Source organism: Salmo trutta, chromosome 14 (genome assembly GCF_901001165.1).
Source record: "Salmo trutta chromosome 14, fSalTru1.1, whole genome shotgun sequence".
Lineage (NCBI taxonomy): Eukaryota > Metazoa > Chordata > Actinopteri > Salmoniformes > Salmonidae > Salmo > Salmo trutta.
The window spans coordinates 53,961,549-54,105,727 of record NC_042970.1 but is presented as its reverse complement, the minus strand read 5'-3'; the positions used below and the strand labels follow the sequence as shown (position 1 = coordinate 54,105,727).

Here is a 144,179-nt window from a genome sequence, read left to right as displayed (position 1 = left end):
AAAACGGTTAGCATGGCTTTAAAAGCTCGTTGTGCAAGCTTCTTAATGTTGTCGATTCTGATTTTCTTTACATGCCTTTATCAGACTCTTTTATACGGTAAATGGGGTTAAATTGCTAATCATTTTCAGTTCTGTAATGTGTGCTTCATAGAGTGTAAAGTATTTATATACACCAAAACAGTCAATAAAAAAAGCCAATCATCAATTTGGACTTAATAGAGAATGGGTTATGTGAGGGAAAATGCTCTAGGTCTATTTAAGGGTTATACAGTGTGTATTCAACGTGAAGAGTTATTAGCTGTGAGGCAAGAAACAGTGCTGACTTCAAAGGCACATTCAGTTTGACCTTACTATCTTTTCCAGTCATCTAGAGATTTTGCCTGCCACCTGATGCAAAAGTTATATACAAGGATGCAACAGGGACAGAAGTTGATGTAGAAATATTCAGCGACCTCGTTGGACAAGGCAATGTGGTGCTGACACTATTCTCAGATCAGGGTGAGATATCAAGGCAGGTATAATAAAGCACTTTACACCTTACATAATATAATTATTTGCATTTTTTCTATTCCTTTAGAATTCTCTGATTTCTCCTTGTCTTCTGCTTCTGAGATGTCTGACTCAAGCTTCAGCTCAAGTGCATCAACTATAATCCTAGATGATGTCCCTAGCAAGAGACAAAGAATTGAGGATACACATGATGCTGTGTCTGCTGAACAGGTTTCTTAATGCTTTCACATTTTTTCACTCTGAGTCTCTAGAAAAGCTATTTATCACCATGTTTTGTATTGTAATGTTTTTGTTTTTTATTAGTTGATTGAAGCTGTGCTAAGAGGCAAGTCTGGGGGTGAAGAAGTACTACAGGAGTACCAAACAACAGAAACCCTAACAGATGCTGCAAGAAGAAAAATGGTTAACATCCTGGTGGCTCACATGATTGACAATCATGGGTATGTTTGTTTCACATTGTTTTTATTTGTACCAGATAACTGCATGGCCATTGCATAAATGTACTAATTTAATATCTCCTCTCAGGCACCGCCCCACTAAAGCAATCAGAGAAGATTATGCGCATGGGATAGTGATGTTGTTCCCTTCCCTCAAGGATCCATACTCCAAGAAGGGCTATGTAATAGGCATTATTATTGTTAACTCTTTCATGTCATGTTGTGACACAAAACTGTGTGGATGACATTGATATTGGAATTCCGTGAGATCTCTCATGAGCCTGGTATGACAACGCATTTCTTTTCTTTTTTTCCATTTCAGGAACACTTCTATGATGCTGCAAGCAGCACAGGATACATTTCTTGGCGTCTGAAAACAGTCCAGAGGAAGATTCGTCGAGGATCTGCACTGCCACCAAATAGCCCAATTGACTTTTCTCCAGGGGGCCCAAATTTCCAAAGGACTGTTAATGTTGAAAGGCAGCTTGATGGTGATGCTTGCCAAGAGGCCATGTCTTTGCTCAACCATACCACAGACAACTCCCTGATTTTTCCAGAAGATGAGAGAGACCTTTCAGCACCGTCAGAAGCTCGTTAATGACCCAGGCAGAAGTGTTGATATCCTCTCCAGCTTCCCAAAATTCCTGGATACAAAAGGATTGGTAAGTTTGGGATGAGATGTTTAGAATGGCTTGAAATTTGAAAGTATTTCCTGAAGTAGTAGTAGTAGTAGTAGTAGTAGTTTAATATCTTCTTTCTTAAAGGTGGACCAAGACTTCACTCTCCTATTTGATGGCGACACATCCTCCAGGCTTCTTCAGAAATGGGATTTGTTCTTCAAGCCAAATGTCATAAAAGAGGCTAAGCGGCTCACCTCAACACCAGAGTTGCGTCGCTTGGTGCAGTCAGCAGAAAGTCCCCCAGGAAGTGATCTTGATGAGCCAACAAGTGAGTTTTTATTTTTTATTTTAATACATTTGCTATAATTGCAGTTAAACTATAACTGCAATAATATTTCATTTGTTTATTCTGTGTATCTCTGAACGTTGATCTGATTTTGGGGATAAATGTGACTAATAGATGGATGACTGTTTAAAACGTTCTCATAATGCCTCCCTGTTCTCATTCAAACTTTAAAAGTATTACATTTGAAGAGTTTTCCGTTAATTCTTGTGACTCTTTGTCCTCAGCCTACGACCAAGAAATGGCTTCACCGTTGTTGCTGTTACATCTCCTTCCACCACCTCCAGGGGGACTGAAGTCTCCAAAAATTAGTGCATGTGATGCAGTTGAGAGACTTGTTGTCTTTCATAACGTAAATATTATTAACGTGATTATAATAATTTGTCACGTCACCTTCTTAGCCACATATGTAAATGAGGGTTGTTAAAAAGTGGATGGAATTGTAATTAAGTCTTCATTCCCATCTTGCACTAGCCAATGAAAAGCTGTTTGAATAATCACTTCTATATTGTAGTTTTCTCTGGCTGCACATTATTCTTGTGTCTAATTTTCAGTTTTCTGATCTCAACCCTAGTCATGCTGCAGTTTGGAGGAGCATCTCCGCAACCAGCAGGGTCGGCAGCCGTACCTCCTCGCTGTTGGGCGTCAGAAGAGCAAGATTGAGAGCTTCTACATCACAATGGATAAGCGTCTCATCCCATGCAAGGCAAACCGTTTAATTCATTTAAGTATTTCCATGTTTGTAATAACTATTCATTTGATATCATGCATGATCTCCTTGAGGGTGTGGTTCAGTATGAGATCAAATTGGTTTTTGGATATCTCACGCAACACTTTGTCAGAACAGGACTTGCTTTCCAGGATTTATTGTTTTGATTATGGATTTTTAGAATGAAAAAATCGTCCTACAAAGATTATTTTGGAGAGTGTTGGCAATGGCATTGGCTTGAATTCTATTCAGACATGGTGTCTTGTGAAAAACATCCCACTGTTTGACATTATTCCTGCAGGAAACAAAAACTGGAATTTGTTACTGTTGTTACTTCAAATAATGAACATAGTTTTTTCACCTTCTCTCACTCTAGGTATGACAATATATTTAAAGCATTTGATTGTTGACCACCACAAACTATTTAAGCACTTGTATCCACATAGAAACTTGATACCTAAGCATCATTTTATGATCCATTAACCATCTTCTATAAGGAAAATTGGCCCCTTATTATATACGTGGTGTATGAGGTTTGAGGCCAAACACAAGCTGTTTAAAAATTGTTTTAAAAATTTCAAAAACATAACCAAATCGCTTGCTAAAAAGCATCAGATGGCCATTGCTTATCACTGGGAAACCTTCACCCTCAAACAAAATGAGTATGGGCCAATTAAATCTTTTCTCTTCAGAGATGAGAATGTCGTCAACAATGAAATGCTTGAAACGATCGTGTCAAAAGATGTTTTCTCAACTAGTTGGGTTAAAGTTGATGGTGTAGAATATAAAGCTGGACTAGTTATTTGCAGTGCAATGGAAGAAGACATGCCAGTCTTTTGTCAAATAAGTGATGTACTTTTGGTTGAAGATCAAGCTATTTACAGAGAATTTTGATGACCATCATCATGCATTCAGAGTATTACGAAGTGTGGAAAGATGTCTACTAAAAATGTCTGAGCTTAAATTTCATAAACCGTTTGATATTCAAAGCTCATACAATGTTTCAGATGAAAGTATGTACATTATACCTTCATTCACAATGTTTTAATTCAACTGACTGCAAGGGAGAAAAGGCACAAATAAATGTTTTTGACAATGATTGTTTGTGATTCATTCTTTATTATTATTATTATTATAAGTATATATTTAATTAAATAATATTGAATAAATTAACAATTCATTTTTTTTTTCAGTGTAGATAATTGACACTTTAGGGAGTGAAATTAACACTACCCAAATAGTTAAGAAAAATTAACTCGGAGCAGTGTTAGTTGTCTAATCTCTTAGTGTTACTTGAACTCTGTTTTGCGAGTTAAAGAAGGAACTCTGGCAGAGTGTTAAATGTTTAACTATTTTGAAAGTGTTAATTTAACTCTGGAGAGTGTGGACCTATATAAACCCTCAAAAAGTGTTGAAATCAACTCTGTGGGAGTTAATTCAACACTGGACTTTTTGCTGTGTAGCATAGGCTGAGATTAACCCTGCTTTCTTGACTGCAGACTGGCAGTTCCAAACAATACCAAAGACCAGGAAATCCACATGGGTTGTGAGCAGTGGCGTGTATTTATGGATGCCAAGGTAAGCCTGGCTTCACTTTGTGTGTGTGTGTGTGTGTGTGTGTGTGTGTGTGTGTGTGTGTGTGTGTGTGTGTGTGTGTGTGTGTGTATATACAATTGAAGTCGGAAGTTTACTTAGGTTGGAGTCATTAAATCTCGTTTTTCAACCACAAGTCTGGTTCATCCTTGGGAGCAATTTCCAAACGCCTGAAGGTACCACGTTCATCTGTTCAAACAATATGCAAGTATAAACACCATGGGACCATGCAGCCGTCATCATACTGCTCAGGAAGGAGCCGCATTCTGTCTCCTAGAGATGGACGTACTTTGGTGCGAAAAGTGCAAATCATTCCCAGAACAACAGTACCCTGTGAAGATGCTGGAGGAAACAGGTACAAAAGTATCTATATCCACAGTAAAACGAGTCCTACTGTGAAGCATGGGGGTGGCAGCATTATGTTGTGGGGGTGCTTTGCTGCAGGAGGGACTGGTGCACTTCACAAAAGAAATGGCATCATGAGGGAGGAAAATTACGTGGATATATTGAAGCAACATCTCAAGACATCAGTCAGGAAGTTAAAGCTTGGTCGCAAATGGTTCTTCCAAATGGACAATGACCCCAAGCAAACTTCCGAAATTGTGGCAAATTGGCTTAAGGACAACAAAGCAAAGCTATTGGAGTGGCCATCACAAAGCCCTGACCTCAATCCTATAGAACATTTGTGGGCAGAACTGAAAAAGCGTGTGCGAGCAAGGAGGCCTACAAACCTGACTCAGTTACACCAGCTCTGTCAGGAGGAATGGGCCAAAATTCCCCCAACTTATTGTGGGAAGCTTGTGGAAGGCTACCTGAAACGTTTGACCCAAGTTAAACAATTGAAAGGCAATGCTACCAAATACTAATTGATTGTATGTAAACTTCTGACCCACTGGGAATGTGATGAAATAAATAAAAGCTGAAATAAATCGTTCTCTCTACTATTATTCTGACATTTCACATTCTTATGATCCTAAGACAGGGAATTTTTCAAGGATTAAATGTCAGGAATTGTGAAAAACTGAGTTTAAATGCATTTGGCTAAGGTGTATGTAAACCTCCGACTTCAACTGTTTTAGAATCTTGTAAAGTCCTTCTACATCTTTCCCATATGGGTAGCTGCATCTCTTCTAGCCATAACCACACACACCAATTTTCAGTATTGTTTTTTGTCTTCAAATGGGTATCTCTTGAGCATCTCAATATTCTCGAGTGGTGTCCTTCTCTCCTAGTCTCTTTTCCTTTAGCTGGGATGTAATTCTGGGCAGGTGATAGCAGTTTCCAGTAGGCATCAGCCAAATTGCTTTGGACTTTCTTTTGTTTTCAGGTCATTGAAGGATAAAGAGAGAAGAATAGGGGATGAATAAAACATTTTGGATTATGAATATTCCCATGTTTTACAAAGCAACACAAAGGAACCAGGATTCAAAGCAAGAGCAAGTTTCACAGAGAGAGATAAGAAACCACAGCTATGCCAAGTTTGTCTGCAAGCCCCAGACCCTTGCTTACCCAGCATTCTTATGACCACTGAAGTGAACCACCTCAGGGCCAATACTAGAGAGTGTGTTTTGTGTCCATTCAAAGCGCCTCCAATATTGCAGACACCCATGTACAATTCTAATCATCATTGCCATCATTTTGCTCCGCTTGCAGCCCGTAATTTGGATTGAGATATTGCTGATGAATGAAGAGGAGAAAACGGGAGTACAGAGTGCGGGCGGGAAAGATAAATACGGATGGAGAGATAAGAGACAGAAGGATGAGGCAGGGGCAGGTGAGGCTGAAAGGCTTTGTGTTCAGGTAGGGCACAGCGGCAGTTGAAAGAGTACAATCTCTCTAATTTCATACCTGTGGACAGGTGCTTGGCAAGACATAGTGTGTGTGTGTGTGTGGGGGGGGGGGGATAGGTGGAGGAAGGGGGAAGGACCTTCAGAGAGGATTTAAAGAAGGTCACAATATACCTCCTCTTTCCCTCGCTCTTTTCCCCCTCCACTGATCTGGAAACGATAGATTTTCATTCTTTCTGCTTTCACTCCTAAAGGGGGGAAGTGGTGTCAAATTACCAGGGCTGGGTATGTGGGTTGTCTGTTGTAAAATGAGGATGCAGAATGTTTTTGTGATTTAAATGAAACAAAACCTCTTGTTGTTGCCAAGCAACCTGGATTATAAGCTTAAATGTGTTTCTTTTACTTATGAGTTGTGGTTTGCTCTTTCGTTTTACGACATTGTTTTCTTTTTATCAAGATCTGAAAGTCACCCCAATGTGATGAATGTCTGTGGCACTTTGATGTGGACAAATATACTTTTGGGGCTTAGGCAGTATCTGAACTGTTTGAAACATCTACCAATCATTTTAAAATGTTCTTCCACATTCAAGATGCAGATAAATTAATGGTGGTTGTTTTTAACTTCCTCCCTAAGTTGATGAATATCTCCAAATGATCTATGGTCTTGTCTGCTGTGATGGTGTTTTTGTTTAACAGGCCTCTTCCCAAGACTCTTAACACCCTCTGGTCGACTCAGCTCTAATCACTGCTCTAGTCAGTGCATCCGTTATATCTTCACCCTGTTCATGAAAACAATAGGCATCCTATTTCATGGCTTTATCACACTACATTTAGGTAACCATCGCCATACTTTTGACTTTTTTATCGCGCTCGACACTGTATATTTACGACTCGAGTCCCTTTATGATTTATCTACTGTACAGGAATAACAGCCGAGTGCTATGAGGTGGAGACCCCAGACGTTATTTACTACAACGTTTTACCTCAGAGACACCAAGCCATGATATGGGGCAGAAAGCATGCAGGAATGAAATTACATATAACATTTTGTGATCCTTCAATAGAATGGATTCCCCTGTTGGATAGGTATACCACTTTCGCCATGGAGTTTCCCTCTTTGGAAACGGCTCGAGGAATAATTGTAAAAACAGCACCGGAGGAGGAACAAGTGAAAAGGGGAGATGGCATGTTGGCCCCTGTGTTCATCTTGAAGTTGGGTTGCGCAAAAAAATTGCTTTAATTACCTACTGTGATGCGGTTTGTAGAAGAATTTGGTTCTTCTATGTATTCTTTTATTTTTTTATGTGGAAATTATTGACTATTCTATTTGAATAAAGAACCTGTTCATTTTCAGATGGTGTAAAAAAAAAATCCCCTCATCAGGATAGGGGTTGATTACATGTTAACCATGGATTTTCACACAAAGTCATGAAAGTTGAAGAAATGCTAGAGGTCATTAATTTTCAATGGAAGGAGAGCGACTTGAGGTGAAGTGATCAATGTGACCATAGGTTATACCATTCTGGCTGGTGGACCACGGCAAAAAAGTTTAGGAAAGTAATGTTATTGAATTTCAAATCCTGAACAGGAAATTCACACAATCGACAATTAATAACTTCTTAGATGTAAGGTTCCCTTTTTAGGGGACCTGCGTGGTCCTGGTACCGGTTCCGACGGACATCTTCACTTATAAATCGATCTGTGGATACCGTAGATCGAAATGGCTTGCATTGAGCGACAGCCCTAGTTCCTCCCATCTATCTCTGAACACCATCCAGTTTTGATATCTATTTGCCATATATTTTTCAACTGTGCTCTGATGTTTCACAAAAGTTCTGAACCTTTCTATTGTCATAGATTCTACATATTGTAAATTAAAGAAACATTTTTGTTTATGCACCTTTTTTATTATTGTGAGTGTTTACCCTTTGACAGAAAAATGCATTGAAAATATAGGGAGCGTTACTTAATTCATCTGAACGGCGATCAGTGTTTACCCACCTATTTGTTTTTACCACTACATCACTGGATCCAGCTATATGCCACAATACATAATGAATGGAAAAGGTAAGCACCATGTAATGTCCAGATTTTATTTGGTGCTTATCCTTTCTATTCATTTTTGGCAAGGAACCTTGATCTTGACATTAGACGACTTTTGAGATCTGTATACATCTGTCCAACTTTGATGTTGGAGTGAAGTGCCCTTTAATCCTGTGTGAAAAAGTGAATAACACACATGCATCTCAAGTTAGGATTTCACCCTGTACATCCATATGATCTCACTATCCAAACAGCCTGTCTTCTCAGCTGACCATGGCTGCTTATGGTGGTGGTGTGTAATAGCCTATGTAGGAGTGGCTTCACTGTGAGAAAACCCCCAGCTGAACCAGTCAAGTGAGATCAAAAGGAAGAACAGCGGGCCCGGCTGGGGATAGACTAGGGGGAGAGGGGGGTGGGGATATTAATTGTCTGCCTTGTATAACACACAGGTGGTTGATCCCCGGGCTTAAGGACCTTCGTTTCCAGGGAGTTCTAGGACAGTCGGGTTCAAGTTAAGGGCAGGGCAGGTAGATAACAATATCAAAACAATAAAATACAACAAGATTAATTAAAACAAACACAACTCTCACATATCACCTCCCTTAAACTCAACCTAAATTGTCCAATGGAGACCAGCGAGTCTATCTTCAAGGTGGCTTGAAGGCTAGTCCATGAGCTGGGGGCATACAAACTAAAAGCATTTTCCTCAGCTCAGTGGAGAACCGCAGGTCTGAAAATTGCTGGATCTCAAATTAATAGGTGAGGTAGCGGGGAAGTCTCTGAAGAATCGCTTTACAGTATATACAAAAAGTAGCTAATGCTGGGCCTTTCTGGTAGTCAGAGACTCCCAGCCAAACAGGGCTATACAAAATCCATTGATGTGTATGAACATTTTCCCCAGTGATAAAACGCAGTGCTGAGTGACAGACTGAATCTAAAGGTTTTAAAACAAGTACTGGGAGAAGCGTCGCTTGAACAATCTTCCTCCTACTTTCAAAAGGGAGGCAGGATTTCTTTCTATAAATCTAGTCAAAATGATCTTAATTCTCGTCTTTGTCAGCTTTTCAATGTGTATTTTAAAAGGTTTTAAATTGGTATTGGTGTGTTACTGTTGCCTTGTGGATTTATAATTGATATTTCCTACAACATAACTATACTGAACAAAAATATAAACGGAACATGCAACAATTTCAACAATTTTACTGAGTTACAGTTCAAATGAGGAAATCAGTGAATGAAAATAAATGCATTAGGCTCTAATTTATGGATTTTACATGACTGGGAATACAGAAATACATCTGTGGGTCACAGATACCTTAAAAAAATTTACTCACAATTGGCCTCAGAATCTCATCATGGTATTCTGTACATTAAAATTGCCATCGATAAAATGCAAATGTGTTCGTTGTCCGTAGCGTATGCCTGTCCATACGATAACCCCCCCACCACCTTGGGGCACTCTAATCACAACGTTGACATCGGTAAACCCTGACCCAAATGACATCATACCTGTGGTCTGCGGTTGTGAGGTCGGTTGGACATACTGACAAATTCTCTAAAATGACTTTGGAGGCGGCTTATGGTAGAGAAACTTCCCTTCAATTATCTGGCAACAGCTATGGTGGACATTCCTTCTGTCAGCATGCCAATTGAACACACACAAAAGTTAAGACATCTGTGACATTGTGTTGTATGACAAAATTGAACATTTTAGCGTGGCCTTTTATTGTCCCTAGCACAAGGTACACCGGTGTAATAATTATGCTGTTTAATCAGCTTCTTGTTATGCCACACCCTATCAGGTGGATGGATTAACTTGGTAATGGAGAAATGCTCACTAACGAAGATGTAAACAAATTTGTGCACAAAATGTTTTTTTCAATGTACAGTACCAGTTAAAAGTTTGGACACACATACTCATTACATTTTAAATTTCTTACTATTTTCTACATTGTAGATTAATAGTGAAGACATCAAAACTAAACAAAAAAGTGTAAAACAAATCAAAATGTAATTTATATTTGAGATTCTTTAAAGTAGTCACTTTTTGTCTTGATGACAGCTTTGCAAACTCTTGGCATTCTCTCAACCAGCTTCACCTGGAATGCTTTTCCAACAGTTTTGAAGGAGTTCCCACATACAGTTGAAGTCGGAAGTTTACATACACTTAGGTTGGAATCATTAAAACTCGTTTTTCAACCACTCCATGCATTTCTTGTTAGCAAACTATAGTTTTGGCAAGTCGGTTAGGACATCTACTTTGTGCATGACACAAGTAATTTTTCCAACAATTGTTTAGACAGATTATTTCACTTATAATTCACTGTATCACAATTCCAGTGGGTCAGAAATGTACATATACACTAAATTGACTGTCCCTTTAAACAGCTTGGAAAATTCCCGAAAATGATGTCATGGCTTTAGAAGTTTCTGTTAGGCAAATTGACATCATTTGAGTCAATTGGAGGTGTACCTGGGGATGTATTTCAAGGCCTACCTTCACACTCAGTGCCTCTTTGCTTGACATCATGAGAAAATCAAAAGAAATCAGCCAAGACTTGTGGACCTCCACAAGTCTGGTTCATCCTTGGGAGCAATTTCCAAACGCCTGAAGGTACCAAACGCAAGTATAAACACCATGGGACCACGCAGCCGTCATACCGCTCAGGAAGGAGACGCGTTCTGTCTCCTAGAGATGAACGTACTTTAGTGCGAAAAATGCAAATCAATCACAGAACAACAGCAAAGGACCTTGTGAAGATGCTGGAGGAAACAGGTACAAAAGTATCTATATCCACAGTAAAACAAGTCCTATATCGACATAACCTGAAAGGCCGCTCAGCAAGGAAGAAGCCATTGCTCCAAAACCGCCATAAAAAAGCCAGACTACGGTTTGCAACTGCACATGGGGACAAAGATCGTACTTTTTGGAGAAATGTCCTCTGGTCTGATGAAACAAATATAGGCCATAATGACCATCATTATGTTTGGAGGAAAAGGGGGAGGCTTGCAAGCCGAAGAACACCATCCCAACCGTGAAGCATGGGGGTGGCAGCATCATGTTGTGGGGGTGCTTTGCTGCAGGAGGGACTGGTGCACTTCACAAAATAGATGGTATCATGAGGGAGTAAAATTATGTGGATATATTGAAGCAACATCTCAAGACATCAGTCAGGAAGTTAAAGCTTGGTCGCAAATGGGTCTTCCAAATGGACAATGACCCCATGCAAACTTCCAAAATTGTGGCAAATTGGCTTAAAGACAACGAAGTCAAGGTATTGGAGTGGCCATCACAAAGCCTTGACCTCAATCCTATAGAGCATTTGTGGGCAGAACTGAAAACACGTGTGCGAGCAAGGAGGCATACAAACCTGACTCAGTTGCACCAGCTCTGTCAGGAGGAATGGGCCAAAATTCCCCCAACTTATTGTGGGAAGCTTGTGGAAGGCTACCCAAAACGTTTGATCCAAGTTAAACAATTGAAAGGCAATGCTACGAAATACTAATTGAGTGTATGTAAACTTCTGACCCACTGGGAATGTGATGAAAGAAATAAAAGCTGAAAATATTCTCTCTACTAGTATTCTTACATTTCACATTCTTAAAATAAAGTGGTGATCCTAACTGACCTAAAACAGGGATTTTTTACTAGGATTAAATGTCAGGAATTGTGAAAACCTGAGTTTAAATGTATTTGGCTAAGGTGTATGTAACCTTCCGACTTCAACTGTATGTGTTATTTCATAGTTTTGATGTCTTCACTACTGTTCTACAATGTAGAAAATTGTAAAACAAAGAAAAGCCCTTGAATGAGTAGGTGTGTCCAAACTTTTGACTGGCACTGTATATGAAGTGAAAAAAAGTAATTGTCACTATCAAATCAAATTGTATTCATTACATACTTCATAAACTGCAGGTGTACCCAACAATGCAGAGAGAAATAAATAGAGAAATAATAGAAAAACAAAACAAGTAATGATAACTTGGCTATATACACCAGTACCAGTACCTAGTCGATGTACAGAGGTACGAGGTGATAGTGTGGTCATGTGCCTTTCACTGAGGAGTGGCTTCCGTCTTACCACTCTACCATAAAGGCCTGATTGGTGGAGTGCTGCAGAGATGATTGTTCTTCTGGAAGGTTCTCCCGTCTCCACATAGGAACTCAAGAGCTCTGTCAGATTCACCATTGGGTTCTTAGTCAACTCCCTAACCAAGGCCTATCTCTCCCGATTGCTCAGTTTGTCAAGGCGGCGATTCCAAACTTCTTCCGTTTAAGAATGATGGAGTCCACTGTGTTCTTAGGGACCTTCAATGCTGCACCCTTCTCCAGATCTGTGCCTCGACACAATCCTGTCTCAGAGCTCTACGGAGATCCAATTCCTTCGACCTCATAGTGTGGTTTTTTCTCTGACATGCAGTGTCAACTGTGGGACCTTATATAGACAGGTGTGTGCCTTTCCAAATCATGTCCAATCAATTGAATTTACCACAGGTGGACTCCAATCAAGTTATAGAAACATCTCAAGGATGATCAATGGAAACAGGATGCATCTGAGCTCAATTTCGAGTCTCATAGCAAAAGGGTCAGAATACTTATGTAAATAAGGTGTAAATTTTTTATACATTTGCAAAAATTAGAAAAACTTGTTTTCGCTTTGTCATTTATGGAGTATTGTGTATAGATTGAGGAATTTTATTTATCCTCTTTGGGCTAGGGGGCAGTATTTTGACGTCCGGATGAAAAGCATGCCCAAAGTAAACTGCCTGTTACTCAGGCCCAGAAGCTTGGATATGCATATAATATGTAGATCTGGATAGAAAACACTCTAAAGGTTCCAAAACTGTTAAAATAATGTCTGTGAGTATAACAGAACTGATATGGCAGGCGAAACACTTCCCAAAAGAAAGAAAATTCAGCTTACCACTGTTTCCAATGGCTGTCATTTGAGGTGAAATCCTCACAGATTGCAGTTCCTAGGGCTTCCACTAGATGTCAACAGTGTTTAGAAAGAGTTGTTTGTTTTTGGAAAAATTTGCTAGAATTTGTAGTTTTTCTAGGTGGCTCCCATTTTGGCTGTAGTGTTTTCATGCGCGTGGATGAGAGCGCATCATTCTTTGTTGTTTTTCTCCGGTAAAGACAATAACGATTCTCCGTCTTACATTTGATCGTTTATTTACGTATTAGGGTACCTGAGGTTTGATTATAAACGTTGTTTGACTTGTTTGGAGAAGTTTATTAGTAACGTTTGGGATTCATTTTGTATGCATTTTGATGGAGGGAAACCGGTGGATTATTGACTGAAGTGCGCCAGCTAAACTGAGTTTTTGGGGATATAAAGAAGGACATTATCGAACAAAAGGACCATTTGTGATGTATCTGGGACCTTTTGGAGTGCCAACAGAAGAAGATCATCAAAGGTAAGGCATTAATTATATCGCTATTTCTGACTTTCGTGGCACACCTGCCTGGTTGAAATATGTTTTTCATGCTTTTGTATGCGGGGCGCTGTCCTCAGATAATTGCATGGTGTGCTTTCGCCATTAAGCCTTTTTGAAATCTGACACAGCGGCTGGATTAAAAAGAAGTTAAGCTTTATTTTGATGTATTTGTATTTTCATGAATGTTAAATATTTATATTTATGTAATTTGAATTTCGCGCTCTGCAATTTCACCGGATGTTGTCGAGGTGTGCCGCTAGCTCTTTCGTCCTCTACCCTGCCTCCTGAGGGTCAATCTTAGGGGGTTTCTACCACAGGGCAGTACACCCTGGGCTCCCTCTCACGTCAGGCCTCACGTCAGGCCTATTTCATGAACTTGAATACCCCCTCTGTTGCACGATAGCAACTAAAACCTATTTAAGTCCATTTATAATATTCCATCATTGGTTACTCTGAGAGTCCCTCATATTGACATTGGCTGCGGCCTCAGGCCTTATGGTGCTAACCTTGGAAAAGTAATTCCAATTTCAACTACCCTATTACTAATAGGAATAGACCAAATGGTGCAGTTCTATGCAATTGTATAACCATACCAACTATATCAACCATCAGACAGGGGCTGCAACCGCCTATTGAGTGTAGCTTGTTTGAGTTGGAGACTCCATGTGACTTTAAAAATTGTAAAGGACTTGGGTTATGCTTACTTCCTAAACTGGATTACATCAAAATCTAGGCTATGCAGACAAATCTGGACATTCTGGTACTGAATGAAAATTGGATCTGATATATCTGATATTTGGTTTCTCAAATGATTGCCTCGCCTGGTTCACCAACTACTTCTCTGATAGAGTTCAATGTGTCAAATCGGATGGCCTGTTGTCCGGGCTTCTGGTAGTCTCTATGGGGTTGCCACAGGGTTCAATTCTTGGGCCGACTCTCTTCTCTGTATACATCAATGATGTCGCTCTTGCTGCTGGTGAGTCTCTGATCCACCTCTACGCAGACGACACCATTCTGTATACTTCTGGCCCTTCTTTGGACACTGTGTTAACAACCCTGCAGACGAGCTTCAATGCCATACAACTCTCCTTCCATGGCCTCCAACTGCTCTTAAATACAAGTAAAACTAAATGCATGCTCTTCAACCGATCGCTGCCCGCACCTGCCCACCCGTCCAGCATACAACTACAAATACCTAGGTGTCTGGTTAGACTGTAAGCTCTCCTTCCAGACTCACATCAAACATCTCCAATCCAAAGTTAAATCTAGAATTGGCTTCCTATTTCGCAACAAAGCATCCTTCATTCATGCTGCCAAACATACCCTCGTAAAACGGACCATACTTCCGATCCTTGACTTCGGCAATGTCATTTACAAAATAGCCTCCAATACCTTACTCAATAAACTGGATGCAGTCTATCACAGTGCCATCCGTATTGTCACCAAAGGCCCATATACTACCCACTACTGCAACCTGTACGCTCTCGTTGGCTGGCCCTTGCTTCATACTCGTCGCCAAACCCACTGGCTCCAGGTCATCTACAAGACCCTGCTAGGTAAAGTCCCCCCCTTATCTCAGCTCACTGGTCACCGTAGCAGCACCCACCCACTGCTGGAGCATGCGCTCCAGCAAGTATATCTCTCTGGTCACCCCCAAAGCAAATTCTTCCTTTGGCCGTCTCTCCTTCCAGTTCTCTGCTGCCAATGACTGGAACGAACTACAAAAATCTCTGACTGGGAACACTTATCTCCCTCACTAGCTTTAAGCACCAACTGTCAGAGCAGCTCACAGATCACTGCACCTGTACATAGCCCATCTATAATTTAGCCCAAACAACTACCGCTTCCCCTACTGTATTTATTTATTTTGCTCCTTTGCACACCATTATTTCTATTTCTACTTTGCACTTTCTTCCGCTACAAATCTACCATTCCAGTGTTTTACTTGCTATATTGTATTTACTTTGCCACCATGGCCTTTTTTGCCTTTACCTCCCTTATCTCACCTCATTTGCTCACATTGTATATAGACTTATTTTTGACTGTATGTTTGTTTTACTACATGTGTAACTCTGTGTTGTTGTATGTGTCGAACTGCTTTGCTTTATCTTGGCCAGGTCGCAATAGTAAATGAGAACTTGTTCTCAACTTGCCTACCTGGTTAAATAAAGGTGAAATAAAATAAATAAATAAAAATTAACTTCTTGAGTACACAACGGTTAGCCAAGGGAGGACGGTAAGACCCATATAACAGTTATGGATGCATTTTTCCCCAGACAAAAGCTTAAAGATAGGGAAGTAGATTTCAGTAAATAGACAGAGAAATCATTTTTTATAAGAATGTTATCAGCTCTGAACACATTATAGTCCTCATTTGAAAAAAAGGTGTGGATCATTAAGAGATCCTTAACTAGTTTGTTGTCTTCTTTTATTAAATCAGAGGTTATTATCTTGGGTGACCTAAATTATGATTATGAAATGCAGGCTTCAGACAATCTAAAAGACATGTGTAATGATCTAAACCTCACCTAGTTGTTGGTTAAGCCTACACAGCCCATCCCTAAAGATCCTTCAAAGTCAAATCTGATTGACCTTATTTTAATGAATACACCAGATACATTTATGACCATTGCCCAGTTGTTTGTGTTAGAGATGTGAGAATAAAAAAATCTAAGCATGTGCTTAATTCGGCAAAACTAAAAACATTGTTGTTGTTGTTGTTGTTCTTTTCAAACTCTCATAAGAATGTTTCAGATGAAATACAAGTTCACTCATTAGATGGTTCTCCAATCGATTGTGTTCCCACATATAAAAACTTGGGCATTTTGGATTGATATTGATATTTCATTTAAAAAACATGTACAGTGCATTCAGAAAGTATTCAGACCCTTGGACTTTTTCTACATTTTGTTATGTTACAGCCTTATTTTAAAATGAAAAATGAAATGAAAATCCTCAATCTACACACAATACCCCATAATGACAAAGCAAAAACTGGTTTCTCAAAATGTATTGAAAATAAAAAACGTATTTAAATAAGTATTCAGACCCTTTGCTATTGAATCATCCTTGAGATGTTTCTAAAACTTGATTGGAGTCCACCTGTGGTAAATTCAATTGATTGAACATGATTTGGAAAGGCACACACCTGTCGACATAAGGTCCAACAGTTGACAGTGCATGTCAAAACCAAGCCATGGAGTCGAAGGAATTGTCATTAGAGCTCTGAGACATGTTGTGTCGAGGCACAGATCTGGATAAGGGTACCAAAACTGAGCAATCGGGGGAGAAGGGCCTTAGGGGCGGCAGGCAGCAAGGCAGTTAACCCACTGTTCCCCGGGCGCCAAAGACATGGATGTCGATTAAGGCAGCCCTCCGCACCGTTCTGATTCAGAGGGGTTGGGTTAAATGCGGAATACACATTTCAGTTGAATGCATTCAGTTGTACAACTGACTAGGTATCCCCTTTCCCCTTGATCAGGGAAGACCAAGAACCCAAAAATCATGCTGACAGAGCTCCACAGTTGCTCTGTGGTGATGAGAGAGCCTTCCAGAGGGACAACCATCTTTGCAGCACTCCACCAATCAGGCCTTTATGGTAGAGTGGCAAGACAGAAGTCACTGCTCAGTAAAAGGCACATGACAGCCCGCACTCAGACCATGAGAAACAAGATTCTCTGGTTTTTGCCGCTGAAAAACATCCACACATCATGATGCTGCCACCACCATGCTTCACCATAGTGATGCTGCCAGGTTTCCTCCAGACGTGACGCTTGGCATTCAGGTCAAAGAGTTCAATCTTGATTTCATCAGACCAAAGAATCTTGCATCAGATGCATAAGATGACCTGGCCTCCACAATTCCCCAACCTCAACCTAATTGAGATGGTTTGGGATGAGTTGGACAGCAGGGTGAAGGAAAAGCAGCCAACAAGTGCTCAGCATATGTGGGAACTCCTTCAAGACTGTTGGAAAAGCAGGTGTCACCAGGTATACCTCATGAAGCTGGTTGAGAGGCAATTATTATTTTATTTAACTATTATATTTAAGTCAGTGAAGAACAAATGTAATGTAAAAAGCTGGTTTTTGATATAAATATGAACTTGATTGAACAGACATGCATGTATTGTATAACACAAGGTCCTAGGTGTGTCATCTGATGAAGATCATAAAAGGTTAGTGCTGCATTTAGCTGTGGTTTGGGTTTATGTGACATGATATGCTAGCTTGAAAAATGGGTGTCTGATTTTTTCTGGCTGGGCACTCTGCTGACATAATCTAATGTTTTGCTTTCGTTGTAAAGCCTTTTTGAAATCGGACAGTGTGGTTAGATTAACGAGATTCTTGTCTTTAACCTGTTTGGTATAGGGGGCAGTATTGAGAATTTTGGAAAAAATATGTTCCCATTTTTAACTGCCTCCTACACCAACTCAGAAGCTAGAATATGCATATTATTGTTCAGGTTTGGATAGAAAACACTCTGAATTTTCTAAAACTGTTTGAATGGTGTCTGTGAGTATAACAGAACTCCTATGGCAGGCAAAAACCTGACAAGGTTTCAAGCAGGAAGTACCCTGTCTGACAAGGAGTCGTGCGTCTTACCTCTTTTTATTGAAAAGTAAGGATCTTAGCTGTAACGTGACAATTCCCAGGGCTCCAATAGGCTCTCAGAGCCCGCGAAATAACTGAAGGTTTACGAGGGAACCTCAGGTTGAAATATATTATCGCCTTTTGTAAGTGGATGCTCGGAGGACCTTTCAATGATGCGCGTGCATGAGTCGCTTCTGAGGAGAAATTTTATTCGGCTGTTTAGGCTCAATGCATACTCCCGGTCGGAATATTATCACTTCTCTACGACATAAATGGCATAAAAATTGGTTTTAAACAGCGGTTGACATGCTTCGAAGTACGGTAATGGAATATTTAGACATTTTTGACACGCCAATGCGCCATGCGCGACACCGCGAAGAAGCATTCTAGAACTCACGAACAAAACGTCGCTGTTTGGATATAACGATGGATTATTTGGGACCAAACCAACATTTGTTATTGAAGTAGAAGTCCTGGCAGTGTATTCTGATGAAGAACAAGCAAGGTAAGAACATCTTTCTTATAGGAAATGTGATTTTGGTGGATGCTGACCTGGGTGGGTATCTAAATAGCTAGCCCTGTAATGCCGGGCTATGTACTTAGATTATTGCAAAATGTGCTTCATCCGAAAAGCTATTTTAAAATCGGACATATCGAGTGCATAGAGGGGTAATGTATCTATAATTCTTAAAATAATTGTTATGCTTTTTGTGAACGTTTATCGTGAGTAATTTAGCAAACTGTTAGTAAATTCACCGGAAGTTTGCGGTGGTTATGCTTTTTCTGAACGTCACATGCTAATGTAAAAAGCTGGTTTTTGATATAAATATGAACTTGATTGAACAGACATGCATGTATTGTATAACACAATGTCCTAGGTGTGTCATCTGATGAAGATTATAAAAGGTTAGTGCTGCATTTAGCTGTGGTTTGGGTTTATGTGACATGATATGCTAGCTTGAAAAATGGGTGTCTGATTTTTTCTGGCTGGGTACTCTGCTGACATAATCTAATGTTTTGCTTTCGTTGTAAAGCCTTTTTGAAATCGGACAGTGGGGTTAGATTAACGAGATTCTTGTCTTTAAATAGCTGTGAAATAGTCATATGTTTGAGAAATTGAAGTTATAGCATTTCTAACGATTCAAAAATCGCGCCACTGGATTTCAGTGGCTGTTACGTAGGTGGGACGAGTTCGTCCCACATGTACTAGAGAGGTTAAATAGCTGTAAAATAGTCATATGTTTGAGAAATTGAAGTAATAGTATTTCTAACGATTCAAAAATCGCGCCACTGGATTTCAGTGGCTGTTACGTAGGTGGGACGAGTTCGTCCCACATGCGCCAGAGAGGTTAACACATGACGTGTTTTGATGTCTTCAGTATTATTCTACAGTGTAGAAAATAGTAAAATAAAGAAAAACCCTTGAATGAGTAGGTGTGTCCAAACTTTTGACTGGTACTGTATATACAGGGCGCATTTGTAAAAGAGACCTAGGTCTCAATATGTCTTCCCTGTTAAATAAAATACAAATACTACCATACCCTGTTCAAAGGCACTTAAATATTTTATATTGTCCATTCACCCTCTGAATGGCACACATACACAATCCATGTCTCAATTGTCTGAAGGCTTAAAAATCCTTCTTTAACCTCTCTGGCGCATGTGGGACGATTTCGTCCCACCTACGTAACAGCCACTTCAATCCAGTGGCGCGATTTTTGAATCGTTTGAAATACTATTACTTCAATTTCTCAAACATATGACTATTTTACAGCTATTTAAAGACAAGAATCTCGTTAATCTAACCACACTGTCCGATTTCAAAAAGGCTTTACAACGAAAGCAAAACATTAGATTATGTCAGGAGAGTGCCCAGCCAGAAATAATCAGACACCCATTTTTCAAGCTAGCATATCATGTCACATAAACCCAAACCACAGCTAAATGCAGCACTAACCTTTTATGATCTTCATCAGATGACACACCTAGGACATTATGTTATACAATACATGCATGTCTGTTCAATCAAGTTCATATTTATATCAAAAACCAGCTTTTTACATTAGCATGTGACGTTCAGAAAAAGCATACCCCCCGCAAACTTCCGGGGAATTTACTAACAGTTTGCTAAATTACTCACGATAAACGTTCACAAAAAGCATAACAATTATTTTAAGAATTATAGATACAGAACTCCTCTATGCACTCGATATGTCCGATTTTAAAATAGCTTTTCGGATGAAGCACATTTTGCAGTATTCTAAGTACATTGCCCGGCATCACGGGCTAGCTATTTAGACACCCACCCAGTTCAGCCTTCACCAAAATCACATTTCCTATAAGAAAAATGTTCTTACCTTTCTTGTTCTTCGTCAGAATGCAGTCCCAGGACTTCTTCTTCAATAACAAATGTAGGTTTGGTCCCAAATAATCCATCGTTATATCCAAACAGCGACGTTTTGTTCGTGAGTTCTAGACACTATCAGAATGCTACATCACGGTCACGAGCATGGCGCATGGCGTGACAAAAAATGTCTAAATATTCCATTACCGTACTTCGAAGCATGTCAACCGCTGTTTAAAACCAATTTTTATGCCATTTATCTCGTAGAAAAGCGATAATATTCCGACCGGGAATCTGCAATGAGCCTAAACAGCCGAATGAAATTTCTCCACGGGGGCGAATCGTGCACGCGCCTCATTCAATGGTCCTCTGATCGGCCACTTACCAAAGGCGATAATCTGTTTCAGCCAGAGGCCGCCTCGTCATCCTTCAGGTTTTTCCCGGGTTCTGAGAGCCTATTGGAGCCCTAGGAATTGTCACGTTACAGCTAAGATCCTTACTTTTCAATAAACAGATGCAAGACGCACGACTCCTTGTCAGACAGGCCACTTCCTGCATGAAACCTTGTCAGGTTTTTGCCTGCCATAGGAGTTCTGTTATACTCACAGACACCATTCAAACAGTTTTAGAAACTTTAGGGTGTTTTCTATCCAAACCTGAACAATAATATGCATATTCTAGCTTCTGAGTTGGTGTAGGAGGCAGTTAAAAATGGGCACATATTTCTTCCAAAATTCTCAATACTGCCCCCTAGCCCAAAAAGGTTTAACCTGTCTCCTCCACTTCCGCTGCTCTGATCGGAGTGGATTTAACAAGTGACATCAATAAAGTATCATAGCTGGTCAGTCTATATCATGGAAATGTTTTGTACACTCAGTGTATAACTAGGAATAAACTAACAGTTAATTAACAGTAGCAGCAGCGTATGTGATGAGTCAAAAAAGTTAGTGCAAAAAAAAAAAGGGTCAATGCAGATAGTCCAGGTAGCTATTTGGTTAACTATTTAGCAGTCTAATGGCTTGGGTGTAGAAGCTGTTCAGTGTCCTGTTGGTTCCAGACTTGGTGCATCGGTACTGATTGCCATACATTAGCAGAGAGAACAGTCTATTACTTTAATGGCTGGAGACTTTGGCAACTTTTAGGGCCTTCATCTGACACTGCCTTGTAAAGAGGTCCTAGATGGCAGGGAGCTCGGCCCCAGTGATATACTGGGCCGGACACACTATCTTCTGTAGCACCTTGCGGCCGGATGCCAAGCAGTTGCCATACAAAAGCAGTGATGCAGCCAGTCAACGTGCTCTCAATGGTGCAGCTGTAGAACTTTTTGAGGATCTGAGGGCCCGTGCAAAATCTGTTCATCCTCCTCAGGGTGAAGAGGCATTGTCGTACCCTCTTCACAACTGTGTTGGTGTGTGTGGACCATGATAGATCCTTAGTGATGTGGACACCGAGGAACATGAAGCTCTCAACCCGCTCAATTACAGCCAACCATATGTGACATTCCAAGTTAACAATATACACTGCTCAAAAAAATAAAGGGAACACTTAAACAACACAATGTAACTCCAAGTTAATCACACTTCTGTGAAATCAAACTGTCCACTTAGGAAGCAACACTGATTGACAATACATTTCACATGCTGTTGTGCAAATGGAATAGACAACAGGTGGAAATTATAGGCAATTAGCAAGACACCCCCAATAAAGGAGTGGTTCAGCAGGTGGTGACCACAGACCACTTCTCAGTTCCTATGCTTCCTGGCTGATGTTTTGGTCACTTTTGAATGCTGGCGGTGCTTTCACTATAGTGGTAGCATGAAACGGAGTCTACAACCCACACAAGTGGCTCAGGTAGTGCAGCTCATCCAGGATGGCACATCAATGCGAGCTGTGGCAAGAAGGTTTGCTGTGTCTGTCAGCGTAGTGTCCAGAGCATGGAGGCGCTACCAGGAGACAGGCCAGTACATCAGGAGACGTGGAGGAGGCCGTAGGAGGGCAACAACCCAGCAGCAGGACCGCTACCTCCGCCTTTGTGCAAGGAGGAGCAGGAGGAGCACTGCCAGAGCCCTGCAAAATGACCTCCAGCAGGCCACAAATGTGCATGTGTCTGCTCAAACGGTCAGAAACAGACTCCATGAGGGTGGTATGAGGGCCCGACGTCCACAGGTGGGGTTGTGCTTACAGCCCAACACCGTGCAGGACGTTTGGCATTTGCCAGAGAACACCAAGATTGGCAAATTCGCCACTGGCGCCCTGTGCTCTTCACAGATGAAAGCAGGTTCACACTGAGCACATGTGACAGACGTGACAGAGTCTGGAGACGCCGTGGAGAACGTTCTGCTGCCTGCAACATCCTCCAGCATGACCGGTTTGGCGGTAGGTCAGTCATGGTGTGGGGTGGCATTTCTTTGGGGGGCCGCACAGCCCTCCATGTGCTCGCCAGAGGTAGCCTGACTGCCATTAGGTACCGAGATGAGATCCTCAGACCCCTTGTGAGACCATATGCTGGTGCGGTTGGCCCTGGGTTCCTCCTAATGCAAGACAATGCTAGACCTCATGTGGCTGGAGTGTGTCAGCAGTTCCTGCAAGAGGAAGGCATTGATGCTACGGACTGGCCTGCCCGTTCCCCAGACCTGAATCCAATTGAGCACATCTGGGACATCATGTCTCACTCCATCCACCAACGCCACGTTGCACCACAGACTGTCCAGGAGTTGGCGGATGCTTTAGTCCAGGTCTGGGAGGAGATCCCTCAGGAGACCATCCGCCACCTCATCAGGAGCATGCCCAGGCATTGTAGGGAGGTCATACAGGCACGTGGAGGCCACACACACTACAGAGCCTCATTTTGACTTGTTTTAAGGACATTACATCAAAGTTGGATCAGCCTGTAGTGTGGTTTTCCACTTTAATTTTGAGTGTGACTCCAAATCCAGACCTCCATGGGTTGATAAATTGGATTTCCATTGATTATTTTTGTGTGATTTTGTTGTCAGCACATTCAACTACGTAAAGAAAAAAGTATTTAATAAGATTATTTCTTTCATTCGGATCTAGTATGTGTTGTTTAAGTGTTCCCTTTATTTTTTTGAGCAGTATATAAGGAGCGATACCTGTTTGCAACATTTTTTGTGGGTTTGATTCCTGCATGGGCCACTAAATGTAAATGTAAATGTACAATAAATCACTTAGGATAAAAGTGTCTCCTCTAAATGACCGCATTATTAAATGACAAACAAAACAATGAGTCTCATGAATTCACGAAGTACAGGACATTCTCAATACAGATTTCAGTTTTCCCATCCAACTCCCCCATAGAGGAATGTTAAAATAATGTAGTGATTTTTATCTCACCATGGCTAGGGAGAGAGAATTTGACATTTATGGATGGGCTTTCCACAATCTTTACTATCATGTTGAACTGGGGAGCTTCGGTGTGAAGGGAAGGGGGGGTGGCTGAACAGTATTCACAGTGGCATTGTAAACAGCGACTGTGATGTGTGCATCCATCATAGGGACCAGCGTAGCGGGGGTCAGGAGGAAGTTACATTCATTATGCTGACAAGGCGATTTCCCCCCCTCCTCACACACACAGGCGGTGGGGGGAGTTCCTATAAGTACAATACAGTACCATTCGGTTTGCCCTCTGCCCCTGGACCCCACCCCCCCACACGAGCACACACCCCCACCCACACACACACACACACACACACACACACACACACACACACACACACACACACACACACACACACACACACACACACACACACACACACACACACACACACACAAACACAAACACACCTCCTCAGCAGTCACCATATAATCTGGGTTAACCAGAGCACGCTCGCCAAGACAGAGAGGAGTGCCGCTGAAGAGGAGCATCAAAGAGAGGGGTGACAGGGTGAAGAGAGAGGGAAGTCAGAGATTAGGGTGACGGAGGAGACAAGAGGGGGAATAGGAGGGAAGTAGAAGAATAAAGAGGACACAATGTTAACAACAGCAGAGTAAAGTGACATACAGCTTCTAGTGGAAGTCTACACACCTCTTGCAGTTTTCACATTTTTTGCTACCTTAAAATGTAATCTCAAAAGGGATTCAATTAGATTTGTTTTTACCTATCTACACAACCTACTGAAAGTGAAAGAAAAATTATAGAACATTTTCCAAATGAATACATTTAAAATATATATATAAATTATTGATTGAAAATGTCTTCACACCTCTAAGTAAATACTTGGTGGAGCGCCTTTGGCAGCCATTACAGCTGTGAATAATTTTGACTAAGATTCTACCAACCTTGCACAACTCTTAGGGCAAAATACAGGTAACTGCTAAAATAAAGGAATCACTTGAGTAAATGAGGGATACAAAGTACTGTATATTGAAATGAGGTGCTTCCACACAGGTGTGGTTCCCGAGTTAATTAAGCAATTAACATCCCATCATGTTTAGGGTCATGTATAAAAATACCCAGTTGCCCATTATTTTGGCTAGCATGGTTAGAAGAAGAGATCTCAGTGACTTTGAAAGAATGGTCTCAAAGGAGCATAGGGGGTTCAAGTTTCAACTTTTATTAGTTGTATGTACGGGATACACATGGTATACACCGTTCAACGAAATGCTTACTTGCAGGTTCCTTCTCGACAATGCGAAAACAATATGAAATAATAAAAGCTAAGAATGCAAACAAAGTAAATGGCCGAGTAGATCAGAATAAAGATTTTAGTGTAAGTATAATACAAGAAGGCACAATTTATAGATCAATATTTACACGTATTTTGGGAAAAGGGGGATTGGGGGCAAGTGTTTAAACTGTGCAGTATTTAGCAATCATAATAAGAGTCTGGAAGCGGCAGTTGTTATGTGTGTGTGTAACATGAATGTACTGTAGATATCTGCATGGGTGTGTGCGTGAGTGTGCTAAGGTGCGGCGAGTCAGTGCAGGTGGTCAGTCCAGTTCAAGAATTCAGCAGTCTGATAGCTTGTATACTGAACAACAATATAAAAACAAAATGTAAAGTGTTCGTCCCATGTTTCATAAGCTGAAATAAAACATACCAGTAATTCTCCATGCGCACAAAAAAAAGGATTTCATTCTGGAGCAGCGCCTGAGACGGCGTTTTCCACCACCATCAACAAAACAACAAATGTTGTCGCATCCTTCCAATAGAGTGCCAGACACTTGTAGAATCTATGCCAAGGCTCATTGAAGCTGGTTTGGTGGCTGGTGGTGGTCCTATTAAGACACTTTATGTTGGTGTTTCCTTTATTTTGGCAGTTACCTGTATATCTATTGTTTTTGTCAAAATTTCTCAAGGTCACTAAATTTGGTTGGGAGTCATTAATGAAAGCAATAGTCAGAACCATGTCTCTGATTTTCAAGCAACAATACTTAAAAAGAGTTGTACAAAGTTTTAAAAATGATTCACAGCTATAATGGCTGTCAAAGGAGCCTCCACCAAGTATTAACTCTTGGGTGTGAAGACATACGCAATCAAGATGTTTTCTTTTATTAATTTGGAAAGTTTTCTATAATTTTTTTACTTTGAAAATGTGGAGTTGGTTGTGGAAATCTGTACGAAAAAAATCCAATGTAATCCTTTTTAGATTTAATTTTAAGGCAGCAAAATGCGAAGACTGCAAGAGGTGTGTAGACTTTCCCTAAGAACTGTATTTAGCCCATCATAAAAATGTCTGACAATGTAATATTAAAGAATTCTTCATATGCTTATGTTTTTGACGCCAAGTGATTCTGTCCAAGAGTCTCATCAAACTCAATCAATGGAGTTATGTCAGACATTTATCAGGCATGGTGCAGACAAGACGACTCGAGCCAAACTTCCCAATCACAGTTAATGATTTCCATTCGTTCGCTGCAGACAGAATCACTGTAGTGCTACAAATCCTGGAAGTACGGTGTCCATATTAGGAAAGCCTCAATTCCTGCCGAGACTGAGGCTGTCCTGATATGGACACAGTAGGAAAAAGTACTTGCTTGACAGTATTAGTATTTTTTGTATTTTATTAGGATCCCCATTAGCTACTGCTCTTCCTGGGGTACACCGTTGTGACATGATCCCTCATGACTTCAGTCTGCTTTCATCAACAAAGTGTACAATTCATAGGATTGCATACTTCTGGTAACTTTCCCTAAATACCTAGATTTTCTAGTTGGAGGATTCCAGATGTCCTGCTAATTTCGGTGCATTCAAGTCAACTCGGAACTCACAAAGTCAAACATTTTCGACTTGTTGTAGAAAGATGATGCCAAAGTTTTTCACACTCGGGAAAGTACCAGAATCAACAAATAGCAAACTCTACGCAAATAATTTAATTAAAACGTAATAATTATGAGGTTATGAGTTTCCGACTTGTCATGAATGCACCTTTAGTCCCTCCTGATTCTGGGAATCTTCCAACAGGAATATCTGGAAAATCTGGGAATTTGGGGAACGTGGACAGAATTTTGCAACCCTAACAATTCAACACATATAAAATAATCATAAGTAGGCCTGTCATTTGTCAATTTAGATTTTAATTTTGAACCATACTAAAACAGCCTGAAACAGCCTCTAGTAAAGATGAGGTCAAGCATATTGCCTGCCTTGTGAGTGGAGGGGACTGGGTCAAAAGAGGCAAGGAGGGGAAGAAAGAAATTAGCTTATCAAGGTGTCAAGCTCATTGAAGAGCTCTCTAAGTGCAGCTGGTGGGTGATAGATGACGACAATGTTAAGCTTGAGTGGATAAGTGACAGTGAGGAGAGTGAGGGAGAAAAGAGAAAATAGTAGCCCTGTTACACCACTGCGACAACCAAATGCTTTCGGACTATGAGAGAACACAGTCAGATGAAGAGTGAGCAGCTGGAGTAGCTGTGTGCTCTGGGGTTATCCGTCTCCTAAAGGTCTAGAGACTTAAGGGTAGCATAGGCTGAGATAAACTCTGCTTTCTTGACTGCAGACTGGCAGTTCCAAACAATACCGAAGACCAGGAAATCCACATGGGTTGTGAGCAGTGGCGTGTATTTATGGATGCCAAGGTAAGCCTGGCTTCACTTTTTTTTTAGTGTGTGTGTGTGTGTGTGTGTGTATATATGTGTGTGTACATATATATATATATATATATATATATATATATATATATATATATATATATATATATATATACTGCTCAAAAAAATTAATGGAACACTTAAACAACACATCCTAGATCTGAATGAAAGAAATAATCTTATTAAATGCTTTTTTCTTTACATAGTTGAATGTGCTGACAACAAAATCACACAAAAATAATCAATGGAAATCCAATTTATCAACCCATGGAGGTCTGGATTTGGAGTCACACTCAAAATTAAAGTGGAAAACCACACTACAGGCTGATCCAACTTTGATGTAATGTCCTTAAAACAAGTCAAAATGAGGCTCAGTAGTGTGTGTGGCCTCCACGTGCCTGTATGACCTCCCTACAACGCCTGGGCATGCTCCTGATGAGGTGGCGGATGGTCTCCTGAGGGATCTTGTCCCAGACCTGGACTAAAGCATCCGCCAACTCCTGGACAGTCTGTGGTGCAACGTGGCGTTGGTGGATGGAGCGAGACATGATGTCCCAGATGTGCTCAATTGGATTCAGGTCTGGGGAACGGGCGGGCCAGTCCATAGCATCAATGCCTTCCTCTTGCAGGAACTGCTGACACACTCCAGCCACATGAGGTCTAGCATTGTCTTGCATTAGGAGGAACCCAGGGCCAACCGCACCAGCATATGGTCTCACAAGGCGTCTGAGGATCTCATCTCGGTACCTAATGGCAGTCAGGCTACCTCTGGCGAGCACATGGAGGGCTGTGCGGCCCCCCAATGAAATGCCACCCCACACCATGACTGACCCACCGCCAAACCGGTCATGCTGGAGGATGTTGCAGGCAGCAGAACGTTCTCCACGGCGTCTCCAGACTCTGTCACGTCTGTCACATGTGCTCAGTGTGAACCTGCTTTCATCTGTGAAGAGCACAGGGCGCCAGTGGCGAATTTGCCAATCTTGGTGTTCTCTGGCAAATGCCAAACGTCCTGCACGGTGTTGGGCTGTAAGCACAACCCCCACCTGTGGACATCGGGCCCTTATACCACCCTCATGGAGTCTGTTTCTGACCGTTTGAGCAGACACATGCACATTTGTGGCCTGCTAGAGGTCATTTTGCAGGGCTCTGGCAGTGCTCCTCCTGCTCCTCCTTGCACAAAGGCGGAGGTAGCGGTCCTGCTGCTGGGTTGTTGCCCTCCTACGGCCTCCTCCACGTCTCCTGATGTACTGGCCTGTCTCCTGGTAGCGCCTCCATGCTCTGGACACTACGCTGACAGACACAGCAAACCTTCTTGCCACAGCTCGCATTGATGTGGAATCCTGGATGAGCTGCACTACCTGAGCCACTTGTGTGGGGTGTAGACTCCGTCTCATGCTACCACTAGAGTGAAAGCACCGCCAGCATTCAAAAGTGACCAAAACATCATCCAGGAAGCATAGGAACTGAGAAGTGGTCTGTGGTTACCACCTGCAGAACCACTCCTTTATTGGGGGTGTCTTGCTAATTGCCTATAATTTCCACCTGTTGTCTATTCCATTTGCACAACAGCATGTGAAATGTATTGTCAATCAGTGTTGCTTCCTAAGTGGAGAGTTTGATTTCACAGAAGTGTGATTGACTTGGAGTTACATTGTGTTGTTTAAGTGTTCCCTTTATTTTTTTGAGCAGTGTATATAGAGACTGCTCAAAAAAATAAAGGGAACACTTAAACAACACAATGTAACTCCAAGTCAATCACACTTCTGTGAAATCAAACTGTCCACTTAGGAAGCAACACTGATCTGTACTCATTTGTACAAACAGTAGTACACAAGTATAAACACCATGGGACCACGCAGCCGTCATACTGCTCAGGAAGAAAACGCGTTCTGTCTCCTAGAGATGAACGTACTTTGGTGCAAAAAGTGCAAATCAAACCCAGAACAACAGCAAAGGACCTTGTGAAGATGCTGGAGGAAACAGGTACAAAAGTATCTATATCTACAGTAAAACAAGTCCTATATCAACATACCCTGAAAGGCCGCTCAGCAAGGAAGAAGCCACTGCTCCAAAACCGTTATACAAAAGCCAGACTATGGGGACAAAGATCGTACTTTTTGGAGAAATGGCCTCTGGTCTGATGAAACAACAATAGAACAGTTTGGCCATAATGACCATTGTCATGTTTGGAGGAAAAAGGGGAGGCTTGTAAGCCGAAGAACACCATCTCACCATGAAACACGGGGGTGGCAGCATTATGTTGTAGGAGTGCTTTGCTGCAGGAGGGACTGGTGCACTTCACAAAATAGATGGCATTATGAGGGAGGAAAATTATGTGGATATATTGAAGCAACATCTCAACACGTCAGTAAGGAAGTTAAAGCTTGATCGCAAATGAGTCTTCCAAATGGACAATGACCCCAAGCATGCTTCCAAAGTTGTGGCAAAATGGCTTAAAGACAACGAAGTCAAGGTATTGGAGTGGCCATCACAAAGCCCTGACCTCAATCCTATAGAACATTTGTGGGCAGAACTGAAAAAGCGTGTGCGAGCAAGGAGGCCTACAAACCTGACTCAGTTACACCAGCTCTGTCATGGAGGAATGGGCCAGAGTTCACCCAACTTATTGTGGGAAGCTTGTGGAAGGCTACCCAAAATGTTTGCCCCAAGTTAAACAATTTAAAAGCAATGCTACCAAATACTAATTGAGTGTATGTAAACTTCTGACCCACTGGGAATGTGATGAAAGAAATAAAAGCGGAAATAAATAATTCTCTCTACTATTATTCTGACATTTCATATTCTTAAAATAAAGGGTGATCCTAACTGACCTAAGACAGGGCATTTTTACTAGGATTAAATGTCAGGAATTGTGAAAAACTGAGTTTAAATGTATTTGGCTAAGGTGTATTTAAACTTCCGACTTCAAGTGTAACACATCTGTCAGTTAGATGGATTATCTTGGCAAAGGACAAATGCTGACTAACAGGGATGAAATACAAATTTGTGCACAAAATAAGCTTTTTGTATGTTTGTAACATTTCTGGGATCTTTAATTTACATGTTGCATTTATATTTTTGCTCAGTGAACCTTTTCATGGGTCACAGTTTTTTTTGTGAGTAGACATATTTACAGAATAAAGAAAGAAATCTCACTCCATAGAAATTATTGAAATGATTACACAGCAATCTGGTGGTGTCTCGACAACCATTGTGTAAACAGTTTTATGCAGACAAATTCTATGTTGTATCAAAACAGTTTTGTCAAATGTGTTGTACATCAGTTGTACAACTTGAGTTTGTTCGGGGCCTATGGTCCTTTATTGGTCTGTCTGCATTGTAAGATAACCATTGATTAAAGAGCAGTGGAATGCCAGAGGAGAGAGGGGTAACAGGGACGGTGAAGGGATGGGAGCGTAGATAAAGCACACACACACATACACACACACACACTAAAATGTAAAATGTTAATAAATCAGTGAAATCCTGCCTTTCACTCCCCACTACAGATAAAGCCAAGCAGTCGCAACAAAACATCTGTTGTGCTTGGCCGAATGCATCCCCCTTTCTCCCCCTCAGTGAAACGACCTTCCTTACGAACAGCTTGACACCCTACTCCCACGTCAAGCTCCTACATCCATTACAATACTCAGACACTTCGTTCCAAATGGCATCCTATTCCTTATAAAGTGCACTTCTTTTGACCAGAGCCCTATGGGGTATGGTAAAAAGTAGTGCAATATAAAGGGAATAGGGTGCCATTTGAGACACAGACATAGAGAGGAGAGTATAGGAGTAGGCTTTGTGAAGAATCACTGACTTGAAAAGCTTATGACTGTTCGTTGACCAGAGACCCATCAATCTTCAGGAGATTTCATGTTTTTTGGCAAATAATCATCTGGCTCATTGTCAATTCTAACTCATGTAATTTAATAGTGCTTTCACATCCAACTATTGTTTAATTTAACATTTGTCAGTGTTGTTTTAAGGGATACACTTTAGGAACCGGTTTCCTAGACACAGATAGACAGGCAGACAGTACACACACACAGAGCAAACAACTACAGTTGAAGTCAGAAGTTTACATACACTTAGGTTGGAGTCATTAAAACTTGTTTTTCAACCACTCCACAAATGTCTTGTTAACAAACTATAGTTTTGGCAGTCAGTTACGACATCTACTTTGTGCATGACACAAGTAATTTTTCCAACACTTGTTTACAAACAGATTATTTCATTTATCATTCACTGTATCACAATTCCAGTGGGTCAAAAGTTTACATATACACTAAGTTGACTGTGCCTTTTAAACAGCTTGGAAAATTCCAGAAAATTATGTCATGGCTTTAGAAGCTTCTGACTAATTGACATAATTTGAGTCAATTGGAGGTGTACATGTGGATGTATTTCAAGGCCTACCTTCAAACTCAATGCCTCTTTGCTTGACATCATGAGAAAATCTAAAGAAATCAGCCAAGACCTCAGAAAAGAAATGTAGACCCTCACAAGTCTGGTTCATCCTTGGGAGCAATTTCCAAACGCCTGAAGGTACCACGTTCATCTGTACAAACAATAGTACACAAGTATAAACACCATGGGACCACGCAGCCATCATACTGCTCAAGCTTCTGATAGGCGAATTGACATCATTTTAGTCAATTGGAGGTGTAACTGGGGATGTATTTCAAGGCCTACCTTCAAACTCAGTGCCTCTTTACTTGACATCATGGGAAATCAAAATAAATCAGCCAAGACATCACAAAAAAACTTGTAGACCTCCACAAGTCTGGTTCATTCTCTGGGGGCAATTTCCAAATGCCTGAAGGTACCACGTTCATCTGTACAAACAATAGTACGCAAGTATAAATACCATGGGACCACGCAGCCGTCATACCGCTTAGGAAGGAGATGTGTTCTGTCTCCTAGAGATAAAGGTACTTTGGTGCAAAAAGTGCAAATCAATCCCAGAACAACAGCAAAGGACCTTGTGAAGATGCTGGAGGAAACAGGTACAAAAGTATCTATAGCCACAGTACAACAAGTCCTGTATCGACATAACCTGAAAGGCCACTCAGCAAGGAGGAAGCCACTGCTCCAAAACCGCCATAAAAAAGCCAGACTGCGGTGTGCAACTGCACATGGGGACAAAGATCGTACTTTTTGGAGAAATGTCCTCTGGTCTGATGAAACAAAAATAGAACTGTTTGGCCATAGTGACCATCGTTATGTTTCGAGGATAAAGGGGGAGGCTTGCAAGCCGAAGACCACCATCCCAACCATGAAGCACAGGGGTGGCAGCATCATGTTGTGGGGGTGCTTTGCTGCAGGAGGGACTGGTGCACTTCACCAAATAGATGGCATCATGAGACAGGAAAATTATGTGGATATATTGCAGCAACGTCTCAAGACATCAGTCAGGAAGTTAAAGCTTGGTCGCAATGGGTCTTCCAAATGGACAATGACCCCAAGCATACTTCCAAAGTTGTGGCAAAATGGCTTAAGGACAACGAAGTCAAGGTATTGGAGTGGCCATCACAAAGCCCTGACCTCAATCCTGTAGAAATTTTGTGGGCAGAACTGAAAAAGTGTGTGCGAGCAAGAAGGCCGAAAAATGTGACTCAGTTACACCAGCTTTGTCAGGAGGAATGGGCCAAAATTCACCCAACTTATTGTGGGAAGCTTGTGGAAGGCTACCCACAACGTTTGACCCAAGTTAAACAATTTAAAGGCAATGCTACCAAATACTAATTGAGTGTTTGTAAACTTCTGACCCACTTGGAATGTAAAGAAATAAATAAAAACTGAAATAAATCATTCTCTCTACTATTATTCTGACATTTCACATTTTTAAAATGAAGTGGTGATCCTAACTGACCTAAGACAGGGAATTTTTACTAGGATTAAATGTCAGGAATTGTAAAAAAAAAAAGTTTTTTAAACGGAGTTTAAATGTATTTGGCTAAGGTGTATGTACATTTCCAACTTCAGCTGTATCTACCTAGGTTTAACATAGTTTGAGTGCATCACAAACTACCAGCACATCAAGTGTCTACACTTTCATTTACTCGTTCTCTTTGGTGTTGTCTTTCACTGTGTATTAGCCGTGGAGATTCCGAGCCGTCACTAGCACCTTGCTAATCAGGCTTTTGCTTGCTCTTTGTCAGTGGCATGTGGGCCAATAATAGTGAGGCCAGGTAGCTCAGCGATGTGGAATTTCACATAGCTTCCTGGGCATGTCTTTTGGGATCCCAGGCCCCCCTATCATAAGTGTCACTAGACGGGATACAGTGCGTGTCAGGATCAGGCTTTCTGAGCTCACACTGCTCTGTGGGATTTCTTTTCCACGGCCATGAATATGTTTTATCAAGGATAATATCTCACCACTGTGGATAGCTTTATGGGTTGTTTGAAAGGTACCCAAGGATTGAGGGTAACAAAAAACTGGATGTATCCTCACTACAATTTTCACAGATGTTTTTGGTTTTTGGCACAAGATCGTTGACTTCAGATAAGCAACATTAAAATGATTTTAGAGCAATCCATTGAGGATGATATATAATGTTAATAGTAATAATTTCTTAATAATGATTTTAGTGGTTTATAAAATACTACAGGACATACTAGTTATGATTACCACAAACGTATAGTACCACACATGTGGGAAACCCGAAATTTTGCTGATATGGCAAAATCCAGTAAGTAGGCCAGGCACAAAAATAATGCCTTATATCCCACCAGATAAACTGTGCCCACATAAACTGATAAAGGGGAAAAACAGCACTGTAGACTGTTGACACCAGTCAATGTTAGACTAACCGTCCATCTGTGTGTATGTGTGTGTGTGTGTGTGTGTCTGTCCACCGCCCCCCCTCTACGTATCCCAGCTGGCCGGGACTGCGATGGAGGGTTGTATGATTTTTGAGTGGGGTGGAAGGAATTTGGGAGCACCACATGTCTGAGGGTTTTCATGCTTACACACACACACATACTCTCCCTACCAGCAACAGGTGCGGTGCAAGGGGCACTGCGGGTGGTTGGCAGCCCCTCGTTAGCACGGGCATCACCTTACAGCTGTGCCACTCTCTGCCCCCCTCGTACCACCAGTGAATGTGTGGTCGAGTGATGCATAGCTGGGCATATAGGAATGGACATGCCTTCGCATTCACTCAAACTAAGCCATTGAAGCAGAACAATGATACTCTTTATTCCCCAACTGACATCCTTTATTTATACATTATTACTTTCCCAATGTGTGTCTGTCCTGGAAAAGCCCAATCTCATGACCGGTTTTAATCTATGATCAAACGCCTGGTATCAACTCCCATCAGACCAAAACCTCCTACTGCAAATAATGTGGCAAAGAAATTCAATTTATGTCCTGAATACAAAGCATTGTGTTTGGGGCAAATCCAACACATGACATCACTGAGTACCACTCTTCATATTTTTAAGCATGATGGTGGCTGCATCAAGTTATGGGTATGCTGGTCATTGGCAAGGACAAGGGAGTTTTTTTAGGATAAAAATAAACAGAATATAGCAAAGCACAGGCAAAATCCTAGAGGATAAGCTTGTTCAGTCTGCTTTCCAACAGACATTGGGAGACAAATTCACCTTTCAGCAGGACAATAACCAAAAACATAAGGCCACATATACGCTGGAGTAGCTTACCAGGATGACATTGAATGTTCCTGAGTGGCCTAGTTACAGTTTTGACATAGCTCTTTCCTGCAGGCAAATGACTAAATCGCTCTCTAGTGGCGTCATGGGTGGAATGTTATTAATATTTTTCATAATTAATAAACATTATTTACAAAAACAAAAATGAAATCTGCTGTTTCAATGTCAAACAGTTTTCTGTGATGTGTATATAAAGAGTAATATTGGGATGCATACTCAAAATTGAATACATTTCAAGTCTACAGTATATCTGGTCTCTTCTTTGTTTTAAGAACATAACCATGTGTGTGAGGTGTATACTTTTGTTTCAAAGTAGAATTGTTTAAGACTAAGAAACACCATGTGTGACCCTGATTTAGCCCACTGCAGTAAAAGGTTAAATCGGCATGAAAATCTATGGCAAGACTGGAAAATGACTGTCTAGCATTATGGGTTATTGTGCGTAGGCCAGTGAAACAAAGGCTCTATTTAATCCCTTTTAAATTCAGGCTGTAACACAAAAAAAATTGGAAAAAGTCAAAAAGTGTGAATAATTTCTGAAGGCACTATAGGTATGTATCTGATGAGGGGGAAGTAAAAAACACGAGACCAACATCCATCATAAAGTCACTGAAAAGATACTGAAAAAACACTGTAAAGATACTGCATTAACCTGACTAGACCTGAAGTACTTTTGTTAAACAGTCAACGAGAGCCTGGAATGGTCGATGAACGTGAGTACTAAATTGACCATTTATAAGACCATATTACAATTATACAGTTAAACTACTATATTTTTTACATTAATTTCAAAACCTAAGTGTACTGCATTTGTACTGAGGTCAGGGATAGGGTGGGGCAGCTATGGTTTGCTTGGGATTTGGGGTGGGAGGGGTTGAGTAGATGTAAAAAATCTAAATCAAATTTTATTGGTCACATGCACATGGTTAGCAGATGTTAATGCGAGTGTAGCGAAATGCTTGTGCTTCTAGTTCCAACAGTGCAGTAACATCTAACAATTCTGAACAACTACCTAATACACACAAATCTAAAGGGGTGAATGAGAATATGTACATATAAATATATGGATGAGCGATGGTCGAGCGGCATAGGCAGGGTGCAGTAGATGGTATAAAATACAGTATATAAACTCAGCAAAAATAGAAACGTCCCTTTTTCAAGACCCTGTCTTTCAAAGATAATTCGTAAAAATCCAAATAACTTCACAGATCTTCACTGTAAATGGTGTAAACACTATTCCTCATGCTTGTTGTGGAATGGTTGTTAAGACACTAACAGTTTACAGACGGTAGGCAATTAAGGTCACAGTTATGAAAACGTAGGACACTAAAGAGGCTTTTCTACTGACTCTGAAAAACACCAAAAGAAAGATGCCCAGGGTCCCTGCTCATCTGCGTGAACGTGCCTTAGGCATGCTGCAAGGAGGCATGAGGACTGCAGATGTGGCCAGGGCAATAAATTGCAATGTCCGTACTGTGAGACGCCTAAGACAGCACTACAGGGAGACAGGAGGGACAGCCTTTCGTCCTCGCAGTGGCAGACCACGTGTAACAACACCTGCACAGGATCGGTACATCCGAACATCACACCTGCGGGACAGGTACAGGTACAGGATGGCAACAACAACTGCCCGAGTTACACCAGGAATGCACAATCCCTCCATCAGTGCTCAGACTGTCCGCAATAGGCTGAGAGGGGCTGGACTGAGGGCTTGTAGGCCTGTTGTAAGGCAGGTTCTCACCAAACATCACTGGCAACAACGTCGCCTATGGGCACAAACCCACCGTCGCTGGACCAGACAGGACTGGCAAAAAGTGCTCTTCACTGACGAGTCGCGGTTTTGTCTCACCAGGGGTGATGGTTGGATTCGCAATAATCGTCATAGAAATTAGCGTTACACCGAGGCCTGTACTCTGGACCGGGATCAATTTGGGGGTGGAGGGTCCATCATGGTCTGGGGCGGTGTGTCACAGCATCATCAGACAGAGCTTGTTGTCAATCTCAACGCTGTGCGTTACAGGGAAGACATCCTCCTCCCTCATGTGGTACACTTCCTGCAGTCTCATCCTGACATGACCCTCCAGCATGACAATGCCACCAGCCATACTGCTCGTTCTGTGTGTGATTTCCTGCAAGACAGGAATGTCAGTGTTCTGCCATGGCAGCAGCCTCTCTGAGCTTGTGATGGCCGTTTTGCAGTCTGATGGCCTTGAGATAGAAGCTGTTTTTCAGTCTCTCGGTCCCAGCTTTGATGCACTTGTACTGACCTCATCTTCTGGATGATAGTGGTGTGAACAGGCAGTGGCTCGGTTGGTTGTTGTCCTTGATCTTTTTGGCCTTCCTGTGACATTGGGTGCTGTAGGTGTCATGGAGGGCAGGTAGTTTGCCCCCGATGATGCGTTGTGCAGACCGCCCCACCCTCTAGAGAGCCTTGCGTTTGAGGGCGATGCAGTTGCCATACCAGGCTGTTATACAGCCAGACAGGATGCTCTCGATTGTGCATCTGTAAAAGTTTGTCAGGGTTTTGGGTGACAAGCCAAATTTCTTCAGCCTACTCAGGTTGAAGAGTTGCTATTGTGCCTTCTTCATCACACTGTCTGTGTGCGTGGACCATTTCAGTTTGTCTGTGATGTGTATGCCCAGGAATTTAAGACTTTCCACCTTCTCCACTGCTGACCCTTTTATGTGGATAGGGGGGTGCTCTCTCTGCTGTTTCCTGAAGTCCACGATCATCTCCTTTGTTTTGTTGACGTTGAGTGAGAGGTTGTTTTCCTGACACCACACTCCGAGTGCCCTCACCTCCTCCCTGTAGGCTGTCTCGTCATTGTTGGTAATCAAGCCCACTACTGTTGTGTCGTCTGCAAACTTGATGATTGAGTTGGAGGCATGCATGGCCACGCAGTCATGGGTGAATAGGGAGTACAGGAGAGGGCTGAGCACACACCCTTGTGGGGCCTCAGTGTTGAGGGTCAGTGAAGTGGAGATGTTGTTTCCTACCTTCACCACCTGGGGGCGGCCCGTCGGGAAGTCCAGGACCCAATTGCGCAGGGTGGGGTCAAGACCCAGGGACTTGACTAGTCTCTCAAAGCACACCATGATGACAAAATGAATGCTACTGGGCGATAGTCATTTAGTTCAGTTATCTTTGTCTTCTTGAGTACAGGAACAATGGTAGCCATCTTGAAGCATCTGGGGACAACAGACTGAGATAGGGAGCGATTAAATATGTCCGTAAACACACCAGCCAGCTGGTCTTCGCATGCTCTGAGGATGCGGCTAGGGATGCCGTCTGGGCCGGCAGCCTTGCAAAAGTTAACATGTTTAAATGTTTTACTCATGTCAGCCACTGAGAAGGAGAGGGGGGCCGCAGACTTTGTTAGCGAGCCGCGACGATGGCACTGTATTATATATTTTTAGGAACCATGCAGAGTTCACAAGCCACATCAACTCCTCGGTAATGGCCCCACTATTTCGGCTCCAGACAAATGGTCTTCTTCAGCTAAGTTACAGAGCAGATGTAGACAGCAGCAGCAAGGCAGGCCCAAGCCAACATGATTCAGCCCACATGAACACACTGTGTCACACTCAACACAGCACATCACTAACCTGTAGGAAGCGCACAATGTTTTATGAGGTCTACATAAAATTATTCCCTGTACAAGCAGCTACATTGATGGAAGAAACCAAGATCCAAAGTGCTTCACCGCTATGACATGATGCTAGAAAGCTGCATCTAACAGCCAGCACAGTGAAACGAGTCCCCAAATGAAACACCACAGATCCCCAAAAAATTGTAAATGAGCATTTGTACCCAACCTTCACTGGCAATGCAGCAACAAAGCATGGCAAAGAAAATGAGGTCAATGTCATCACACTCCTGGAGAGCAGAGGGCATGTTGTGGAGAACATAGGCCTGGTGGTGCACCCTGACCATCCTTGGTTGGGAGCCAGACCAGATGGGATCCTTGATGCAACACAGCTCCTTGAGATCAAGTGCCCCTTCAAGAGTTCCACGTCTCTGACAGAATTTTTGAGTCGGCCAAATGGTGACATCAAAAGCTTGGACGATGGACAGTACCTAATTCGCCCCAATGGCAAAGATGGATACTACCTTCAGGTGGGTAAAAATGTTTTCAAGAAAATAAATTATTAGCAGTATTATTACAATTATTGAACATTGTATTGTAAAATCATACTAATCAGAATTTTGTGGCAATGTGCTTTCTTATTCCTTCTTTCAGTCACAAGTGACCATGATGTGCCTGGGCCTACAGAGCTGCAAGCTGGTCGTCTGGACACCAAGCGAGCACATAGAAGTGGACATTCCATTTGATAAAGACTACACAGATGCATATGTGCAACAGCTGCAGAAGTTCTACTTTTTACACATGCTACCTAGGTTGGTTGATGATTTGGCTGAAAGAAGATACATCTCTGCCCAAAGTACCTGGAGCTCTTTAAGTAAATGGGGGTGAGCAGTAGATTGAATATGCTGGGCATATGCAATTCAATTAGTTTGAGCGTGCACTCACTTCATGAACTACTGTTTTAATAAATATATATATTAAATAATACATAATATACTAATATATTAGATAATCAATTTATTAAGAGATATACCTACACAAAAACAGCGCAATGATCTCTCACCAGCTTATTTTTCATAGTACAAAGTCAATTATTCATAGGACAGAACCAGTTAAAATTGGCAAGATGGTACAGGCAGTTGTGTGAGCTGACAAAACAATGATTTAAAACAAATACAGCTACAGTGCCTTGCAAAAGTATTTACTCCCTTGGCGTTTTTCATATTTTGTTGCATTAAAACCTGCAATTTAAATAGATTTTTATTTGGATTTCATGTAATGGACATACACAAAATAATCCAAATTGGTAAAGTGAAATTTAAAAAATGACTTGTTTCAAAAAAATGTAAAACATATTAAACAGAAAAGTGGTGCATGCATATGTATTCACCCCCTTTGCTATGAAGCCCCTAAATAAGATCTGGTGGAACCAATTACCTTCAGAAGTCACATAATTAGTTAAATAAAGTCCACCTGTGTGCAATCTGTCACATGATCTGTCACATGATCTCAGTATACATACACCTGTTTTGAAAGTTCCCAGAGTCTGCAACACCACTAAGCAAGGGGCACCACCAAGCAAGCTGCACTGTGAAGACCAAGGAGCTCTCCAAACAGGTCAGGGACAAAGTTGTGGAGAAGTACAGATCAATTTTTTTAAATAAATCTCAAATTTTGAAGATCACACGGAGCGCCATTAAATCCATTATTAAAAAATGGAAAGAATATGACACCACAACAATCCTTCCAAGAGAGGGCCGCCCGCCAAAACTCACAGACCAGGCAAGGAGGGCATTAATCAGAGAGGCCAAAGATAACCCTGAAGGACATGCAAAGCTCCACAGCGGAGATTGGAGTATCTGTCCATAGGACCACTTTAAGTCATACACTCCACAGAGCTGGGCTTTACAGAAGAGTGGCCAGAAAAAAATAAGCAAACATGTTTGGTGTTTGCCAAAAGGCATATGGGAGACTCCCCAAACATATGGAAGAAGGTACTCTGGTCAGATGAGACTAAAATTTTTGGCCATCAAGGAAAACGCTATGCCTGGTGCAAACCCAACACCTCTCATCACCCCGAGACTAACATCCCCACAGTGAGGTATGGTGGTGGCAGCATCATGCTGTGGGGATATTTTTCATCGGCAGGGACTGGGAAACTGGTCAGAATTGAAGGAATGATGCATGGCACTAAATGTAGGGAAAGGAAACCTGGAAGGTTAGCAGTATGCGTAGGTTCATTGTCCTGCTGGAAGGAAACATGTTTCAGTCTTCCAGAGATTTGAGACTGGGACGAACGTTCACCTTCCAGCAGGACAATGACCCTAAGCATACTGCTAAAGCAACACTTGAGTGGTTTAAGGGGAAACATTTAAATGTCTTGGAATGGCCTAGTCAAAGCCCAGACCTCAATCCAATTGAGAATCTGTGGTATGACTTAAAGATTGCTGTACACCAGCGGAACCCATCCAACTTGAAGGAGCTGGAGCAGTTTTGCCTTGAAGAATGGGCAAAAATCCCAGTGGCTAGATGTGCCAAGCGTATAGAGACATACCCCAAGAGACTTGCAGCTGTAATTGCTGCAAAAGGTGACTCTACAAAGTATTGACTCTGGGGGGGTGAATAGTTATGCACGCTCAAGTTTGTTTCACGAGATGTTTGTTTTACAAGAAAAAATATTTAGCATCTTCAAAGTGGTAGGCATGTTGTGTAAGTCAAATGATACAAGCCCCCACCAAAAAATCTATTTTAATTCCAGGTTGTAAGGCAGCAAAATAGGAAAAATAAAAATGCCAAGGGGGTGAATACTTTTGCAAGCCACTGTAACAGTTGGAATAAAAGAATGTTACAAATGCTGACATTGTTTTGCAGTTCATTAATAGGAATAAAGTGATGTACATTTTTGGAATACATAAACGATCAGTGCATGTTGTTAGTCATGTTGATTGTGTTAGACATTGTGTCTATTTGCTAGAAATAAACTCTCCTCTCAGATTTACAAGAGCTGCGCAAAGGTTAAGTATGTTGTACATTTTTGGGACCAAACTAATAGGCACAATTTGTGAGAGAATCTTGTACACCTTACGACGCCTTATTGGTTGATCTACATGAATACGGACATTAGCAATGCGTCATGTGTGAGTGGCCTGCTCATTTGTTAACTGGCTCTGCTTGCATGTAAATGCTGGTAAGACCAAGCGTACATTCCGTTCCTCTAGCAAGTCCCTAATTGTGAAGCCACGGTCCCCTATCACCTCATCTCCAGCACGCAAATGGTCAAGAAACCCTGAGTTCTGTGTTATGACCCGATCGCTACATTTCCCACCATAAGCCTCTGAAATTAACATAACTATTCCTAATGGAGCAGTTGCAACTAGATATTTTACACTATTACTGGCATAGTAGTGACTGTAAGATTCAGTTCTTGAGTCCAGATTTTTTGCCTTCTGCAAAACACTTTCTGTGAAGTCAATAACATAAATTGTGTTTGATAAATTATCCTGAAAAGCCTGTGGCATAGTAACATTCATTGTCTCATGGGGCAGCCATCCTTGGTGTGCTCAGCAATGACATCTATCCAGAATTGCAATGTTTTACTGACCTGACCGGGTGACCTTTTGAAGCATCTCGCTAAATCAGCTATAACAAAATTCTAAGTTTCATTAGTGTCAACAGAATTTGGTCTATAACCGGCATTGTTGACGATGTGGGTGCAAAACCTTGTAAGCAAGACACAAGAGTTTTGAATTCTAGTAGTGGAATCCCTGTGTACAGCAGACAGTCTGCATCATCTTTCAATGTAACATCTGCAAGAGACGTGACATGTGATGATAGGTCCTTTGGAGTAGGTGTGGTCCTCCATTGCTGGGTCTGATCACTGTGTTTGGGCATCATGGAAGGTCTTTGAAATATAACCTGGCTTCTCAGAAACGTCCACCACACCAGGCTCATCTACAGGTGATGAATAGTTGAATATGAATATAGATGATTAGTTCATGAGATTATTTGGTAAGGAACTGGAAAAGCAAATACACTAATTAAGGATACTTTTAAAAACATTTTAGACTCCATGCGCTTTACTTATAGCGTTTATCAGAATATTCCGTACTGCAAATAAGCACACTAAACCCAGTGGGATACATAGACTAGGTTTAATATTTTCTAAATAAATATTCTGATTCTATTAGCTAGAACAGGGACTGAAATTAACACCTGCCACCATGGCAGATTATTCTTCTATTAATATTATAATAAATTAAGAATAATCATGGATTAAGGTTACACAATATGTACCATATTTCTAATGTCAGGTAGCCTACCACTGACTCAGTGTTTACAATTATAAAGCGTTTAACATAGATTTTAACACAGATAAAATCACACAAAAATAATCAATGGAAATCCAATTTATCAACCCATGGAGGTCTGGATTTGGAGTCACACTCAAAATTAAAGTGGAAAACCACACTACAGGCTGATCCAACTTTGATGTAATGTCCTTAAAACAAGTCAAAATGAGGCTCAGTAGTATGTGTGGCCTCCACAAGTCTGTATGACCTCCCTACAACGCCTGGGCATGCTCCTGATGAGGTGGTGGATGGTCTCCTGAGGGATCTCCTCCCAGACCTGGACTAAAGCATCCGCCAACTCCTGGACAGTCTGTGGTGCAACGTGGCGTTGGTGGATGGAGCGAGACATGATGTCCCAGATGTGCTCAATTGGATTCAGGTCTGGGGAACGGGCGGGCCAGTCCATAGCATCAATGCCTTCCTCTTGCAGGAACTGCTGACACACTCCAGCCACATGAGGTCTAGCATTGTCTTGCATTAGGAGGAACCCAGGGCCAACCGCACCAGCATATGGTCTCACAAGGGGTCTGAGGATCTCATCTCGGTACCTAATGGCAGTCAGGCTACCTCTGGCGAGCACATGGAGGGCTGTGCGGCCCCCCAAAGAAATGCCACCCCACACCATGACTGACCCACCGCCAAACCGGTCATGCTGGAGGATGTTGCAGGCAGCAGAACGTTCTCCACGGCGTCTCCAGACTCTGTCACGTCTGTCACGTGCTCAGTGTGAACCTGCTTTCATCTGTGAAGAGCACAGGGCACCAGTGGCGAATTTTCCAATCTTGGTGTTCTCTGGCAAATGCCAAACGTCCTGCACGGTGTTGGGCTGTAAGCACAACCCCCACCTGTGGATGTCGGGCCCTCATACCACCCTCATGGAGTCTGTTTCTGACCATTTGAGCAGACACATGCACATTTGTGGCCTGCTAGAGGTCATTTTGCAGGGCTCTGGCAGTGCTCCTCCTGCTCCTCCTTGCACAAAGGCGGAGGTAGCGGTCTTGCTGCTGGGTTGTTTCCCTCCTACAGCCTCCCCCATTTCTCCTGATGTACTGGCCTGTCTCCTGGTAGCGCCTCCATGCTCTGGACACTACGCTGACAGACACAGCAAACCTTCTTGCCACAGCTCGCATTGATGTGCCATCCTGGATGAGCTGCACTACCTGAGCCACTTGTGTGGGTTGTAGACTCCGTCTCATGCTACCACTAGAGTGAAAGCACCGCCAGCATTCAAAAGTGACCAAAACATCATCCAGGAAGCATAGGAACTGAGAAGTGGTCTGTGTTCCCCACCTGCAGAACCACTCCTTTATTGGGGGTGTCTTGCTAATTGCCTATAATTTCCACCTGTTGTCTATTCCATTTGCACAACAGCATGTGAAATGTATTGTCAATCAGTGTTGCTTCCTAAGTGGACAGTTTGATTTCACAGAAGTGTGATTGACTTGGAGTTACATTGTGTTGTTTAAGTGTTCCCTTTATTTTTTTGAGCAGTGTATATATACATTTAAAATCAGAAGTTTACATACACTTAGGTTGGAGTCATTAAAACTCATTATTCAACCACTCCACAAACTCCTGTTGGGGCTAGGGGGCAGTATTGAGAATTTTGAAAAAAATATGTGCCCATTTTTAACTGCCACCTACACCAACTCAGAAGCTAGGATATGCATATTATTACCAGATTTGGATAGAAAACACTCAGAATTTTCTAAAACTGTTTGAATGGTGTCTGTAAGTATAACAAAACTCATATGGCAGGCAAAAACCTGAGAAAAAAAAGAATTTTGTGGCTGTACTATTTTTTTTGAGTCATTGTTTAATAGATAACACAGTGAGAAAGGATTCATTTCGCAACTCCTACGGCTTCCACTAGATGTCAGCGATCTTTATAAAGTTGTTTGAAGCGTCTATGATGAACAGAGACCGGATGACAAGGAAGAGAAGTTGACCTCCCTGGGATGTCGTCACTTCATTATTGGCCGCACCTGCGCAATCATATGACGCGAGGCATTTTTCAAAAACGTTTTTCTAGACACAGGAGAGGTCGGGTTGAAACATTACTGATGTTTCACGTTAAAAATGGCTCTAAAGATTGATGCTAAACAACGTTTGACATGTTTGAACGAACGTAAATAGATTATTTCTTTTTACTTTTTTAACTTTTCGCCGTGACTTCCCACCCCCCCTGTGCTACTTTTTAGTAGCCACTGAAGCCTAACAACTTGGAGATATTTGGACATCAATTATGAACTTTGTCAAAAGAAACCACATTTGTTGTGGACCTGGGATTCCTGGAAGTGCCAATGGATGAAGATAATCAAAGGTAATGGATTATTGACAATAGTATTATTGATATTACATGGTTACAAGATGATGCTAACCTATATAGCCTAGCCTATTGTTCTTAGCACAGCACCCGGTTTATTGCAACTTGTGATTTCCCAGTAAAGTTATTTTGATATCTGGCAAGACAGTAGCATTTACGAAATGTTAAACTATAATTATTTGAATGACAATATTATAATTTACCAATGTTTTCGAATAGTAATTTTGTAAATTGTAACGTTGTTCACCGGAAGCATTTCAGAGAAGAAAAAAATCTGAATTTCACCGCTACTGTAAAAGGCTGTTTTTGGATTTAAATATGAACTTGATGGAACAAAAAATCCATGTATTGTGTAACATAATGTCCTAGGAGTGTCATCTGAGGAAGATTGTCAAAGGTTAGTGCATAATTTTAGCTGGTTATCTGTTTTTGTTGACGCCTGTCTTTGAATTGACAAAACATTACACACAGCTATTTTCAATGTACTCTCCTAACATAACCTAACTTTATGCTTTCGCCGTAAAGCCTCTTTGAAATCGGACAATGTGGTTGGATTTAGGAGATGTTTATCTTTCAAATGGTGAGAAATAGTTGATTGTTTGAGAAATTGAAATTATTAGATTCTTGCAGTTTTGAATTTCCCGCCATGGTCACTTGACAATGAATCCCATTACCGGGATAAGATCCCCAAGATTAACAAACTATGGTTTTGGCAAGTTGGTTAGGACATCTACTTTGTGCATGACACAAGTAATTTTTCCAACATTTGTTTACAGACAGATTATTTCACTTATAATTCACTGTATCACAATTCCAGTGGGTCAGACGTTTACATACACTAAGTTGACTGTACCTTTAAACAGCTTGGAAAATTCCAGAAAATGATGTCATGGCTTTAGAAGCTTCTGATAGGCGAATTGACATAATTTTAGTCAATTGGAGGTGTAACTGGGGATGTATTTCAAGGCCTACCTTCAAACTCAGTGCCTCTTTACTTGACATCATGGGAAATCAAAATAAATCAGCCAAGACATCACAAAAAAACTTGTAGACCTCCACAAGTCTGGTTCATTCTCTGGGGGCAATTTCCAAATGCCTGAAGGTACCACATTCATCTGTACAAACAATAGTACGCAAGTATAAATACCATGGGACCACGCAGCCGTCATACCGCTTAGGAAGGAGACGTGTTCTGTCTCCTAGAGATGAACGTACTTTGGTGCGAAAAGTGAAAATCAATCCCAGAACAACAGCAAAGGACCTTGTGAAGATGCTGGAGAAAACAAGTACAAAAGTATCTATATCCACAGTAAAACGAGTCCTATATTGACATAACCTGAAAGGTCGCTCAGCAAGGAACAAGCCACTGCTCCAAAACCGCCATAAAATAGCCAGACTATGGTTTGCAACTGCACATGGGGACAAAGATCGTACTTTTTGAAGAAATGTCCTCTGGTCTGATGAAACAAAAATAGAACTGATTGGCAATAATGACCATTGTTATGTTTGGAGGAAAAAGAGGGAGGCTTGCAAGCCGAAGAACACGGTCCCAACCGTGAAGCACAGGGGTGGCAGCATCATGTTGTGGGGGTGCTTTGCTGCAGGAGGGACTGGTGCACTTCACAAAATGGATGGCATCATGAGACAGGAAAAGTATGTGGATATATTGAAGTAACATCTCAAGACATCAGTCAGGAAGTTAAAGCTTGGTCTCAAATGGGTCTTCCAAATGGACAATGACCCCAAGCATACTTCCAAAGTTGTGGCAAAATGGCTTAAGGCCAACAAAGTCAAGGTATTGGAGTGGCCATCACAAAGCCCTGACCTCAATCCTATAGAACAGTTGTGGGCAGAACTGAAAAAGTGTGTGCGAGCAAGGAGGCCTACAAACCTGACTCAGTTACACCAGCTCTGTCAGGAGGAATGGGCCAAAATTCACCCAACTTATTGCGGGAAGCTTGTGGAAGGCTAGCCTTAACATTTGACCCAAGTTAAACAATTTAAAGGCAATGCTACCAAATACTAATTGAGTGTATGTAAACTTCTGACCCACTGGGAATGTGATGAAATAAAGAAAAGCTGAAATAAATCATTCTCTCTACTATTATTCTGGATTTTCACATTCTTATATAAAAGTGGTGATCCTAACTGACCTAAGAGAGGGATTTTTTTACTAGGATTACTGAGTTTAAATGTATTTTGCTAAGGTGTATGCAAACTTCCTTAAAATTATATAGATTTTTCAGGCACAGTAAGCCCTTGCATTAAGTCGGCCCTGCCTAAATTCTGTTTTATTTAATTGCCACACCACTCTTTAAAATTCTTCTCAGGCCCCAGGACTATGAAGGTAGCAGGCAGGCAGACTGTGAAAGTTTGAGATGTTTGCGGATCTTTATGTTAATGTATATCTTTAAAGTAACTCTAATCCTGTCAACTCATACCTCTTTCATTTGTTGAAGACCAGTATTATGCAAATTACCATGTATCTTTTTTCAGAGTTCTTCAGTGGGGAGATCACACAGGCTTAGGAGTGCACACTTAGTAAAACGAGCTAGCTTCTAACTATAGCAAGCAAGCAATGTTCAGAATGCTGATAAGTGGAAGAATAGTGATGAGTGGAAGTCTAGTGGCAGATAGTTAGATTGAGCTAGATAACACTGGGCCGACATTCTGCTAATTGTCACATCAATTAAACATTTGATCTTAATACCCAAAACTGCAATCTGTTACGAACAGAGTGCACTAAGTTTTGTAGACTTTTCCCTTTGCCAAAGTTTAAAAAATTGCGTTGTTAAGGAGGGCAAGGGCAAATTGAGTTCTTGCACACACGCACTTCACAGAGTAGTTTCTAATGGAAATATGCAAATGCATACTAAAATGCAAACAATAAAAAAAATCTGACTTATTGACAAAGCAATTGACAGAAACACCACTTACTCATGTGCCTAGTTTGTCGGCATTTATTGTTGTTACAGTAATTATTCTGCATTTATTTTGTTACAGTTAAGTCCCCTGGTAGTTCCATCATGCATTTAGTTCCAAATCTATCCGTTCTCGTTTTGCAAGCTGCAGCCTTCTGTAAAAATACAGCACATGGGGCAGTCAGATGGATTTAACAGCGGCTGTAGTGGCGCGGGTCTAGTTCCTCGGTGTCCACATCACCAAGGAATTAACATGGTTCACACACAACAACACAGTTGTGAAGAAGACACAACAATGCCTCTTCTCCGTCAGGAGGCTGAAAAGATTTGGCATGGGCTCTCAGATCCTCAAAAAGTTATACAGCTGCACCATTGACAGCATCTTGACTGGCTGCATCACTGCCCAATACATCCCTGTGGCGAGCTCCCTGCTATCCAGGAACTCTATACCAGGCGGTTTCAGAGGAAGTCATTTTTTTTTACTGGAAGGCTTGCCAACTATCTAGTAAACACTTCAGATACGATGTTGGTGTCTTTTTTAAACAAAATTAAACAGATACAGTTGAAGTCGAAAGTTTACATACACCTTAGCCAAATACATTTAAACTCCGTTTTTCACAATTCCTGACATTTAATCCTAATACAAAATCCCTGTCTTAAGTCAGTTAGGATCACCACTTTATTTTAAGAATGTGAAATGTCAGAATAATAGTAAAGTGATTTATTTCAGCTTTTATTTCTTTCATCACATTCCCAGAGGGTCAGAAGTGTACATAGACTCAATTAGTATTTGGTAGCATTGCCTTTAAATTGTTTAACTTGGGTCAAACGTTTTGGGTAGGCTTCCACAAGCTTCCCACAATAAGTTGGGTGAATTTTGACCCATTCCTCCTGACAGAGCTGGTGTAACTGAGTCAGGTTTTTAGGCCTTCTTGCTCGCACACGCTTTTTCAGTTCTGCCCACAAATTCTCTATAGGATTGAGGTCAGGGCTTTGTGATGGCCACTCCAATACCTTGACTTTGTTGTCCTTAAGCCATTTTGCCACAACTTTGGAAGTATGCTTGGGGTCATTGTCCATTTGGAAGACCTATTGCGACCAAGCTTTAACCTGATTGATGTCTTGAGATGTTGTTTCAATATATCCACATAATTTTCCTGTCTCATGATGCCATCTATTTTGAAGTGCACCAGTCCCTCCTGCAGCACTGGATATCATAAGGTGAATTCACCAATTTGTAAGTCGCTCTGGATAAGAGCGTCTGCTAAATGACTTAAATGTAAATGTAAATGTAAGCAGAGCACCCCCACAACATGATGCTGCCACCCCTGTGCTTCACAGTTGGGATGGTGGTCTTCGGCTTGCAAGCCTCCCCTTATTTCCTACAAACATAACAATGGTCATTATAGCCAAACAGTTCTATTTTTGTTTCATCAGACCAGAGGACATTTCTCCAAAAAGTACGATCTTTGTCCCCATGTGCAGTTGCAAACCGTAGTCTGGCTTTTTATGGCGGTTTTGGAGCAGTGGCTTCTTCCTTTATGAGTGACCTTTCAGGTTATGTTGATATAGGACTCATTTTACTGTGGATATAGATAATTTTGTACCTATTTCCTCCAGCATCTTCACAAGGTCCTTTGCTGTTGTTCTGGGATTGATTTGCACTTTTCGCACCAAAGTACATTCATCTCTAGGAGACAGAATGTGTCTCCTTCCTGAGTGGTATGACGGCTGCGTGGTCCCATGGTATTTATACTTGCGTACTATTGTTTGTACAGATGAATGTGGTACCTTCAGGCATTTGGAAATTGCTCCCAAGAATGAACCAGATTTGTGGAGGTCTACAAATTATTTTCTGAGGTCTTGGCTGATTTCTTTTGATTTTCCCATGATGTCAAGCAAAGAGGCACTGAGTTTGAAGGTAGGCCTTGAAATACATCCACAGGTACACCTCCAATTGACTAAAATGATGTCAATTAGCCTATCAGAAGCTTCTAAAGCCATGACATCAATTTCGGGAATTTTCCAAGCTGTTTAAAGACACAGTCAACTTAGTGTATGTAAACTTCTGACCACTGGAATTGTGATACAGTGAATTGTAAGTGAAATAATTTGTCTGTAAACAAGTGTTGGAAAAATTACTTGTGTCATGCACAAAGTATATGTCCTAACCAACTTGCCAAAACTATAGTTTGTTAACAGGAAATTTGTGGATTGGTTGAAAAATGAGTTTTAATGACTCCAACCTAAGTGTATGTAAACCTCCTACTTCAACTGTATATCTTGTAATTTAACAAAATAGTAAGGTGGCCAATAACTGGGGACCGTACACTGTTAATACGGGACGTATTTGTTTTGCTAAACCGCTTATCAAAAATCTGATAGTAGTAGTATTTCCACTGAAATATCAAACATGCTAATTGTTAACCCGTTAGCTAACATTTTTATGACACCAATAATCACGAAACATTGATGGCTTGATCACAAGATAACACTGTTGAAGGTAATATATTTCTAAATGCTGTTGAATATGCCGATAATACGGGGTGCTAGCTAACCACAGATCTTTGTCCTAACCAAAATAGTTTATTAGCAGCTAGCAAACATGGCTTACCTTGTCCAAGAGAGATTTGTTCGGTTATCAAAACGTCACGCCAGGGTAAGTCTACACGAAACACAAATCTTATATGAAGTAGTCCTAAAATGAAGTAGTCCTATACTATTTCTAGGTTTTAACGCTAGGTTTTATGAGTATTATGGCTCATACTATGGTGCTAAATGGTCCTCTCTTTCTAACTATGTTTTTATTTTTACTGGTCAAACCACAACTGAGAGAGCCAAATAAAACCTTTTAGTTGTAATCAATCTCTGACACTAGGACCTCTATTTCAGCCTCTGAAAACATATTTTTTTTCTTTGTTTTGTTATGGTTGCGCAATTGTATTTCATATTATGGCGTTGTATATTCCCAACGGGCATTAAAGGGATGATTTTTACCTTATGGTTAATTAGGGGCATTTCAAAATATAAATAGCACAAGCACCGAGGCTGAGAACAATTGGTATTTATCAATGGTAATCTTCTACCGGTGTGCATATGACACTCATAAGATTGTTTGATAAATCACCCTTTCTCTATGCGTACGAACATTCTAAATTCCGTTTGTAAGTAGTTCTTTTAGAATAGTTTCTATGCAGTATTGATAAATGAGGCCCCTGGGCTTTTGTTGTACAGTCTGTTAGGCTTTCACCTCTGCACTGTTGGAGTCCATATTTTTTCCTTCTCTTGCTACACAACTACTGGGCTGTATGAGAGGAGATTGGTATCCACCTGTATGCAGAACAAGTTCTGACTAATCGTTCATTTCAAATACAATCACCAAAGACCCAGTTTCCCAAAAGCATCTTAAGGCTAAGTTCATTTTTAGAACCATTGTAAGAGCATCGTTATATCTCTGATCGTTAAAACACTTGTAAGCCTAAATTCCATCGTAATCCGGAAACCGGGCCCAGTTTGTATGTTTGTAATCATTAACCACTAGTAAATACTTGGGGTTGTGTCTGTTATAGTCAGTCGGCTCCTAAATCCGAGACCAGGTTCTCCTTTTCTCACCCTACTATGTCAGAGTGGACAGTTATTTTTAAACTTAACTTCTTGTTGACCCCAAATGAAATACAATTTTCTGTGCAAACACAAAATCCCCTTTTCTACCACAATAGAATTGTAACAAAATAGATTGTTTCAACATAGAAGGATATCAAAATGCCTGAAGCTGGTTAACATCATTTTAACCTATTCCAAATCAACTGAAACTGCATTTCTGTTGAATGTAAGACATACATTTTGAAAATGTCTCCCTCTCAGATTGGAGGAACTATCAGGAAGTCTTCATCACATTGTGCTCCATCATACTTTGGGGAGTCTTCTTCCCCCTTAGAAATGTACCGTAAACTGCTGCAAAGCATTAGAAATTTGACTGCAACACTACATTCCTGGGGATGTTTGCTAGCCCCCCTAGCCCTGTCTGCAGAGCCCTTTCATGCTCTGTGATGAATGGGCCAATAGTGGATGATGAATGCCACGGGTGGGATTTGTGGAAGTGGGGGTCGAGGAGAGGCCCGAAAAGTGAATGTAATGCAAAGTTGTGAAAATCAACAAGGAGAGCGAAGGAGAGAGGGAGATGGTGTATTGCTATGACTGAGGAAAAGAGGGAGAGGGAGAGAGAAGAGTGTGACAGACAGTGAGTGAAGGAAGGGAAGAGACGGTGAGTGTGACAGAGAGCAAGTGGAGAGAGGACAAAGAGAAGAAAGGAGGACAGGGTTGATGTGTTGAGCAGGGTTGTAATCAGAGTAGGGTGTGGAGAGGGACAATTCAGAATACGTGATGTGTTTGTTGTAAAAATGCATTGGGAGGAAATAGGGGCAGTGAGGTTTCCGTGAAGGTTGTATATCCAGTCCAGCTATAACACATACAGTATGCACACAGTGCCCGATTAAGAGTTGAGATAAGTGTGCACAGTTCAGACTTTAACGTTAATCATTCATTGGGGTCAATGGGAGAGTTAAGTGTGTGAATCTCAAGTCAGAGTACCACCCACACTGAATAAACTCTATTCAAATACAGCAGACAAAATCAAACATCCATTGTATGCACTAAGAAAGTTTGTCAGTAGGCCTTATCAACAATGTATTGCATTCAAACCCAGTTTATTGAATAAAATATAAAACTGACATTTCCTCATTGTAGATCACCAGAAGAAGAGACATTACATCAATAGGAATAGGATTGTTGACTGTATGAATTCTACATTATTCACATTTCACACATCTAAGCAACATGGCTTGCTATAGTGAGAGAGAGAGATCAATTCAAAACGCTCCATGAACCTCTGAACTGGACAGAGGTGAAACACTCAGTACCCATGCTGCAACAACATCAAAGTTCGGCTGAGAACATGGTACACATTTCCAGGCATCTTGCACACTTTTTCAGGTGTATCAAAGTAATCTTGATACAAGCACGCTGACAAGTCAGGACTTACTTCTTGTGGTGTAAAACTCTTGCCAGTGTGACGCTTGATGTACACAATAGCTAGCGTGCGTGGAGCGGAGCAACGTCGCAATGAGCTCACACACCACAAGCCAGGCAGAAAACCTGAGACATGCAGGTAAAAACAACAACGGGATCCAAACCGCTCTATCAACAATCACCGTGACTCACCACAAAGAGCATATGATTACACTTTTAGTTTGTAGCACACCTGCTCAGTCAAAAGGTTGAAATTCTACTCTTCTCTCATGATAACTTAAACACCAGATTAAAAGTCAATTCAATCAAAGAGACTGAATTGAGTTAAAGGGACAGTTCACCCAAATTACAAAATTACGTATTGATTTCCTTACCCTGTAGGCAGTCTATGGATAAGGTAAGACAGCAAGGTAAAGAAAACCAAAGCATGGATTCCTGTCTTACCATGTCCATAGACTGCTTACAGAGTAAGGAAACTTTGTCATTTTGTAATTTGGGTGAACTATCCCTTTAAGATTGAAGGTTTAACAGTCATTCATAAAGTAGAAGTTGAAAGGTCTTGATTGTCGAATGTGATTTTTTTGTCTTGGAAACTGTATGGTAAATTATTTATAGAGTGATTGAGTAGCTTTTTCAGGCCATTACGTATTACATAACTCAGTGGGCCTGATAATGAACAAGCATTGGAAACTGTGGTTGATGTTTCCAGAAAGCCAGAGAAGCTCATTGACATATCTATAATGGAATTGAAATTTTTGCCATAGCTTTCCAAGTGACGATGAGTACTGCAATAGGTACTACAGGCCTGGTAAAAGCAAGCTTTGAAAATAGACGCATCACCGGGGGTAAACTACCTGCCCTCCAGGACACCTACACCACTCGATGTCACAGGAAGGCCAAAAAGATCATCAAGGACAACAAACACCCGAGCCACTGCCTGTTCACCCCGCTATCATCCAGAAGGCGAGGTCAGCACAGGTGCATCAAAGCAGGGACCGAGAGACTGAAAAACAGCTTCTATCTCAAGGCCATCAGACTGTTAAACAGCCATCACTAACATTGAGTGGCTGCTGCCAACATACCGACTCAACTCCAGCCACTTTAATAATGACAAATTTGATCTAATAAATGTATCACTAGCCACTTTAAACAATGCCCCTTCATATAATGTTTACATATCCTACATTACTCATCTCATATGTATATACTGTACTCTATACCATCCACTGCATCTTGCCTATGCCGTTCTATACCATCACTCATTCATATATTTTCTTATGTACATATTCTTATTCATTCCTTTACACTTGTGTGTATAAGGTAATTGTTGTGAAATTGTTAGGTTAGATTACTCGTTGGATATTACTGCATTGTCGTAACAAGAAGCACAAGCATTTCGCTACACTCGCATTAACATCTGCTAACCATGTGTATGTGACAAATACAATTTGATTTGATAGATATTTAGAAAAAGACAGATAAATGCATGTTCATATTCACTCAATCATAATGGGCATGCTTTATACTTAGCATCATTTCGGAGGTCGAATGATGTCACAACCCCACCCCAGATGCCTGTTGTTTGGATGAGGAAGGGGGAAGCGGGGTAGGGAGTAAGAGTTAGGTTTTGGGTGAGGAGGAGGGTTAGGGTTACAGACTCGCAAAAACATAACCTGCTAGTTACTCTTGGTCCTATCTGCTCTCCCCTGTTACAGTCCAGACGGGAACAAGTGTGCCTGCTTCCCTCTGTACTTTTATTGCCCCACTCCATCTTTCTTCTTCCTCCTTGATTCCAAGTCATCCAGTCATTAATTTTGGCTCTGGCATCCCTCTCTCTCGCTCCCCCCCACCCCCATGTATTAGCCATAGATCACAATAGAGACATGACTACATGGTCTTCGTATGGTCTTTGTATCCTGGGGCTAATGTTATAAACTTCAGCAGGGGGTATTCTCGGATATGTAATAAAAATGTATAGGAGTTATAGGAAAGGCTGGCTGTATGTTAACTGCGATCTCTTCATTGTAAATTCACCTGTGCCTTCAGGCCATCTTTGGAAAGTTGCCCTCAGACCACGCAAACTCAGTGACAGTAGGTCAAGGCTTTTTAGAGCCAAAGGGCACTCCTTCTGGACTTGCCATGCCTCTGTCAAGATGGCGAGATGGCGCCGACAGAGAGGGCTCCTCGGTTCTAGTCCTTAGGAAACTTTGCAGTATTTTGTTTTTTATGTATTATTTCTTACATTGTTAGCCTAGAAAATCTTAAGTAGTATTACATACAGCCGGGAAGAACTATTGGATATAAGAGCGACGTCAACTTACCAGCACTACGACCAGGAATACGACTTTCCCGAAGCAGATCCTTTGTCTGCACCACCCAGAGCATTTGAACTGATTCCAGAGGCCGACCCAAAACAACGCCACCGGAGAAGAGGGAGATGGAGCGGTCTTCTGATGAGACTTCGGAGGTGCGCACACCACCCACCGCTTTTGAGCATATTACTCGCTAATGTCCAGTCCCTAGATCACAAGGTCGACAAAATCAGGGCAAGGGTTGCTTTCCAGAGAGACACCAGGGATTGAAACATGGTTCTCTTGGGATATGCTGTCGGAGTCGGTACAGCCACCTGTAATTCTGACTGCATCACGGTGACAGGAATAAACATCTCTCCGGGAAGAAGAAGGACGGGGGTGTATGTTTCATGATTAACGACTCATGGTGTAATTGTAACAACATACAGGAACTCAAGTCCTTTTGTTCACCTGACCTAGAATTCCTCACAATCAAATGCTGACCGTATTATCTCCCAAGAGAATTCTCTTCGGTTATTGTCACAGCCGTGTATATCCCCGACTCAATACCACGACGGCCCTCAAGGAACTTCACTGGACTTTATGCATACTGGAAACCATATATCATGAAGCAGCATTATTGTATCTGGGGATTTTAACAAAGAATATTTGAGAACAAGGCTACCTAAATTCTATCAGAATATCGACTGTAGCACTCACGCTGGCAAAACACTGGACCATTGTTACTCTAACTTCTGCGATGCATACAAGGCCCTTCCCCGCCCACCTTTCGGGCAAATCTGACCACGACTCCATTTTGCTCCTCCCTTCCTATAGGCAGAAACTCAAACAGGAAGTACCCGTGCTAAGGACTATTCAACGCTGGTCTGACCAATCGGAATCCATGCTACAAGATTGTTTTGACCACGCAGACTGGGATATGTACTGGTTAGCCTCAGAGAATAATATCGACGAATACGCTGATTCGGTGAGTGAATTTATAAGGAAGTGTATAGGAGATATTGTACCCACTGTGACTATTAAAACCTACCCTAACCAGAAACCGTGGATAGATGGCAGGCATTCGCACAAAACTGAAAGCGCGAACCACCGCATTTAACCATGGAAAGGTGACTGTAAATTTGGCCGAATACAAACAGTGTAGTTATTCCCTCCACAGGGCAATCAAACAAGCAAAATATCAGTATAGAGACAAAGTGGTGTCGCAATTCAACGGCTCAGACACGAGACGAATGTGGCAGGGTCGACAGACAATCACGGACTACAAAAGGAAAACCAGCCATTTCACAGATATTGACGTCTTGCTTCCAGATAAACTAAGCACCTTCTTTTCCCGCTTTGAGGGTAATACAGTGCCACCGACGCAGCCCGCTACCAAAGACTGTGGGCTCTCCTTCTCCGTGGCCGACATGAGTAAGACATTTAAACGTGTCAACCCTCGCAAGGCTGCCTGCCCAGACGGCATCCCTAGCCGCGTCCTCAGAGCATGTGCAGACCAGCTGGCAGGTGTGTTTACAGACATATTCAAACTCTTCCTATCCCAGTCTGCTGTCCCCACATGCTTCAAGATGGCCACCATTGTTCCTGTACCCAAGAATGCAAAGGTAGCTGAACTAAATGACTATTGCCCCATTGCACTCACTTCTGTCATCCTGAAGTGCTTTGAGAGACTAGTCAAGGATCATATCATCTCCACCTTACCTGTCACCCAAGACCCACTTCAATTTGCTTACCGCCCCAATAGGTCCACAGACAATGCAATCGCCATAACACTGCACACTGCCCTATCCCATCGGGACAAGAGGAATACCTATGTAAGAATGCTGTTCATTGACTATAGCTCAGCATTCAACACCATAGTACCCTCCAAGCTCATCATTAAGCTTGCGGCCCTGGGTCTTAACCCCACCATATGCAATTTGGTCCTGGACCTCCTGACGGGCCGCCCCCAGGTTGTGAAGGTAGGGAACAACATCTCCACTCCGCTGATCCTCAACACTGGTGCCCCACAAGGATGCGTGCTCAGCCCCCTCCTGTACTCCCTGTTCACCCATGCACGCCTCCAACTCAATCATCAAGTTTGCAGACGACACACAACAACAACGAGACAGCCTACAGGGAGGAGTGAGGGCTCTCGGAGTGTGGTGTCAGGAATATAACCTCTCACTCAACGTCAACAAAACAAAGGAGATGATCGTGGACTTCAGGAAACAGCAGAGGGAGCACCCCCCTATCCACATTGACGGGACAGCAACAAAGGTAGAAAGTTTTAAGTTCCTCGGCATACACTTCTATGACAATCTGAAATGGTTTACCCACACAGACAGTGTGGTAAAAAGGTGAAACAGCACCTCTTCAACCTCAGGAGATGAAGAAATGTGGCTTGTCACCTAAAACCCTCTCAAACTTTTACAGGTGCACAATTGAGAGCATCCTGTCGGGCTATATCACTGCCTGGTACGGCAACTGCACCGCCCACAACCGCAGGGCTCTCCAGAGGGTGGTGCGGACTGCACAACACAACCCCCGGGGGCAAACTATCTGCCTTTCAGGGCACCTACAGCACCCAATGTCACAGGAAGGCCAAAAAGATAATCAAGGACAACAACCACCCAGGCCACTGCCTTTTCACCCCGCTACCATCCAGAAGGCGAGGTCTGTACAGGTGCATCAAAGCTGGGACCGAGAGGCTGAAAAACAGCTTCTATCTCAAGGCCATCAGACTGCAAAACGGCCATCACTAGCTCAGAGAGGCTGCTGCCTACATACAGACTTGAAATCCTTGGCCACTTTAATAAATGGAACACTAGTCACTTTAATAATGCCACTTTAATAATGTTTACATATCTTGCGTTACCCATCTCATATGTATATATTGTATTCTATACTATCTCTTGCATCTTAGCCTATGCCGCTCTGTCATTGCTCATCCATATATTTCTATATTCTTCTTCCATTCCTTTACTTAGATTGTGTGTATTAGGTATTTATTGGGGAATTGATAGATATTACTTGTTAGATATTGCTGCACTGTCGGAACTAGAAGCACAAGCATTTCGCTACACTCGCAGTAACATCTGTTAATCATGTGTATGTGACCAATAAAATTTGATTTGATAACAAATGGTAACTATAGTAGCCGTGTGTGTGTGTTTATCACGTGTGTGTAGACATTTGTGCTGCTCTCGTGTGTGTGTGTGTGTGTGTGTGTGTGTGTGTGTGTGTGTGTGTGTGTGTGTGTGTGTGTGTGTGTGTGTGTGTGTGTGTGTGTGTGTGTGTGTGTGTGTGTGTGTGCGCGCTCGCGCGAGCCATGCACTAATCTCCCATGCCTGGTATCGATGGCAGTTACTAAGAGAGTGGTGTAGGAGTGAGTCAGTGTGTTTACTGTTTTCACAGATGGAGCTCTGACACTGTCAGGATAACTGAGATAAATGACTAGCGCCCGAGCACAGCAGATGGGAAAAACAACAGCTCCACAGCCAGACTTGAACACACAAGCACACACATATATACACACACACAGGGCTGGCCCTGGGCATAAGCAACATAAGTGGTCAGTGGGGTCATAACTTACTGTTGCGAGTTAGTATAGTAAAAACCACAAGGTGCAATTAAAAATGTGGGTTGTTCATCAGCAGTCACTGACAGTCACTCAATTAGCCCAGCTAAAATGTATTAATATTGGTAAGTTACTTTAGCCAACTATCTAAACCGTGTAGTAATCATGACCAAATTACAGACTGGGCACGCAGGGCACATGCCAAGGGCCCTGACCTCCAGGGGACCCCAATTGATTTTGTTAGTCACTCTCACTCAGATATCATATTAGCATGGCATGAGTCATGGCAAAATGTGTAGAATTGAGGAAATGTACTTTTAAACTGCAAACATTTCTCTCCACCTCATGGCAAAATGTGTAAAATTGCAGGGAATTAGCTGATTAGTAGAATTGCATGAAGATAGTTATAAATTGCTACATTTTCTCTCCGCCCCTCAATGAAATGTGTACAATTGCAGGAAACTTGCTTCAAAACTTCAATTTTCTCTCTCCGCCTTCAGGGGGGGGGGGGGGGGGGGCTACTAAAATGTTCACCTGCAAGGTGGGGGGCCCACCCAACCAAATATTGCTAAGGGCCCCCAAAAGGCTAGGGCCAGCCCTGCACACACAGGCATAGTGCATACCACACAAATTTTGCACAAATGTTGATTTGCCACACAAATGCATACTTAAACATGAGTGCATGAGCACTCACACACACACGAGGGGGGAAACTACAATGAAGAAAGGTTACAGTTGAAGTACACTCATAACTCACGCACAAAAAGAATCAGAGAGAAACAGACACTAGTATTCTGCAACGGATGGCATGAAATAAAAAAAAAGTTATCTATATTTCCTCAGATATTTTTTTCATTCCTATTTACAGTACAACAGTAGACCGCAGAACAATTTAGCTACTCATTAGTGGTGTAACTTCAGCTGCTGATTTATTCAATATGTACATTGATTAATGCGGAGAGGCCATCTGTTGTCAATTAACAGTTCCATGAATACATGTGTTAGTTAAAGGTATGGACTTTGCAGTGAAAGACAGGAAGTCCACAGCCAGTATCTATAGATCTACTATTGTTCATGGATAGGGTCGATAAAAGGTTAATGAAAACTTGTAGGCCTACAATATGTCATACTGTATGTCCATGCCTTTGAGCTCTGCATTCTTGTTTGTAAATGAGTAAATATGACAAAAACATGAGGAAAATAGATCAGATCTAGGTCAATATACAAGGCTGTAATCTTTGATTAGCATTTATGTATGCTAACAAGGGTGTCGCTTTACAGTTAGTTGCCTTGCTACAACAGTAAAATACTGCCTCCCTGTGGTTGACTAAATGGAACATCTTGAGAATACTGTGTCTCAAATGGCACCCTGTTCCCTATATAGTGCACTAATTAATTACTTACAAATCATACAATGTGATTTTCTGGATTTTTGTTTTAGATTCCGTCTCTCACTGTTGAAGTGTACCTATGACAAAAATTACAGATCTCTACATGCTTTGTAAGTAGGAAAACCTGCAAAATCAGCAGTGTATCAAATACTTGTTCTCCCCACTGTATTTGCATAAGGTATCTGTTTTTTAAATAAACACATTAGCTACAATTTCTAAAAACCTGTTTTCACTTTGTCGTTATGGGGTATTGTGTGTAGATTGATGAGGGAAATGTTTTAAATATTTTTTTAAAATAAGGCTGTAGCTGAATACTTTCAAATGCACTGTAGCGAGCTATATGGTGATATTCAGGCTGAGGTTAAACAATAAATGCAAATAGATATTTTGATTTTATATTTTGACTTGCAAAAGTATTCATCCCCTTGGCATTTTTCCTATTTTGTTGCATTACAACCTGTAATTTAAATTGATTTTTATTTGAATTTTATGTTATGGACATTTCCAAAATAGTCTAAATTGGTGAAGTGAAAAAAAAATGTTCTTCCAAAAATTAAAAAAAAAAAAAAAAAACGAAAGGTGTTGCGTGCATATGTATTCACCCCCTTTGCTATGAAGCCCCTGAATAAGATCTGGTGCTACCAATTAGCTAGCTCTGTAGCTAGCTTACACCAGAAAGGTAAAAATAAAAGCAACCGTAGCTAGCAAATGAATGTAGTTTTGATTAGCTAGGTAGCTAGCTAGCTAAAGTAACGTTGTACTGGACAGGGTGACAGCTAACTTTGGCTAGGTAACTAACCAACAAGCAAGGAAAGCTAGCTAGCTACTTTTAGCCAAGTAACAGTAAGGTTTTTCACATAAGGCTGAAGTCTTTAGCTAGCTAAATAACTTAGCCAACATAAGATTGTAATGTTAGCTAACATGTATAGCCATTGTGAAGCTGGTTGGATGTACTGCCAAATTCTCTAAAACAACATTGGAGACGGCTTATGGTAGAGAAAATAACATTAAATTATCTGGAAACAGCTCTGGTGGACAGTCCTGTCGTCAGCATGCCAATTTTACACTCCCTCAAAACTTTAGACATCTATGGCATTGTGTTGTGTGTCAAAACTGCACATTTTAGAGTGGCCTTTTATTGCACCAGCACAAGCTGAACCTGTGTAATGACCATGCTTTTTAAAACAGTTTCTTGACATGCCACACTTGTCAGGTGGATGGATTATATTTTCACCACAGCAATTGATAAAACAGGATCATGTTTGAAACACAAGTGGTTCTGAGCGTAATTCAATATTACACAGGTAAGATAAGTTAACAGTTACAGAAGTCAGGAATGAATCTGAGCTACTGTGTCCAACACACCTGTTGTTATGTTGGGCACCTACTGGCCAAAAAAGGATGTTTTTATGATGTTGTTTTATTTTAATACATGTTTTGCTAAAATAAAAGTTTAAGGAAATACAGGCATGCACCACATTAATACAAGACAAAACAGCACAATCAAGCCTGATCAAATGAAATTGTATTGGTCACATACACATGTTTAGCAGATGTTATTGTGGGTGTAGCAAAATGCTTGTGTTCCGAGCTCCAACAGTGCAGTAATATCTAACAATACACACAAATGTAAAAGAAAGAGAATGGAATTAAGAAATATAGAAATATTAGGATGAGCAATGTCGGACTCCGGAATGTATATATGAACTCAGCAAAAAAAGAAACGTCCCTTTTTCAGGACCCTGTCTTTCAAAGATAATTAGTAAAAATCCAAATAACTTCACAGATCTTCATTGTAAAGGGTTTAACACTGTTTCCAATGCTTGTTCAATGAACCATAAACAATTAATGAACATGCACCTGTGGAACAGTCGTTAAGACACTAACAGCTTACAGACGGCAGGCAATTAAGGTCACAGTTATGAAAACGTAGGACACAAAAGAGGCCTTTCTACTGACTCTGAAAAACACCAAAAGAAAGATGTCCAGGATCCCTGCTCATCTATGTGAACGTGCCTTAGGCATGCTGCAAAGAGGCATGAGGACTGCAGATGGCTGGACTGAGGGCTTGTAGGCCTGTTGTAAGCCAGACATCACCATCAACAACGTTGCCTATGGGCACAAACCACTGCCGCTGGACCAGACAGGACTGGCAAAAAGTGCTCTTCACTGACGAGTCACGGTTTTGTCCTCCCAGGGGCAATGGTTGAATTGGCGCTTATCGTCGACGGAATGAGCGTTACACCGAGGCCTGTACTCTGGAGCGGGATCGATTTGGAGGTGGAGGGTCCGTCATGGTCTGGGGCAGGGTGTCACAGCATCAACGGACTGAGCTTGTCATTGCAGGCAATCTCAATGATGTGCGTTACAGGGAAGACATCCTCCTCCCTCATGTGGTACCCTTCCTGCAGGCTCATCCTGACATGACCCTTCAACATGACAATGCCACAAGCCATACTGCTCGTTCTGTGCATGATTTCCTGCAAGACAGGAAGGTCAGTGTTCTGCCATGGCCAGCGAAGAGCCCGGATCTCAATTCCATTGAGCACGTCTGGGACCTGTTGGGTCAGAGGGTGAGGGCTAGGACCATTCCCCCCAGAAATGTCCGTGAACTTGCAGGTGCCTTGGTGGAAGAGTGGGGTAACATCTCACAGCAAGAACTGGCAAATCTGGTGCAGTCCATGAGGAGGAGATGCACTGCAGTACTTAATGCAGCTGGTGGCCACACCAGACAATGACTGTAACTATTGATTTTGACCCCCCCCTTTGTTCAGGGACACATTATTCCATTTATGTTAGTCACATGTCTGTGGAACTTGTTCAGTTTATGTCTCAGTGGTTGAATCTTATGTTCATACAAATATTTAGACGTCACGTTTTGCTGAAAATAAAAGCAGTTGACAGGGAGGATGTTTCTTTTTTGCTGAGTTTATACACACACACACACTCTGACGAATGTATAAAATTGTAAAAGTAAAGGTACTGTGCTGGTACTGTGTGTGGGTCTGTGTGTGTGTATATATACAGTTGAAGTCGGAAGTTTACATACACTTAAGTTGGAGTCATTAAAACTCGTTTTCATCCACTCCACAAATTTCTTGTTAACAAACTATAGTTTTGGCAAGTCGGTTAGGACTACTAGTAATTTTTCCAACAATTGTTTACAGACAGATTATTTCACTTATAATTCACTGTATCACAATTCCAGTGGGTCAGAAGTTTGCATACACCCGGTTGACTGTGCCTTTAAACAGCTTGGAAAATTCCAGAAAATTATGTCATGGCTTTAGAAGCTTCTGTTAGGCTAATTGACATCATTTGAGTCAATTGGAAGTGTACCTGTGGATGTATTTCAAGGCCTACCTTCAAACTCAGTGCCTCTCTGCTTGACATCATGGGAAAATCAAAAGAAATCAGCCAAGACCTCAGAAAAGAAATTGTAGACCCTCACAAGTCTGGTTCATCCTTGGGAGCAATTTCCAAATGCCTGAAGGTACCACATTCATCTGTACAAACAATAGTTCGCAAGTATAAACACCATGGGACCACGCAGCCGTCAGACCGCTCAGGAAGGAGACACATTCTGTCTCCTAGAGATGAATGTACTTTGGTGCAAAAAGTGCAAATCAATCCCAGAACAACAGCAAAGGACCTTGTGAAGATGCTGGAGGAAATGGGTACAAAAGTATCTATACCCACAGTAAAATGAGTCCTATATCGACATAACCTGAAAGGTCGCTCAGCAAGGAAGAAGCCACTGCTCCAAAACCGCCATAATAAAGCCAGACTACGGTTTTCAACTGCACATGGGGACAAAGATCATACTTTTTGGAGAAATGTCCTCTGGTCTGATGAAACAAAAATAGAACCGTTTGGCCATAATGACCATTATGTTTGGAGGAAAAAGGGGGATGCTTGCAAGCCGAAGACCACCATCCCAACCGTGAAGCACGGGGATGGCAGCATCATGCTGTTGTGGTGTTTTGCTGCAGGTGGGACTGGTGCACTTCACAAAATAGATGGCTTCATGAGGCAGGAAAATGATGTGGATATATTGAAGCAACATCTCAAGACCTCAGTCAGGAAGGTAAAGCTTGGTCGCAAATGGGTCTTCCAAATGGACAATGACCCCAAGCATACTTCCAAAGTTGTGGCAAAATGGCCATCACAAAGCTCTGACCTCAATCCTATAGAAAATTTGTGGCCAGAGCTGAAAAAGCGTGTGCGTGCAAGAAGGCCAACAAACCTGACTCAGTTACACCAGCTCTGTCAGGAGGAATGGGCCAAAATTCACCCAACTTATTGTGGGAAGCTTGTGGAAGGCTACCCAAAACATTTGACCCAAGTTAAAAAATGTAAAGGCAATGCTACCAATACTAATTGAGTGTATGTAAACATCTGACCCACTGGGAATGTGATGAAAGAAATAAAAGCTGAAACAAATCATTCTCTCTACTATTATTCTGACATTTCACATTCTTAAAATAAAGTGGTGATCCTAACTGACCTAAGACAGGGAATTTTTAATGTATTTGGCTAAGGTGTATGTAAACTTCCGACTTCAACTGTAGTTGACACACACACCAGTCAATTGTTTGGACACACCTACTCATTTCAGGGTATTTCTTTACTTTTACCATTTTTTGAAATGATTTTTCACATTGTAGAGTAATAGTGAAGACATCAAAACTATAAAATAACATATGGAATCACGTTGTAACCAAAACAGTGTTAAAACAGTGTAGTCGCTCTTTGCCTTGACAGCTTTTCACACTCTTGGCATTCTCTCAACCAGCTTCACTTGGAATACTTTTCCAACAGTCTTGAAGGTGTTCCCAGATATGCTGAGCACTTGTTGGCTGCTTTTCCTTCATTCTGCGGTCCAACTCAGTGTGGAGGCCAGGTCATCTGATGCAGCACTCCATAACTCTCCTTCTTGGTCAAATAACCCTTACACAGCCTGGAGAGTGTTTTGGTCATTGTCCTGTTGAAAAAAACAAATGATAGTCCCACTAAGCGCACACCAGATGGGCTGGCGTATTGCTGCAGAATGCTGTTGTAGCCATGGTTAAGTGTGCCTTGGATTCTAAATAAATCACAGACACCATCACACCTTCTCCTCCGTGCTTCACGGTGGGAACCACACTTGCAGAGATTATCCTTTCACCTACCCTGTGTGTCAAAAAGACATGGCGGTTGGAACCAAAAATCTCAAATTTGGACTTATCAGACCAAAGGACAGATTTCCACTGGTCTAATGTCCATTGCTTGTGTTTCTGGGCCCAAACAAGTCTCTTCTCATCGTTGGTGTCCTTTAGTAGTGGTTTCTTTGCAGCAATTCGACCATGAAGGCCTGATTCGCGCAGTCTCCTCTGAATAGTTGATGTTGAGATGTGTATGTGATTCTGTGAAGCATTTATTTGGCCTGTAATTTCTGAGGCTGGTAACTAATGAATTTATCCTCTGCAGCAGAGGTAACTCTGGGCCTTCCTTTCCTGTGGCGATCCTCATGATGCCAGTTTCGAAGGAAATTCAACAAATTAACTTTTAAGAAGGCACACCTGCTAATTGAAATGCATTCAGGATAACATACATTTTGGTCATTAATTTAACAAGAGCAACTTACAGTCAGTGCATTCAACGTTGCATTCAATGTACACTTACTAAGAGACTTGAACACATGAAGATATGAAAACGCTCTTGAAATATAATTTATTGCACATTTAAAGATAAAGTGGCACAATACCAATATCAATCCAATCCTGATATACATACAAAAAAGAGAAAACAAAATAAATATTGTTTACAAAATCCTCAATCTTCTGATATTGTCAGTTTCAAACAATGAGAATGTTTCAGGAATAGTAAACCAGAAACTGCATAGGTTTATGAAACATACACACATTCCAATATTGGACAGTGAGTCAAATTAAGAATCTAGTCCTTGGCTTGAAATTTAATAATTCATTTATTGTCTACTTTTTCATCCAATAGATTTGAAAGAAGAATAAACATTGTGGTCCATATTCCATGTGGGGACTTGCACCATCACAAGATTAGAATCCATTCCAATGCTGGACATGTGGTAAAATGGCCTAAAGTTCTATTTATCAATGCACCAATATGTTCAAATGTCCAATTGAAAGTATAAAGAAGCCTATGCATTATTACGCATCATGTTGGGTCTAAGAAAATGGAAAGTTTAGAAATGTAGGAGATAAAAAAAAAAGTCAGTCATTCATTCATGTTAGAGATATTAACACCTACATCACTGCCAATTTTTTAATACTTACACTTCCGTTCAAAAGTTTAGGGTCACTTAGAAATGTCCTTTTTCATGAAAACATACATGAAATGAGTTGCAAAATGAATAGGAAATATAGTCAAGACGTTGACAAGGTTATAAATAATGATATTTAATTGAAATAATAACTGTGTTCTTCAAACTTTGCTTTCATCAAAGAATCCTCCATTTGCAGTAATTACAGCCTTGTAGACCTTTGGCATTGTAGTTGTCAATTTGTTGAGGAAATCTGAAGAGATTTCACCCCATGCTTCCTGAAGCACCTCCCACAAGTTGGATCGGCTTGATGGGCACTTCTTACGTACCATACGGTCAAGCTGCTCCCACAACAGCTCAACAGGGTTGAGATCCGGTGACTATAATGGAGTGGCCAGCACAGACAATACCAGCTGACTGCTTCTTCCCTAAATAGTTATTGTATAGCTTGGAGCTGTGCTTTGGATCGTTGTCCTGTTGTAGGAGGAAATTGCCTCCAATTAAGTGCCATCCACAGGGTATGGCATGGTGTTGCAAAATGGAGTGATAGCCTTCCTTCTTCAAGATCCCTTTTACCCTGTACAAATGTCTCACTTTACCACCACCAAAGCACCCCAGACCATCACATTGCCTCCCCCATGTTTGACAGATGGCATCAAGCACTCCTCCAGCGCTTTTCATTTTTTCTGCGACTCACGAATGTTCTTCTTTGTGATCTGAACACCTCAAATTTAGATTTGTCTGACCATAACACTTTTTTCCAATATTCTTCTGTTCAGTGTCTGTGTTTTTTTGCCCATTTTAATCTCTTCTTTTTATTGGCCAGTCTGAGATATGGCTTTTTCTTTGCAACTTGCCTAGAAGGCAAGCATCCCGGAGTCGCCTCTTCACTGTTGACGTTGAGACTGGTGTTTTGCGGGTACTATTTAATGAAGCTGCCAGTTGAGGACTTGTGAGGCGTCTGTTTCTCAAACTAGACACTCTAATGTACTTGTTCTGTTGCTCAGTTGTGCACCGAGGCCTCCCACTCCTATTTCTATTCTGGTTAGAGCCAGTTTGCGCTGTTCTGTGAAGGGAGTAGTACACAGCGTTGTACAAGATCTTCAGTTTCTTGGCAATTTCTTGCATGGAATAGCCTTCATTTCTCAGAACAAGAATAGGTTGATGAGTTTCAGAAGAAAGTGAATTGTTTCTGGCCATTTTGAGCCTGTAATCGAACGCACAAATGCTGATGCTCCAGATACTCAACTAGTCTAAAGAAGGCCAGTTGTATTGCTTCTTTAATCAGAACAACAGTTTTCAGCTGTGCTAACATAATTGCAAAAGGGTTTTCTATTGATCAATTAGCCTTTGAATTAGCCTAAATGATAAACTTGGATGAGCTAACATAACGTGGCATTGGAACACAGGAGTGATGGTTGCTGAAAATGGGCCTCTGTACGCCTATGTAGATATTCCATAAAAAATATGCAGTTTCCAGCTACAATAGTAATTTACAACATTATCAATGTCTGCACTGTATTTCTGATCAATTTGATGTTATTTTAAAGGACAAAAAAGGTGCTTTTCTTTCAAAAACAAGGACATTTCTATGTGACCCCAAACTATTGAACGGTAGTGTACATTTAATGTTTCCAAATTGACACACAAGCCCTAGGCACTTACGCAGATCTAAAACTATAAGATAGGTATAAGAAATATGGCGAAAAGTCCACCCAGCCCATTAGAGGACAAGGTAAAGCAATTGCCATATTGCTTAAATCTGATTCTTTCAGATCTACAGGAGTGTCTATGAAGTAAGGGCTAGGGGCCCTGTTCAAATGATTTTCTTGTTTCCTTGAGTGAAGCACAGATCAGACTGGATAGGTATTAGCAAGGTTACTACTTTCAACAATCCCACCAATTCTAATCTGTGATTATGTCAAAGGAGATAGGAAGGACTTATTCATTTCTGAAGTATTTGTACAGGGCCTCAACTTAGTGCATCTAGACCACATAAATCTAATGTATGAAACAGACAGTTCATCATAGCTTCAAATGGTAGGCTACTATAGCTGCTACTCTGGGACCAAACAACTCATACACAACCAAACAGCAGTGAATGCACTATCAAGATTGGCTTTTTGAAAAGGGACGATATGAAATGGATTATACAGGGCCTTTTGACATTGATGAATCAATACAAAAGCTGGATATCCGTTGATGGCACAAATATTTTGACTTTGGGGAGCATAATCTTCATCTCTCATCCTAAACCTTAATACAAAAGTAAACGCGCATAATTTGGGACCTGTTCTTCAAGGTACAGTACAAATACAGAGTAGCTAATGGTCAAGATAATCCTTATTTTATGAAATACAACAGCATGCTAAATAGCTCTAAAATTAGCTAAAGTAAAAATTATTAAAATCCTCGCCATATAGTTTGTCGACTTGCTTACATGCTGTGTCGGGATGGAAGATAATCAGTTTAAAAAACATAGGCATAAAAATCATAGGCCGAACTGTTCACTTAGTCTGTTTCACAGGGAGCAATAGACTAGATGCAGGGGTATTCAACTTCTACAATACACGAGGTCCGGAGCCTGCTGGTTTTCTGTTCTACCTGACAATTAATTACACCCACCTGGAGTCCCAGGTCTAAATCAGTGCCTGATTAGAGGTGAACAATGAAAAAATGCAGTGGAACTAGCTTTGAGGTCCAGAATTGAGTTTGAGGGGACTAGGGTATATTGGTCCGATTGGTTGCCCTTCGAACTACAGTGAGTTCAGGAGTAACAAAGGTACACTATATACATGGACAGAAGTACAAATAAATAAATATATATATATATATATATATATATATATATATACACACAGAACCAGTCAAAAGTTTGGACACACCTACTCATTCAAGGGTTTTTTACATTGTAGAATAATAGTGAAGACATCAAAAATATGAAATAACATATGGAATCATGTAGTAATCAAAAAAAGTGTTAAACAAATCAAAATATATTTGATATTTTAAATTCTTTAAAGTAGCCACCTCGACAGCTTTGCACACTCTTGGCATTCTCTCAACCAGCTTCATGAGGTAGTCACCTGGAATGCATTTCAATTAACAGGTGTGCCTTTTTAAAAGATAATTTGTAGAATTTCTTTCCTTCTTAATGCGTTTGAGCGAATCAGTTCTGTTGTGACAAGGTAGGTGTGGTATGCAGAAGATAGGCCTATTTGGGAAAATACCAAGTCCATATTATGGCAAGAACAGCTCAAATAAGCAAAGGGAAATGACAGTCCATCTTTACTTTAAGACATGAAGGTCAGTCAATACGGAACTTTGAAAGTTTCTTCAAGTGCAGTCGCAAAAACCATCAAGCACGATGATGAAACTGGCTCTCATGAGTACCACCACAGGAAAGGAAGACCCAGAGTTACCTCTGCTGCAGAGGATAAGTTCATTTGAGTTACCCAACCTCAGAAATTGCAGCCTAAATAAATGTTTCACAGAGTTCAAGTAACCGACAGATCTCAATATCAACTGTTCAGAGGAGACTGTGTGAATCAGACCTTCATGGTCAAATTGCTACAAAGAAACCACTATTAAAGAACATCAATAAGAACAAGACTTGCTTGGGCCAAGAAACACGAGCAATGGACATTCGACTGGTGGAAATCTGTCCTTTGGTCTTATGAGTACAAATAAGATTTTTGGTTCCAACCGCCGTGTCTTCGTGAGATGTAGAGTAGTTGAACGGATGAACTCTGCATGTGTGGTTCCCACCATGAAGCATGGAGGAGGAGGTGAATGGTGCTTTGCTGGTGACACTGTCTGTGATTTACTTAGAATTCAAGGCACACTTAACCAGCATGGCTACCACAGCATTGAGCAGTGATACGCCATCCCACCTGGGACTATCATTTGTTTTTTAACAGGACAATGAGCCAACACACCTCCAGGCTGTGTAAGGGCTAGTTGACCAAGAAGGAGAGTGATGGTGCTGCATCAGATGACCTGGCCTCCACAATCACTCCACCTCAACCCAATTGAGATGGTTTGGGATGAGTTGGAACGCAGAGTGAAGGAAAAGCAGCCAACAAGTGCTCAGCATATGTTGGAACTCCTTCAAGACTGTTGGAAAAGCATTATTCATGAAACTGGTTGAGAGAATGCCAAGAGTGTTCAAAGCTGTGATCAAGGCAAAGGGTGGCTACTTTGAAGAATCTCAAATATATTTAGATTTGTTTAACACTTTTTTGGTTACTACATGATTCCATATGTTTTATTTCATAGTTTTGATGCCTTCACTATTATTCTACAATGTAGAAAATAGTAAAAACAAAGCAAAACCCTTGAATGAGTAGATGTGTCCAAACTTTTGACTGGTACTGTATATATGGCTTTCATTGGCACACAATGCAGTTGGCTTTCAGGCCCACTGCAATCAGTTAAACTGGACAATGCAATCAGTAGCCATTTCACATAAGACCAAGTGTGGACCAATGCAACCTGAGACGTTCCAATTAGTATGATATGTTACGTTTCGTATGGTATGTATTCATTTGTGACTTTCCATTATCAATTTCGTATGATATGTTACGAATTGTAATTCACATGATATGTTACTAATTGCAATTCCTACAATATATACTGTATATGTTACCAATTTTCAAAACGTATAAGTTAAGTTTTCCAATTTGTTGTTGCTAATCTTAGCTTGGCCAGGGATAAGGTCAGTGGAAGTGTTAGCTAAAATGCTAAGTAGTTGCAAAGTAGCTAAAAAGTAGTAAGTAGTTGCAAAGTTGGTAATTAGCTGAATTGCTCAAATTGTCTGTGATGAGATTTGAACGCAAATACCCTACCTTCTGTGTTATATAACCATACCATAATAATTTGATTGTTCCAGATTTACATTTACTATATTACGTCTCGTCTATGAGACCAGGCTGACCAATTCAGTTTCTTCTTTTGAGGTCCTTTGGTTGTCTTTTAGCAGTAGAGGTTTAGGATTGTGAAATTTTGGTAACTTCTCCAAAAGTCACAGGTTTTCCAGAAGCCCCGGTTTCAATATTCCCAAAATCAGGAGGTAATAATCAGGAAATCCGGAATCCTTTAACCAGGATTTATGGAAAACCTGGGAATTTTGGGAAAGTGACAGGAATTCTGCAAAGTTAAGCTCCCCTCTCTTTCTAGTTATAGACCTTTCTCCATCGAGCTGCCTAAACTTTTCAACAGTGTCTCCCAAGAATGTATTTTTTGTGTCGCCCAAGTCTCACAACATTCCAGTTAAATCATGTACATGTTGGAAAACACCAAAAGCTACTCACTGCAACCCAGATTCAAGCAAAGGCAAGAAAGAAATTAAACAAACTGGCACAAAATACAGAGCAAGGTTATTATAGTAAACTAAAACACACTAAAACTATTTAGTAAACTGAAATAAAATAATTAACAAACTCGTTTGAAAAACAAACTATACTAAAACTATTATATTTGACTCCAAAACAAACTCAAATAAAATCCATAATGATTGTTGTTGAATTTTAGTTTTTTTTGGGGTGGGGGGGGCAAACATTTAATGGGGTTTAAGCTTTTTTTCTGATGGGGTTTTCAAGCTTCTGAATATGGCAGGTCACATTGAGATTTAAATTATGATTTAAAAGGTAGACTCAGCGAGATGACATGAGCAGCACCGCAGATATTGGGTGCGTTTTGAGTGGTAAGTCTAAAGCTACCCCATTGTAGACGAAAGTTAAAGAGTGAAGTCGGGGGAGATGCATCTGCGACAGCCTAAAGTCAGACACTAATGTAGTTTTCCAAAAGCAAGGCTCAAATCAACATGGCAGTGCTGCCATTGATTATAAAAGGTTTTCTTTATAATGTCGAAATAAACATGTATCTAACCCCCATATCACACACTCACAAACTATACAATTCTGATAATATTATGTGTGTACACATTCTACAATCAATTGATAAAGATGAGCAAAAATTAGAATGTATGCCCCCTTCAAAAAATTTTAAATTATATTATATCCTTCCAGATCCTCGATATCCTTCATCTGTGCCAATGGACTGCCCTCTTCAATTGACGTGACAATAAAGCTCTTTGGCCACACACTAGTGGTGGGTTTGGCATCAAAATTAGAATGCAGGAGCAGAAAATAACCCCAAACCTATTGAAAAACATGGTGGAGGATCTTTGATATTACGGGGCTATTTTTCTTCCACTGGTCCTGGGGCCTTTGTTAAAGGAATATTTCAGGATTTTGGCAATGAGGCCCTTTATCTACTTCCATTTTTATGTCTCTGAATGAAGAGACATAAAAATGGTATCCACGAGACAATAACCCCATGCGGCAGGTAGAGGTTAAGAGCATTGGGCCAGTAACCGAAAGGTCGTTGGTTCGAATCCCTGAGCCAACTAGGTGAAAAATATGTTGATGTGCCCTTGAGCAAGGCACTTAACCCTAATTGTTCCTGTAAGTCACTTTGGACAAGAGCATCTGCTAAATGACTAAAATGTAAAGTCTCCGGCCATGAAACCCATTGAAAACCTGTGGTTTGAATTGAAGAGGGCAGTAAATAGAATTCTGTATGGAGGAATGGTGTAAGATCGAATGGTCTAAGATCCCTCCCCATCTGTTCTCCAACTCATAAAACATTATAGAAAAAGGCTCAGAGGCATTATCGTTGCAAGGTGGGGCATTGAAATGTATTGAAAACGGGTGTCAATCATTTTGACCCCTACCTTTCTCTTTTAGATTTTTGGTTATTACTTGTTAAACTAAATCTCTTTCCCTGAGCAATTGTGTAAGTATAAATACAGTATCCCTTTGTTGTTGTTGCATACAATAAAGTTCAGTATTTTAATTATTTATTTAATGCAGTCATTTTTTCTCATCATCTTCAAGGGTGTTAATAATTTCAGGCCCCACTGTAAATCGGTTCCTGTTTCAGTCATGTCTTTGGTGACGATCGCGTGGATCAAACAAAAACACCATAACGATTGGTTAACAATAGAGCCTCCCAAAATGCAGGCGATGGCTGCAGGATGAAACTTGCAGTAGACTGCAGTCAGAACTTCATGACCTTTGATCACATGATTTTTGTAGTCGAAATGTAGTAACATTCGTATGCCCAGAATTTAACACACTTTGACTTGACAAAAATTATCTGCTCGAACGTACCCATTGAGATGAGCAAGATGCAAGACTTTGCTTTCACAGTCACACAGAGTATCTGCGCATGTGCACAGGTGCCCTTCACACTGCTACATGATAGCTACTGGACCAAAACAGCTGAGAAGTTTAGCCTCAAGCTTCAATGCTCCATGTTTTTGCAGGAAATTGGCCAGGGTTGGGTAGGTTGTTTTCTAAATGTAATCCTTACAGTTACTAAACTCAGCAAAACAAGAAAGCCCTCTCACTGTCAACTGCGTTTATTTTCAGCAAACTTAACGTGTAAATATTTGTATGAACATAAGATTCATCAACAGACTGAACAAGTTCCACAGACATGTGACTAACAGAAATGGAATAATGTGTCCCTGAACAAAGGGGGGGGGGGGTCAAAATCAAAAGTAAGTGTCAGTATCTGGTGTGGTCACCAGCTGCATTAAGTACTGCAGTGCATCTCCTTCTCATGGACTGCAGATTTGCCAGTTCTTGCTGTGAGATGTTACCCCACTCTTCCACCAAGGCACCTGCAAGTTCCCGGACATTTCTGGGGGGAATGGTCCTAGCCCTCACCCTCCGATCCAACAGGTCCCAGACGTGCTCAATGGGATTGAGATCCGGGCTCTTCGCTGCCCATGGCAGAACACCGACATTCCTGTCTTGCAGGAAATCAGCCATACTGCTTGTTCTGTGCGTGGTGGCATTGTCATGCTGGAGGGTCATGTCAGGATGAGCCTGCAGGAAGGGTACCACATGAGGGAGGAGGTCTTCCCTGTAACGCACAGCGTTGAGATTGCCTGCAATGACAAGCTCAGTCTGATGATGCTGTGACACATTGCCCCAGACCATGACGGACCCGCCACCTCCAAATCGATCCCAATCCAGAGTACAGGCCTTGGTGTAACGCTCATTCCGTCGACAATAAACGCAAATCCGACCAACACCCCTGGTGAGACAAAACCGCGACTCGTCAGTGAAGAGCACTTTTTGCCAGTCCTGTCTGGTCCAGCAACGGTGGGTTTGTGCCTATAGGCGACGTTGTTGCCTAAGGCACGTTCACACAGATGAGCAGGGACCCTGGGCATCTTTCTTTTGGTGTTTTCAGAGTCAGTAGAGAGGCCTCTTTAGTGTCCGAAGTTTTCAGAACTGTGAGCTTAATTGCCTACCGTCTGTAAGCTGTTAGTGTCTTAACGACCGTTCCACAGGTGCATGTTCATTAATTGTTTATGGTTCATTGAACAAGCATGGGAAACCCTTTACAAGGAAGATCTGTGAAGTTATTTAGATTTTTACTCATTATCCTTGAAAGACAGGGTCTTGAAAAAGGGACACATTTTTTTGCTGAGTTTAGTTACCTGTCCAACATTATAAATCAGTAACATAACTTTTGGATTACCACAAACTCAGTAATGTAATCTAATTACTTTAAGAGCCATTAGAAAACTAAAGGGATCCACCAAATGCGTTTGGTGTGTCATCATAGTGGTCTCTGGCTTGTGATCAGACTCAGTCAGATGGAAGAAAATTAAACCTGCGCCTTTTTTCAATGCTGAATTGAATGTCATTGAAGAAATGTGTATTTTTTCACAAACATCCTTTCTGAATTTAAAAGTATTCCAAGAAGAATTCATCTAATTTTTCAAAATATCTAATCTGATTACAAAAATGTTGCTGGTAATGTAACTGATTAGTTCATTTTTGTAATCAGATTACATAAAACCGTAACTGATAACATGTAATCAGTTACTCTCCAACCCTTAAATTGACCCACTACTGAGTCTACCTTTAAACCTAACCTAACCTATGACCATCACCTGAGCAGTACTGTGCTGGACTGGTTCCACATCCACCATAGTGGCTGGAATTGTGCTGGAAATGACAATGTGAAAAGAAAATATCCAAAGCCAGCACAGTACAGTTAGAAGCAGTACAGTTTGGGTCAGCACAATAGTGTGAAAAGTGTTTAAATTCACCACCCGTCTATCTGCCTATGAAAAAGTTTGAAGTAATTGAAGAATTGCCTATAAAGGATTGTGGTAATGTTAAGATTTGTAAGGGATTAAGACATGCATAGATTGTAGTGCAATATTTGGTTCACAAAGATTGAATTAATTGTGCATGAATGCTATCCTTCATATCCGATTGGCTGAAAGCTTTACTTAATTTTCTCCTTGACGTCACTTTGATGGGTATAATATAAAGCAGTCTTCCAAATGGTTTCACGTGAAACTGTCTGGGAGCTTTAATACTTAGTTTTATTGACATGGACACAGGAATAAAGTAGCATCCATAAAACATTTTTTTTTAAAGAAGACAGAAAAACCATTAAAAAATTTTTTTTGACATTTGTTTTGGAGACACCTGATGACCTGGAGTAAGCAGCACTTGAGAATACTGGAGAGATATAGAGAGGAGGAAATAGGAAGAGAGAGATAGATAAACAAAGAGAGGGACAGACCGAGCGAACACACACACACACACACACACACACACACACACAGAGCCTGAGTCCTAAATGGCACCGTATTCCCTACTAGAGTACTAGTGTACCAGAGCCCTAGTGTACTACTTTTGACAGGTGAAGTGTCCCCTAGCTACAGATTTTAGGATGAGCTTCCTCTCCCCCAATCCTAACCTTAACTATTAGTGGAGAAAATGCTAAAATAAGGGGCAAATGTACCCTTCTCCTTAGGACACGAGAGCACCCCCACATATCTGGGATCAGCACCTTTCACATCAGTCCAACCCTCAAACACTACGACTGTCCCCACAAAAACTGTCAACGAATCAGTTATTAACAACGCTTCCCACTTCCCCCAAAAGCTCCAGGTTAGAAGCCACTCATAACCAAAGATCTAGGATCAGCTCATCCTCTCTCCCCAATCCTAAACAATCCTTAACCATTGTCCATTACAGGGAGGAAATAATACAAAACCATCCCTTGATCAGTGTTTAAAGTGAGCAGGGGTGGGCAAGTCCGCCTATGTGGTCCCATGGTGGGACCGATGTCCCTAAAACCTATAGGTTCTCCCCAGGCTGGTACTGGGGCTCGGTGGAGGTAAAGTAATCTTCCAGGAAGCCCTGGAGGTACTCGAAAGTGGGCCGCTCCTCGGCATCCTTCCTCCAGCAGGTGAGCATGAGCTCGTGCATTGAGCTCGGGCACTCGCCGGGACAGGGCATTCGGTATCCGCGCTCCACCTGCTCCAGTACCTCCCGGTTCACCATGCCTGAAGGGAGGGGGTGGGGGGGAGAGGGTAGACCGCATTTGTCTATAAAGATTTTCTGAATTGTTTTAAAGAGTAATTTGTACAACTGTTCTAGGGCATATTCTGAATCTGCCACACGCCAAACAAAATCGAATTATAGCTAAAAAACGATATATTTCAATGCAAACCCCTCCTTCATGAATAGTATAATAAGCACATGGAACATACAAACCCTGCCCTTTCCGTTCACTTCTCAGTGCAATTGTATGTAAAGGCTAATCTTGGGCTATTGTTTAGTCAAAGTATATGGAACCCTGAAGAAGGCATTGTGTGTCGACATATTGGTGTTTTATAGCTATAGAGTGTGGGACTACCTTTAGAATTGTTTCATAAAGGAAAGTAAATGGTACCTGGATATGGCACTCTGCCTTTGGTGGCGAGTTCAGTGAGCAGGACCCCAAATGACCAAACATCTGACTTGATGGTGAAGCGGCCGTACAGGGCAGCCTCTGGCGCTGTCCACTTAATAGGAAACTTGGCTCCTGGGGAAACAAACATTTGGATTGATGACTCATGGTCTTTTATCAATGTACCTTTGACTATGGTAGCCAAAATGTCAGTGCTTTTAACTCAAAGAAATCAATAAAAGTACTTTTTCCTAAAACAAGGCTAGAGTTAAGCCTCTACAGTCTGCTGAAATGGAAAACGTGACTTACTTTTGTCGTTGTATTTTGCTCATTTACAGTTGTCTGGTTGCGATATCCATTTTTCCTTTCACTGCATGTTATTTAGCCCCTTCATTACAATCACTGAAGTCACAGAGTGAGTCATCAAGAGACCAGTTGGAATGAAAACCAGGTTAAACAGGGCCCTCCAAAACCAGGTTTAGTATTTTAAATGTTTTAGGCAAGTCAATTAAGAACAAATTCTTATTTACAATGACGGCCTACCAAGAGGAAAAAGGCCTCCTGTGGGGACAGGGGCTGCTATTAAAAATAACAAAACAAATTTTAGGACAAGAGAGACACCACAACACTACATAAAGTGAGACCTAAGACAACATGGCCGCAACACAACATGACAGCAGCACAACATGGCGGAAGCACACACATGGTACAAACACTGTTAGGCACGGACAATAGCATGAAGTGCAAAAATGTAGACAACAATAGATCACTCGAAGCAGCCAGAAGTGTCAGTTAAATGGAGATAAAACTGTGCAGTTTGAGTGTTTTTTGCAGCTCGTTCCAGTCACTAGCTGCAGCAAACTGAAAAGAGGAGCAACCCAGGGATGTGTGTTTTACAATGACAGCCTACACCGGCCAAACCCTAACAAGGACAACACTGGGCCAATTGTGCACCGCCCTATGGGACTCCCGATCACGGTTAGTTTGGCAGCCAGGGTGAAAGACAAGCGATTACAATAGATAAAAGGAAACAAAGTCTAGATTTAACCTTAGCCTGTAGCTTGTGTTTTGGAGGTGTTCAGAACAAGGTTAAGGGCAGAGAAAGCTTGCTGGACACTAACAAAGCTTTTTGTAGAGTGTTAAACACAAAATCCGGGTGGGGCCAGCGGAGTATAAGACTATCATCTGCATATAAATGGATGAGAGAGCTTCCTACTGCCTTATGTTATGTTGATGATGTAAATTGCGAAGAGCATGGGGCTTAGAATCGAGTCTTAGGGTACTCCCTTGCTGTCAGGTAGTGACTGAGACAGCAGATGTTCTGACTTTACACATTGGACTCTGAGATAGGTAGTTAGCAAACCAGGCCAAAGTCCCCTCAGAGACACCAATACTCCTTAGCCGACCCACAAGAATGGAATGGTCTACCGTATCAAAAGACTTGTCCAAGTCAATAAAAACAGCAGCACAACATTGCTTAGAGTTAAGTGCAGTGGTGAAATAATGTAGGACCTTTGAGGTTGCAGTGACAAATCCATAACCTGAGTGGAAAGCAGATTGCATACCAGAGAGAATACTATAGACATCAAGAAAGCCAGTCAGTTGATTATTGACAAGTTTTTCAAAACTTTTGATAAACAGGGAAAGATAGAAATTGGCCTATAACAGTTAGGATCAGCTTGATCTCCCCCTTTAAATAAAGGATGCACCGTGGCTGCCTTCCAAGCACTGGGAAACTCCCCTGAGTGGCGAGACAGGTTAAAAAGGAACATTGTCGTGAACCATGGGACGGATGTAACTCTCACGCCCGCAGAGCTACAACAGGTTCTGGGATGGAGAGAGCAGGAGGCCAAGAAGATGGAGAGTCAACAGGACGGGAAGAGGAACAGGAGGGTGAGAGCTGAGAGACTTCGCAGCCAGCAGAGGAAGGTGGAGGCAGCCCCCAGTCTGTCAACACCATCATCACCGAAGATAGAGGCAGAATTTTTGCTTTTTCTGCAGAGCCTTTTTCGAGAACACCTCTCTCTTTTTGGAGCATTTTCTACTTTAGCTTTAATTGCTGTTTTAGCTGTTGGGATAGGAGCCTCTGCTTTTAACCCACAAGGAAAGGACCATATCATTTGTATTTTCCTTTAGGAGGAACAGGATTGGGTTTCCTCAATTTGGGAGCTAGGATATCCATAGGATAAGTAGACTCTCTGTAAAGGGCTTTGCTTGAATAAACACATGCGGTGCATTTCCTCTTGAGAGGCCACTGATCGAAATAGACCGGAGAGTTTCCTCCCTTTGTTACCAGTGTGGGTCCATGCTTGGGGTGTGTATGAGAAATGTCTTAAGATGTTAGTCTAAGGCATGACACAATGTCAATACCTTGTTCGTCTCGTGGGAAACTAGGTCCCATTACAGTGCATAACTCCAGGTCCACGGGTGAAGGGTTTGTGACGCGCACCCGTGGGTGTAAAACTAAGGTATTTATTAAATGATAAGTTGTTGAGAGGAGAAAGCATACTCACCACTCCATTTCCCTTGGTCTTATAGCCTTAGGAGAGCCTGACAAACTACGGGTCGCCCTACCCCAGAGCTGGACGCCCCACTGAGTGTTTTTTAATAAAAAAAAGGTTTCTCCCACTCCAGCTGTGGCTGGTATCAGCGGGTTGCTGGGATCGGAAATGGGCTGGAAGGGCAACACCCGTAAGTATTAGGCCTGAAGCAGGGGTAACCTAGGCTAGATCATTAATCTCAAGGGAGAGGCGTGAGTCAGGCAAGACAACATGCAGAGTTTCATTGTTTCAAGTTCTTTCTCGACAATGCAACAATAATAAAAGATCAGAATATGAACGAATTAAATGGCTCAGTAGAACAGAATAAAAATGTTTGTATAATACAGGAAGGCACAATTTATAGTACAATATTTACACATTTATCAGAGAAAGCGGGGATTGGCGGGTGTTTTAAATTTAGCAGTATTAGCAATAGTAAATAAGAGTCTGGTAACAGCAATTGTGATGTGTGTGCAACTTGAATGTATTTGTGTGTGCATGTGTGTGTGTGCATGAGTGTATGTGTGTGGCAAGTAAGTCCAGGTGGTCATTCCAGTTCAAGTGTTCAGTAGTGTTCAGTAGTGTTGGAGCCAGTTCATTTTGTCATTTCTTTTTTCATTTTTCATTTCATTTTTAATTTATCAAAATATTTGTTTATTTGATGATATTGCTCATTTAGAATATCATATTTCATTTCTATATACAGGTATGGTGTATGCATTATTATTTGGTGGTCTCTTATTATGGTCCTATGACTTGAATTAGAAATAGGTCAACTACGCCCTCTAGCTTCAATTAGTTGGTGGCACATGTGGGCCCGCCCAGATGGCCACATACTGGTATAAGAGACAGGATGTAAGGCCTACGAGGGATGGCAAACGTTTGGGACACTGAGTTGGCATACAGTTTTAATCTTGATCTTTTTCCATTTACCTGGAAAATTGGAACCTTTGTTTGCAATTGGTCCACATGACAGTATCTGCTGTATCAAAAAAGTCAGATGCATCCAGCTCAACGTCAAGGGCATCCAGTGCTAGAATGAAAGCACAGGCTGAGCACGCTGCTTTGAAAGCTAAAGCTGTAGTTTTGGAAAACAAACATGCTCTTTATATGGAAGAAACGCAACAAGGCAAAAAAGGAATTGGTGGAAATGGAAGCTGAGCTGGCGTGGAGATTGTTGATTGTGGCTCAGGAGATGATTGTGGACTACAGGAAAAGGAGGGCCAAGCACGCCCCCATTCTCATCGACGGGGCTGTAGTGGAGCAGGTTGAGAGCTTCAAGTTCCTTGGTGTCCACATCAACAACAAACTAGAATGGTCCAAACACACCAAGACAGTCGTGAAGAGGGCACGACAAAGCCTATTCCCCCTCAGGAAACTAAAAAGATTTAGCATGGGTCCTGAGATCCTCAAAAGGTTCTACAGCTGCAACATCGAGAGCATCCTGACTGGTTGCATCACTGCCCGGTCTGGCAATTGCTCGGCCTCTGACCGCAAGGCACTAGAGGGTAGTGCGTACGGCCCAGTACATCACTGGGGCTAAGCTGCCTGCCATCCAGGACCTCTACACCAGGCGGTGTCAGAGGAAGGCCCTAGAAATTGTCAAAGACCCCAGCCACCCCAGTCATAGACTGTTCTCTCTACTACCGCATGGCAAGCGGTACCGGAGTGCCAAGTCTAGGACAAAAAGGCTTCTCAACAGTTTTTACCCCCAAGCCACAAGACTCCTGAACAGGTAATCAAATGGCTACCCGGACTATTTGCATTGTGTGCCCCCCAACCCCTCTTTTTACGCTGCTGCTACTCTCTGTTTATCGTATATGCATAGTCACTTTAACTATACATACTACTTCAATTGGGCTGACCAACCAGTGCTCCCGCACATTGGCTAACCGGGCTATCTGCATTGTGTCCCACCACCCACCAACCCCTCTTTTACATGACTGCTACTCTCTATTCATCATATATGCATAGTCACTTTAACCATATCTACATGTACATACTACCTCAAATCAGCCTGACTAACCAGTGTCTGTATGTAGCCTCGCTACTGTATATAGCCTGTCTTTTTACTGTTGTTTTATTTCTTTACTTACCTATTGTTCACCTAATACCTTTTTTGCACTCTTGGTTAGAGACTGTAAGTAAGCATTTCACTGTAAGGTCTACACCTGTTGTATTCAGCGCAAGTGACAAATAAACTTTGATTTGATGCATCTGATGCCAAAATGCAAGTTTTAAAAGAATGAAAAATCCTCTGTTGCACAAACAAGAAAGAGTTAAGTGGGTGAGAGTAAATAGACTGGACTGAAGCTTACCACAAAGCCTATGAGGCATTCCAGTGACTGTATGGAGAAAACTCAATGGGTGACAAAAGAAACTGGACCGAACTTGACCAAAATGCCTCTGAGGTGTTCATACAAATGATGGCACAAAATCCTGCACCAACACAGGGTTTACCTACTCCTACTGAATCTGGTAGCAGCAATTGTGATGTGTATGTAACTTGAATGTATTTGTGTTTGTGTGCGGCAAGTAAGTCCAGGTGGGTACAGGATCCAAACAGGGAGACCGACAAGTAGAGGTGTGGACTCGAGTCACATGACTTTGACTCGAGTCACAAATATGATGACTTGCAACTCGACTGACACCAATGACTCGTGACTTGACTTGGACTTGAGCCTTATGACTCGACCTGACTTGATATCCTCCCCAAGCCCAAATATTAAAAATGATGCTATTAAAAAAAGTGTGCAGCGCATCAACTCTTCATTTAACGGATTAAAGTTTGAATCGGACAGCAGCCAATGAAATTGTGCCAGCAGAGAAAAATTTGCGCGTGGCAGTGCAGAGGAACGTCGGCGGGTGAATTCAGATTGAGCAATTGGAAAGATGACACCCAAAATTATAATTTTCGGATATACAGACTACGCTGAAGTCAACAAAAAACGTATTGCAACTTGCAAAACGTGTGGGAAGAAAATTACACATGGAGGTGCAACAACTTCCAACTTTGTTCGACATTTGAAGCTGCACAAAGAACGGTTAGTCGTGGCTAATATAGCCGACAGCTATATATAACTTTGCTAGTATAGCATGTAGGCTAACATAACATTAAATCAATGAGCCTCCACACAGTCAGCCAGTGCGGGAATGTGATCATTGCACCCAAGATTGAGACCAGGCAAGATTGTGCTACTGCCACGCTCAAAATTTGTTTTTTTAATTTGCTTACAGATTTGAACAATACCAGATGAACAAAAGTGTCACAAGTGAACCACAACAGTCTCCAATCTCACAGTTCATGGAGACCCGTGGTGTAGGGCAGTACAGAATCATCCACAGCAGAAAGCTATCAACAATGCAATGCTGTCCGACCTGGTTATCGATTGCAACTTGCCTCTGTCTATTGTGGAAAACAAGAGTTTGTCACTTTCTGTCTGTAAGTACAGCCCAGTGTGTCATAGAACATTGACATCAAAAGTAGAGAACCTTGCTACAGAGAGACGTTCAAAACTGAAAACTCAGTTGAGCAACACAGACCATGTTTCAGTCACAGTGGACATTTGGTCGAACCGAACGATGAGGGGGTTCCTTGGTGTCACTGTGCACTGTATGGAGAAAGATGGAGAGAGGATACAGTTCAAGTCCAATCTCTTGGCCTGTGACCGCTTCAAAGGCCCCTACATGGCCGAAAGAATCGTGAGCAATTTGAGGCCATATGTGGTGAGTACAGCATTAAAGATAAATTTGACTATATCATTAGTGATAATGCTACCAACATGAGAAAAGCATTCACCGTGTGCTTCCCCATTGAACAAGAAGATGAAGTACATGACAAAGATCACCTTGATGACCCAGAGCTCTGGAATGACATAACCCTGGAAGACCAGCAAACAGTGGATGCTGCTATTGCAAAAAAACAGCGCTTGCAGTGTTTTACCCACACTGGCTTGAAAGAAACAAAAGTTATGACTCCTTCTCTTTCAAAGTTATCAAAAATCAGCTCACTGCTACATACAAGCACAACATTCAAAGAGGTGTTTGAGACTGAATTTGGGGAAAGAGGCATCCCTGCTGCTGTCAACACAAGATGGAACTCAACACTGAGACAAGTGAAGGCAGTTATCCAATGTAACCATCTAAAGCTCAGTCATGTTCTAGAAAAGGCTGGACACAAGGAGTTGTTGTTCACAGTACAGGAGTGGAATAAGTTGAAGGAGTTGGTGGACATCCTGAAGCCATTTGGAGAAGCAACAGATATGACACAGGGGGAGAAGATAGTCACAATCAGTTCTGCTGTTCCCTCGGTCCTGTCCCTGAATCACCACCTGGAGCAGCGGATGCCTCAAGTCCATTTCCTGAGCGGCCTGGTCAGAAGTCTCCAGGCATCCCTGAACAAAATATTTCTTGGATTCTTCATCAATGTGAAAATGGCCAGGACACAAGATGGAATCACTGCCCCCTTTTCAGATCCAGTCTACCTCAAAGCAGCTGCCTTGGATCCGGCTTTTTCTCTGATGTGGGTGGAGCACCATGTGCTGGTCAAGGAGGAGGTCAAGGAGGAAATGGCACACAGAGTTAAAGGTAAATATTATTGAGTTTAATGTAACTTTTTCTCATAATTTAATCCAATTGACTGCAACAATAATACTTTTTCAGTTTAACTCACCGCATCACCAATACCGGCCTTTTTGTTTCTGCTATGCTTTTACATGTTTTGCCAGAACTGATTCTGCAAGATGCTACAGGGACAAGAGCAAGCTGTGCCTCTTGTTGATGAGGAAGAGCGAGAGGACCATAGTCTTGGACAAGAAGAAGGGCTGTTTGCAGCATACTGTCAGAGGCAGAAGAAAGCTGTTGGGACCACTCCAGCACTACAGCTAAGTCACTACCTTGACATATGCAAAGTACAGAATGCCCTTTTGTTCTGGGCAATGAACAGGAAAACTCTTCCTTTACTGTCCCCGAGTGGCCATCAGGGTCTTGGCAGTGCCTGCCTCCAGTGCTCCGGTGGAGCGTGTCTTCAGCCATGGTGGCATCATAGTGTGGCCTCATCGTGCACAAATGACTGACAGACTTTCATCGAATATGGTCTTTTGCAAATGCAATGCATTATGGGGCCCTGAGATAAGATAAAAAATGAAACTGTTTATGCATTACACACACACACACACACACACGTAGTCTTCCATGTTCAGCTTTTATCTCCCATCTTTGGGATCTGTATTTTTTTCTCAGACATTCAGGCCAGTGTTCAAATTGTAGGCCTACTTGAAGTTCAGTACCAGTTGTTTTGATGTACCTTTTAATAAATGATTGTAACTTTATGGCAGGATTTTTTTAGGTGTCTAGAGTATATCTGGAGAGAGAGAGAGAGAGAGCACTACAATATTTTGTTTTTGCTGTCATATTGATGGGTCTTTCTCATGACTACCCATGTACTTCCATGGAAATATAAAGTTTATTTGGAAAGTAATAAATATATATATTTTTAAAAGCATTCATGATTTGCATAAACCTTATATACTGTTACTCTTGTTAAATATGAAATGGTATTACATTTGGTGAAGAGCACATTATGGCTTGTTTAGGACTCGAAACTCAAAGTTTAGGACTTGATTTGAAACTTGACTCAGACTTGCCTGTCTTGACTTGGGACTTGAGTGCTAAGACTTGAGACTTACTTGTGACTTGTAAAACAATGACTTGGTCCCACCTCTGCCGACAAGCACAGCAGCCACAGCAGCAGCCACTAACACTCATAGATGGTGCTAATGTGCAAGCAACTCAAAGTGCAGGTTCAAACCAGGCTAATGCTACTAGCAAACAAACGAATGTTACAAGCCACTAAGATAATGCTACCAGCTACATTGCTAATGATACAAGCAACCGAGATGCTCTCACCAATGCTATCCAAAGACAGAATGACATCACTGAATTTTTGATAAACAGCAGCAGCTCTCTCTACTGCAAGAGAGAAATAACAGTGTTCGATGGTGACCCACTTCATTACAGGTCATTCATTAAAGCTTTCCAACATGGTATTGAGTGCAAAACTAACAACATGCAAGGCAGGCTTTATTATTTAGAGACGTAAACAAGTGGCCAACCAAGAGAACTTGTTCGTATTCATTTGCACATTAATCCAGCAACAGGATACAATGAAGCAAGGAAACAGCAGGAGTTCAACTGGCAATTCAAATAAAATTCTGCCTATATGGAAAAAGATCTGAGCTGGTCAGTCATTACACCAGAAGATGAGAAGGCATTGCGTTCTTATGCACTATTCTTTAGAGGCTGTTCTAACACAATGCAGGACATTAAAACACATGGAGGACCTGGAGAATCCAGCCAATCTCAGAGCTATTGTCTCAAAACTGCCATTCAAGCTCCAGGAGAAGTGGAGTTCAGGTGTGTGATTTTCAGGATCAACACAGTAGAAAAGCTCAGTTTAAAGACTTGGTGGAGTTTGTGGAGAAGTAGGCCCGAATGGAATTGGATCCAGTCTATAGTGACACCACAGTTCAAAAGGTCAGATTCCAAGTTTAAGTCCACAGACTCAATGCAAAGGGTTAAACCAGCAGGAAGAGCAGTTTTGCCACCACAGTTGGAGCAGTAACTGAAAAATCTGTGAAATCAAACTCAGACAGACAGAAAGCAAGACAACAACACATCAGGTGCCTTTAAAGAAACTGCATTTTCCGTGCCTTTAAAGAAACTGCATTTTCTGTGACCGTGATCATGCATTGGAATTCTGTCAGAAGTTAAAACATTAGGCCAAAACTAGAAGAAAGTTGAATTTCTCAAAAGCAAAAGCTTCTACATTGGATGTCTCACAAGGGGACATACAGTATGAGTAAGAACTGTCAGAAGCACATGACCTGTCAACAGTGTAATCAAAAGCACCAAAGTTTGTTGCACTTTGAAAGGGAAAAGAAAAACCACCAGCAGGCTGAGGCGGCAGCTCCTACAGAAGCCACTGAAAAGACACTAGTGACAAGTGTAATGGTCCCCTTAAATGTCAGCAGTCATACTAGGGCCGGTAGGAAAGAGTGTGCTCTCACCATTGTACCACTTCAGGTCAAACCCTCAAAAGGGAGCAAAATTGTGCAAACATATGCTTTCCTTGACCCTGGGAGGAAAGCAATGTTTTGCACTGAGGAACTGATGACTCAGCTAAAATGCTAAAGGTAAGAAAATGGAGATCCTTCTGAAGACAATGGACCAGGAAAAGCCTGTCTGCAGTCTCAAGGTCACCGGGTTAGAAGTGGCTGGTCTCAAGAGCAACACTTTCCTTCAGTTGCCAGACGTCTACGCACAACCAAGTATCCATGTCACCAAAGACAACATTCCCTCGCCGCAAGACAACCTCAGACGGTGGCCGTATCTTAGGGATGTTGAGTTTACCCAAATCAATGCCAATGTTGAGCTACTGATTGGTCTGAGTATGTGAGTGAAGTGGAGCTGGAGCGGAGAGTGCCCAAATTGACTAGAGCGTGGAGCGAGTTTCCGAAAAAGCTGGAGCGTCGGCTTTCTCACCCAATCCAATTTAGCTCCAATACTGCTCACTTCACCAGCTCAGGGCATGCCCGGTCCAGCATGCATCTATAGGCTACTTGTGCGCTGCTATAGCCCCTTGCTTTAGCTACTGGTCTGGTAGTTCGTAAAAAAAATATTTTCATAAAGAAACTGTTAAAACACACAGGTGCAGAATCAAGGTGACTTACAAAGATAAGGAGGACCAAGAGCAAGAGGGAATGCTGTGATGTAGGTTCCACAATAGAAGAATCATTGTTGAATCTGAAAAGAAGCGTATTCAGAAAGCATGATGGTGTACTACGTGCACATGCTAACAGAAAGGAATGAGGTGGGTTGCTAGCTAAGTGTGTCATTGTAGAAAAGTATTTCTAAACAAAAAATCTGATATCTTAACCTTTTCATTTCAGATTCAAATATCTCTAACCATCACCCCAGCTAATTATTTTATGCTCGTGATGTCAGAATGCACTCACTGTTCCAAAATGCTATTGTTACACAACAGGACAGTTAACACGCGCTGCCCTCAAACCAAGACACACATGGGCTGCTAATCATCTATAGGCTATATTTCAACTTGTCAATTTGAAATTATTTTCAAACAAGTTTTATTTTCTAACAGTTTCAATTGAGGTGTGTTCCATCTCCTCATTAATTCACATAGAAGTAGCCAAATTTATGTTTGAGGCTTTACTGAACCGGAAAAACTTCTGTTTTCGATGAGAGCCTAAGCACCTCCCCATTGTTTCCCCAGACTAAGTATGCAGACATTTGCACAGTCTAGCACAAACTTTTTACCCCTGGCATTTTCTGGCTGGCGATCGCATTGCCTTCATTGTAAGTAAGTACCTTATTTTCTGTATATCATAGTGTCGTTTCTACTGTTGCATACCGTATGTATGTATGTATGTATGTATGTATGTATGTATGTATGTATGTATGTATGTATGTATGTATGTATGTATGTATGTATGTATGTATGTATGTATGTATGAAGAATAATGTATTTACTTTTTTATTCACGTTTTCAAGTACTGGTCACAAATCATGCACTCCGATTCTTGCATATGATGTGCTGTAAAATACTTTTTTGAAGGTTGTACTGATTATGATGAGCTAATGCTAAGCTATTTGCCAGCTGTGTGGCGCCATGTTTGTTGACATTATACAATGCATTCTAGGTGTCACATAAATCTGTCAGAACAAAGATGTTATAAAAAAATGAGGTGAGGGATGGTTCACTCATCTTTCGAGTAAAACTTCCAGAAGTGAATGAAGGGAAGTGAATGATGGTAGACAACAAGCCCCCTTCAACATGCATACTGCAAAGGTATCAAACTCATCTTGTCTCTTCTTATCTTTGGTTGATCCGAAAAAGAAAAAAAACATGGTGGCGGACTAATGTAATGTAGCCTACATTTTCCGGTTTGGATGATTGTGTTACGCTGTCGCCAATTTTGTGTATGTCTTAACATTACTTCCAGAAAGAAACAAGTCACATTCAGAACATAATGTTGTAAGGACTGTGTTTGTGCAAAATGTTTCTGTGAAAAAAACTGTGTTGCCAGCTCAAATGCTGACTGCTTCAATCGAAACTAGACATTGTAAATAAGCTGTCACGTCTACTCCTGCTCCTAGTCTCCTGCGTTCAACGTCGCCTGTTTACTAAATCACTGGCTCTGAAAACCATCATTACGCACACCTGGCACCATCATTACACGCATCTGCGCCTCATCAGGAGACACACCTGGACTCCATCATTTCACTGATTACTTACCCTATATCTGTCACTCCCTAAGTTCCATTCCCCAGGCAGTATTGGTTATGCGTTTCATGTCCAGACGATACTCTTGTTTTGTATCGGTCCATGTTTCTGATATTATTAAAACGCACCCCCTGCACCTGCTTCTCGACTCCCAGCGTCTCCGTTACATAAGGGTTCTAAATCACACCGGTTTGAGCGTACGCTGCAGGGAACACTGTAGAAGGATCACACCCATGTGTTGGTACGCGTCAAAGGGTTAAAAAATGTTTAGTTAATTTTCATTATATTATTGATAGGACTAACATATGTGACCCGTTTCAAGAAACTAGTCATATGTCGCGGGTCACTACTTCACAGGAGAGCCGTTTGAACGTAAACTTTATTATTTAAATCAAAATGCATTTTTTGGCAGAAATGCCTTCTCGAACATGTGAACTTTCATGTGCCTTACTAACAAACTTGTATGCCATCTTTAAAACAAATAAAATTGTTAACATTTCGAGCCTAGTTGGTTTAGCCATGATTGGCTGAGAATGAGTGGGCTGGACATGCCGAGAGATGAGTTTGGATTGGTCTGCCATATAGCACGCTTCTGACTATTGGAGCTGGTCAGTATGTCTAGGTAATCCTCTCTAACGTGTTTTTTTTTATGTATAGCGTAGTAAAGTTAGTGTTCTGTGAGCTGGCTGGCTCGCTAGCTAACATTATGTGTATGCTCTCCACTTTCTGGAGGATCGAGTTTTGAAATCAGTGGAATTCGAGTATGATAGCTAAGGAGATGGAGAAAAGACCTGTCTCCGGATTAAATCTTCAAACTAAGGGCAACCATGGCCCTTCAACACCACTTCCAGCAGCATCTGGTCTCCCATCCAGGGACTGACCAGGAATAACCCTGCTTAGCTTCAGAAGCAAATGGGATACATTTTCCCAAAGAACATTTTTGAAAGAATGTATAAAGCCATTTTTATAATATGGTACTTAGGCTCCATTTATGGTTATGGTAATTGTTTTGCTAGAGCAGTAAGCAATTATGGGTTGTTGGGTTGGAGCCCGTTTTCATATTTCCTTGGTTATGCAAATATTTGTTTATTCAAATAAAATGTTATTTGTCACGTGCCGAATACAACAGGACCTTACCGTGAAATGCTTACTTACAAGCCCTTAAGAAAATATTTACAAAATAAACTAAAGTAAAAAAAACAAAAAAAACAAGTGACAATAAAATAACAATAAGGAGGCTATATACTGGGGGTACCAGTACCGAGTCAATGTGCAGGCGTACAGGTTAGTCAAAGTAATTTGTACATGTAGGTAGGGGTAAAGTGGCTATGCATAGATAATAAACAGCGGGTAGCAGCAGTGTAAAAACAAAGGAGGGGGGTGTCAATGCAAATAGTCCACGTTGCCATTTTATTAAATTGTTCAGCAGTCTTTTGGACCTAGACTTGGTGTTCCGGTACCGCTTGCCGTGCAGTAGCAGTGAGAACAGTCTATGACTTGGGTCACTGGAGACAATTTTAGATGGCATTTAGAATATCATTTAGAATATCATATATATATTCTATATATACACGCCGTAATTTCCGGACTATTAAGCGCACCTGAATATAAGCCGCACCCACTGAATTAAAAAAAAAAGAATTATTTTGAACATAAATAAGCCGCACATGTCTATAAGCCGCAGGTGCCTACCGGTACATTGAAACAAATGAACTTTACACAGGCTTTAACGAAACACGGCTTGGTAACAAAAATAAATAGGCTTTAACAAAACACGGCTTGTAATAAAAAATAAAAAATTAGCAGTAAGCTTTAGTTGTCTTTTTGCACTGAGTCAATTCCTCACGCTGCTGTTTCCAACGTCTTATCATCGACTCATTAAGACCAAGCTCCCGTGCAGCAGCTCTATTTCCTTTTCCAACAGCCAGATCAATCGCCTTCAACTTGAAAGCTGCATCATATGCATTTCTCCGTGTCTTTGCCATGATGAGGGTGACAAAATGACTACCGTAATCAGAATGATGGGAAGTTTGAGAGCGCTCGATTTAATCTAAACAGTAAACAAAAAAGTTGTTTGACCTTAACCCGTTCGGCAATTTCATTGGTTTAATGAAAGCTTCGTGCTGCCAAAAAACTGAGCACGTCACAGAATGTGTTTTTTTGGAGAAAAAAAAATTGAAAGCGGGAAAAATGCATATATTAGCCGCGTCATTGTTTAAGCCGCGAGGTTCAAAGCCTGGGAAAAAAGTTGCGGCTTATAGTCCGGAATTTACGGTAGGTATGGTGTATGCATTATTTGGTTATGAGATCTCTTATTATGGTCCTATGATTTGAAATAGAAATAGGTCAATTATGCCCTCTAGCCTCCATTAGTTGGTGGTACGGGTGGGCCTGCCCAGATATACTTCCTCTTATACCCAATAGGTGGCTATGTATTTGTATTTATTATGGATCCCCATTAGCTGCTGCCAAGGCAACAGCTACTCTTCCTGGGGTCCAGCAAAAGTAAGGCAGTTACAATACATTCACAGACTGTATGCCCTCAGGCCCCTACCCCACCACTACCACATATATATAGTACAAAATCCATGTGTGTGTATAGTGCGTATGCTATCGTGTGTGTATGCATGTGTCTGTGCCTATGTTTGTGTTGCTTCACAGTCCCCGCTGTTCCATATTGGGTTTATTTTATCTGTTTTTTAAATACAATTTTACTGCTTGCATGAGTTACTTGATGTGAAATAGAGTTCCATGTAGTCATGGCTCTATGTAGTACTGTACGCCTTCCATAGTCTGTTCTGGACTTGGGGACTGTGAAGAGACCTCGTGGCATGTCTTGTGGGGTATGCATGGGTGTCCGAGCTGTGTGCAAGTAGTTCAAACAGACGGCTTGGTGTATTCAACATGTCAATACCTCTCATAAATACATGCAGTTATGAAGTCAATCTCTCCTCCACTTTGAGCCAGGAGAGATTGACATGCATATTATTAATATTAGCTCTCTGTGTACATCCAAGGGCCAGCCGTACTGCCCTGTTCTGAACCAAGTCCTTTTTTGTGGCACCTGACCACACGACTGAACAGTAGTCCAGGTGCGACAAAACTAGGGCTGTAGGACCTGCCTTGTTGACAGTGTCTTATCATGGACATACTTCTCCCCATTTTAGCTACTGTTGTATCAATATGTTTTGACCATGACAGTTTACAATCCAGGGTAACTTCAAGCAGTTTAGTCACCTCAAATTGCTCAATTTCCACATTATTTATTACAAGATTTAGTTGAGGTTTACAGTTTAGTGAATGATTTGTCCCAAATACAATGCGTTTAGGTTTAGAAATATTTAGGACTAACTTATTCCTTGCCACCCACTTTGAAACTAACTGCAGCTCTTTGTTATGTGTTGCAGTCATTTCAGAAGTAAGGCCTACCAGGAGTGAAAAATGTTTGGGATACCGAGTTGGCATACATTTGAACCACATATGTTTTACCTTGATCTTTTTAGTTTACCTGGAATATTAGAACCTTTGTTTACCTTGCACTTATCATTATAATTTCTACAAATAAAATGTTTTAAGTTTTATTCATGAAGTCATCGGTTTCATTTGAATTCTAGGGTTTCTAATTGGCTTTTGGATGTGTGTCTCAATCTTGCAACTGCTTTTCCCATGACTATTCAAAAACCGCTACAAGCAGTCTGACGGCTTGTAGCTAGAAACTCTCTGAGCCTGTTGGTATAAGATCTCATTCTCCGATACCGTCTGCCTAAAAGTAAGGGAGTGAACAGCTCGTGGCTGGGGTGTGTGGGGTCCTCGATGATGCTGCAGGACTTCCTCAGGCACTGTTTTTTTCAGCTGCCTTAGGAAGTAGAAGCACTGTTGTGCCCTCTTGACAAGAGTGGTGGTGTTGTTGGTCCATGTCAAGTCCTTGGTGATGTGGACGCAGAGGAACTTAAAACTGTAGTCTCTACTGCAGTCCCATTGATGTGTGATGTCTTTGCTTCCTGAAGTCAACAATCAACTCCTTTGTTTTGCTGACGTTGAGGGAGAGGTTGTCCTGGCATCACAATGTCAGTTCACGTACCTAGAGATATTGGACCCGGACTAGAGCCTTACCCTGTCTGGCAGTGTAAACATTATCCTCTAAGAGGGGAAGTTGGCCACTTTATACACAGAGACCAGTTGGAAGGAAAACCAGGTTAAACACGGGTCCTCCAAAACCAGGTTTAAGACACACAACTACAGATGTGACCTGGACTGAAGCCTTACCCTGTCTGGCAGTGTACTCGTTGTCCTCTATGAGGCGGGCCAGGCCAAAGTCGGCCACTTTACACACCAGGTTGTCTCCTACGAGGATGTTGGCAGCCCTGAGGTCTCTGTGGACGTAGTTCATCCTCTCTACGTATGCCATCCCTGCTGCAATCTGGGAGAGTAGAGGGGAAATGAGATGAAATGAGAGAGAGAGTTAGAGGATGAGAATGGATAGAGGGAAAAGGATAAAAGTGAGAGGAAGAATAGATACAGCAGAAAGAGGGACAATCAGGGGATAAGGTGAAGAAAGGAGGGGAGCAAAAGAAGATGGCAAAATAACTTAAATTGACTTAAATAATTTAATTACATGAAAAAGGTATAATCAACATTGCACTGAATGTCCCACCTGAGATGCCATATCCACTAGCTGGGGTAGACGTAGCAGCTTGCCCGTGTCACCTTTGAGGAAGTCCAACAGGCTACCTGTGGGAGCGACAGCGTTATCAGCATACTGAGAGAGAGAAGGCAGGAGGGAGGGAACACAAGAACAAGATGTGTGTGAGCATGCACATGCCAGCTTGAACCATAGTCCATTGTAGTCAGTGATGATGAAGTGTGTGTGTTTGTGTGTCTCATGTACTAAGTAAGTGATGATTATGATTACGTGGCACCCTATTCCCTACATAGTGCAATACTTACGTGATAATGTGTGTGTTTGTAACAATAGTGGTAGCCACATCTGTTCTATAACCCATCCCTAGAAGCAACGTTATTTTTGGAAATGATGGACAGCCATACTGATAATAATGATGATGTGTGGTCTACAGTTACCTTGGGTCATGTACTCAGTGACGATGTAGATGGGTTCCTCAGACACCACAGCGTAGAGCTGCACCAGTTTCTCGTGTCTCAGCTTCTTCATGACCTGCGCCTCCTGGAGGAAGGCCTCTGGGGACATGGTGCCTGTCTTCAGGGTCTTGATGGCCACCCGCGTTGTACCGTTCCACTTCCCTGTGGAAACACAAAAGCTATAGGTCAGAGACCCTAGCCAACGTAGCTAAAGGAGTACATTATTTCTCTCGGCGACCCAGACAATCCATGGTACAGGCGCACGTTTCTGCCACAAGCAACCACACAGTTCTTATATGAAGTTATAGGTGAAATACATGAAATTGGAATGAAAAGTAGAGCCTGACAGATATGGTATTTTTGGATCCGATACCGATTGTTTTTAGAATGAAAATATTCACAATAACCGATATATCTGCTGATATTTTAATTATTATAGCTGGAATATTCTTTTATTTTTGTACAAATCTGTATGATTGTGCTTAAAACAGCCCTTCAAAAGATACTCAGTAAGCAGATTTTATTTTATTTGAGGAAAGAGCATTAATGTAAGCGCCACATAGAATTTAAGAGCACAAGAAAGACTAGATTTTTTTTAATGGAAAAACTGTGTGTTACTCTAGTGAAAGGAGGATAAACTGCACTGATTCCAGCAAAATGTGTATCTGAAGACTGAGCTGCCTCATGCTAGCCAGCTGGAAAACAACGACATAGGACACATTTTCAATATATTGGTATTTAGCCATGTTTTCATCGATTGTAGGGCTGTAGCCACTGAATTCTGGTAGTTGTCACTTAAAAAGGAAAAACATCAATCACAACATTTGCCGCTGGCACAGCGCTGCCTCTCGCCCCAAGTGTTGCCTCAGTGAATGGTCCTTGCTATCCGGGTTCCTTGGGACGTCCCTACCCCATTGAAGTAGAAATAAAAAATGGTTACAGTAAGGGTTAAGGTTTGGGTTAGGTAAGGTAAGGGTTATTGTTAGGGTATGGGTTAGGGTTTAGCGAAGAGACATCCCAAAGATCCAGGATAGCACTAACCCTCAGTGAACAGAGTCAAGTACTCTCACACAGCTAGTTAGCTGGCTCGATGGGGATGGCAAAACGTGAATTTGGACCAGTCCCTGACAAGAAACAACCCAAACATCAAAACGTAGCTACAGAGCGCTACTTTGTAACCTGCTATGTTTTTTTAATGTCTCTGAAAACTGAATGACGGAGCTTGAGTAATACCCTTTGCAGAGAGGAAATATTACACACCAGATTTCACAGGCTTCACTAAAGGGCTGTAGCTCTGTACCACAGAGTTGAACATTCTTAGCACGGCACTTACTGTACATTTGGGCATAGCATCCATAGTTTGTCACGACACCCAACACGATAACATGACACTCCATGTAACAGTATATGGCCAGTGTGCCGTTTTGGGCACTTTATTGAGCTGGCAAGCTTTTACCCACTCAGCACTTACTGTAAAAGCAATAACAGTAAAAGCCAATTTATGCGGTCCGGAGGCTCCGTAAGGAGGGTGTGCCACAATTGCAGAGCCTCCGGAGGCCAAATCAAGCTCTGTACCTCATTGCCATGAGCCTGCTAAATTTTGTAACAATGCGAAGGGCTCTGTATAGCTCCACATTGACATGATTGGTTGATGGTAGGTGGGGGCAGTATGTACTGTACAAACACAAACTCACTTCCTTGACAACTTCCTTAATGTCAATACGGAGCTACACGGAGCCCTCCGCATTGTTACAAAGACAAGCTGGAGGTTCCGCAATTGTCTCACCACATGAGCCTTCGGACCGCATTGCCGGATCAAGCATAAATTGACTTTTATACAGTGTCCAGCATTGCTGTAGCGTGCCAAGGCAAGATAGGCTTAGAATGCCTTTTTTTCTCCAAGCGTGTTCTCTGCATTTTATAAAATCAATCCTTTTTGGTGGATTAAATGCAGATACAAATACATCCGTAAAAGGCTAATGTGTGCACGCGCATCTTACCCATCCAGACCTCTCCAAAACAGCCCTGGCCCAGTTTGAGGTCGAGGTGGAGCGATTCCCGTGGGATTTCCCAGGCATCGCGGGCCAGGCCCTGGGTCTGAGGCTTCAGCACAGGACACACCTCCGTCAGACAGTGGCACAGCCCGTCTGCATGCTCTGGGGTTAGGTAGGGAGAGATAGAAAGAGGCATACTGTTACCACCTAGACATTTAGCACTGTCCACCCTTGTTAGCACTTTTCCACATTAGGCAGTAGAAGCAGAGTTTTCTGCGAGACATTTCTGATAATTGTCAGCTGTGCCAATCTGTTTGATATTCTTATTGAGTTATTGAGCAATGTCTGTGTAGCCTCTATTCTGTTTCACTTTGGCGCATGATCAATATGCTTGACAAAGATACTGCATACCATGTAAGAAAAAGTATTATATATATATATAAATAAAAGAGAGATAGCTGTACTATTCACTTTACACTAGTTGGAAAACAGAATGACAATTGTCCCCATCATGACCTTGACATGCATATTATAGTACATGGACAAATAAATACAAAAACATTCACTTCAAGTTTGGTGTTACTCTTTGTATAATAGCAATTTTTGTAAGTAAGTAGCAAAGGCGTTACAAATGTGATTATAATGTGTTACTTACTGCGATAGTGGAAGACCAGCTGCTGCAGACTGTTGAACTGGGTGCGTGAGGTGATATAGAAACCGCCGCTGTCTAGCTTGCGTATCTTGTAGTGTTTGACGTTGAGACCTTTAGTGTTGTCATAGTCCAACACGGACAGGCAATAGGCTCCTGTTCATAAAAATAGAATTAGAAAATAATTACAAAGTGTGTGTGTGTAACTAGAGATGGGTCATAACAAATTAAATTAAATTGAACTCAAACGATATTGTCCCAGCAGAGAAATTCATTGCACAGCCATGAGCACATTAGAAACAATAATAGAACAAAATTGATCTCCAGAATTTGGAACGGCTGATGCTAAAAACAACCTGTACACTACAACCAGTACAGAGAGTAAGCCTCAATAGCACTGTGCTCTATCGTTATTTCTAACAACATGCAACTGTGAAACTCCACTCCCTACGCCTTTATAAATCACTAAAACACAATCAACAGTCAGCACTCACAGCTGTACCACTACCTATAGAATCCATGGTGAATATCAATCACTGGTGGATGCATACGAAGAGCAAATTCTGATTACGCACTTCCCATACACTTCAATTGTGAGACACTTGCATGTTATAATATAAAATAGTCATTATCAGACACTTTTATCCAAAGCCACTTAAATAACGGTCAACTTTAACAGTGACATATACACTCAGTGGCCAGTTTTGTATTTGTATTTATGGATCCCATTAGCTCTTCCTGGGATCAAGTTTATTAGTTACACCTATCTATTACCGGGTCGGACCCCCCTTTGCCCCTAGAATAGCCTGAATTTTTGGGGGCACGGAAATAATGCTCAATTGGTATCGAGGGACCTAACGTGTGCCAGGAAGACATTCCCCACACCATCTCCACCAGCCTGTATCGTTGACACCAGGCAGGATGGGGCCATGGACTCGCGCTGCTTACGCCAAATCCTTACTCTGCCATCAGAATGATGCCACAGGAAACGGGATTCAGCAGACCAGGCAATGTTTTTCTACTGCTCAATTGTCAAGTGTTGGTGATTGCGTGCCCACTGGAGCTGCTTCTTTTTGTTTTTAGCTGACAGAGTGAAACCCGGTGTGGTCGTCTGCTGCAATAGCCCATTCATAACAAGGACCAACAAGTTGTGCATTCCGAGATGCCGGTGTGGTCGTCTGCTGCAATAGCCCATTCATAACAAGGACCAACAAGTTGTGCATTCCGAGATGCCGTTCTGCACACCACTGTTGTACTACACCGTTATTTGCCTGTTTGTGGCCCGCCTGTTAGCTTGCACAATTCCTGCCATTCTCCTTCAACCTCAGGACTACAGCTGACTGGATGTTTTATGTAACCATTCTCGGTAAATCATAGACACTGTCGTGCGTGAAAAGTCCAAGAGGCCAGCCGTTTCAGAGATACTGAAACCGCCACTGTCGATCCAGTGGCGGTCGTTGCCATTTAATATACAGTACCAGTCAAAAGTTTGGACACACCTACTCATTCAAGGGTTTTTTTAAATTTTACTATTTAATACATTGTAGAATAATAGTGAAGAGATCAAAACTATGAAATAACACATATGGAATCATGTAGAAACCAAAAAAAGTGTTAAAACAAATCAAAATAGATTTTCTATTTGAGATTCTTCAAAGTAACCACCCTTTGCGTTGATGACAGCTTTGCACAATCTTGGCATTCTCTCAACCAGCTTCATGAGGTCGTCACCTGGAATGCATTTCAATTAACAGGTGTGCCTTGTTAAAAGTTAATTTGTGGAATTTATTTCCTTTTTAATTCGTTTGGTAAAAAACCAAGTCCATATTATGGCAAGAACAGATCAAATAAGCAAAGATAAATAATAGTCCATCATTACTTTAAGACATGAAGGTCAGTCAATCCAGAAACGAGTACAAATTTTAGATTTTTAGTTCCAACTGCAGTGTCTTTGTGAGACGCAGAGTAGGTGAACAGATAATCTCTGCACGTGTGGTTCCCACCGGGTGCTTTGCTGGTGACACCATCTGTGATTTATTTAGAATTCAAGGCACACTAACCAGCATGGCTACCACAGCATTCTGTAGCGATACACCATCCCATCTGTTTGCACGTAGTGGGACTATCATTTGTTTTACAACAGGACAATGACCCAAAACACACCTCCAGGCTGTGTAAGGGCTAGTTGACCAAGAAGGAGAGTGATGATGCTGCGTCAGATGACCTGGCCTTCATAATCACCTGACCTCAACCCAATCGATATGGTTTGGGATGAGTTGGACCGCAGAGTGAAGGAAAAGCAGCCAACAAGTGCTCAGCATATGTGGGAACTCCTTCAAGACTGTTGGAAAAGCATTATTCATGAAACTGATTGAGAGACTGCCAAGAGTGTGCAAAGCTGTCATCAAGGCAAAGGGTGCCTACTTTGAAGAATCTAAAATATATTTAGATTTGTTTAACACTTTTTTGGTTACTACATGATTCCATATGTGTTATTTCATAGTTTTGATGTCTTCACTACTATTCTACAATGTAGAAAATAGTACAAATAAAGAAAAACCCTTGAACGAGTACGTGTGTCCAAACTTTTGACTGGTACTGTATATACAATATTTTTTTAATGAACATTATTATTTCTATTAATGTATATTGGATGACTGTCATTCATATTCCAATCACCCAGCTGAATGTAACATCAACAGGTTTAGGCTACTGCATGATACTCAAATTTTCCCTATACGCATCATGAGGTTGCTACAACGTAGCCTATGAATTAAAGTTTACAAGGGAAGTGCACAGGTTTAGAGAAATTTGAGTAATCAAGGTGACAGACATTAACACATTCAATACCGCCTTGCACAGTCTTGCCTGCATCTAGCTGATCTAGGGTGTAATCATTAGTATAACAGTTGAAAACAAGAGTTTCTATTGGGCAAATTCATGTATGTTTTTCACCCTGTTTTGTTCTGTTTGCAGCCACATACAAACAGCATGATCCCTTTGATCGTTGTATAATTCCATCTCGCATCTACGTGCTCTCCTCCTCTCACCATTCCCATCACTTATAGACTTCAGTGCACAACACATCAGCTTTCTGTGACCAGGCAAAAAAAAAACTTTCCAAGCCAAACCTTCATATCATAACCACCACACACAGCCTACATCGTTGTCACCATATTAACGGCATAGTCAACATAAGTACTAGAACTAACGCATTTGTAGACATGCTACAATCATTCAGTACTCAGCAGCAAGCAGTTACACTGGCGGGCCCCATTCGCAATAAATTAACAAAACCAAAAGCTTACCTTGACTTGGAAGAGTTCCAGTGTTGGATAGCCATAGCCAGCTAGCTAACATAGCATCCCTCTCTGTTTGAGTAGGCTAAACTAGCTAGCTGCATTCACTAAGTAAGTGAAGGTAATTTTTGAATAAATGAATTTGTTCAGACTGTTCAACTATTGTCTTTCTCTGTCAAGGAGTCAACTACTCACAACATGTTATGCACCACAGCACTAGCTAGCTGTAGCTTGTGCTTTCAGTACTAGATTAATTACCTGATCTTTTGATTGGGTGGACAACATGTCAGTTCATTACTGCAAGAGCTGTGATAGGTTGGATGACGTCCTCCAGATGTTGTCATAATTACTGTGCAAGTCTATGGAAGACGGTGAGAACAATGAGCCTCCTAGGTTTTGTATTGAAGTCAATGTACCCAGAGGAGGAAAGAAACTAAGTGTCCTCCAGCTACACCATGGTGCCAACCTACAGAATGCTGCTAAGGCTACTGTTTGAATTTTTATGCAATTCACTGAGGAGGACGGTCCTCCCCTTCCTTCTCTGAGGATCCTCCACTGCTCAAAGTCGTTTAGGTCACGAATTTTGCCCATTCTAACGTTCAATCGAACAGTAACTGAATGCCTCAATGCCTGTCCGCCTGCTTTATATAGCAAGCCACGGCCACGTGCATCACTGTCTGTAGGAGCGAAAGATTTGTGAATGGGGTGGGGTACCTAATAAACGTGACCACTGAATGTACATGTACAGAATACACTGGGTGCACAAAAAATGTGGAACACCTTCCTATTATTAAGTTGCACCTCCTTTTGCCCTCAGAACAGCCTCAATTCATCGGGGCATGGACTCTACAAGGTGTCAAAAGCGTTCCACAGGGATGCTGGCCCATGTTGACTCCAATGCTTCCCCACAGTTGTGTCAAGTTGGCTGGATGTCCTTTGGGCTTTGGACCATTTATTATACACACGGGAAACTGTTGAGCGGGAAAAACCCAGCAGCGTTGCAGTTCTTAACACACTCAAACCAGTGCGCCTGACACCTAATACCATACCCCATTCAAAGGCACTTTAATATTTTGTCTTGCCAATTCACCCTCTGAATGGCACACATACACATCCATGTCTCAATGCTTAAAAATCCTTCTTTAACCTGTATCTCCCCCTTCATCTGCACTGATTGAAGAGTATTTAACAGGTGACATCAAAAAGGATCATAGACTGACCAGGTGAAAGCTATGTCATGGAAAGAGCAGGTTGTTCCTACTGTTTTGTACACTCCGTGTATGTGGCCCATGTGGGAATCAAACCAGTAATGAAAGTAAGTATCATCATGCTCTCTGGACTTCAGATCAAACTGGCGGCAAGACTAATGTTGCCAGCACCATGCTCTAACGGTACCCACTGAGCCAGGACTGAAGGAATGAAGCACACTACCTAGAGCATGCAACCCTACTCTACCCTCTAAAGCAGGGGAGTCAAACTCAATTCCAATCCGGTCTGCAATTTGTTTCCAATTAAGACCTAGACAACCAGATGAGGGGAGGTCACTAATCAATGACCGTAATTTTTAAAAGCAAGTACAATGAAGGAGTGAAAACCTGCAGACAATCGGCCCTCGAGGACTGGAGTTTAACACGTGCTCTAAAAGCATGAACCCTGCACACTTCTGCATGCACCATACACCCTATGGCATAAATACTACAAAACTACAACACAAGCCTTTCTCTCTAAAATATTAGTGCACATTAGTATACTTGCACCCTGAACACTATGGCATAGATCATCCCCACTATAACACAAGCCCAACACACTACTATGCACCCTACACACACACACACACACACACACACACACACACACACACACACACACACACACACACACACACACACATCAGCATACACCATGCCTACAGACCAAACTACATGCTACACCATATGAACTCTATACCTTAGAACATGAGCTCTATGCCCTGCAGAATGGAATCTAAAGCACCCTACGCTGTAAATCCTTTCCCTAGACCCTCCCCCTGTGTGTGTTTGTGTGTGTGTATGCGAGAGACAGTGTGTGTGTACACGCAGAGATTTTATAGCCAGAGGAAATCCAGCACCCTCGCACGGTGACTTAGCTCTGCCTGTGATTCACCCCCCCACCCCACCCGTCCATTCACAGGTGCTCCACTCCCCAATTCCTCCAAAATAACCCCCTCCCTACGCCACCGATCCACAGCTTGAGGCCTCCGGAACAAAAAGACCCAAAAAGTATCTATTCACGCATTTGGTCAGTACATTCTGTGTTAGAAAGGACTACTTCACAAAAGAAAGGAGAACATCAACAAGGAATTTGACAATAATCAAAGCGCTTCTAATCCATGTCTAAAATGGCCGTCGCTCTCTCAGAGGTTCTTCTCACCTTTAGTGGTTTCGCTCTCTCGGACCAAGAAGGTTCCTCGTCGGTTCTGTAAACTCAGAAGGAGCCTCTCCGAGTTGCGCCGAGTTAACTTCCCAAAATACCACCTGCGAAAGTGGGCCAGAGTGAGTAAGAAAGAACAGTGAGAACCTGCCACTAACCAGCTTTAAAGGAACATCGTCATAGTTGGTGTCATGTTTTCAGACTTCAAAAACAGCGTAATGTTATTAAGAAGAGTTTCCATCTCGTGCTATTGATTGTGTAGATCCAGTTATATGCCTCAACCAAATAAATGGAAATAATAAGCACGGAATAAGCACAGAAACAGGATGTTATATGGTGCTTATCTTTTTCATTAATTTTGGATTGTGACATATAGCTGGATCTACAAAATAGTTGGCCTGGGACGTGGTGTTCTCTCAACAGAAAACCACTTTTCGGCTCTGAAAACACCTGACAAACTTTGATTTTGGAGGGTAAATGTCCCTTTAATGTCCCTATGAAGCACTACTTCTGCCCATTCGGACCCACTGAAGTACATCTGCGAATAGGGTATTTTACTGTTCACATGGGTCTCTATCTATGCATGCATGCATGCATGCATACATGCATGCATACATACATGCATGCATACATACCTACCTTAGAGAAATCCAGAATTTCTGGAAAACCTGGGATTTTACCAGAATTTTGCAAACCACTAGCTGGCACAGCCACAAAGTCATAAAATCTGATTTTAAACCTAACATTAACCACACTGCTACACCTAATGCCTAACCCCAACCTTACATTAAGACCAAAAAGCAACAACAACAAAAAATCACACATTTTTACAGTTTAGCCAATTTGGACTACAGCTGGCCCATCTATCACTCAGTTCTGCCCCCAGGACAAGATTCATGACAATAAACGGCAATCTGCGAGAAAACAGGAAGAAAGAAAAGTTGAGGTACTCTTCTGCCTGGATGGAGTCTGAGGGGGCCACATAGTTGCTGGGGATATAACCACTTTCTCCGGTGGTCAGAGACCGAGCGAGCCACCAGTCCCCTTCCCTGCAGCATATCAGAGGAGAGGAGGAGATGACAGGGTTATTGACTGGGACAATCAGAACCCTTCCTTGGGTTCATTCAGGGTACTAACTGGTCATTCACATTAGATACAGACTATTTGACAGTGGTTGAAGCCTAAAAACACCACAGTGAGTAAACAAGTGTAGTACACTGATTTCTGTGCTCATATCATGAAACTCACAGGATAATAAAATTATCTTAAACTCTCTTGACTAAATAAGAATTAATAAAACAGGGATACCAAGTGAACACAATATGACTGATTATACCATATATTCTGTGCCAATTCGCCTTTGCCTTCATAAGCACAATTGTTTGGTTTGCTTTTAGTGAGCAGTAATTCTTATAACAACAAAGTAAGACTGGTTACTCCACATGCTGTAGCTTGGTTTGACAAATATTACCTCAATGCACATTGAGGAAAAACAGGTTCAATGGAAAGAGGAATGGTGGAGAGATAAGTTAAGACAGGGGGCTCAGAAAGGACTAGTTCACTGACCTGAAGCTGTACTTTCTCCTAAGAGAAACCATGAAGCGTGAGAGAGGGAAATAACAGAAACAGCAGAGAACATCAAAAACATACAGAGAGAAATGCAGCAAACAGCACACAAGACAAGACCATACTTCAAGCATTTCAGACCATTGAACAGCAACAGGAAAACTGGAAAAAATACAATCTGCACCTAACTCCAAATGGCAGTTGAAATGGTTGTATTTGAACCAAATAACGGTTGAAATGGTTGTATTTGAACCATGCATTTTAAATGTCTTCCTATAGTGTCTTATGAGTTATGTCTAAACACAACTCTGTGTATTTTTTCCTGCTGCAACCACAATACCAAGTGAAGGAACAAATAAATATTTTGGAAACAAACTGGCTTGCGTCTTTTAAAGAGATGCTTTGGAAAGATCATAAACTTGTAAATAAAAACACTTTTTAAAAACTCTTGAGGACCCCTTCGAGATAAAATCCCGTTAACGGGATTGGTTGGACAACAACCAGTGAGATAGCACGGCGCGAAATTCAAAACACAAAAATTTCAAAATTAAAATTCAAGTATTATATGGCATTTTAAAGATACTCTTCTCGTTAATCCAACCACATAGTCCGATTTCAAAAAGGCTTTACGGTGAAAGCAAAACATTAGATTATTTTAGGATAGCACTTTAGCAAAAAAAAAGCTATTTTCCAAGCACGGATAGCCGTCACAAAACCAGATATACAGCTAAAATTAAGCACTAACCTTTGACAATCTTCATCAGATGACACTCCTAGGACATCATGTTAGACAATACATGCATTTTTTGTTCGATCAAGTTCATATTTATATCCAAAAACCCCATTTTACATTGGCGCGTGACGTTCAGAAAATGTTTTCTCCCCATAACCTGTGAATGTGCACATCAATTTACAGAAATACTCATCATCAACGTTGACCAAATTTATAACAATTATTTAAAGAATTATAGATAATCTACTCCTTTATGCAACCGCTTTGTCAGATTTCAAAATAACTTTACGGAGAAAGCACATTGTTAAATATTCTGAGTACAGAACTTAGCCTTCAATGCTAAGCTATACAGTTAGCCTACAACCACGGCGTCGACAACTCTCTAAAATATGTTCGAAATATTTTCTTACCTTTGCTGAACTTCGGCGGAATGCACTCGGAAGGACTCCCACAAGAAATTTTCATTTGTTCTGCAAAGTCCATCATTTATGTCCAAATACCTCCGTTTTGTTGGCCCATCCAGAAAACTTTACAATGCCATGAGGCGTGGGCGCAAATCCATAGACGAAAAGTTCAAAAGTTCCATTACCGTTTGTAGAAACATGTCAAACGATGTTTACAATCAATCTTTAGGGTATTTTTTAACGTAAAATTGCAATAATTTTCCAACCAGACAATAGGTATTCATCCCAGAAGAAAAATAACGAACAGCGAACTTGTGTGCGAGACACCTGTCCTCAGACTGGCCACTGATTGACTGAGCCACAATTTTCTGCCCGGTAACAGGAGACGGATGAAAGTTTCTAAAGATTGTTGACAGCCAATGGAAGCCTTCGGAGGTGCAACGTAAACCCTATGTCACTGTTGTTTCTCAAGGGATTGAAAAGAAGAACTACATTTCTCATTTCTCCCACTTCCTGGTTCAATTTTTCTCAGGTTTTTGCCTGCCATATGAGTTCTGTTATACTCACAGACACCATTCAAACAGTTTTAGAAACTTCAGAGTGTTTTCTATCCAAATCTACTAATTATATGCATATTATATTTTCTGGGCCAGAGTAGTAACCTGTTTAAATTGGGTACATTTTTCATCCGGCCGGGAAAATACTGCCCCCTAGCCCTAAGAGGTTCTATTAGACCCAATCAACACTAGAAGGGCTAGAATCAGGGTTGTGTTTATTAGAGCACACAACATAAAACGTTATTTTACGTTTTGAAAATGTTTGATTTTTATAGGACAGGCAGTGCTTTTAGTTTGTTTTCTTTCATATGGCACCTAATGAACATGACCTGACAAAATTGTCAATGTAAGATCTGAAAGCATTAGTAGTAGTGTTGTACCCAGGTGATGGGGTCGAGAGAAAGGGGACAGACATTGTTGTCTGGCTAACGAGGAATTATGAATAAGTGGGCACTCTGTGACTGTGTGTGTGTGTGTGTGTGCGCACACGAGTGAGCGAGTGAGTGAGCGAGCAAGTGAGCTCATGGGTGTGTGTTTATACAGAGTGCTTGCATGCGTGTCTGTGTTTACAGAACAACGTGTGTGTTTGGGTTTGTCCATGTCTGGATGAGTGTGTGTGTCTAGGTGGAAGTACAGCGTGGATATGTTGGATCTAAACAGGAAGATGATGGCGCGGGCATCTCCTTACGTGTTGTTGACGATCTGCAGCCGCTCGCCTTTCTTGAACGTCAGGTCCGAGGCAGTCCGTGACTCATAGTCGTAGAGCGCCACAAATGTAGTGACACCTCCTGCGGGACAGACACACACACAAACACTGTCTTTTAGACATGGGAGATTTGGGCTAACACACATCTGAGAAACAGCAAAAGGCAAAAAGTACAGTATCCTCTTCCTGTAATATACAGCTCATATTGATATAAACCTGAATATTAACATAGATTCATAGAACTGGGTATTATTTTTTCCCTAACCAGGCAGGAGGATTACTAGCTCTGTTGCCCCCGCTTACATATGTTGTCTCAATTTAAGATTTTGGCATTCGCATCTTAAAACATTACATTGGAGGTCTTTGCACTTCGCCAACAGAAAAAAAAGAGGAAACACTGAGCTGTATAATACAATTCAGCATCTCCCGCAAAGAGAAATCAGGCATTTACATTAGGGCTGCCCAATAGTCCTTGAAGGTCACAACATATATAGCTTACAACAACCACCTGATTAAGAACGTGGAATCTCGGGCCTACATTGATTGGTTAATTTGTTGCCGGGGGGATAACCTGAGCCTGCAGAAAATTCCCAATATGAGAGGGCAACCAATCTCTTTACAGGAGATGCAAAATAATTACTGACCTGTCTAGACACATAGTTAGATGCCTGGTGCTGAACGTGGATATTATAATGTTGTCTGGTCTGTGAGTCTTCAAAGTCAAACTGAAGATGGTTTTGCACTCTAAACAGTTGCAGCCTTAAGGGAACACTTCAAATATGTTTTACTTCCTATATATGTGAAAATGGTGTGTTTCTATGTTTTGTAGTCAAACGGATAAGACACTGGTAGGTGCTGGATATCATGAACATCAGGTAAAAAATAAGCAAAGTGTTCCTTTACCTTCATTGTGAATCAGGGTGTTTTTCTAAGCGCTGCTTTAGAGCGACGGTGCCCAAACTCTAAACTACGCTTTAGGGCCTTAGGACATCAAATCCAGTTTAGTCTAGTTGATAAAAAAGGGGCATTTGTGTGAATGATGATATTTTGGATCTTCCTCAAACAAAATCCATAGAAAGATCCTTCAGGGGAAGGATGTTTGCTTTACACTTGATCTGTACCCAAACGTATTATTGAGAAATAATTATTTAAAAGAAATGGGTGACATTTACATTCCAAAGGGACATGTAACATATTTCCATTTGAATGTTCCACAATGTTTTTCCCTGCTTCATGCAGCCTAGGCAGCATTGGAATGTCCTGCTCCACCTACCTACCAGTGGTCCTCTGTGAGGAGAGATGATGCTTTGAAAAGGTCATAAACTTGTAAATAAAATAAAAAAGCCTCAACTATCAGAGCCAATCAACACTAGAAGGGCTAGAATCATGGTTGTGTTTATTAGAGCAAGCAACAGAAAACATTTTTATTAACCTTTTTTCAACAGAAAAACAAAAATGTGTGTTTCTTATGGGACAGGCAGTGCCTCACTGTTTTAGTTTGTTTTCTTTCATTTGGTGCCTAATGAACATGACCTGACAAGGCTGTCATTGTAAGATCTGAAATCATTCCATCTGAACATTCGACAATGTTTTGACCTGCTTCACGCAGCCCTGCTCCACTTACCTGCCAGTGGTCCTCTGTGAGGAGAGATGATGCTGCCCGTGTGGTCCACCCCGCCGAACAGTGCCAGCTCAGGGGTGTTGGTGGGGGCATGCCCGGGGTGGTGGCCGCGCCTCGTGCCCCCTACGGCGGGACTTCTGTTCGGGGTCTGGGTCTGCTGGGCTGGGCTGAGGTGGTGGTGCATGCTGTCCAAGCCTGTTCCAATGGTTCCATCCAGACTCAGTGAGTGCTGACCCGGCTCCTTAGGCTTGCTCTTGCCCGCTCCCATCAGCAGGCCTGAGTAAAAGAAACAATGATTAAAATCTCAAGTTGATCCATTTCAATCTTTCTCAATGCAGATCAGACCTGTTGGATTCAATGCAATCTCTCAATTCAATTCTTTACACTGAATTCAATTCCCTCAAGCCAGAACTGATGATTGGATGGAGAGACACCTCTCTTCCTGATTGGTTCTATATAACCCCTTTCCGTGCAACGGTATAATCATTCAGCAGGGTGGGGTGCATTAGGAACCAAACAAAATAAAACAGGCTGAAACAAGGAGGGGGACTACCTGGACTTCTCCAACACGGCACACTTATGTTTTCTATTGCAAAACATTTTAAAATAATGAAAACCAACCTGGTGAACACCAACCATAAATAAATACAGATATACACAATAAGACAGTGTATAACTGCAATGAATGGAAATGTCGGTCTTGGTCGAAGTTGGCAACCACACTTGTTGTCATCATCTGTAATTCTAGTATTAGTTAAAAACCGCTGCATTTCAAGTTGAATCCTGTTCTTACGGACTCCCAGTTACAAACATGGACACAAAGACCAGTTCAATTCTTCTCTCTTCACAACAGAATGAGTCACAGTGAGGAAGCCTATTACAGGCTAGATGATACACACGCACACAGCTTGTTCCGTTGTGAGCGGCAGGCCTCTCAGTTCCAGACAGTTAGTGTGTGTGAGCAGCTGTTATGATCTGTCCCTGAGAACAGAAGCTCTGACACACGTCTCTCAAATCCAGTTTCCAACACACTCACTGACTGTGTGTGTGTACAGACAAGTTTCAAGTTGTATTTGTCGTACGGGATACGCATGGTATACATCGTCCAATGAAATGCTTACTTACAGGTTCCTTCTTGAAAACGCAACAATAAGAAATAGTAAAAAACAAGAATATGAACATAAAGTAAATGGCAGTAGAGTAGAATAAACATTTTAGCATAAATAAAATTCAGGAAGGCAATTTATAGTACAATATTTACTTGTGTATTGGGGAAAGGGGGACGGGGGGCAAGTGTATAAATTGAGCAATATAATAAGAGTCTGGTAGCAGTCAGTTGTGCAAAGGTTGGGAGAATCAGAGCAGCTGACCAGTCCAGTTCAAGTGTTCAGCAGTCTGATGGCTCGTTCAGCAGTCTCATGCTCCGATACTGTCTGCCCGGCGGTAAGGGAGAGAACAGCTTGTGGCTGGGGTATGTGGGATCCTTGATAATGCTGCGTGCCTTCCTCAGCCATCGTTTCGAGTAGATGTCCTGGATGGGTGGAAGTACGGTCCCTGTGATGTACTGGGTCGTCTTCACCACCCACTGGAGGGCCTTGCGGTCGTGGACGGAGAAATTTCCTTACCAGGCCATGGTGCAACCGGTTAGTACGCTCTTGATAGTGCAGTGGTATTATTTGGAGAAAACCCGGGGCGGCATGCCAAATTTATTCAGCCGTTTTAGGAAGTAGAGATGCTGTTGCGCCCTCTTGACAAGAGTGGTGGTGTTGTTGGTCCAGGACAATTCCTTGGTGATGTGGACGCCGAGGAATTTAAAACTCGTGAATCTCTCTACTAGTCCCATTGATGTAGATTGGGATATTTTCCCTCATCTGCTTTCTGAAGTCAACAATCAACTCCTTTGTTTTCCTCATGTTGTCGTCATGACACCATAACGCCATTTCACTTACCTCCTCCCTAAAGGCTGACTCGGCGCTGTTGGTTATCAGGCCTACAACCGTGGTGTCGTCAGCAAACTTTATGATGGAGTTGGTGACGTGCAAAGCCACGCAGTCGTGGGTGAAAAGGGAGGACAGCAGAGGACTGAGGCACCCCTGGGGCACCCCAGTGTTAAGAAGTGTTGTTGCCAATCCTTACAGCATGTGGTCTGTCCGTCAGGAAGTCCAGGATTCAGTTGCAGAGGGTGGTGTCCAGACCCAGGTCTCTGAGCTTGGTGTCGAGCTTGAAGGTAACGATAGTGTTGAATGCTGAACTGTAGTCAATGAACAGCATTTACACGTGTTCCTCTTGTCGAGATGTGTTACGGCCGTGTGAAGACAGACAGGGCTGAGTGTGACTAACAGAGGGTGGGGGAGGAGCAGATTAACTGGGAAGAGCTAAAAAAAGGAATTGGGGGGGGGGGGGGGTGTATGCTGCAGCATCTGAGGTTGTGGTTGTGTCTGTGTTGCTGCATTTGTCCATGAGTGTGAATGGATTTTGACACATTCGAGTGCAGGTGTGAAGATTTCTTCTCTGTTTTGGGGTTTTCAATACATTGTTGTGTGTGTGTGTGTGTGTATATATACTCAGATGAAAAGGTAAGGAACATGCTGTGTGTGGGCGTTCATGTGTGTGCATTGGTGCTAGGGCTGGGCGATATGGCCAAAATATTATATCACGGTATTAAAAAAAAGACAGTATTTTTAGTTTTTGAATGATAAAAGTACTACATTTGCTTTATGAGTAGTGAGTGATCCTAGGGTGGCAACACATAGACTAAGTGATTTCAATAAGTCTTTCTCCATTCTGATTGTTTTATACTGTTCAATTCGACTAAAACAAATTTCAGCACTTTTATCATTTCTGCATTTCCTGCACTCAATTGCAGTGGTGGAAAAAGTACCCAACTGTCATACTTGAGTAAAAGTAAAGATATTTTAATAGAAAATGACACCACCCAGTAAAATACTACTTGAGTAATAGTCTAAAAGTATTTTGATTTAAATATACTTAATTATCAAAAGTCAATGTAATTGATAAAATGTACTTAAGTATCAAAAGTAAAAATAATTTCAAATTCCTTATATTAAGCAAACCAGATGGCACCATTTTTTATTTTTTTATTTACGGATAGCCAGGAGCACACTCCAACACTCAGACATAATTTACAAACAAAGCATTTGTGTTTAGTGAGTCCTCCAGATCAGAGGCAGTAGATGACCAGGGATGTTCTCTTGACAAGTGCATGAATTGGACCAAGTAAAAGTAGTCAAAAATAAAAATAGTAAAAGTACAGATACCAAAAAAAAAAAAATTCTTAAAGTACTTTACACCACTGCTCAATTGAGATAATTTCCACACTGCCACCATGTAGGGCTGCACAATATGGGCAAATAATCAAGGATTTATTTTTTGCCAAATGTTGCAATTGCAATTTTACTTGCGAATTTGAGCAAAACTGTTGGAATCATGGAAATAGAATGACCATTTTAATTCTATAATTAGAATATAATAGTGGGCACTTTCAATACAGTGTTGTTTGACATGACAACAAACTAATATGCCAAGGAGGAGTTATTGTGACAGGGTAGGAACAAAAGTGTGTTTAAGTGTTTCCTATAAGCTTTGGCTACACTGCATACTTTCTCTTAGCTACTTCATGTAGCTAACATATTCTTGCTTGCATATTCCTCTTTGATTTAGAAGATACAGTTGCACAAACAACATGCTGATTTAGGTCTACACCATCACTGTTATTATCAGGCTGTATTAGCTAGCTACGTTTGCTCTTACTAAGTACATGTATTAGCTAGCTAGCTATTTGCATTAGCGGCTAACAATTAGAGTCTCACAAGATTCAGGGAAACTTGCTAAGAAAAGAAGCTAGCGGTTTGCTGACGTAAGAAACAAACTAATAGTATAATTTATAACGCTAGTGGATTTATATTAAGAAGCAAAGTGAAAACAGCATTGTTGTCAACAACATTGTTGCCTGTGCTGCATTGACCTGGCAGACTGAATGCGTCTCATGGTCAGTGTTGCCAACTCCTCAGTAAGGAAAGTAGTTATTGGCTGTCCTAAAAGTTGCTAGAAGTCGGTAAATGACATCACCTAATTTGCATAATTGGCCATGTGCATGTAATTGTGATGGACGCTGTAGGAGAGAGGAATAGCATTGTGGGAGAGACAAAAAGTGAGTCAAAAACACCCTAAATATGTTTAGAACTACAAATTAACTTTATTCTGTCGATTCTTGTTTTTTTCTCCTTTATCCGGGCTTGGGACCAGCAAAAGTGACCCAAAAGAGACACTCAGGCGGAGTTACTTAGTTTTTTATTTAATTTTTTGTTTTTTTTAGTATAGTCACAGTAAAACATGAAAATTTTTAACCATAACATTTTTTACATTTTTTTGTATACAATCTAAATGGACCAAAAAGAGACAATAGAAAAAAACTGTCAATGGCAATGTGAGAAAAGTATGGTAACTAGTCTGGCCCTAATTCAGGTAAAAAAAAAAATGTTTTTATGTAAACCAGGGGCAGCTTCCCGCATGCGCGATTCATTTGTAGTCTGGACACGAAGGGGTGAACATCTCCTGCTCTGACTGCAGCTAGGAGGGACTGCTGCGCGAGGACTGGGCCGCCTGTGAGTGCTTTGGGACGGGGGTGGGGCACACGGCAGCACCCACTGCTCATTGAGAAGAGTAAGAACGATACGTGCTTTCACGTCAGTCTCCAAAAGTCTCCAATAACACCAGAAAAAGTCGCTAGATTTGTCGCTAGTCGCTTTTTTGAAAAAGTGTCACTAGAGGGGTCTGAATACCCGCTAAATATAGCGACAAAGTCGCTAAGTTGGCAACACTGCTGGTGGTTGAGGAACATCAAATGCGCTCTTTGAGTGACAGGGGGCGTGGCTAGATCTTTGTGGAAAGTGGCACGGAGGAAAGAGCGGAGAGTTGACTCAAGTAGCGTATCACATTTAACAAACCAAACACCGGTATAGAAGGTAAAGTAAAAACCCAAACTGGTCCCTGCATCAATACCGGTATATCATAAAATTCGGTATATTGCCCAGCCCTAGTTCATGCATGTACACCTTCAGAGGAAAAGGAAAAACATCCTGCTGTGTGCATCTATAAATACGGATGGGAATGTGTGTGAGAATGCATGGCTCTGATTTATCTGTAGTCAGAATGAAGGCCAGCCCAGTGGGGGTGGGGGATAACGTTTTCCTCATTGTCATGCTGCTTAGTCACACATAGAGACAGCTGGGGGGTAGATGACGGCTCAATGTTAGTGGGCGTTTGATGAGACTACTGCAGGTCACTGGAATTGTGGAACCAAAGGACAAAATAATGTACACAAGCCTGGCCCTGGACAAAATACCATCAGCTGGGGTCTAAAGTCTGTACCAACGTATTAGCTTAGCATAGTGGTGGCTAGCTGGTGTTGTAGCATTAACTATATAGTTGAAGCTAGCTTAGCTTTCATGTGCACATGTCTGGATTGGGACAAAACACCAGCAGCAAGGGCCAAAAGCCTGTATCGATGTCCTAGTATGGTGGAAGTTTAGCTGGTTGAAGTGACATCACCTTCCCTGAGAACTGGTTCATTATGTTCAGTAGGCTACAAAAATGGAGAAAGCTAATTGAAACATACGTTTGGGTAGTACATCCTATCTACTGAGAATGCCCAATTTCTTTCTTTTCTTGATTTTCAAAAAGCTTTGGTTCTGGGGGAGCTTTGGTTTTAGTGGTATACAACTAAGCCTAGTACTGACAGGAACTTTACAAAGTGCAGATTTCTGATGGAAGGCAGTGTTGTGCAGAATACCGGTGTGGTTGAAAAACTAGCACATGCTACATTAGAACAGCATGCAACTTATTGTAGAAAACCCTACATCCGTAATTAATGTTTCATGACCTGATTTAAAGAACATCCCAATGAACCTGTGACCCAGGCTATTGATCATAGAAAGATGGGTTTCCAGGGTTACGGGTTTGGTTCATCACAAGGTTTCTCTCTATGAACAACACATGGCCATTTTTCTTGCCTCTAAGCTTGCATTTGAAAAATGAGTGTATTGCTCAGTGAACTGTGACAAAAGATAAGCACAGTGCCATACAAATCGATTGAAAAACTATAGGAAGAGAGACCATAGTGACGGAACAAGGTTGAGATACATCCCAAACCCTTTTGCCTTCAACTGGAGGTAAAGCTTAATCGCTAGAGCTGTCTGTTGTACAGGATGCACTAAATAACTTCAAAACAACCATCACAACCATCACAGACGTCTTTCCTCCACGACCACACAGAGGTTGTGTCGCCATTCTCGATCTTTCTCCCGAGGTGTGCACTTCCACACTCCTTGTCATTGATTTAAAAGCTTTGGGTTGGTGCAAGCATTGGCTGGAGATTTCCCACCATTGTTCCTACACATCAATGAGGGAGGATTGTGAATTAGGTAGAAAGGTAGAGAATCGGAATGCAACCATGCTCCTGTTCAGTAATATCACCTGGGCCACCTTTAGTACACAACTTGCCTGTAGAAATGTCAGGAACAGAGCTGACTTGAGTCCTTAATCTACATGTCAGAGAAGCATGTTTGTTCTACATACTGCATTTCTATTTGAATGTTCCACAATATTGTGCCCTACTGTCACCAATCAGTATCAATGAGGCTTTTGAGGAGAAGAGGGAAGAAAGCAATTTAGGAGTTTCGAGACACTGTCGAAACCTCTCAAGGGACTGTGACTGCTCTTTGACAGGAGGACAATGTGACCAGCACACCCTTAGTAGCCTCAAAGTTAGCGTGTAAACAACAGAACTAATGCTGCAGCTGCACAACTAGTAGCACATCCCCTAATATGGAGCAAGAAAGCTTGAACAACAGGATCTGTGATCATGTGATTTGTTCCCAGTTACAATGCACAGAGATAGGAAGACAGCGAGCGAGAGAGAGATTGACAGGAAGAGAGCGAGCGAGAGGGTGATGGATAGGAAGAGAGCGAGCGAGAGGGAGATGGAAAGGTGGACAGAGGGAGAGGGACTGATTTGGTGGTTGGTTGAAAACCAGAATCAACCAACCAACCACTCCTCTCACTGCCAACCGATGTGAACAGGCACCTGAGGATGAAGACAGATCAGCACCTTTTCTCGTTCCATAAAAAAATGCAGATTCTCCATTCCATAGGAAGTCTAGCGTGTAGTTCCAATTCATGTTGCTGGTAGCAATCAATGGAAGAAATACAAAATGTTTCAATGAATGAGGGTGTGTAAATATGTGGTGGTAGTGAGGGGAATTGTAAGGAGTTTTGTATTAGGAATCAAAATATAGGTTTAGGGGCAGTTCCTTTGAGTTGCATACAGGGGAAACCAAACTCATTCGAGTTCAAAGTCCTATAACACAAAAAGGACAATGTGTGTGCGTATACAGTGTGAGAAAAGCCATAGATAGGCATCCATAGCCATGTATACTGTAGAGTATGTGAATGTACTGTGTGCATGCATGTACAGTGCCTTCAGAAAGTATTCAGACCCCTTGACCTTTTCAACATTTTGTTACGTTACAGCCTTACTCTAAATAAAACATTTTCCTCAGCAATCTACACACAATATCTCATAATAACAAAGTGACAACAGGTTTTTTTAAATTTTATTTAAAAAAAAAACAGATACCTTATTTACACAAGTATTCAGACCCTTTGCTATGAGACTCGAATATTTAGCTCATGTGCATCCTGTTTCCATTGATCATCCCTGAGATGTTTCTACAACTTGATTGGAGTCCACCTGTGGTAATTCAATTGATTTGAAATGACTTGGAAAGGCACACATATATATAAGGTCCCACAGTTGACAGTGGATGGCAGAGCAAAAAGCAAGTCATGAGGTCGAAGGAATTGTCCGTAGAGCTCCGAGACAGGATTGTGTCGAGGCACAGGTCTGGGGAAGGGTACCAAAACATTTCTCCAGTATTGAAGGTCTCCAAGAACACAGTAGGTTCCATCATTCTTAAATGGAAGAAGTTTGGAACCACCAAGACCCTTCCTAGAGCTGGCCGCCCGGCCAAACTAAGCAATCGGGGGAGAAGGGCCTTGGTCAGGGAGGTGACCAAAAACCCGATGGTCACTCTGACAGAGCTCCAGAGTCCCTCTGTGGAGATGGGAGAACCTTCCAGAAGGACAACCATCTCTGCAGCACTTCACCAATCAGGCCTTTATGGTAGTGGCCAGACGGAAGCCACTCCTCAATAAAAGTCACTTGACAGCCTGCTTGGGAGTTTGCCAAAAGACACCTAAAGACTCTCAGACCATGAGAAGCAAGATTGTCTGGTCTGATGAAACCAAGATTGAACTCTTTGAACTGAATCCAAAGTGTCACGTCTGGAGGAAACCTTGCACCATCCCTACGGTGAAGTATGGTGGTGGCAGCATCATGCTTTGGGGATGTTTTCAGTGGCAGAGACTGGATCGAGGGAAAGATGAACAGAGAAAAGTACAGAGAGATCCTTGACATAGACCTGCTCCAGAGAGCTCAGGACCTCCGACTGGGGCGAAGGTTCACCTTCCAACAGGACAATGACCCTAAGCACACAGCCAAGACAACGCAGGAGTGGCTTCGGGACAAGTCTCTGAATGTCCTTGAGTGGACCAGCCAGAACCTGGACTTTGACCCGATCTAACATCTCTGGAGAGACCTGAAAATAGCTGTGCAGCAACGCCTCCCATCCAACCTGACAGAGCTTGAGAGGATCTGCAGACAAGAATCAGAGAAAATCCCCAAATACAGATGTGCCAAACTTGTAGCGTCATACCAAAGAAGACTGGAGGCTGTAACCGCTGCCAAAGGTGCTTCTACAAAGTACTGAGTAAAAGGTCAATACTTATGTAAATGTGATATTTCAGTTTATTTTTGATAAATTAGCTAAATTGTCTAAACTGTTTTTGCTTTGTCATTATGTGGTATTGTGTGTAGATTGAGGGAAAATAAACAATTTAAGCAATTTTAGAATAAGGCTGTAATGTAACAAAATGAGGAAAAAGTCAAGGGGTCTGAATACTTTCCAAATGCACTGTATGTATGTATGTATGTATGTATGTATGTATGTATGTATGTATGTATGTATGTATGTATGTATGTATGTATGTATGTATGTATGTATGTATGTATGTATGTATGTATGTATGTATGTATGTATGTATGTGTGTGTGTGTGTGTGTGCGTACAACATGAGGGAAAACACAGTTGAGGGAAAACACAGTTGAGGGAAAACACAGTTGAGGGAAAACACAGTTGAGGGAAAACACAGTTGAGGGAAAACACAGTTGAGGGAAGTGCAGTTTGATGGCATGCTCCACATGCCAAGGCCAATAAAAACAATTGTAATCCCCAAATTCAACGAATTATGGTTATAGTTCCTACATGTGCTACTGCTCCATTGATGAAATTAGTTGGAACTTTGCTTGAGGCTGATGGGACAATCGAAAGACTCATCTTGTTTTTTCCCTGGAGGGGGAAACTAGCATGTTTATCAAGATCAAAAGTGAACAAAAAAAGGAATGTGTGCTCCTCATTCTGGCTTAGGTTTACCCTGTTCCACGGAGCAAATACAAACATGGTTAAATGGGAAAATATTCAGATCTTTTCTACTTAGAAAATATCCATAATCCTCAGAACAATCCACATATCTGCTAAATATTGCCTGGCCACTGAATTGAGGCTTGGTTCACAGAAGAACATACAACATGGCAGTGATATACATTTTCAATAATGCTTGGACTTGCCAGATAGGTGGATCTTGGGCAATGTCTCAAATGGCACCCTATTCCCTATACAGTGCACTACTTTTGAGAATAAGGTTATAGGTCTCTGGTCAAAAGTAGTGCACTATATATTGGGAATAGGGTGCCATTTGAGACATAGCCCAAGATTAGACCAAGAATCACCTTGATGTTGTCTCGTGGTCCCTGTAAAAGGATGTCAAAAGCTTTGATAAAAGAACTCCACAGGAGACGGCAGTCTCTCCGCAGTCCTGGAGTCCTTGTCTCACCCCAACTCTCCAGAAAACTAGGTTTTATCGGCCTGTCCCATCTAATCTTCTCTCCTCCATGGCAGTGCACAGAGAATGAATGGAGAGGGGGAAGAGCGGAAGCGGAGCAGAGGAGTGCAGCCAAGGGAGAACCCAGCAGAAACTCGACGCTGGATCCACTTCCTCTGTCCGTCACTTAATGTGGTACTCTCCCTGAAGCAACGAGAGTAGGCATCGTTAAGCCATGTTCCACACTGTAAGAAGGGGAAGTAGATACACAGTATCAACCATTGGCAGACAATGAGCCATGAAAACAGACTTAAATAGGAACTGGGCTTCTGTTCCCTTTTAATGAGGCACATTATGTAGGCTCTTTTGAACCCATATCAGTCCTTGGAGAAATCCTTAGGGGAAGCACATCAACAAGATCTGATCGACATAGAATGACTCAACAGCACATACAGTACATCTGATATTAAAAATATCCGATTGACTTAAGCTATCCTTATATTGGTAAGGGTGTTATGAACCGGTGTATGGGAACATATCAATGCATTTGAGGCTGTGATATTCTATTATAATGCAATGGTGTATTTAAGCCACACTTGAACAATAGCCTCCATTTAGATATGCTGAGACTTTGCAACATCCCATGCCAGAATTCCCAGGGATGCACACCTGTTTCATTCAAACCAGTAAATGTGGGCTGTAGCAAATATATATATATATATAATATCAAGCATAAACTGTATGTGATGTACACAACTGTGCCCCTGTCCAAATCATAATATTTTTATAACCAAAATGCCGGGAAAAAATGTTGCGCACCAGACTGTCACAGACGCAAGTTAACGTATTGTAACCCCATTGGTGAATAATGGGTTATTATAAAGGTTATTAGCTAGGGTATATTTAAATACAGATCATGCACATACATACTGATCTTAACCCGCTTTAATTGGTAGGTTATAATTGGGCTGTATGAATCAGAACAGGTGCTGTTACAACTCCATGTTGAATTACTATGGTCAGTGTGTGTGTATTGATTATTTGTATACCTTCATTTCAATCGAGGAGGCGTCGAGCATGCATTATTGTATAGTAGCCTATGTTGGCTATGCGATGGGGGTGAAATCTGTCAACAACATAGTCAATGAATGACGCAGGATATAAATCCTAGGGGGAAATTGCCAAAAATTATACTGTCAATTCAGAACACTGTAGGGTGGTGGGGATGCGAGCAATGTGAACCAACGAGAGAAAAGCTGTCGATTACGAATACTTTGTGTAATGTCAAGCAAATGTATTATACTAAAATGTCTTGACATTCCTTCACCTGGCCTCAGATAAACTATTATTGTAGGCTAGTCAACACTCACCTTTGAAGCAAGCGTCTTGAGGTTCACGCAAGGCACAGAAGAAGCGTGAATAAAGAACCAAATCAAATCCTCACAATCGTCTTAATTTCATGAAAAGGATTCGAAAACGAACGATATCGAACTTATTTGAGGAAACTAGTAGTGAAAGAAAATCCCATTTAGAGAATTTAGGAACTGTTGAGAGGTCATGAAGAGCAGAGGGCACAACTTAGATTGCGGTAGCGATCCACTTCGCTAAAATAAACACAAGTAGGCTATGGAAATGAATATGAGTAAAATTAAGTAGGCTTAGTGAAAGGCGCAGTGATAAATTAGGGCTATGAAATTAATCCTTGTGCCATATACGAGGGATATGGTGAAAACATTCCTTGTATTGAAAAAGGCAAGATCATGTGCATCAGTGACGAAACAAGACAGCACAAATATGATAAGGGAGAATGGACCGTATTACGTTTTTTACGCAACTAGATGGAGTCAGGAATAACACAATTACGGTCCAAACACTTAAAAGACACATCCTATCCCCTCAAATTAAGTGGACACTTCTGATGACGTGTCATGACGTCTGACGAGTATACACTTGCAGGGCGAGGGAGGAAGGAATGATTTAAAAAAAAATGTATATATATATTTTCTTAACAACAAATCAATGCAGGAAGTACATGTGGGAACACAATTATATATATAAATAATATACAAAGGACAATTGGGCTAGGGGGTACAATATCACATTACACAAGGACCTTAAGGGACATACATACACTTATTATTCTAACAGCTTCTTTGTAAGTAGAGTATTTAATTGTCTTAAAATACAGTTCAATGTATTTTTGTAAGGTAAGAAAATGTGGTGTTTTGTTTGTAAATTTACAATTGTGAATATGAAATTTGTCCAAAAGAATAATGAAATTAATTACATAAAAATGTTTCAGCTTATTTCTATTTTAGGTAAAGAATCCAAGCAGTACATCTCTCCACAATAGTGTAAGATCTTCATAAATGTGTTCAATTATAAATCTACTGATGTCTTGCCACAGTTTTCTTACATGAATACAATGCCAAAAAAGATGCAACACTGTTTCTGGGTGGTTATTACAAAAAGGGTCCTTAATTTTGTTAACAAATGTGTGTGGGAACATCCAACTTTTTTCCAACAGATATTATCAATAAATCCATTCCAATAAGGCATGACATAAGGTATAGATACAACATCCTGCTGAAACAAGGTTCGTATCACTCTGTTGTTGAATGGACCAAATGAGAAACAAATCTTTCCAACTGATGAGTCAACAGGGTCAATGGAAGGTAGGCTCTGAGGGTCAGGTCTTGACACGTTCCTGAATAATAAAGCAACACCTGAGGGAATGGCATCTAAAACAATTGCAAATTCTTTAGGTGTTACAGGGACCTTGTAAAGTGATAAGAATTCCTTATAACTAAGTAAAAGACCCTCTGCATTTACCAGTTGGCTCACCAATAAGATATTATTTCGGAACCAATATTCTAAGAACAAAGAAATATTTTTATACAATATATCCCAATTATTCCATATATAATATCTGTGTGGAGAAAAATTATGCTTATAAATAAAGGACCATGACAAGAAAACCTGCTGATGAAAAGCAGAAAGTTTCACTGGAACTTTGTCAATATTATAATTGCAAACCCTTGTGTCCTCCTCCCAGAGTGCTAAGAACCTTGGCGTGATCCTGGACAACACCCTGTCGTTCTCCACTAACATCAAGGCGGTGACCCGATCCTGTAGGTTCATGCTCTACAACATTCGCAGAGTACGACCCTGCCTCACACAGGAAGCGGCGCAGGTCCTAATCCAGGCACTTGTCATCTCCCGTCTGGATTACTGCAACTCGCTGTTGGCTGGGCTCCCTGCCTGTGCCATCAAACCCCTACAACTCATCCAGAACGCCGCAGCCCGTCTGGTGTTCAACCTTCCCAAGTTCTCTCACGTCACCCCGCTCCTCCGCTCTCTCCACTGGCTTCCAGTTGAAGCTCGCATCCGCTACAAGACCATGGTGCTTGCCTACGGAGCTGTGAGGGGAACGGCACCTCCGTACCTTCAGGCTCTGATCAGGCCCTACACCCAAACAAGGGCACTGCGTTCATCCACCTCTGGCCTGCTCGCCTCCCTACCTCTGAGGAAGCACAGTTCCCGCTCAGCCCAGTCAAAACTGTTCGCCGCTCTGGCACCCCAATGGTGGAACAAGCTCCCTCACGATGCCAGGACAGCGGAGTCAATCACCACCTTCCGGAGACACCTGAAACCCCACCTCTTTAAGGAATACCTGGGATAGGATAAAGTAATCCTTCTAACCCCCCCCCCCCTTTAAAAGATTTAGATGCACTATTGTAAAGTGGTTGTTCTACTGGATATTATAGGTGAATGCACCAATTTGTAAGTCGCCTGGATAAGAGCGTCTGCTAAATGACTTAAATGTAAATGTAAATGCAAACCAACATGAAGTTAAGGCCACCAAAAGTAAAGACATGATGAGGAATAAAATTCCACATAGAAGTGGGTCTTCTTAGGAATTGTTTTATCCAATTGATCTTAAAAGTATTATTTAATGTAGTAAAGTCCAGAAAATTAAGCCCACCATTCTCATAAGTGTTCATTACAACAGTTTTCCTAATGTAATGGGTATGGTTTCTCCACAGAAAGTTGAAAAGCATCTGGTCTATGTCCTTGCTTATTTTACCGTCAAGATATAAAGATAGAGCGCCATATGTTAGTCTAGAGATACCTTCAGCCTTGGTTATTAGGACTCTTCCTCTTCCATTGGTAGTTTGTTGTAACCAAGTATTGGTGCTAACCGTGTGTTATTGGATGCTAGCATGCTAGTTAGCTACGGCGCCATAGGACACGGTGCACTGGGTGGGTTTCAAGGAAGAATACTGTACCAAGTTATCTAGCTGAATAAACTAAGTTTGAGCCTATTCCTGGAAACATTGAACCACTGTAGTTTACATCAATTATAATTTCTAAAGTGGAAGTTGGAAAAGTTATATTTGAGTGTTTCAGTGAATGGTTAGTGAGGGAGGCCCTGCTCTCTCGCTTCCCCAGTTGTTCAGTTAATTTTCATTCCAATCTCCTTTGCATTAGCGTAGCCTTTCCTGTAGCCTGTCAACTATGTGTCTGTCTATCCCTGTTCTCTCCTCTCTGCACAGGCCACACAAACGCTTCACACCACATGGCCGCTGCCACTCTAACCTGGTGGTCCCAGCGCGCATGACCCACGTGGAATTCCAGGTCTCCGGCAGCCTCTGGAACTGCCGGTCTGCGGCCAACAAGGCAGAGTTCATCTCAGCCTATGCTACCCTCCAGTCCCTCGACTTCTTGGCGCTGACGGAAACATGGATTACCACAGAAAACACTGCTACTCCTACTGCTCTCTCCTCGTCTGACCACGTGTTCTCGCATACCCCGAGAGCATCTGGTCAGCGGGGTGGTGGCATTGGAATCCTCATCTCTCCCAAGTGGACATTCTCTCTTTCTCCCCTGACCCATATGTCTACCTCCTCCTTTGAATTCCATGCTGTCACAGTCACTAGCCCATTCAAGCTTAACATCCTTATCACTTATCGCCCTCCAGGTTCCCTTGGAGAGTTCATCAATGAGCTTGACACATTGATAAGTTCCATTTCCTGAGGATGGCTCACCCCTCACAATTCTAGGTGACTTTAGCCTCTCTAGGACCGGTGGGACGAATTTGTCCCACCTACGTAACAGCCAGTTGAATCCTGTGGCGCGATTTTCAAAACCTTTGAAATGCTATTACTTCAATTTCTCAAACATATGACTATTTTACAGCTATTTAAAGACACGACTCTCGTTAATCTAACCACACTGTCCGATTTCAAAAAGGCTTTACAACGAAAGCAAAACATTAGATTATGTCAGCAGAGTACCCAGCCAGAAATAATCAGACACCCATTTTTCAAGCTAGCATATAATGTCATAAAAACCCAGAAGACAGCTAAATGCAGCACTAACCTTTGATGATCTTCATCAGATGACACACCTAGGACATTATGTTATACAATACATGCATGTTTTGTTCAATCAAGTTCATATTTATATCAAAAACCAGCTTTTTACATTAGCATGTGACGTTCAGAACTAGCATACCCCCCGCAAACTTCCGGCGAATTTACTAACAATTTACTAAATTACTCACGATAAACGTTCACAAAAAGCATAACAATTATTTTAAGAATTATAGATACATTACTCCTTTATGCACTCGATATGTCCGATTTTAAAATAGCTTCGGTGAAAGCACATTTTGCAATATTCTAAGTAGATAGCCCGGCATCACAGGGCTAGCTATTTAGACACCCACCAAGTTTAGCCTTCACCAAAGTCAGGTTTACTATTAGAAAAGTTTGATTACCTTTCCTGTTCTTCGTCAGAATGCACTCCCAGGACTTCTACTTCAATAACAAATGTAGGTTTGGTCCAAAATAATCCATAGTTATGTTCCAACAGCGACGTTTTGTTCGTGCGTTCAAGACACTCCGAAAGGGTAAATAAGGGTGACGAGCACGACGCATTTCGTGACAAAAGATTTCTAAATATTTCATTACCGTACTTCGAAGCATGTCAACCGCTGTTTAAAATCAATTTTTATGCAATTTTTCTCGTAAAAAAGCGATAATATTCCAACCTGGAAATCGTTTTTTAGTACAAAGAGAGCGAAAGTAAAAGCATGGGATCCCCTCATGCACGAGCCTCAGTCTGATGGCCCTCTGATCGACCACCATCCAAACGCGCTAAAGTTTTTCAGCCAGCGGCTGGAATTACATCATTCAGCTTTTTCCCGGGTTCTGAGAGCCTATGGGAGCCGTAGGAAGTGTCACGTTACAGCAAAGATCCTAAATGTTCAATAAACAGAGCCAAGAAGCCCAAGGAATGGTCAGAGAGGGTACTTCCTGTTTGAAATCTTCTCAGGTTTTTGCCTGCCATATGAGTTCTGTTATACTCTCAGACACCATTCAAACAGTTTTAGAAACTTTAGGGTGTTTTTTATCCATAGCTAATAATTATATGCTATAGTAGTAACCAGATTAAATCGGGTACGTTTTTTATCCAGCCGTGCAAATACTGCCCCCTATCCCCAACAGGTTAAGTCAAACGACACCGCTGGTCCTGCTCACATTGCCCTACCCTATGCTTTGACCTCTTTCTCCCCTCTCTCTCCAGATGAAATCTTGCAACTTGTGACGGCCGGCCGCCCAACAACCTGCCCGCTTGACCCTATCCCCTCCTCTCTTCTCCAGACCATTTCCGGAGACCTTCTCCCTTACCTCACCTCGCTCATCAACTCATCCTTGACCGCTGGTTACGTCCCTTCCGTCTTCAAGAGAGCGAGAGTTGCACCCCTTCTCAAAAAACCTACACTCGATCCCTCCGATGTCAACAACTACAGACCAGTATCCCTTCTTTCTTTTCTCTCCAAAACTCTTGTGCGTGCCGTCCTTGGCCAGCTCTCTTGCTATCTCTCTCAGAATGACCTCCTTGATCCAAATCAGTCAGGTTTCAAGACTGGTCATTCAACTGAGACTGCTCTTCTCTGCGTCACGGAGGCTCTCCGCACTGCTAAAGCTAACTCTCTCTCCTCTGCTCTCATCCTTCTAGACCTATCTGCTGCCTTTGATACTGGGAACCATCAGATCCTCCTCTCCAACCTCTCAGAGTTGGGCATCTCCGGCGCGGCTCACTCTTGGATTGCGTCCTACCTAATAGGTCACTCCTACCAGGTGGCGTGGCGAGAATCCGTCTCTGCACCACGTGCTCTCACCACTGGTGTCCCCCAGGGCTCAGTTCTAGGCCCTCTCCTGTTCTCGCTATACACCAAGTCACTTGGCTCTGTCATATCCTCACATGGTCTCTCCTATCACTGCTACGCAGACGACACACAATTAATCTTCTCCTTTCCCCCTTCTGATAACCAGGTGGCGAATCGCATCTCTGCATGTCTGGCAGACATATCAGTGTGGATGACGGATCACCACCTCAAGCTGAACCTCGGCAAGATGGAGCTGCTCTTCCTCCCGGGGAAGGACTGCCCGTTCCATGATCTCGCCATCACGGTTGACAACTCCATTGTGTCCTCCTCCCAGAGTGCTAAGAGCCTTGGCGTGACCCTGGACAACACCCTGTCGTTCTCTGCTAACATCAAGGCGGTGACCCGATCCTGTAGGTTCATGCTCTACAACATTCGCAGAGTACGACCCTGCCTCACACAGGAAGCAGTGCAGGTCCTAATCCAGGCACTTGTCATCTCCCGTCTGGATTACTGCAACTCGCTGTTGGCTGGGCTCCCTGCCTGTGCCATTAAACCCCTACAACTCATCCAGAACGCCGCAGCCCGTCTGGTGTTCAACCTTCCCAAGTTCTCTCACGTCACCCCGCTCCTCCGCACACTCCACTGGCTTCCAGTTGAAGCTCGCATCTGCTTCAAGACCATGGTGCTTGCCTACGGAGCTGTGAGGGGAACGGCACCTCCGTACCTTCAGACTCTGATCAGTCCCTACACCCAAAGAAGGGCACTGTGTTCATCCACCTCTGGCCTGCTCGCCTCCCTACCTCTGCGGAAGCACAGTTCCCGCTTAGCCCAGTCAAAACTGTTCGCTGCTCTGGCACCCCATGGTGGAACAAGCTCCCTCACGACGCCAGGACAGCAGAGTCAATCACCACCTTCCGGAGACACCTGAAACCCCACCTCTTTAAGGAATACCTGGGATAGGATTAAGTAATACTTCTAACCCCCCCCCCCCCCCCTACACTCCCCCCAAAAAATATATAGATGTACTATTGTAAAGTGGTTGTTCCACTGGATATCATAAGGTGAATGCACCAATTTGTAAGTCGCTCTGGATAAGAGCATCTGCTAAATGACGTAAATGTAAATGTAATGTAAGATAAGTCCCTCTGTAGCCATTGATGTAGCTTCTTCTGGGTTTTTTTTAATAAGAGGGTTAAAATTTAGCAAGCCTCTAGACTTCTGATCCTTTGTAATGGTTATGCCTAAATATGTAAGTTCTTCTTTCACTGGAATACCATAATATGAGGGTGTCACACAATCTTTGACAGCCATGAGTTCACATTTATTAATGTTAAGATAAAGACCAGACGCTTTGGAAAAGGATTGTAATCACATTGATCGATATGGGAATTTGGTTAGCGTCTTTCAGAAAGTGTTGTATCGTCAGCCAGCTGGCTTATAATAATTTCTTTACCAGCTATGGAAATACCTTGTACAGGACTATTTAAAAAAAATAATTTGTAAGAAGTTGGGTGATTAATAAAAACAGGTACGGAGAGATAGGACAACCTTCCATAATTCCTCTCTTTAACTCAAATCTAGGTGAGGTGCCATATTTCAATTTGATAGAGCTGTTACAATATGTATAGAGAGTCTTAATAGCCTTACAGACAAAATCCCCAAAGCCAAGTCTCTCAAGGGAGTGGAAGAGGAACTGATGCTCTACTGTGTCAAATGCTTTATAAAAATAATATGAAGCTATCCTCGGTTATTAGGTCTGGGTAATCAAGTATGTCTAATACTAGTCGGATGTTGTTAGAAATATGTCTGTTCCTCATAAAGCCAGACTGTGTTTCATCAATGATTACATCCAGGACTTCTTTAATTCTTTTTGCAAGTAGTAAGGCTAATATCTGATAGTCATTATTAAAAAGACAAATTGGACGCCAGTTATCGATGAGCAGCACTTCTTTTTTAGGCTTAGGTATCAGTGTTATTAACCCCTGACTCATTGTAGGAGGGAGAACATTGTTTTTAATACTCTCTAAAAAGACTTCAAATAGGAAGGGAGCTACTTGTTCAGAAAATAATGTGTAAAATTCTGATGTAATTCCATCAACACCTGGTGATTTATTGTTCTTTAGATGTTTGATAGACTCTATAATCTCTTCAACTTTGATGGGTTCATCACACTGTTTAGATTCTATATCACTGATAGAGTGAACATTATTCAGTGAGTCAAAAAACATATCTGTGGATTCCTGACAATACGTAGAGCTATACAATTTTCTGTAAAAATTGCTACAGTATTTAGCGATTCATTTTTGGTCATCTGTAATAACACCATCAATGTTTAACTTATGGATAGTGTTATTTGTTGAGTGAAATTTCTCATGTCTAAAGAAATAGGATGAATTCTGTTCTCCCTCCTCAATCCATTTTTTCCTAGATCTAATAAAGGCTCCTTCTGCTTTTAATCTATATATATTATCCAGTTTATTTTGTAACTCAATCAGTTCCATCTTCTCCCCCGAGAGGCCGGCTGGGGACCTCTGAGAAAGGGAAGTTATCTTAATGATCATCTTTTCCTCCTCAGCTCTTCTGGTCTTAGCAAGATTACTACCATATTTTCTAAGGTATTTCTAAGGTACAAGGCACTCTTCATATAATTGATTAAAATGCCTTTATTAGTATGGCATGTTCAATAGAAACAATGTTTTTAAAAAACCGACGCGTTTCGGCTGCATGGCCTTCATCAGGGTGTACAAAGAAATAATACAATGTTCTCTGTTTAACAGCTTTTCCAATTAACCCTAATTAGAAGGGGGAGTGGTTAAAATTGATTGGACACACCTAGTAAGCAATAGTATACACACTTTAAAGTGAAATGCTGTAGCTATGTTATCATAAAAATGTAACTCCAAACTAGAAGTATTAGAACACTTAGAAAGGTAGTTCTAACCTTATATGTCTGGGCGAAGTGTCAAGAATAAGAAAGCAATACATTCCATAGTACACTAGAACACAGCAATACATGAACAACAAGAGTCTAAACATAGCTGAGGGCAATTGAGCAAAGATATCCACTAGATGACAGCAAATGTACCCATCACAACCCTACAGGAAGGGTGAGAAATCCATATCTTCATTCAAACCCGGGTATTTAGTGGCCTGTAGTTTGTAAATCCAAAAACTTTCCATTTGGTTTAACTGTTTAAGGCGGTCCCCTTTTCTAATAGAGGCCGGGATATGATCAATACCCATAGCTTGTAGGGAGGCAGGGTTGCCATGGTGTAAGGACTTGTAGTGCCTTGCCATGGGGTAGTCTTCATTGCCTACCCGTATGGCGTACTTGTGTTCCGCTAGGCGATCTTGAAGGCGTCTCTTTGTCCGTCCAATATAGAACACCTTGCACTGTGGACATTCCAATCTATAGATGACATGAGTGGTTTTGCAGTTAATGAAATGCTTGACGTAATACTCCATTTTGGAAGCTGTATCAACGAAATACTTTTTCTGTGCAATATTTCTGCAATGGTTGCACTGGTTACATTTAAAAGAGCCCTTGGGTTTGTGGCCAAGCCAAGTTTTTTGAGAGTCACCCGGAAGATAACTGTGGACTAATTTGTCCTTTAGGGTAGGACATCTCTTAAAGCTTATGACTGGTGGCTCAGGAAAGACTTGGCGTAGTAGCGTATCACTTTGGATGATTCCCCAATTATTTTTAATGATTCTTTTAATGTTCTCTGCTTCAGTGCTGTATTTTGTAACAAAATACACTCTCTCTGATGCATCACGAGGCACTCCCCTTCGCAACAAGTTCTCTCTGTCAAGTAATCCAGCCCTTATACCTGCATCTTTCAGGACCTGGACGCTGTAGCCCCGATTCAAGAAACGATTCTCCAATTCAGCAGATTTGACAACATAGTCTGTTTCCTGATCGCAAATTCTGCGGACTCTTTGGAATTGGCCATATGGAATATTCTCTTTTAGCCTTTTGGGGTGAAAGCTGTCTGCTCTCAGAATGGTATTCCCATCTGTAGGCTTCCTAAAGATTGATGTGTGCAAACAACCTTTGTCATTTTTACTGATGTCGAGGTCCAAATAATGAATGTTATCCTTGCTATACTCCATAGTTAGTTTGATGTTAGGGTTAATGCTGTTAAGGTATTGGTGGAAGGAAATAAGTTCATCTTCTGAGCCGGACCAAAAAAGGCAAACATCATCAATATAGCGTCCCCACCATATAATCCGGTCAAAGAAATGGTTATTAGAAGGATCCAAAATTAAGTCATTTTCCCATTTACCTAAGTACAAACCAGCATAGGAAGGGCTATAGCAAGCTCCCATGGCACATCCTTTGACCTGTTTAAAAATACGGTCCTGAAAGATAAAGATGTTATGATTAAGAGTCCATTCAGTCAGTGAGACAATGAATTCTGTAGGAGGCATCTCAGTTTCAGGTCGGGTACTCAAGAAATGGTGCATAGCTGCCAAACCTTGTTCATGTTCAATGGTGGTGTAAAGAGACTCCACATCCATGGTGACTAAAAAGGAAGCTGTACCTATATTATTCAATTCCTTAATTTTGTTCAACACATCTGTGGTATCTTGAAGATAGGCTGGGAGTAGAACTACCTTTCTAAGTGTTCTGATACTTCTAGTTTGGAGTTACATTTTTATGATAAAATAGCTACAGCATTTCACTTTAAAGTGTGTATACTATTGCTTACTAGGTGTGTCCAATCAATTTTAACCACTCCCCCTTCTAATTAGGGTTAATTGGAAAAGCTGTTAAACAGAGAACATTGTATTATTTCTTTGTACACCCTGATGAAGGCCATGCAGCCGAAACGCGTCGGTTTTTTAAAAACATTGTTTCTATTGAACATGCCATACTAATAAAGGCATTTTAATCAATTATATGAAGAGTGCCTTGGTCCTCCTTTCTTTTTGAAGACCAACTCAACCCTTTTACCAAAGAGCACCTTCTGTCTATCAACATTTACTATTGTGTACCTTAGTAGCGCTTCCCTTCCTCCTCTTTCTACTAGTATTTCTAAGGTATTTGGACACCTAAAATTTAAAGAGTTCTTGCAATAAGATTTTTCTTCCCAAAAGTGTGAAAGCAGATCTTTAACCTCAATCACAAGCTATTCAGCTTACAGTAGGATATTTTTATTTTAATTTAACTAGGCAAGTCAGTTAAGAACAAATTCTTATTTTCAATGATGGCCTAGGAACAGTGGATTAACTGCCTTGTTCAGGCGCTACCATGAGATATGCCAGAGCATGAGGGACTTGAGGTGCAAAGGGAAGGAATGGGTTAGTGCACAGGAGGTAAGCAATGGGTTAGTGCACAGGAGGTAAGCAATGGGTTAGTGCACAGGAGGTAAGTCCTTAGTAGAACACCAACTCTCTCATCAATGGACCTCTTCTTGTTGTAAAAGCGAAGGTGTTGGGCTGACACAAGGTTGCGGGTTAGGATCCAGGCAGGCTACCATCCAGATTCACGGAAGTCCTTACGTTTTAATTCTCAGAAAATGCTATTCATCCTTTTAGCAAGGTCAATTTTGTAACAAATAAGTGTTTTTAATCTTATCTGAGAAATATTTCAAATAATGTATTTCCCATAATATTTTATTACAACATTGAGAATATATGCACAGTGTAAGGGTTAAGGCTGAATGAGACATTTTAAGATTAAAAAGGTAGTTGTATTAATTTTTTTCAACCTCTTATTGATATAACAGAGAAAGAGGGTGCTTATTCTGGGTTTTCACAGAAATGTTAGTAATATGTAGAAGTAGTACCCTCTAAAAGTATTCACACCCATCGTATTTTTCCAGCCTTAAACATTTATTAAATTGAGATTGTGTCACTAATCACACACAATACCCCATAATGTCAGACATTTTTTTACAAATTAATTACAAATGAAAAGCTGAAATGTCATTAAGTACTCAACCTTTTTGTTATGGCAAACCTAAATAAGTTCAGGAGTAAAAGTTACATAATAAGTTGCATGGACCCACTCTGTGCACAATAATAGTGGCAAACATGATTTTTGAATGACTACACCCAATTTCTGTACCCCACACATACAATTATCTGTAAGGTCCCTCGGTCAAGCACTGATTCAACCACAAAGACCAGGGACATTTTTTAATGCCTCATAAATAAAGACACCTATCCGGACATAGAAAAGCACACTGAAGTTAGCAATTATGCTTTGGATGGTGTATAAACACAACCAGTCACAACTACAAAGATACAGGAACCCCTTCTAACTCAGCTGCTTTTCAAGCATGGTGTTGACTGCATCATGTTATGGGTATGCTTGTCTAGGGATACAAATAAACTGAAGAGCTAAGCACAGGAAAAATCCTAGAGGAAAACCTGGTTCAGTCGGCTTTCTAACAGAAATTGTGAGACAAATTCACCTTTCAACGGGACTATAACCTAAAACACAAGGCCAAATATACACTGGAGTTGCTTACCAAGATGACATTGAATGTTCCTGAATGGCCTAGTTACAGTTTTGACTTAAATTGGCTTGAAAATCAATGGCAAAACTTGAAAATTGCCATCTAGCAATGTTCAAACAACCAACTTGACAGAGTTTGAGAATTTAAAAAATAATAATGTTTGAATATTGTACAATCCAGATGTGTAAAGCTTTGAGACATACCCAGAAAGACTCACAGCTGTAATAGCTGCCAAATGTGACTAACATGTATTGTTGACTCAGGGGGTTGAATACTTATCTAATCAAGATATACAAGCATTTATTTTTTATGAATTAAACAAATCATACATCGAGCTTGACATTACAGAGTATGTGTGTAGATCATTGACATGAAAAAATTACACTTTGTAACACAATGTTTTGAGAAAGGTCAAGGGATGTGAATACTTTCTGAATGCACAGTATGTCCCCAAAGTTTTTGATTGTTTTTAGGCCTTTACAAGTTTTACATTGACAAATGACATTTGATAGCAGACTAGTTGAATAAAACAGTTATTCAAATGCACTTCTGTTCTTTCATAAATCATGGTAGCGACATCATTGAATTTGAAGGAACAAAAATGATTCAGTCTACATAATTTTGGGTGCACTGCATGGACAGCACAAAATCCAACACACCTATCGCTTCTTCTTGCTCTCTTTCTTTAGTTTCTGACGAATCTGAGGCGCAGGTCCTTTTGACTTCTTATTCTGGTCACCAGCCTTCATGTCATTTGGCTCCGTCTCCTCCTAAAGATAAAACAGAATGTGAGTCCCAGTGAAACTCGACACATTTGGAACAGTAACAGTAGGTTGCTGAATAGTAATGGACAGTTTGCTTGCTCAAGCCAAGTTCAAAAGAAGACTACAATAGGACAGAAGGGAAAAAATACAAAGTATCAGGCTTATACTGATTTAACACATAATGCTATAAGTAAACCTATAGTATATAATGACAATATTATTACAATATCATACCGCGTTCTTTCAACTGCCAACAGGACTGTTTACTATACCTGTTCATGCCCCTTGGAGGTCGGTATTATGACAGCCAAGATGCAGATGAGTTGGAATATAGCTCCCAGAAAGAGTCCATAGCGCAGGAGACTCTCAAGCAAAGTGGGTTCAGGTACCTCTGGGGGCGAAAGGTCCAGTTCCGCGGACATAGTAGCCTACTTTCAGGTCCCTGTGTGCAAGAACACGAAATGTATGTAAACAAAGACAAGTCTGCTCTGCAATGCTCAATATATGTTTCCAAATCAAATTCACTATATTTGCCAAATCATTGAAGGCCATATTGTAATACGCGCATAACTGTTTACCTGCGTTGCTGTTTACAGAAACTACAATGTAACCGTGGCTGCAACAATGTTTCCAAGCTTCTGAAATTGAAGCTGTCGGCCTCGATACAATAACACCACTTTTCTGTTCGGCAAATCTAATCATAGGCTACAATTTCAAACAAAAGCTTACCAGGGCCCTAAGTCAACTCGTCCTTCGTTCTTTTTATAGCACCAAACACGATCCTAAGTGTAAAATCGCGAGTTTAATGTAATTCGTAGCAGCACTAAAAATATTTTACAGCCGTAAAATTTGCATCGGAAGTGAAGTCACTGTGAGATCCGCTTATTTTCTTAGCTATGTGAAGCTAGCGACAATAACGATTAGCCACAATAGTGGAATTTGCGGTTCGCCTTCAAAATAAAAGTACCCCATTGAAACTGATGCAAACAGATGCAACTAATGGAATAATCATACAGATCCTATTATATGACTAATTCCGAATTATATGGGAATAATACCATATTTGGACCATTGTTTTACTTCAGATTACATTACTCCTATGTGACGCTCCTCCCTCAACCGATCCATCTTGGTTCGTGCTATCCGGGATCTTTGGGATGGTCCTACCCCATTGAAGTTTTAATTTAAAATGGTTAAAGGAGTAGTTCAATATTGTACAACTTGATGTTAGATGGTTCCTCACCCTGAAAGTAGTCTATGGGCCAGGAGAAACTGTAATCCATGATTCAGTTCTCTTTAAACAGCCACTGCAAACATCAGGAGATACTGTAATCCATGATTCAGTTCTCTTTAACAATTACTACAAACGTCACCTAACTTTAGCCACCACAAGCTAACATTCAATGGGAGTGATTGGGGCATGTAAAAAAATAAAACGAAAATCCCATTTAAATAACATGAAACCAACTATTGTGTTGATTTTAATTGATTTCAGGTGATTTGAGCATAATCTTTTTTTAAACATACTCACATGCCCCCATCACTTCCATTAATTGTTAACTAGTGGTGCCTAAAGTTAGTTTACATTTCTAGTGACTGTTTAAAACGATTAGCCACAATAGTGGAATTTGCGTTTCACCTTCAAAATAAAAGTCCCCCATTTAAAAACTGAAACCTGGATCACATATTTTCTTGGCCCATAGACCACTTTCAGGGTGAGGAACAATCTAACGTCAAGTTGTAAAATAGTGAACTACTCCTTTAAGAGTAGGGGTCCCAAGGATTCTGGATAGCACTAACCGATCCTGTCTTGGGGGGTAGGGGTGTCCCAAGGTTTCCAGATAGCATGGACCATCTGTAGGATGTGGGACTCATATAAAAAAATATATATCCCCGAGCATCCGATCATTCAAAAATGAAATTATATTTCTTAATTTATGATTTCACTGCACTCTTGCATTACTTTCCATGAAATAGGCAGAATAACTAGCTAAATTGTTACAAACGTTGTGGCAGTGATTTACTAATTTGTTATTGTGAGAAAATACAAACAAAGCAAAATGGCTTCCTCCTGCAAAAAATCTGTGCAAGGACGTCGGTCGCCACAGCCGGTGTAGTGACTTGATCAACTGTATTAGCGTCATGGCAGTAACATTAGCGTCCCGGCAGCAAAATCAAGACTTCCGGTTTTCAGATTTTGCCTTCAAAATGAAAGTTTACGGTAAAATGCAGTTTTGCATAGTGCATAATCTTACAAAATTATAACTACATCGGGGAAAAATCTAAACTAAAGAGAATTAGTACTTTATATCAAATAAAATTATAAGGTGGAGCACATTGATAATTGGTTAGATCTTAAGTAAATAAATGTAAAGAACATTATATTCTACAGACATTGAGAAATGTTTGGAGCTTAAGTATATAAATGTAAAAAACTTAATATTCTACAGACCCTACTGAATTAGCACTAGAGTCTCTATATGGTGTTATTTATTGGGTGACTGTGGTCTAAATACCCAGCAGCACTTTTAATTTTTAATTTTTTTTTAATTTCACCTTTATTTAACCAGGTAGGCTAGTTGAGAAGAAGTTCTCATTTACAACTGCGACCTGGCCAAGATAAAACAAAGCAGTTCGACACATACAACAACACAGAGTTGCACATGGAATAAACAAACATACAATCAATAATACTGTACAAAAATCTATATACAGCATGTGCAAATGAGGTAAGATAAGAGAGGTAAGGCAATAAATAGGCCATGGTGGCGAAGTAGTTACAATATAGCAATTAAACACTGGAATGGTAGAATGTGCAGAAGATGTATGTGCAAGTAGGGATACTGGGGTGCAAAGGAGCAAGCTAAATAAATAAATACAGTGTGGGGATGAAGTAGATTAGATGGGCTAATTTACAGATGAGCTATGTACAGGTGCAGACATCTGTGAGCTGCTCTGACAGCTGGTGCTTAAAGCTAGTGAGGGATGTAAGAGTCTCCAGCTTTAGTGATTTTTGCAGTTTGTTCCAGTCATTGGCAGCAGAGAACTGGAAGGAGAGGCGGCCAAAGGAAGAATTTGCTTTGGGGGTGACCAGTGAGATATACCTGCTGGAGCACGTGTTATGGGTGGGTGCTGCTATGGTGACCAGTGAGCTGTGATAAGGCGAGGCTTTACCTAGCAGAGACTTGTAGATGACCTGGAGCCTGTGAGTTTGGCGACGAGTATGAAGCGAGGGCCACTTGCTACTTCACCCATTCCATTGGTCCCAATGCAATACACTGTAGATAAATTACATATTGGCTTATAGAGAGTACTATTCTATGTGCATAAATGACATATTGGCTTATAGAGAAAACTATTCTATGTGCCAATGTAAAAGTGGGGTTGGGAATACTCAATAGGGTCTGTAGAATCTATATAGGGGGTTATTGCATGAGGGACTGAAGCAATATTAACCCATATGTGCTTAATATTAGGAAAGTTTATAAATAAATATAGTAGGCCTAGCCTATATAAAGCTGATGGGATCCTCCTCTTTTTAATAGAGGCCATCAAAACTCTGTTTTCTCACACAATTGTAAAGCCTATAGAAATGTTGCACAACATGAGCTCATGGGCTCTCATTAAGTATTTGATTAGATTTGAATTGATGTCAGAGTGATTAGAGGGACAATAGAGTGTACCTGTAAGGCTTGTCGTCAGGAATGGACCAAGGCGCAGCGGGAATGTGAATACTCATACTTTTAATAAACACAAGTAAAGTATCCACAGTGAAAAACAATAAATGATACTCACGACAAGAACAGTTTTGCAGGCTAACAAACGCAGTGTAAAAACAACTACCCACAACCCCAAAGAAAAACACACACCTGTTTATAGGACTCCCAATCAAAGGCAACTCAACACACCTGCCTTCAATTGGGAGTCCAAAAAACCAATCTACACATAACACAAAAACTTCTGCCACGTCCTGACCAAAACTAATACAATTGCTCCCTCTGCTGGTCAGGACGTGACAGTACCTGGCAGTTAGGAAGTGTGGTAGCTACTAATGACCATCAGCAGCCTAATAACCGTGACAAGATTTGACTGCTGTCATGACTCGTGACCGCCGGTGTGGCGATAATATGGCCACCTTAACAGCCCTAATAATGAATAAATACAGGTTCATTTTTATACTATTATGTGGGGGCCTTTTTTTTTTAAGAACATTTCTGAAATTCTGTGATCCGGAAGTACTTTTTTAGTGTTGCTAACAAGTTGCTGGTATCAGCTGCTTAGCTTATACTGTAGCTAGCTTACTAGCTCTATCTTTACTGACATAAAAAGCTTGCTGCTCAGCCTGTTTCAATTACCCTGAAGTTGAAGACATGCAGCCCTAAAATGGTGAAGGTGCATAAAGATTGTGGCCCCCATGTACTTACCACAAACACATTATTTGCTAAGTTTGCCGTATTGTACAGTGCTTTCTGTTACTCATAGGCACATTGAACCACGTTGCGCACCATAGTTTAAATGGTGTGGATAGTGCTCAAACGAAGACATTATATTTGAATTCCTCCATCTATATGCACCTTCGCCATTAAGAGGGAATGTTCACTGTTATCAGAAATCACTCCATAGATCAGTGCACTGAGTTAGTCAGATTTTATTAAATATAACAGAACAGATGAACTGGAATGACATTCACTCTCAAGAGATTGGTTGCCAAAAATAACTAACAAAGCCAAACCCCCAACAAGCCATGAATATGACTGCATTGAGGCATATTTTACTGTGCTTCTATACAACATTCCACTGTCTATTTTATTTGTTCATTTAGCAAACAAGACAGCTAATCCAGTGCCTTTATCACAGTCAAAACACCTAGATTTTTTAGCTTTAATTAGCTTTAAAAATGCTACATTTTGTCTGAGCCTCATAGCAAAATGTGTAGAATAGCATGAGATGAGCAATACAACTGCACATTTTGTCTTTGCCCCATAGCAAAACATGTAGAATTGTAGGAAGTTAGCTGCTTTCCCCCAAACAAAAAAAACATTATTATTTATTTTCTGGGGGGCCAACCCAAATATCTGCAGGCCCACCCACCAATGAATTTCCAGCTACACCACTGATCATTGGGACAGCTGAGCAACTATCTTAATTTGCTCACGTTACGGCCGGTATATACTTCCCCAAAAAATGTACAAGCACCCCCCAAAATGCCTATTCATCACCTCCGATCACTCATTACTGCCTGCACAGGTCGGAAATCTACAACAGCTTAATACATTGGAGGTGCCGAATCATTTCCCCCCCGTTTATTTGTACATTTCTATTTAGACCTTTTTTGGAAGTACATACCGGCCATAACGGGAGTAAATGAAGATAGTTGCTCAGCGAAACTCCATATTTGGTGATCAACACACTTATTTTGACATTGTAACACTTGTAGAGCTGGGAGTTTAAATCTGAGCTTCCTGGGCATTAGAGGTCTGTAACACAGATACTGGTTCAGGACAGCTGAGCACAGTAGGGAGGCTACTGAAATGACTCAGGGCAGAAAGTGCTGCTTCACGAAAACTCAAAATAATATTAGCAACGCTACTACATTAACTTGCTAGCTAGCTTTTTGTTCACTCTAAAAATGTGGGATTCAATGTGGAGTTCTTCTAAGATCCTCGAAGAACCTTAGGGTTATTGGCAATGAAAAACAGCCCCACAAGGTTCTTCAAATAACTTAGGAGGTGGGGTTCATCAAGGAACCCCCATTATTGCTGTAGTTCTTCGGGGAACTTTGCCAAGTTTGAATGCGACAACAGTTAAAAAGGTAAGTTGGGTTGATGTTTGGCTCTGAATATGTATCGAAATAATTTATCTAATAATATACAATACTAACGAATAACGAACACAATTATGGTCTTCTGTGAATAGTTTCCATAACGTTAGCTGTCACGTTAGTTAGCTATAGTTCAGAAGAATTAACGTAAATAGCTGACGTTATGTCCTAACTAGGCAGATTATGTTGGTATGATTTCCTGAACTATATTCTGTCCCATATATTGTATATCGTTTCCATAAAGCCAACATGGCTTTACACTCATTAACGTAAGTTTCCAATCTAGAGCAGTTCTCACTTTTGTGAGAATGAACTAGCTAACGTTAGCTTCGTTGACGTTAGCTAGCTAACCAACAAAACAGCCAACCTACTAACGACGGTGACCTGCCCGGTCGAGATCTTACAATGAACTGAATCGGTGAAAGGAGTGCTTCGTCTTTATATAGCATGCTAGAGCATGTAATACTATTAGGAACTCACAAGGGGGCATAACATTACATGTACAATACATGGGATTCAAATACATATATTAATACAGTGACTAGACTACCTCTTTTGTGTAAATGCATGCCCTTCAGAATCCAAACACAGTGTTGCCACGCAGCAAAATGTTGCGTATAATCTTTCAATTCAGCCTGATAAAATATTGAACAATGTGTGTACAAAGATAGCTTGAAATGTGATATTAGGCCTGTATGGCAGTACTGTTACTGTATGGCAGTACTGTATTGGCTAGCGCTTTCTCCAATATGTTTGTCTATTTTGCATTCAATTGTATGTCGATGCCCTTTATCTTTCACTATTAAATAAAATAAAAAATGAAATGCTTGTAAGACTTTTTTTTCTTTGACACATTTTCTCTTACTTTGAAATTCTTATAGGACAGAACATGGACACAATGCAATTGGGATCAAGAAGAAGGTAAGGATATGTTGTTGGACAGCTGCATTTGAAGTGTACATTTAACCTATACAGCAGGCAATACAAACTGAAATCTATTAGCATACAAATGTGTGCAAATTATCTTTTCAGATCTTCTCAGAAATGAATCAAGGCCATGGAATGGATATAGACGAAAAGATAATTCAAGGACTCCGCAAGGTTAGTTGGCAAAATTATAGCAGAGGTAGAGAGGCGAGGCAGGGGTGAGGACATCATCCAGCTATTTCAACAATCCCTGAAGGGCAATACAGAAGAGACACACAGGGGTATTTGCTCTTATTCCTTCGCTTTCTCTAATGTAGCCATTAATGCTTTACTTTACTAGGACTCGAGACCACAGCAGTGATCCTGCTCTTGCCCTACTTCTTCAATGAGGACACGAGTGGCCTTTATGTCCATGACAAGGTATGCCTATGCACAAATAATCTGTTTCTTCATAAACATAAGTGTGCATGCTTATATAAAACTACAGCTGAACATTTGTTATGTTCTTTTTTAATTGTATGTGTATTAATCTTCTCTTACTTTTGTTAACACAGATTTCACCGCTCCCCACTCTTTTACTGCACATCGGCGGAAATCCATTTCACCATGAGAGTGAAATCACGCTGGCCTTTCTTTGATGGGGAGAACATTCACGCCCTAGAGGACGTCCCCATGGGACTTGGGGCTCTGCTAGGGCTGTATTTTTTATTTTCAGTTAAATTTCCCCCAAAAATTTCAGAAAAATACTTATGTTCTTAAGTTACTTTCACCAGGGCCGGTCATAAAGATGGAAAACTTCCTAATTTAACTAAGTGATTGTTGGGCAAGTGGTTGTTGGACACACACACAAACATTAAAGCAAAAAATCTGTATTTAGCATCAAGTCTACAATATTTTTAGTTTACCTATGATTCATTTTTAATGTATGTTGTTTTTATTGTACATCATTATTTTATATAAAAAAAAGTTTTATGAAAAGCGTTATACAAAGTAAATGTATTATTTATTATGGTCTGATATGTCTGCAGAAATGTTGCAATTTTGTAATGTGTTTTGTTTGGTAAATTGTTTTGTAAATATGAATTCACATTTGTGGTGCCACTAAATAAACAATTAATTATTAAAATAAATATTGTTATTATTATTAAAATATTTTTTTTATAATGGAGGGAGGGTGGACAGGGAGTTAAAAAAATGAACACCAAAAGGTTATTCGAGGAACCATTATAAGGGGTTCTTTGAATAACCTTTTTCAAGGGTTCTTCGAAGAACTTATAGGGGTTCCCCCACAGTTTAAATTTGAAGAACCCCTAAAGGATACTCCAGGAACCTTTACTTTTTAGTGTTGGAAGCATTCAACATTGTGTGTGCAGCACTCAGTAGGTGGTTGGTTGGCTCAGTAGCAAGCTAACTATTGTTGGACAAATTTATGCAAGCTTTCGTGCCGATTGTGAAACTTCTGACATACTGCTCATTGACGCAAACAACTCCTTAGCTAGATGTGAAATGGTGCGACTAAGACTTCCCTAACCGAATCATGTCAACATTATTTACAGATGTATTGTCTTAGCCTTGATTTAGTTCAGCCTGTTTGAAATGGGGTTCATTGGCGATGTCACCTAAGTCATATTTTTTACATTTAGACAGCACATTGTAGCCAAATTACTTTCAAGCTATCCCATTACCCTTTGCAAGATATGAGGAAGATCAGTGTGGGCAGAATTGGATAAGACAATTTATTTGGACTAGATAATACTAAACAAGTTTGGAATGTTGTTACATAACTTAAAAATAAAGACAATCTATATTATAATAGGCTAAGGATTCTAAGCTTTGGGAGGATCTCCTCCAACAATTTGGCATGTCAAACTCTTTTAGTCCAGACAGCATCAGATACATGGGCTACCTGTAATAAGACAGAGGGGCTCTGTTTCACGTGCTCAGATGCTTTCTCTGGTGAAATAGCAGTTTCCAGGGGCGCAACTTTGGTTTTAGAAGTGTGGGGGACATAACTTAAAAAAAAAATAAAGATTGTCCAGTCGAATAAAAACTCCAAACAGCCTACCCGACCACTCGGAGGCATCCGCATGGTCCTAAAGCACACCGTAGCCTTGTTTTGTATCACATTCCAATGATAAAATTGGAGGGGGACAAAAATGCAATTTCAGAATGTGGGGGGGACATGTCCCCCCTGTCCCCAGTGATTGTTGTGCCTCTGGTCGTTTCTCCGCCTGACAGTAGAGCCTGCTCCACTTCTTCTCCCAATAGTTGAAGGTTCCCTGTTGATAATCACTCGATAATTGTCTCGAAACTGAACCTAAACTATAGCAAAAAATATTTTCACAGATATAACAGATTAAATAAATGAAGTAAAGTATGATGGGGGAATGAACGAGGGGTAGCGAAGATATGGGACCAGGGACGATGAGGGACAGGTAGTGGCTGAAGGAGGCCTGAAGGAGCTTGCAGTGGAGTCTTGTTCTGAGCACACACAGTGCATGCGGCGATGAAGGCAGAGACGTCAGGAACCATTGTGGGCCACCAGAAACGTTGTCGGAGGAAGGCTAGGGTTCAACGGGAACCTGGATGACAGGTCAGCCCATTTCAGGACCCGGGACTGGACTGAGTTTGGGACAAACAACCGGTTAGCCGGGCCCCCTTCAGGTTCAGGCTGGGAACGCTGTGCCTTGTGTACCAATCTTTCAATACCCCAACCCACTGAAGCCTCAAGGCAGGAGGTAGGGAGAATGGCTTTGGAGACCGAGGGTGTGGGAGAGGAACTGTATTGGCGGGAGAGGGTGTCAGGCTTCATATTTTCGGACCCTGGGTGGTAGGAAATGGTGAAGTTAAATCTTGTAAATAACAAAGCCCACCGGGCCTGCCTGGAGTTAAGGTGCTTGGCTGTACGGAGGTATTCCACATTTTTATGGTCGGTCCAAACCAAAATGGCTGTTCTGCTCCTTCTAACCAGTGCCTTTGCTTATGCCCTGAGGAGGACATCTCGGGGATGGCTGTGCCGCTTTAAGGCAATGGCAAAACGTGCTCCAACCCAGGATGGAGCTTGTGGTCCAGTCAATAACAGGGTTGTGTTTTTGGAGCCAAGACAATCCCAGAACAATCGATGAGGAGGAACTGTATGGTCTCACTGTGGTTTCCTGAAACCCGTATCTGAACGGGCACTGTGCTATGGATGACTCTTCCAATTGAGCGGCCGTCCAGTGCCCTAGCATCCATGGGGACAGAGGTTGAGTGGGAATACCTAATTCAGAAACCATGGTGGCATCCATAAAACTCTCATCAGCCCCAGAGTCTATGAGCACCCGGAGAGACTTAGACTGGTCTCCCCACAGCAGAATCACAAAAAAGGGTGTATGGGTGATGGGAATTAGTGGACTCTCAGTCTGGCTCACCAGAGTACTTGTACCCACTAGAGAAAAGGGTTTCTTAACAGGGCAGGTGGCTATATAATGTACCACACTTCCACAGTACAGACAACAGTTAGAACAATTAGAGCGTTCCCCAACTGATAATCTAGCTCTTCCCAGTTGCATGGGCTCTGGAGTATCCAACTTACCAGACACCAATGATTCTTGAGGAACCTCGGGTGTTTTCAGCTCTCCTCGGAAATACACACTTCGGGGATTTCCGGATTCCTTAGGGCGTGCGCCAGCATCAACAGATGAACGTCTGGGACAGGTAGCACGTCCGGTGAACAGGTCAGGGTTCTATAGCCGCAGGCAGAACAGTTGAAACTGGAGCAGCAGCACGGCCAGGTGGACTGGGGACAGCAAGGAGTCATCATGCCAGGTAGTCCTGAGGCATGGTCCTAGGGCTCAGGTCCTCCGAGAGAGAGAAAGAAAGAAAGAGAGAATTAGAGAGAGCATATTTAAATTCACACAGGACACCGGATAAGACAGGAGAAATACTCCAGATATAACAGACTGACCCTAGCCCCCCGACACATAAACTACTGCAGCATAAATACTGGAGGCTGAGACAGGAGGGGTCAGGAGACACTGTGGCCCCATCCGATGATACCCCCGGACAGGGCCAAACAGGCAGGATATAACCCCACCCACTTTGCCAAAGCTCAGCCCCCACACCACTAGAGGGATAGCTATAGTGGTTCATTCTCACAAAAGTGAGAACTGCTCTAGATTGGAAACTTACATTAATGAGTATAAAGCCATGTTGGCTTGCCTCTTTATGGTTTGATGCGTCTTTGCGGGATTCGCGGGCTTCCCCACTGATAAACGGTAATCCCTTGTTAAATCGAACAGCCTCGGCTCATATACACTATATGACCAAAGGATTGTGGACACCTGCTCGTCGAACATCTCATTCCAAAATCATGGGCATTAATATGGAGTCGGTCCCCCCTTTGCTGCTATAACAGCCTCCATTCTTCTGGGAAGGCTTTCCACTAGATGTTAGAACATTGC

General features: G+C 41.5%; 3 protein-coding genes and 1 long non-coding RNA gene across 9 annotated transcripts; 2 read left to right on the top strand and 2 right to left on the bottom strand.

The window, feature by feature from the left end:
* Positions 1–606: 606 nt before the first annotated feature.
* Positions 607–2,248, top strand: LOC115208384 (uncharacterized). 2 transcript variants are annotated; one of them, XR_003881155.1, is made up of 5 exons: positions 607–720; positions 814–1,129; positions 1,270–1,609; positions 1,712–1,895; positions 2,138–2,248. XR_003881155.1 is itself a non-coding variant. In XM_029776408.1 (5 exons), exons 1-4 carry the CDS (start codon positions 613–615, stop codon positions 1,543–1,545), a joined length of 615 nt encoding a protein of 204 aa, XP_029632268.1. In that variant the 5' UTR covers positions 607–612; the 3' UTR covers positions 1,546–1,609; positions 1,712–1,870. The 2 variants fall into 2 exon arrangements, 1 of the variants encoding a protein (XP_029632268.1); XM_029776408.1 differs by lacking the exon at positions 2,138–2,248 and having other exon boundaries at positions 814–950; positions 1,036–1,129; positions 1,712–1,870.
* Positions 2,249–76,287: 74,039 nt separating this feature from the next.
* LOC115208382 (proto-oncogene tyrosine-protein kinase Src-like) lies at positions 76,288–120,136 on the bottom strand. 4 transcript variants are annotated; one of them, XM_029776406.1, is made up of 14 exons: positions 119,952–120,136; positions 118,490–118,826; positions 108,566–108,838; positions 106,924–107,023; positions 104,542–104,559; positions 103,926–104,024; positions 102,976–103,079; positions 97,274–97,423; positions 96,625–96,780; positions 94,607–94,786; positions 94,182–94,258; positions 93,794–93,947; positions 77,687–77,818; positions 76,288–77,297 (listed from the first exon to the last, which is right to left on the bottom strand). In XM_029776406.1, exons 3-14 carry the CDS (start codon positions 108,828–108,830, stop codon positions 77,089–77,091), a joined length of 1,644 nt encoding a protein of 547 aa, XP_029632266.1. In that variant the 5' UTR covers positions 108,831–108,838; positions 118,490–118,826; positions 119,952–120,136; the 3' UTR covers positions 76,288–77,088. The 4 variants fall into 4 exon arrangements, with proteins under 4 accessions (XP_029632266.1, XP_029632267.1, XP_029632264.1 ...); XM_029776407.1 differs by lacking the exons at positions 118,490–118,826; positions 119,952–120,136 and adding an exon at positions 110,512–110,871; XM_029776404.1 differs by lacking the exons at positions 118,490–118,826; positions 119,952–120,136 and adding an exon at positions 109,184–110,498.
* A 12,552-nt stretch (positions 120,137–132,688) lies between these two features.
* manbal (mannosidase beta like) lies at positions 132,689–133,869 on the bottom strand. Of its 2 annotated transcripts, none has more exons than XM_029776402.1 (3): positions 133,719–133,869; positions 133,262–133,431; positions 132,689–132,995 (listed from the first exon to the last, which is right to left on the bottom strand). In XM_029776402.1, the coding sequence occupies exons 2-3, from the start codon at positions 133,409–133,411 to the stop codon at positions 132,885–132,887; spliced, it is 261 nt and encodes an 86-aa protein (XP_029632262.1). In that variant the 5' UTR covers positions 133,412–133,431; positions 133,719–133,869; the 3' UTR covers positions 132,689–132,884. The 2 variants fall into 2 exon arrangements, with proteins under 2 accessions (XP_029632262.1, XP_029632263.1); XM_029776403.1 differs by having other exon boundaries at positions 133,568–133,868.
* Positions 133,870–138,321: 4,452 nt separating this feature from the next.
* LOC115207113 (uncharacterized) lies at positions 138,322–140,595 on the top strand. The gene is made up of 5 exons (XR_003880916.1): positions 138,322–138,801; positions 139,692–139,731; positions 139,843–139,911; positions 140,078–140,157; positions 140,292–140,595. It is a non-coding gene; the product is annotated as an uncharacterized LOC115207113 (long non-coding RNA).
* Positions 140,596–144,179: the final 3,584 nt, after the last annotated feature.

What these genes read in the sequence shown, in the direction of transcription:
- LOC115208384 (XM_029776408.1), top strand. Translation starts at nt 613, where the DNA reads ATGTCTGACTCAAGCTTCAGCTCAAGTGCATCAACTATAATCCTAGAT. An exon ending in ATGCTGTGTCTGCTGAACAG is followed by an intron (nt 721 to 813) that starts GTTTCTTAATGC and finishes GTTTTTTATTAG; the next exon opens with TTGATTGAAGCTGTGCTAAG. An exon ending in CATACTCCAAGAAGGGCTAT is followed by an intron (nt 1,130 to 1,269) that starts GTAATAGGCATT and finishes TTTCCATTTCAG; the next exon opens with GAACACTTCTATGATGCTGC.
- LOC115208382 (XM_029776404.1), bottom strand. Translation starts at nt 109,298, where the DNA reads ATGATGACAACAAGTGTGGTTGCCAACTTCGACCAAGACCGACATTTC. An exon ending in GCTGGTCTTCCACTATCGCA is followed by an intron (nt 96,781 to 97,273) that starts GTAAGTAACACA and finishes ACCTAACCCCAG; the next exon opens with AGCATGCAGACGGGCTGTGC. An exon ending in TTTTGGAGAGGTCTGGATGG is followed by an intron (nt 94,787 to 96,624) that starts GTAAGATGCGCG and finishes GTGTTTCCACAG; the next exon opens with GGAAGTGGAACGGTACAACG.
- manbal (XM_029776402.1), bottom strand. Translation starts at nt 133,411, where the DNA reads ATGTCCGCGGAACTGGACCTTTCGCCCCCAGAGGTACCTGAACCCACT. An exon ending in CCTCCAAGGGGCATGAACAG is followed by an intron (nt 132,996 to 133,261) that starts GTATAGTAAACA and finishes TTTTATCTTTAG; the next exon opens with GAGGAGACGGAGCCAAATGA.